Below are 144,179 nucleotides of genomic sequence, written 5' to 3'. Positions count from 1 at the left end.
CTAGGGTCATTACGCGTATAGGCTTCGCGACACACCAAGTCAGCAAAAAATGAGTAAGGTGGGAACGCTACCTGCTGATGAAGCTTATACTGTGAACCTTGAGACATCCATTTCTCTTGGAGGTTGTGAGGGAGTTTATTGACAATGGGTGTCACACCTCGTGCCGTGTCCAGGTAAGTGAGCCCAGGTAGGTATCCCTCTAGCTTTGCAGACTCAATTTCTTTCAACAGGTCTCCAAGTTCTCTAAGCTTTAGAGGTTCTCTAATGTTAATTTTGGGAAAGTTTTCCAGCTTATCAAAAAGAGCTTTTTCAATTATCTCTGGACAGCCATAGCAGTCTTCAAGACGTAGCCAGGCCATTCTTAGTCCTGCAGTGGGATCAGTATTGTGAACAGCTCTTAGCCTCTTGACCTGCTCTGAAGACTTGGGCCCTAACCATTTAACTAGAAGATCAAGCTCTTCGCTGGCTGTCAGCTTTAGCCCCTCTATGGCACTGGAGAATGAGGACATCCAGGCCCAGTAGTTTTCAGGGTGATCGTCAAACTTGCTTAGCCCTGAATTAACAAGCTCACGGCGTACTAGGTACCTGGCTATGTCACTCATTCCTGTATGGTCAGCAGTGCATGGCTGATGCACTGGTTTTATGGGAGGGGGAGTGTGTGGCTGCGGAGCTGTACTTTGAGCGTAGGACTGACCAGTAGTTGGCTGGTAAGGAAGAGAGGAGTGTCGCTGCATACCTTTATGTGTGGTGGCATATGGATGGTGCGTTGCTCTGACTGGAGGGGGAGAGTGTGGCTGATATGCTTTACTTTGAGCATATGGCTGACCATGAACTGGCTTGTGAAGAGGAGCAGGGTTTGAGTGCATGCACTTCAGTGTATGGCTGGTACACTGCTCTGGTAGGAGGGGGAGAGTACGACCGGGGCTTAAAGGGAGAGAGCTGGCTATGGCATGAAGCGGAGTGACAGTCGACATAGTCACTGGTGCGCTTTTCAGTGGGTTCATGAGGTAATGCTATGATGTCCCCTCTCCTTTCATCTAAGTCTAGCTCTGCTGCCATTGACTCTAGAATTTCAGCTTCTGCTGTGGCTGCTGCCACTTCCTTTTCATGCTGGAGTGAGTGCAGTTCTGCTTCCAATCTAGCCTTTTCTAATAGCACTTCATTCTCTCTCTTTACAAATGTGGTGCGTGCTCTTGCACCTTCTGCTTTTGCACGTGCTTTGGCTGCTGCCATGCTCGCGGAGGATTTTCTTGAACTAGTTGTAGAACTAGATACCACTGACCTGGTTTCCAACTGACTAGAGGAGTTGATGGGTCTCTCTTCTGTATTCTCTTCCATCTTGTATTTGTCGTGCAGAAAGTGGCGTGACAAAGGCTAAAGATGAATGGGGATGAAGAGTAGCTGCCTTCTTTTGGACCTGTTGTGTTCCGCCCGCTGTGATGCTGCTTTTTCACTATTCTGTCCTCCAGCGTGCGTGTCTATTTTGCACGATTTGACAGATAGCTAAACAGTCAGTAGTGTTGAATGAAAACCCAGACGTGGAAGTAAAGTTGACTCTTTACTTGTATATAAGGGCATTGATACAGGTAACCACTGAATCTGTGAAACTAAATACAAAATAATATTTAGCATTAAGCTAGTACAGCCTGTTCAAATAAAATCACTTTACAATCAGACTGTCTGACACTGTAAATATTGTAAATACAAAGTATGAAAATACCAATAGGAATAAACTACAGCCTCTGCTGCATTACATAGCTAGTGACTGAGCTAAAAGACTGCATAGTAAAGGCATTGGGTGAGCTGCTTATGTTACACAGCATCACAGTGTAAGAATTCACAAAATACAGACGCATATACGATCATGAAATATACGTTAACAACATTACTTACAAGCAAAGCTTCTCCAAGGCTTTAAACACATAGATGAAACAGATTGCAGAAATAAAAATCAGCAATGCTTTCTACTGTAAATGCTGGTCATAAAATGGTTGAATCCTGGGAACCTAGCAACCACCAGACTGTTTACAATCAAAAAAGGAATGACATCACACAGACCAGAAACTAGCTATCCTGCTATATCAGAAATGGCCAGTGTGTGTCGCTAAAACACAGATTTGTTTATACATAACATGACAGGTTCTTTTAATGATTATTATCAGAATGATGCTATTCACATGCCACAAATGCATGTCTGGCATAGCGCCACCATCTGGCAATAGAAAGAAAGGCTATTTCACTGGTCTTAGCTTCACACTTCCTAGATGTTTCATCAGATTCACTTCACCTCAGTTGTCCTGTGTTTGTTTTCAAAAACTATGTTTCCATGCACACCATATTCCGATTAAGGTCCATATTCTAGTTATAGCAATATTTAGAATAAGATGTTTCCATGTAGCCTGGCGGGCCATCCTATATCATTGAAATGTATAGTCTGGAATCGAATCATTCACCTGCTTAATCCAAGGGGCGGGCAGAGAATTGTCTTTCAAACTGCCTAGGCATGCAATAGGCCAGCGCTACGACCATATCCGTATCCGGTCGGCAAAACTGCAAATACATCCTTCTTCGAAAGGAATGACTTAAGTGCATTGTGTTGCTCTACTTTCAAAGAAAAGCACAAGTCCAACTCCTCCAAAGTTGACGCCAACGCAGATTCAAACAACCGCTCTTCGTTCGCCATAGCCACCTTCCTTGTTGTTCACCGTCGCAGGATGTCGTTATCCTGTTAAGCCCGCCTTAAGACTCTCTAACGAAATAGAGCGCTGTGATTGGAGAACATCCACGGTGTTAAGCCAATAGAAATTCCTATGGTTCGATACTAGACGTACAGGCTGAGCAAATTAATTTGCCGCCGCTAGGGTTCGTCTAGATTTCTAGGCTAGTTTCAATGTGCATCAGAAACAGGAATATTCCCATTTACATGTAAATCAGCATATTCTGAATAAACCAGCAGTAGTAGGCTAGAAGTAGGCCAGTCTGTGTCACAACGTCTCAACGGTTTATGTCCATGAATTTTATTCATCACCGCAAAATAGGTGAATTTGGCCAGATTACAGACGCTTAATACCTGACTGGTAGGAAAAATGTGGGTGGGGGGAGTGATTGAACAGCACTCTCCCACATCCACATTAATGGATGAGGTGCCCTTGAGCAAGGCACCTAACCCCAAGCTGCTCCCCGGGTGCCAGGAGTAAGGCTGCCCACTGCTCCGGGTGTGTGTGTGTGTTTGAATGGGTGTACACTGTGTGTGGGTGTGTTGTATGCTACCCCCGGATGGGTAAAATGCAGGACACAAATGTCTCATATTTGCAATGGTGTGCATACTCTTTTGAGGAAAGTTTCTGACTCCACCAGATTGTCAAATTGTCAGAATGACTGTACATTCTGTGGTCTATCATTGTTTGTAGGGTAAATTATTCTCTGTGGCTGTAACACCACTATCCACCACTAGATAGAAGCAGCAGCACTCATTATATCCCGCAATTCTACATCCAACAAATGGAATTATGTCATCTGCCTTTAACAAGCATACAGTATGTACATTGTGGGCCAGAAAAATATTAGGAGTCATGGGTCAAACAATAATAAGTGTAGCAGAAACCAGTTATTACACTGCAATTCCTATATGCCACTGTTTAACCTATAAGCTTAATATTTTCTTTTCAATAAACTCTGTCTTCACAACCTCCCTGTTGTTTGTTTTTTTAATGTGATCTAAGGTGATTTATTAGCAATGGAATATAGCTGCTGGTGGTTGGGGACTTTGCACAGTGGTGTTTTTGGTGTTGTAAATTATAAAATGAATAAATAAATGATCATTAGTTTAACCAGCCAACATTTTTTGCCTTTGTATTTTTGACACTCAAGACTTTGCACTTCTTAGGGCCCTCACTCCTGATTAATGCTGCTTATAGTTGACTGTTGTTGGATGTCTGAATTACTCTACAGATAATATTAATAAGAAACTGGAGGATTCTTCTTATGTTTTGTATTATTCATGCATTGACTTTATTTTCAAAGCTCATGATCTAGGCACCCAATATTCATTTGAATGTCTCCATAGCAACAGCTTCAGACTGTTCCATTGGGAGGGGGCGGGTTGTGTAATCAATATTTACAATATTTATTAGTTTAGAGACACCTTACTGCTGTTTCCATAGTAACAAAATCCATGGGAGCATTGTGTCCAGTTTACTTGTGGCAGAATAGGATGGGATGGGATAGTGTTATAGCCTGTTGTTAAATATGCTCATGATCATGCTCTCGCTTCTGAAGTTCAAAAAAGTGCCAGAATTACTAATATGAAAATAATTGATTAAGTCAGATTTTTGAGAATATGAAATGGGAAACATTTTGAAATTTACTTCCACGTTCGATGTTAACATACCCACATACAGTACACCTGATTTTCTCTGTAGTGCTTAGATAGACAGGCAGGTTGAATGTGGGTGGACAGGGCTGTGGGTGGCTGGCTACAGGAATCTGTTTCTTCGAAGAGCAAAAAAAAAACACTCTCACCCTAAAGCACACACCAAACACACGCACACACACACACACCGATCCAAGAAGTACTTCTCCGAGTTCTATTTTGAATTCAGCAAACACGGTCATGATTTCAAACCATGTAGCAAAGATGTAGACCAGAAACCATTGTTTAGTCAGGGAAGATTGACTGAGCATTAAGCTCTTTTACAATAATGCCCTGAGTTTACAATCAAACATACATTAGTCTCACAGCCTGCCACAGTTTCTCATACCTAAAAGACTGTTGTACCCATTTTCAGAGGCCCATTTTATTTAGATACAAGCGAGTGAGACAAGTGCGACAAGCTGTGCGCCAAAAACATCTGCGCCAAAACCATTGCATCTGGCTGATTTTAAGGCTTCTGTGACAGAAAATGGTGGCCACTTTTAAAGCCTGACTGACTAGGATCAAGGAGGTAATTCTGTGAGATGAATTCTGTAACTCATTAAGAAGCCACCTTACAAAGGCTTACAAAGGAATGGGAGGAGCGAGACTGGTCGACAGTTCTCCACTTGGGTGGGAGCCAGGGAAGGCTTTTTAAGCAGCGGTGTTACCCGAGCCAGTTTAAACGCAGTTGGAAATCAGTAATCACATGTGTGATTGCTGGTGTGATGGTAGGAGATATGACTTGGAAGAGGTTGGCTGGAATATGGTCCAGGGCATGTAGTAGGTAGGTGACATGTTAGGAGACACCTCACTCTCAGTAAGAGGGGTGAATGAAGGAAATGCTGCACCATAAACCGTTTCTTGTTGCGCCCTTAGCCAGGGTATCTGCACATTTTCCAAGTGCAAATTTAAAGACTTTTAAGACCTTTTCAAGACATCTTAATGGAAAAATTAAGACTATACCACGGCATGAAGATACATACGACAACTTAAAATTGTTTTATGCAACAGTTTTTTTTTCTACTAATTTTAACCCCCACCCAATTTTGGATGTCTACAGAAGTTACGAAATATATTTTGGCGAAAGAAAAATAATTGTGTGAATTACCTTCACAGCTATAAATGCCCAATTTTAGGGTCTGGGCTGCTTGCTTTTGAAGCTGGCTGTACATATCTGGTTGTGCTTACTGGCTGAGACTGACTGTTCTTCACCTGTATCTGTAGTAGCCTATATTACTTGCCAAAGACATGTGCACTGGACTGGATTCCCTTGAATATTTTTTTTCAAAGTTAGACTAAGCTATTTAAATATTTTAATAGGCCTACTTTATATACTTTACTATGTTCATCTATTCCCATGTGCATCATATGTCCCATATACAGCACAGCAAATTACAGTTAATCCACTACTTTAAATTTTGCATACCAGTTGTATCTAAACAAACCAAAGCTTGACTGAAACATTGTAAAACCATTGTTTTGTTTTAAATTAATTAAGAGAGAGGTCCTCCTCGGATCCTGCTGAAAACTGCTGGTTTCATCTCAAGCACGCACGTATTATGACGTTTTTTTTTTTTTATGTTGCAGTCGCCGACAATCAAAAAAAATATGCGGTTATATTTCACAACTTCTGCGAAGTAGGCCTACTGGGAAAGGCTGGCAAGCAAGCTGCTGACAGATATTACAGGTATTATAACTTAGACCGATATTTTCTTCCCTAGGCTAGGCCAGCAACACACACTGGAAAGATGCAAACAGATCAACTTAACATGTACAGTATTTCCTTCTGATTGCGAAAATGCATGCTGCATCCGAGCAAAGATTCTAGATGCCCAGCGCAACTCCAAAAAGGAGGACAAATGAGCGTCCGGGTTGAGGCTGCGCCGGACGCCGGACAGGGCTTTTAAAATCCATATGTCCAGCCTAAATTCGAACGTATGGCCACCCTATCGCTAACTGGCTTATCAACTTTCTCCCGCTCACGTAGGCTACCTGCGTATCTCTCAGGCCTTGGCTACACCACGAAAACGTCAGGCATATTTGTACATATTATTGCCGTTTTCACACCTTTAACCAAACCCGTGAAAATCATCTTCACTCTGCAACCACTACACTTCCTCCCGTAGCCTTATATAGTCACTTATACAATTGCGTTCGGATGGATGGAGACATTTCACTCGCTCTCTTGCGCTCGCTCACTCGCTGGCGGTCCCATACACAAATTTAATACCTCCCTTTCGAAAATTCAAGACATCCCCGACAATTTAAGACTTTTAGGCCTTAAAAAACGAAAGTTGTATTTAAGACTTTTTAAGGATCCGCGGGAACCCTGCTTAGCTTGGGGAGGCAGGTTGTGACTATGGTTCAGAGAACTGACTATACTGTGAGCTGTCAGTGAGGAATGAAGCAAAGATGTCGGCTGTGAGGTTAGTAGCTGGGGAAGAAGGGGGAGAGTTGAGTAAAGTGTTGAAGGTGGAAAAGAGTTTTCAGGTGTCAGTGGCACTGTGGATATTATCATTGAAAAAGCCTTCTTTTGCAGCAGTGATGCTGAATGAGGAGGATGGTAGCAACTGGTAGCATGAGAGATCAGTAGATGTTTTAGTTTTGTGCCATTTTCTCTCAGCAGCATTTGTGCAGTGCACAGCATTCGGAGGGCACCATTCAGCCATGAGTGAAACTGGTTAGGTCGAGCGAGTCTAGTGGATAGAAAGTCCACAAAAGACTAAGTAGATGTTCCTGTCACCAAGGATGAGCTTGGGACAGTCATGCGAATGTAGTCATGTAACGGAAGAGAGCAGGGTGTCAAGCTCATCAAGGAAATCATCATCATCAGTTGTCCTGGTGGACAATAAATTTGTCACGAGCAAGGCTATTATGAACTCAGATGCAGACACAGAGACAGGAATTGCGTTTAGGTATCTTTAATAACAGGCCCAGCACACACAGTCAGTTGTCTTGTAGACCAGAGTTTGTGAAATCAGCAACAGTCTATTCACAAAGTAAATGTAGCCTCGCTACTCACGAAAAGGTAACACAAAGTCTCAGTGAAAGTCTGTAATCCTCCAGGTCAAAAAGTCCTCAAAACATCAGGCAGAAACAAATCCAAAGACAGTCCAGAGATCGGTAACCAGGAAAATCCAACAATACAAGTCCAGCAGTCTGTGAAAAACAGCCTTCAGTGGATATGGCCAGTGTGATAACTCGGCAACCTAGAAGCCGATTGAGCCTGTTTAAATGCAGCAGTCAATCAGGCAACCAGGGACAGGTGTACAGGTGGGCAAGGGGAAAATATGGAACGGATTACAGGGCATGGCATAGGAGAAATGAAGGCAGACAGAGCAAAGCAGCCAAGAGCAAAACACGGATCACGACCGAGAGGGGCCGGGCTGGATCGTGACAGTACCCCTCCTATTACAGACACCTCCAGGCGTCCCAGGCAAAGCATCAGGGTTGTTCCTGCGGAAGTCTGACGAGGGACGGGTCCAGGACAAAACGAGCAGGAATCCAACAACTCTCCTCAGGCCCATATCTTTCCCAGTCAACCAAATATTGCCACCCACGACCTCTCCGGCGGGCTCCAAGTATCTTCTTGACCGTGTAAGCTCCGTCAGATCCTTCGATGACCCTGGGGGGGGGAGGATTGGGGAGGGGAGAAAAGGGGCTGGAGACCAGGGGGTGCAGCTGAGAGACATGAAGTAGCTTGACAGTAGTTGGATTTATTATTCTGGAGATGGAAAAAGGACCGACAAACCTGGGAGCCAGCTTGCGGGAGGAGACTTGAAGAGGGAGGTTGGTGGTGGACAGCATCACCCTCTGACCAGGACGGTAAGCAGGTGCTGGTGTTCGGTGGCGGTCTGCCTTGACCTTGTAAGTCTGGCTGCCGCGCAACAGGTGACGTCTGGCCCATACCCACACTCTGAGGCAACAGCGAATGAAGACCTGAACAGATGGAACTGCCGCGTCCTCCTCCTGTGGGGGGAAAGCGGGGGCTGGTACCCAAGGCAGCACTGAAACAGAGACAACCCACTGGACGATGACGGAAGGGAGTTGTGGGCATATCAATCCACGGCAGTGTTTGGCTCCAAGAAGCAGCATCCTTCGAAGCTAAACATCGCAGGGCAACCTCCAAGCTCTGGTTGGTATGCTCCGTCTGCCCGTTCGTCTGTGGGTGGAAGCCTGAGGATAAACTTGAAGAGGCACCAATGGATTTGCAGAAATGCTTCCAAAAATGAGCAGTGAACTGTGGCCCCCTGTCAGAAACAATGTCAATAGGAAGTCCATGAATCCAGAACACATGATTAATTAAGAGCTCTGCAATCTCCTTGGCTGAGGGGAGTTTAGGGAGGGGAACAAAGTGTGCTGCCTTAGAGAAACGGTCAACTATGGTTAGAATTCAAGTATTACCACCAGAGTTGGGGAGGCCCGTAAAAAAATCCACGGCAACATGAAACCAGGGGCGGTGATGCATTGGTAAGGGTCTCAGGAGGCCAGCCGCAGGTGTATTGGTGGACTTGTTCCTGGAGCAGGTATCACAGGCTGCAACATAGGTCCTAACACCCCGTCTCAGGGTCGGCCACCAGAAGCGTTGTTTGATCAAGGATAGTGTCCGCGACATCCCCGGATGGCACGCAAGGAGAGAGCCATGGCCCCACTGGAGCACCTGTGATCATAGAGAAAGAGGCACAAAGAGGGTGTTCGGTGGCCCGTTACCTGGTCCTGGGTACTTGGAAAGGGCATTCTGGACTGTGAGTTCAATGTCAAGTCGAGCTGCAGCAACCAAGCAATGCTCCGGAAGAATGGTTTCTGCAGAGTCTGTCTGGGGATCGGGACCGAATTGCCTTGACAGGGCATCAGGCTTGGTGTTTTTCGACCCAGGTCTGTAAGAGAGGACAAAATTAAATCTTGAAAAAAACATAGACCACCTGGCCTGCCGAGAGTTAAGGCGCTTGGCTGACCTGAGATACTCTTAAGTTCTTGTGATCAGTCCACACGAGAAATGGAGTCTCAGTCCCCTCCAGCCAATGCCTCCATTCTTCAAGAGCCAGCTTGATCACTAAGAGCTCTCTATCTCCGATGCCGTAGTTGCGTTCAGAAGGAGTCAAGCAGTGTTAAAAGAACGCACATGGATGCACTTTATTAATAATAGTTTTATTTGTTACATAGCGCCTTTCAAAGCACCCAAGGTCGCTTTACACACTAGACATTTACGCGTAAGACAAAATGCCAGACGGAGCGGTGTAGTCGCCAGCGTTCCCGTGACATCAAGACAAACAAACAAATTGACAAAAGACGCACAAGACAAAAGATGCCTGATGGAGCGGCGTAATCGCCAGCGTACCCGAGACACCTAACGGTAGACATACAAGACAGACAACAAACAAAAATTAACAAGTAATAAAATAAGTAATAAAATAAATCAATAAATAAGAAATTAAAATAAAGATTCTTTGTTAACTTAACGTTAGTCCCACTCAATCCAATGGCAATGATATGGCGTAGCTACAGCTGTGTCTTCAGACCAACCCGGAGGATTTAACGTTAACAGGCCTTCAATAAGTGATGTTAGTAGGCCCTACTTGTAACAGTTAGACTGCAGTCTAGCTAGATCACTGGAAGCATAACCAAAGTTCCTTGATGCTCCGCTTTAACCCTCTCTGGCATAACCGTCTGAAGTCGTGGGTGATCTTGCAGATCAGCAACTCGGTGGACTTATGACAGCGACAGTTTGATGCTCCGAGAGATTGCAGTTCTTCAACATAGTTTCAAACGTTAGCAGCACAATCCAGACTCCAGGCAAGGCAGATGGCAGCTCGCAGGTCTGCAGCAGCTCGGCGGCCGTGGTAGATCTTTCACAGAGCAGCATCTAGGTCCAGCTGTCCCGAGAAATCTCCTCGACCAGACAGTGAAGTGCAGCACCGCTCACGGATGGATGGATGGAAGAATGTCAGTCCAGGGCAAAAGCTAACGTTAGCCATAGTGTGACAGGACCGAGAACTGAGCATCAAAACTATTGTTACTACCTTTAGAGGATTAGGCAGGGCAGGCAGTCTGAAGGACAGGCGGAGGCAGAATTATAATCCATACAAAGTTTTTATTATTTTAGTTTCTCAATAAATTAGCAGTTCACAGTAAAATGGTACTAACAGTGGGCCCACTACATTCACCACAGGTCAGGCTACACAACACATAGAGAGACAACAGGCTGACAGGTTAACTGGATTGAGCTTACCTGATGTATACAAACCAATTGGAGCACTATCCCGTACTTCAAGGGATCAATAAAAGAAAATTACTAAACAAAAATAATAGGAATTACAGAAATTATAAGCAAACAAAAACCCACAGCAAACCAAAGAAAAGTATCAGAGACACAGCAAATCAAAGCAAATAAAGAAACACCACAGCACACAAGCAAAAGGATTTAGCACCAAATGACTTATACACATTTACCCAAGCGTAGCCACCAGCAAGGCGGAGCCAGCATGCAGACAGCACAATAACTAAACAAACACAAGCAGTTAAACACTAACATTGACTAAACAAAACAAAAGCGACAAAATACACACATACACGTACATGCTCGTTCTCACATACAGACATGCACACACGCACCTGCACCGCAACCAACAAATTGAAGCCCAAGCACCCACAGATAGCGGACACCCTTCGGCTGACGATAGTCGGCAACAATCTGTTGCACGCTGAGGAAACGACAGGGCCTTAGCAGAGGCAAGCTAGGCTAGAAAACGCTAAGCAGCAGAACAGAACAAAACAGCAGCAGTCCATGAATAGCCTACAACAAATAGAACGTCAATACAATGTCTTAATTAACATCAAATACTGAAATACTACCATAATAAACCTACCGTGCAATTACGAGAGAGCGAGGCCTACCCAAGCGCTAGGATGAGATGGATGACTGCTGTAAACAATGCCCAGAGCTTTAGCTATAGCTACCATGGCCAACATCAAACAACGGCAAAACACTAACAAAGTAAATATCTTACCTGAAAGGGAGAGCTTAGCGAACCCACGATTACTGAGCAGAGCAGTGGATGAGTGCACACCGGACAACACAAGCTGTATCAGTGCTAAAAAGTAAACAGAATGTTCTGAGTATCCGGAATCCCTTAACTAACAACGTAGTCGGAATTAAATGCAAGCATACCTGTAGCACGATGTCAGCAAGTGCGAACGACCCTGGGGAGACAATGACCAGACACGGAGCTGGAATTCGCAGCATCTACGGAGGAGCAGCTTTCCGCCATTAACCACTGCACCCTATTTATGGAGCCGTGTTAATTTCCCCATTTACAAAAGGGGCGGGGCAGCAATGGGAACCAGACAGCCCCACACCCACTGCTCATACTGTCACAATAGCAAGCTCCCAATGGACCAACGTTAACAACATCAGCCGACTTGTTATCCGTAGGCGACCTCTGTGACAGAACCGCCCCAACACCAGTATTCGATGCATCCACCTCAAGCACAAACTGTGCAGTTGGGTCCGGGATGATGAGAATTGGGGCCGTGGTGAACTTGGCCTTATCAGATAACGCCTTATCTGCTGCGCTGTCCCAGCAAAAAGTATGTTTGGAGGATGTGAGAGAGGTTAGAGGCACGGCTATGGAGCTGTAATTCCTGATGAATTTCCTATAGAAATTAGCAAACCCCAGGAAGCGTTGCAATTCCTTCAGCCAATCAGAGACCACTTTAACCTTCTCTGGATCCATTAGCACGTTACCCGGGGAAACAACAAAACCTAGAAACGATACTGTCTGCTTATGAAACTCACATTTCTCCGCTTTGGCAAACAATTGGTTCTCCATGAGCCATTGTAGCACCTGTCTGACATGACCACAATGATTGTCAAGACTAGGAGAAAAAGTTAAAATGTCGTTGAGATAAACAAAAACAAAAAGATTAATTAAATCTCGGAGCTCGTCATTGACCAGAGTCTGAAAAACAGCTGGAGAATTGGTCAACCCAAAAGGGAGGACCAGGTACTCATAATGACCTGTCAGGGTATTAAACGCTGTTTTCCCACTCATCCCCCTTTCTTATTTGGACCAAGTGATACGCATTGCGGAGATCCAACTTGGTGAAATACTGTGCCCCTGTGACGGGGCGCATAGCTACCGTCACGGTAGCGATGCGCTACCTATTCCATGTCTCAAAGACTGAGTGCAAAAATGTTGCCTTTATAGGTTTGTCTAGTGTGTCAATGTGTTCCGTTTGTCCTCATGCTGTTTTCATATCATCTGTTAACCTAGCCATTCATCAAAACCCCCACAGCAATCCCGTAGCTTCCTAGTGCACTTTTAACATCCAATACTATGGTGATTAATATGCTATAGCTACAACCATCAATACATATCTTACTGTTTAAAACCATACCATTTACTTCACAATCATGACCGGGTACAATAATCACGCAACACATCTTTGCTCATTACGTGTCTGTTTATTTAACTTAAAAGGTAACATAGTTTCACATACCATCACTGTGTCTTACCGGCGTCTCCTGTTTGTTTGTTCGTTTAAAGGAATGTTTGCCGCGATTGTCAGGTTTAAATTGCCTGAAATGACGCTATGACTTCCGGGTCAATAGGAAGTGACCCGGTGTTTAATTTATTAATTTATTAGCTGCTAAGGGATAATGTGGAATGATCTAAATAATATTATACAATTTCTAGCATTATAGATGTGTGCAGTTTTGCTGGTTTTAAGCTTTTATTGTCTACTCACCTGAGCCACCCCTGTATTGTACTCTGGTGTTGGTATGTGCCAATTTGAGGGGTGCGCTTCAGGCCTATATAGACTTGCTGTTTCAGTCTGTCTGGAGAGCTAGAGTTGAGGACATAAGTCTGTTGTATGCTCTAAAGGTGACTTGTTTCCAAGTCTGTTTGTAAGCAGCTGCCTTATTGTATTTTGATACATTTTTTGACTGTCATGTCAATTTTCTTTATTATTCGAACAGTATTTTGTTTTCTTTAATTTTGCTAATTTTTATTGCCTTTTTGGCCTTAATTGGGATACAAAAAATAAAAATCCCATCTTTCAACATCATCTCCGACTTCTCCCGAGTGTTTACACCTGCTCACGACTTCTCTCTCACATCTACCCTCAACAGCCCCTTGGAGTAATTCAAAGGCGGTAGACATGAGTGGCAATGGGTAGCGATTCTTGATAGTTATCTCATTCAATCCTCGATAATCAATACAGGGCCTAAGGGACTTTTACTTTCCTTCTTTCCTACAAAGAAGAAGCCTGCACCAGCGGGAGAGGAAGAAGGCTGGATGATTCCTGCTGCCAAGGATTCGGAGATATATTTGTCCATTGCCACCCTCTCTGGTGGCGAGAGTGAGTAAATGCGACCCTTGGGAGGTGTGGTTCCGGGCAACAGCTCAATGGCACATGGGAATTCTTCATAGCAAAAAATGAAATGGACTCAATATGATTCCCTGAAAACTTCAAATGAACAGGTTCAGTAACCTGTGTAATTGGGCTTAATCTGACGCCATTCAGAGCTCTGGTCACTAGGGGGAGCTCAAGCTGATTCCCAACTCCTCAGCTAACGAAGTCTGGATTAAATTCTGGTCTGCGCCTGAGTCAATGAGGGCCTGTACTGAATAAACATTACCATTAAGAACTATCTCAACAAAAAACATTGATCTTTCTGCAGGGGAAGAATGCCCCACTACGCCCACCTGCATCTACTGGTGAGCTGGCTCTTTTAAACAGCATCGAGAAGCGAAGTGGCCCTGATTGCCACAATAGTAGCAAGAGTCGGTCTCACGCAGTCTTCTTCTCTCTGCAGATGAAACCCGAGTTCAACCAATTTGCATTGGCTCCGGTTCCACGGTGGAGGGTATAGTTATAGGTGGTTGAGGAGCTTGATAATAATTCTCAGATCGTCGCAACCTTCGGAAGTCTAGCTGCCGCAATCGGGAATCCACTCTGCCGGCTAAGTCAATATGGCCATCGAGATCACCTGGCAATTCATGAGAAACAAGTTAATCCAAAATGGAGCTATTTAGGCCATGATAAAAGGAATTATACAAGGCACTGTTGTTCCAATCAATTGAGGCTGCCATGGTGCGGTACTCACAGGGTTTCCCCTAGATTTTTTCCCAGCAGCGGTGCTGTTGATCCCCCCCCCCAAAAAAAAGAAAATGTTGAAAAAATGACTCCTTAAATGGTGACTTCTGGTAGATTTTGTGAAAGAAATGGACAGATTGAGTGTTACAAATTATGACATAACCATCAACACAAGCATTTACAAAGCATGATTATTGCAGTACTTGAACAGGATTATTCATGTTTTTCTTTCACCTTTTTCATTTACATTATTAGTAATTAGCCACTGTACAACTGTACACTGTAGGCCACTGTACAAACTATTACTATTTAGAATTATTTACGATACATGATGCATTCAAAAATAATTGATGTCCTATCTTTTTTTAATTAAGACATTAAGACAAAAGGCAAAATATGTTTTTTATTCCTTCCTTTTAGCCAATGTCAGCATGGGTGTCTTAAATTTTGCACAGCACTGTATTGGTGCTATGCAAGTCGAATTGAGTGCCTGTCACTTTAAGGCCGTGACGGCCCGTGGAGCTTGCTTGATTCTCACAGTTTTAAGCTAAATTAGTAGCGTTGTTGTGCATGGTGCATAAGAATATGTGGATGAAATGAATTATGTTTTCCATGTCATTGGGTAAAATAAATGCTCAAAAACTCGAAGAAAATCTATCTTGGATTATAGGAGATAAGTGTCTTGTATCATTTCTAATTTTGGTGACAATTACAAACTCCATATGTAAATGGTTGCGTATCCTATTACTCAAATTCAATTAAACACAGGGCTTGAAAGCATTGCCTGTATCACAAACAAAAATGAAACAATGCGTGGAATTTATCTGGGAATAGGCTACTGAACGTAGAGCTACCTCGCTGGCGTGTTTAATTTGGTTCCTTGGTTAACATAATGTAGGCTACATTTTTTTGCACAAAATTGTGTCTGCTGGAGCTGGTGAAAGCACACCGGAGGCTTGGAGCTGTTGCAGCTGAGCAGAAAGATTCCGCACAGAGTCAGAAATACTTGTTAGTCCATGGTGGACCTTGGCTAGTTCTTGCTGATGAACACCAAGCAGAGTCCCCTGTTTTTTAATGGCCGCTTTGACGGTGTCTTTGTCCGCTGGGTTCATGTCCTGGCCGAGTTATTCTGTCACGGGCAAGGCTATTATGAACCCAGATGCAGACACAGAGACAGGAATTGCGTTTAGGTATCTTTAATAACAGGCCCAGCACACACAGTCAGTTGTCTTGTAGACCAGAGTTTGTGAAATCAGCAACAGTCTATTCACAAAGTAAATGTAGCCTCGCTACTCACGAAAAAGGGAACACAAAAGGTTCTAGTGAAAGTCTGTAATCCTCCAGGTCAGAAAATCCACAAAACGTCAGGCAGAAACAAATCCAAAGACAGTCCAGAGATCGGTAACCAGGAAAATCCAACAATACAAGTGCAGCAGTCCATGAAAAACAGCCTTCAGTGGATATGGCAAGCGTGATAACACGGCTACCTAGAAGCCTGGGGAATGATTAGGGGGCCAGATTGGGAATTTCTGTGAATTGAGGATTTTGGTGCCTTTTCCTTAAGTCTGCATCTATGCATACTTTACTTTACTCAAGGGAATTACCCACAATGCATAGCGTTGTGATGTGAAACACAGGGTTACCCAAAGGGAGGCTGGAAGGTTGAAAAAACATCAGTAAACAACTGCCATGAAACGGAAACATGTTTTTTCTGTTGTCAATTTAATGATGGGTCACAGGTGCTATCCCATTCCTGTTATTAGCGTTTTGAACCCTTAAACCCTCGCAAACTTTACCACTTAGGACAGATGTCAGTTAAGTATTTGAGGGTTCAGGGCTGAGACCTTAGGGATGAGATTGGGATTCAGCCATTCCCTTAACATAAAAAGCTATACTTAAAGTTTATTTTATTAGGTAAACTTAAAGGTGCTCTAAGGAATGTTACGCAGTTTCTAAACTAAAACATTTTTTGTCACATACAGCAAACATCACCTCACCATCCGCTAGCTACCTGTGCCCTGAATACACTGTAAAAAGTTTCAATTGCACAGGAGGGAGGGGGAGGGAGTAGCGAGCTAGCTCTCTGTTTTGTTTGAACGTCAACATAAGTGACGTTAACCAACATTGCTTAGAGCACCTTTAAGTGCAGTTCCCAAGTTTACCTTATGTAGTAAGTTTATTAGTATGATTGTGCTTGTGGTATACTTGTAAATGTACTATTTTCTTCAGACTAAATTGGCCCACTTTCAGTTTATAAACTTATAAGTACTAGTTGGCTAGTTCAAACATTTGCCAACTTAAAAAAAGCTGTTGTTTTCAAGTAGCAGGGAATTCAAGCCAAACCGTTGCAACTCTGCCATGAATCATTATGTTAAGCCCGCCTAACGTCTCTATACACGATATGATTGGCCCTATCGAAGTTTAATTTTTCAGCTCGTGCTAGACTAGCCCGGGCAGCTGCTGCTAGGGTGTGTCTAGATTTCTAGGCTACCTTACCTAGTCACTAGGCTGTAAAAAGGTTGAATCTGGATCAGGTTGATCCAATCCCAAATTACTTCGAAAAACTAACATAAAAGTAAAATGGATTATCCGCAAAACCGAATTGACCTTGGCATAGTTAAAGAGGTCATAAACCCTATACGGACAGGATTAATTTTACGTGGAGAATTTTACGTGGGGTGAAGTAATTATTGCCAGGGGTTTTAGTCCCGTCCGAATGCGCCATGTCAGTAATTATTACGGACAATGGCAGTAGAAATTACGGCGACTTTTACCTTCTGTAAAATGTTCCGGAAAAATATATTGGGGTAATATTAATCCCTAATTAATATGACCCTCTGTAAAAATGTTTGTATATATTCTGTCATATCTTAGTTTTCCGAGGTTTCATGCAGGTGCTTGAAGAAGCATTCAGTTTTGTCGGCAGTCAAAAAAGGCAAACCTCAAGTGTTCTGGGCATACGACAAAGACCAATGGAAAAAAAAATCTGGACTGTTTTACAGAAGGTAAAGTTGTAAACTCCTGCTAATAATTACTTTGCCCCAAGTCTCCACGTAAAACGAATCCTGTCCGAATAGGGCTATAGAATGCAAAACCGAGTTTACCTTGGTATAGTTGAATAACGGTATTTCGGTATCTAAAATAAACATACAGGGAACCTCAAAATCCCATTGTCACCTCCTTGAATGGAAATTTCACAACTTGAAACTGCTGCTGTAACACGGGCGAGTCGCAACAAAGCTAATAGATAACAACATCTCGGGGGCTGCACCTTATTTGGCTCTGCTCTGTACCTTTGTAACACCCCGAAACATACACACCAGCCCACTTCAAGCTTCACACAGCTACTTCACCGGAAGTTAAATGCTGCAGAGACTTCCGTAGTAGGCTAGATGGTCCAAGACGGCCATATTTGCAGATAAACGTCATTTGTTTGGTAGTAGAAGTAGACACTGTACATTCTAAAAGCCTATATTGCAATCCCAAAACAAGTCTAAAATGTTGTGTGAGCCAACTACTAATGTTGGCAAGTTAGCAAGCTAGCAAGCTAACATAAAGGTACAAGCTAACGGTTCTCTGAAGCAGAACACGAGGCGTTAACCAATGGGAACACACACTCCTCGATCATGTGATCGCCACTGAAGTCATAGCAATCACTCTAGCCGTTCTGAAGCGACGTCAAAACAAGTAATGCGCCCCAAGACTAGACGGCAATGAAGGGTTATAACACCTCATGTTCTCTTTCAGAGAACCGTGGTTATGTTCATAACCTTTATGTTCTCTATCAATTGAACTACTCAGCGTTATTCAATGGGAACACACCTTACCCGGCTAGGCTGTCAGAGGCGCCCTCAAATAAAACATATGCACAGCGTGCTGTCCTGGACAAGGCGCTCTTCCGTGTAAATGTCTTTGGCCATTAGTGTTAATTTTGTCACCTTTTTTTAATTTAGTCTTAGTCTTAGTCTTGTGACGAAATGTCCTTTTTAGTCTTTGTCATATTTAGTCATTCAAATATCATTTTTGTTAATCAAGTTTTAGTCGACTAAAAGTCTCATCATTTTAGTCTAGTTTTAGTCAAAAGAAAACTAAAAGTATCTTAGTCTTAGTCAGTTTTAGTCAACACATATTAGTCTTTTTTTATAACAAATTATTTCTGATTACCATTTGAGTCAAATAGTGTTTCACACATCTCAATTTTCCAACAATATTGTGTGTCCACAGGGCTACTCGTCTGTTATAATTACTCATTCTGATTTTTTGTCAGTCAGTATGTTTACATGCACAGGTAAGTCGAGCTACAGTTATAGCTCGGCTGGGATTTGACCATAGACAGTAAAAGATTTGACTGGACCACTGTCATATTCGTAGACCAGTTTTTCTCAAAGTGTGGTCCGGGGATCACTGGTGGTCCGCAAGCTATCCCAAGTGGTCCGCGAGCAGACGTGGTAAAATATAATATAGATGAGTTGTTTGCAATATTGAACCAACTTGTATGTAAAAACAGTTATGCAACACTGTCTATGTAAGATATGCCAGTTTAAATCATACAGTATGAATCCACACAATAAGCAAAGTGCAAAGACAATAAGCAGGGTGGTTCAGTGAGTAAGCCTATTGTGTAGACTAATTATAGGCTACTGTTGAAGTAGGTCTAATCTTTTTTTTTTTTTAGCTAGGGTTAGTTAAGTGGTCCTGAAACTGAAAAAGTTTGTTGAGAAACACTGTCGTAGGCCAAGGTATTAATGTTTTACTCCGCCTCGCTAGATGGCGATATGCGCCCAAACACAACACATTCCCCAAACAGACTCTCCATCTTAGCCATAGCTAACTTGCTAGCAAACTTTCCATATTAGCTTACTTGCTAGCAAACTTTGCATCATCAGTCTAACTAGTTAAATAGTTAACATTACATGATGAACATTTTCGTATGGACATTCTGGGGGATGTTAATTTGTATGAGAGAAGCTTCAACTTCTGGGTATGTAGCATTGTGGCATAAAGCTTAGGTAGTTGCTAACCATAGATATATACACTAGATGTCGCCTTCTGCTTCTCAGCATGCGTCAACACCGCCGCCATCTTGGTACAGGGATCTGAAGCGCTGAACTAGTTGTCCTGTATTGTCAGCGTTACCTATTTAGCGACGTTTGGCCATCCCCAGCGATAGAAAACCTTTTTAGCGATTAGCGACAAATTTGGGAACTTCTCACAATGATGGCAGATCGGCTTCTTTGTTGTTGAAACGTAAGAAAATCACCTTTCTCATGGCTTTGTCATTTATGAATTCAGCTACATCTCGTTTGCCCATGGCACTGACCCATGATTATAAAAGTAACGACTGGCGTAGCCTATTTAGTAGCAGAGGTAAATGTTCTACAGATCTACAGCAACTTCTGGTGAGATTACAACTTACATGAGTAAACGAGACGAGGGGTATGTGGCCTCAACCAGAGCCTGTCTACGAAGAGCCTGTTTACTTTCATTGTATCGAACCTGGTTGCAGTTTACTCATTGTTCCTCTAGGGGCCGCCGCTAGCTAGTGCAGAATGAATGGGAGTCTATGGGGCTAGACGGGTAAAATGTATCTTTATTATCGTCTTAAGCTTAGTTTTCTCTAGACTCAACCATAAATATATGCCTGTCAGTTGGAACAACCCAAAAAACTAGATAATTGCTTGAGATTTTGACGATTTATGGTGATTTTATTTTCACTAGATCTTTGCCTAGATTGACGCTAATGCATTATAGAGGAGTGGATCACTGAAGCAAGATGGCGTCTCGATTGACGCATTCGTTCCAATGAACAGCAGTAGTCAAGGCGACATCTAGTGTATATATCTATGGTTGCTAACTGGCAGAAATCTCCAGTGTTCTTGTTCCATGTAGTTTCGTGTTGCAGCCACAGGGTTGCAGCAACAGCATGTAGACTAGCCTACAGGAAAGCTGTTGTGTATGAACTCATTCGGAATATTTTGAAAACGTAACAGCTAGATATATTGTGTTTTCTTTTTTGTAGACGAAAATGAAGAGAGATTTTATCTTAGTTTTTACTTCATGCAAAACATTTTAGTCTCGTCTTTTTTCGTCAACAATAATGCATCTTAAGATAGTCTTAGTCAGTGTTTCAGGACATTACTGCCGTCTCGTCTTAGTCATGAAAAAAAAGGTCGTTGACAAACATATTTCCTCTCGTCTCGTCTGACGAAATTAACACTATTGGCCATTGCTGTTATATGCACCCGGTGAGACCATTAGCTCGCCTTAGGCACCATATCACCGGCCACGATAGCCGTAGTGCGTTGGGAACAGATATGCCCTGGCCAGAGTCCCCTCTGGAGTCCAACTGGGCTCCCCTTGCGGCGCGCCTTTGAGGCTACGTAAGACACACAGAGCAGAGACACAGAGCAGGCGACAGACGGAGCAGAACACACAGTGAGGTGAAGCACACACTAACCCGGAGCAGTGAGCTGCCTCACAGAGCAGGCGGCTCTCGCTGCCCCATACGCCGCTGCGATGGCTTTGTCATGAACAATAAGTTCCGGCTTGCGAAAAAGTTCCGGATGACGTAATAATCACGTTCCGATCAGCTGTTAATTTCTAGGTGAATGTCTCTTAGAATCTTCGTAAAACACTGTCTAAACACGTATGAAAAAGGGAGAATTTAAGTCGTCAGTGCGAAATAGATAGCCTATATTTTACACTGTATAGGGGAGAAGATGGAATATGTATCTATTCTGGTGAAATACAATTAGCCCTGACTCTTTCGTTTTAAGGTTTTATTGAGCGTCACGCAGCACGTCAAACTTGTAGCCTACCGCGTCTGTGACCAATATAAGCTAGCCTAGGCCTACTTGGGGTTGTCTGAAGCTAACTATCTGAAGCTAGGCCTGCTTGAAAACACTGAAATAGCCTTGGCTACTGTCATGTTGGATATTGAGTTTCGTTATAAATGTATCTTAAAGATAGGCTACAAATCGGTTCGCTAAATATGCCAACCTGTTCGTAGGCTGCACTGTTCATTTTCCTCGTCCACATTATTAGTCAAACTCTCAATACCCGTTATAACGTAAGCTACATTTCCAGTTGGCTACTCAGTTGGCTTCAGAGAATCACAAAGTGCCTTTATGTCGCTTATGGGAAGGAAGACCGTAACAATGTTGTCCTACCTCATAACGAAGTTCGGCCTTCTGCATTTTATCTCAAAACACAGAGACTAAACATCATCTTTGCAGTATACAAGTAATGGCAAATGTGGTGTTCAGCTGGTTACATTTGCGTCAGCAAAAAAGTTGGGGCAGCATTGATTTTGCAAGGTGCTAGTCTAGTTATTTCACACTGGAGGAGTTGGACTACAGCAAAACTATCTTAGGAAGAAATCTGTGTTCATATAGTGTCGTACATAAACTCAATCACTAAGGTATCAGACGCTGTAGTATTGTGATAAAGTGCAAGAAATGTTAACCGTAGACTATTTCATTCAGGGCCAACACAGGTGTAGTAGTACAGTATGCAAGTTTCTCAACATCAACAATAGTAAATACACGTACTGTTTTTAAATGCATTAGTAGGCCCACATGCATATAGTTTACTAATCCCCAGACAGCATGTGTGTAACTTAAATCATAAGACATTTGTTATGGTGCACATGGCTTATGGTGGAGCAATGGGGAGACCACACCAAAAGTGAATTTGAACAAAAAGTAATTTATTACATACATTTGGTGGAAAAAGTTACAAAGTAAGAGGGGAACCAAGTATGTAGTGCAAGTCAGCATTTGTAGAAAAAAATGAGAGCCACTGCAACACTGTCAACTCTAATGTTTCTCATGTGTCAAAGGGAATGAATAATTGCCATTAGCAACTTACTGCCAATGCAGTTACAACATATTTATAAAATACACATTTTAATAAACATAATAATAATAACAGACTTACAGTAATGATGTATGAAATCATCTCTCTCTCTTTTTTTTGTAATTCAGGGTCATCAAGTTAATTCATTGGTTCATATAGGCTGACCTTGTAAATTAACGACTGCTTTGATTTCACTTTTAAACATTAGTCATTTAAATGTGCTGGTGAAACTGTTGTATACTCTATTGTTATTTACCCTCTATTCACTTGTTTACACCGTCATCTCTGTGGTGCAGTGCAATAAGGCTGATGATAGCCTGCGATGTGCAGCACATGACAGTCAGCTGTCCAAGAGTTCGAATCTGGATTGAAATAGTTATTTTGACTACAATATTCTCACCATTGTTTACCTATAAGTCTATCTATTATGCAGATCATATTATTCCCCCACTCCAAGACAATGTTAAAATCAAAGGCTACATATTCTCAACTGACTGATCAAAAGCGTGCACCTTGTATTATTATCTGCAGATGTTTGACTTTTACTTGTGTGCACGTGGCTGCAAATTGGCTTTCAAATAATATATTTTATGCCTAAGCCATTTTAAAATATGGATGTATGGTGGTTAGAAGTGTATAATATCAACCAGAAACTTAAATCCGTTTATAATTATCAATTTGTACACAAATCTGGAGTTAGTGCAGTCTTTCACATGAAAATCCCCTGAGATTTTTCTACTATGCTTCTACCACAGGTCGAGAGGTGTAGTTCGAACTAGCTAACTTTACGACTAGGGTTGCAAAGGGGCGGAAAATGTCTAGTAAATTTCTGGAAACTTTCCATGTGCTCCTTGTTGGTGCCCCCCCCCCAATCCTCCCCCACCTTTCTTATGCAACCCTTGCCACTTAATCTACTAAACTTAATCTTCTACTGCACTTTTTACAATGTAAGATTGTGGCCAAAACTGGTACTGCAATCACTTTAAAATTACTGTAGAGCGGTGTATCCCGTCCCCCTCCCCCCTGACTGGCAGAACTGGCAACCAGGATGCCGAAACACTACTGACTTTGTGATTAGTAGATAGGTGGCGCATCAGGCCAAAACACAACATGACAACATCAACATCAGTTGAGGGCTGCAACTTCACTTTTTAAATGACAATATCTTGGCTGGACTACTGTTGTCGGTGATATAAGCAGGGTTCTAAATTAACACCCACCAACCCACCAAATGCGGGTTCAAATTTATTTTGGCGGGTGTTAATAAAAACTTACTAGCCAGTTTGGCCTGTGATGCATGAGGCATTACATGCATGATACATTAGGCTCTGTTCTTGGTCATATATCCCCCTGGCAGTACTTCCTACATTTCCCATGACCACTGTGCTGTAATGCTACGTGATGACGTTTCATACGCCCATTGGCTGCGCGCAGTTTGCTGTGAAACCAGCGTGAGAGACGATGGAAACGAACGAAGCGTCTACCAGAAAACTCAAGGAATTAGAAGTACGAACGGAGTCAGAGCAGGGAGCATAAACTGAAAGAGGAGGGAGTTAGCCAGTAAAGTAAAGTAAAAAGTACCTAACACATGTACATAACACAAACATAACACGTTACGAAATATTAACGCAATTAACGCATTGTGTTTACCTATTTTCTTTGTGCTGGGCTGATGTCATGTAACGGAGGCCGCAAAACCTGAAGCAGCAAGATGGTTTATTTAATTTATTGTCTATGGAGTTAGGTGAAGATGGAACGTGAGGAGCTTGTAGGCGAAAATGTTCAGTTTTAAAAAGTTGCCTGATCAGTGATCACCACCACCAGACGCATAACGCACTATGCGTAGGTCACCGAGAGACAGAGGAGGGACCAACATTTAGCCAATAAATAGTAGCTGTACGGCAAACTGTTTTTCACTCTTGTTAGAGAAAGTATACAATGTCAACATGCACCAACAGCATGTTACATAAAGATGATACTGGCTTGTCATTGTTGATGATAATTGATATCTCCTTTTTATTAAGTTAAGATTAAACTAAATGCGGCAGTGGTTGGGACAGACTTATGGGGGCGAGAAGAGGAATGAAGCAGGGGATGAGGATATCGACAGAAAAATAGATAGATAGATATCCCAAACATGAAATAAAGTGTTTGCACTTTCTGTGTATATTTTATGGTATGTATTCATGGCAACAATGTTAAAAGTTTATAGATTAAACTGCTGGCTTCATTAGTCCATCATGCCTGTTTCATTCGTCCCGACCGTGGAATGCTTGAAGCGACAGTAGACATTGAGGGTCATTCAAATCATTTGTAAATATAGGCTAGTTAGTTAATTTACTCGCATTTGGCAAGGCGAGTGCACGCCTATTTTAAACCCTGTAGCAAGTGACGGCGCGTCACTCCTTACGCCCTCCTATCAGTTCCTATGGCCACTTGGCCAGTGCGAATGCAAATGAAAAAACGGTTTTGGGGGAGAGTAGTTAGTAGAACTGATTTAGAAGTGGACTGTTCCTATAACTACATTCCTGTAACTACAAAATACGCTATAGTTGCTACTATGCTTTTGGGTAACCCAGCCCTGCACCACAGAGCCCTGCACAACTGTTTCACTGCACATTTAAAGCATCACCAATGTAGTGCAGTGTTCCTACCCAAACAGCAACTTCATATGTCTATTTTACAAGCGATAAAACCTACTCTGAGTGATGTTTGCCCTTTTAAAAGTTTGTGCCATCAAAATGATTTTGGAAACGTTATTTTAAGGTAAATACAAATACTCTTTAGGGGGACTTTAAATGACACATGCTTACACGTTAATTCAAGGCAGTCATTAGGCTGTAAATGCTATTAGTGTCTCCCTATGTCGGTGTAATAGAACAGTGTCAGAGAAGCACCTACACTTTCTATCTGTCAGGGACCTGAAATGTGCATGTGGACTCATGCACACACATACACAAACATTTATACCCAGTTGAGGATGCTGGGAGATCACTCTCCGCATCTTCTTTCTGTAGCCTGTAACTGCCTATACAGGTATTTATTTTCGATGGCCATCCCTTCATGGTCCTTGCTTCATGGTCAAGGCTGTGATTACTCATTCTTCTCTCTCTCCTTCTAAAATAATAAAGATTAGATTAGATTCAACTTTATTGTCATTGTGTAGAGTACAAATACAGAGACAACGAAATGCAGTTTGCGTCTAACCAGAAGTGCAAAAAAGCAGAAAAGTGCAATGTGACACACAGTATAGACAGGTGGTGCAGTATAAGCAGTAGAAGACATATAGTGCAGTGTAGACAGTAGTATACAGTTAAGAAAGTGGTATGGTTTACAGTAATATAAATTAAATATAAATATGTGCAATGTATTAGCAGTAGCCTTATAAGAGCAGGATAGGTATGGATATGCAGTGTGAACAGTGTATGAATATCATGTACAGATATGTGCAGTGTAGTCGCAGTAACATTATAAGACTAACAAAAATAATATAATATAGATATACAGTATGCAGTATATTAACAGTAATATTATAAAAACAGAATAAATATGGATATTCAGTATGAACCGTAGACAGATATATAGACAGATATGTGCAGTATAGTAACAGTCAAAAAGTGTATGCACATTAAGAACAGTAAAGAGCTGTAGAATATAGATGTATAAGCTTAAGTGTAATTGCACTATGCATTTTACGTATAAATAGAATACTATGGATGGTATAGGGTAGTGTAATTGAAGATAAAAACATGTCAATAAATCATAGGGCTTAATTATACCACATATAATATTTTTATAATATATTCCACATCCATATAATCTTAATTTACACCATGCTCACTGGAAGGCATGAGCTCACTTGTAGCAAGTGTGTGATAAAAAACCTAAAATTAAACGTAAGGCATAGGCTACCAGCTTGCCAGCCAGCATTGATTATGGGCAGTCTGGATGGATGGATTGATAGACAAATACTTTATTCATCCTGAGGGAATTTTAACTAGGATATTTCATTCCAAATCAAGACATATTTGCCCTTTCTTGTTTGTCAAATAGTCTAACACGAACTAAGAAACTATATTTCTAATTCAAACAGTTTAGATTGTCTTAAAAACATTAAGCTATCTGCTAATGTCAACACGACTAGCAAACAACAAAAGTCACCAAATAACGAGCATTGCAAATGTTACGGTCATGCACACATTGTGGAATTGCTGATAGGCCTAATAACGCCGTAATAACCAGAATAATTTGCAATAGCAACAAATAAAATGACTTTATTACCTGAGCTGATCCACGAGCTTCTGGTGTGGTAGTTCCGTGTTCCGCATCCAGATCCAGATGTAACGTTATGTTAGCAAGTTGAGTGAGTCAATCTTCCGTAGTAAAACAAAAAATTACGTTTAAAACCTACCAACCAAACCACTGTAAAGCCTATATGTAATGTCTATGAAGAAATGTTCAAATATAAAATCGGTGCCTGAACGGCAGAAGTATTACACTGAACGTAGGTTGGTAGGCCTATTCATGTAACGCAAAGCGTGCTGTCAAGCAAGCCATCAACCCCTTGTTGCTGAAGGACTCCTTCGCACGTTTACCGCAGTAGGATTCGGTGGTCAAAAAGCATAGACGTCACAAATGGGTAAATGGATCGTCCAGCGACAGCAACCGTCATAGCAACGACGCCAACATTCTATGAGAAACATTTTAATGTGAGATCGGAACGTGATTATTACATCATCCGGAACTTTTTCGCAAGCCGGAACAAATTGTTCATGACAGCTTCCATGATCCTTGGGTGAGTCATGAGCCTGGGGTCCGTTTCTACAAAAGCAACGACGATGCTAAACCACCATGGTACGACACAACTTGCACTCAAACAACTATGTTGTAACATCTGTTTGTAGAAAGCATCATGCCTGTGTCGCAATTCGCCACTTCCGGCGTTCGAACGCCATCAAAACCACATTTTTCTAATTTAAACTAGGGCTGTCAGCGTTAACGCGTTAATCGCGATGTGAATGAGGACCAAGCATAACGTGTTCATTTTTTGAATCGTATTAACCGCGTTTGCCTGTTAAAAACTTCAGCGCTGATGTGCATGGCAAGTGACAGTGCACTCATCTCGGCGCCGGTGTTAGGGCCTGTTTACACAAAACCACGGGTGTATTTTTTCTTACCGCTTTCACACCTTTAACAATTCCGGTAAGAAAGTAGTGCATATGCCAGAACAGTCAATGGCGCCGTGACGGCCGTGCAGAGGCTTCACATTTAATTCGCGTAGAAGACAAAACATTAGGCTCGTTCGAGATGAACTGCGTCTGGCTTTGGCTGACTTTCTACGTCAACGTGAGGCTAGCAGGGAGGAGCTACAACAGATGGCAGCTTATCCCGGACAGACTGCCTGACGTGACTTGCGGGAGACATCGCGGAATTTTGTTTGTAATAAATACAGCATAACTTTCATTCTTGCTCATTAAAATAAGCATGATGACTGACAAAATAAATTGCTATGATGTAGTGTAAATAAACCATACCTATTAACATGTCATACAGTTAATAGGTCTGCATTGTAGCACATAAATTCAATATCAAGTGTTTTCCATATGTGTCTATCTATTTAACCAACAGCATAAAATAACAGAATATCCAAAGTTTTCAGTAGGCTAGCCTACAATTGTTGCAGAAATCACATATAAGAAGGTAACCCTTTGATTTCTGTTCATTTTCGCATATTCCAAAATAAGGAAGCAGCATGAGAAACCTGTCAAAATCGTCAACCTTGTCAAAACCTGTCAAAAACGGCCCTATCACGTCTTTGAACTGACGTCATGAGGGCGGGTTTTAGCCGGTTACAAAAAGTATCGGTTACAGCCTCCTAAAATGCCGGCGTCATGTAAACACAAGGCCTAACCGATAAGCTAAATTCAGTGGTTTAAAAAAAAAAAAAACGGCGTTGTGTAAACAGCCCCTTAGCTTATAAGTATAAGTATATATATATATACTCTTTTGATCCCGTGAGGGAAATTTGGTCTCTGCATTTATCCCAATCCGTGAATTAGTGAAACACACTCAGCACACAGTGAAGACACAGTGAGGTGAAGCACACACTAATCCCGGCGCAGTGAGCTGCCTGCTACAACAGCGGCGCTCCTTTGATTACACTCCTACATTGTTACACGTGAACTGAACATAGTTAATGGACTAGGTTATTTCTGTTAGCACTTCATTGAAATGTGCTGTAGGCCTACGCTACATTTTGCACATGCACTTTTGCATATTTCTCAATATGAAAATTTCCTTATTTTCAACTGACCTCTAAAGATAATGAATATAGGCTATATGGAGTATAGCCAATCAGGACGCAGGGCGGGAGTTTCATACGTAGCGTAGAAGCGACTGTGAGACTGTTCTCAGCTTTACGGGTTGGCTTCAATGTGAGTGGTAGCACGTCAATAGATGACGGACAAGTGGCTTATCCAATCTTATGCAAGGATTTTTTAATAAGGCCCAGCCTTCTGAAGCACCACTCCAATGGATCGATCCCAGATGGATGAGTGGAGCTAGGCGGAACGAAATTCATCTGGCGAGAGTCAGGTTAGGAGAGAGTAGCCTAAGGCCCCGTTTACAGACGGGGAGACGGAGATATTTCCCTGCGGTCTGGCCTCTCATTTACACGAAAACCCCGTTTTTATCACAGAAAACGATTATTTCTAAAAACTCCGGCCAAAGTGGAGATTTATGATAACGCCGGTATGTGTTGTCGTGTCAACTGGGAGAAACGGGGTTTTAGGTTCTCAAACGTCACATTACGCGCCAGAAAATGCTTAACGTCATGTGAGTGCCCTATGTTTACAGTTTGTTTGGCTACTGATTATGGATGCTATTAAGGTGGTACACATTTTTACGTTTGTGCAAACGCTTTAGGCCTGTTTGCATTGGCAAATATCATTCAAAAGAGAAATAAATAGGAAGTGATTTGTTTCTGTTGTTGCTAATTTCGGGATTCTGATTGGCTAACGTGGGATTGAGCTTCTCCTTACACTGCCACCGACAGGTTTGGCATGCTCTTGACGGCATATATACACGGGGAAACTTCTCTGAAAACTGACAGGTGTGCATGATGTTATTTTTGAAAACGGAGAGGGTGAAATGTCCGTTTATGAAAATAGCCGGCCATGTATAAATGTAGCCTGTTGAAAATGACAGCCCAAAACACGCGGTTGTGAAGTTCAACATTTAAAAAAGCCCTATGGTCTGGTTATTCCTTCGCTGTTTCTGGGTTTTCGCCTGATTTGGGCTCGCATTTTTCACGACATAGCTCCCCCTGTAGCTTCGGTAGCAAGTGACTGCTACGCTAAACCCCCACTAGCTAGCGAGCTAGCCATTAAGAAACCAAGCTAAACACATACAGGGTTCACAATAAAACGGTCGAGCAAACACATTGTTCAAGAGACTATCAAACCACATTACAAAAACGAAGTTCACCCAAGGGTAGGCTACTTACAATTTCAACAGCAACAAAGCCAAGTCGGAGTCCGTTTTGCAGTCTTCTTAGAAACTACAATCTGACTACATTTTCGAAGCGCGATTGGATACTTCCACTGAGTCACATCCGGATTTGTTCAGACCGCGACCAGAAAGTTGCATATTCGTTTTTTCTGCGGAGAAGCACTAGGGGGAGACGGAGCACCCACCAAACGACCCAAAAAGTGTTGTAGAACCATCAGAACGACTCTCAACCTGCATAAATATTTTTGGGTCTAAACCAATGAAAATCTGTGGTTTCACCATTTTAATTATGCTTTGCTACTGATTGGATCCTGATGACCCAATCAGAATGCAGTTATGACCTGAAACTTGATCTGAGAGCACCTCAGACATCAAACAACACAAGCATGGCTCTGAAGCTAGATAGGAACAGGAGTAAGCATCTTTTTTCCCTCATCAATATGAATTTATGTTTATGATAGCCTAACCAATTTGCACTCAGTATAATTCTAACCATTGCAGGTGATGATATTTTAAGTTAGTTTGAATATATTTCATAACAGTGTAGTACAGGATTTTTTCAAAGTTTAATGTCCATCCCAATGGACACCAGGTGTTGGGAGATGTTAGCCAACACTCACTTAATTATTGTCACCAGGCAAGGTTCTGACATCCTCAAGACCCAAGCTATAATTCTAAATATATTTTTTATTTATTTCAGCTTTTTTGGATGAATGTGCACTCATTTCACTAAAATGTGTGGTCGGTTGTACTAAATCGTCCTCTCATTTTACTAGATTGTGCACAGAATTTAGTAAATTGTGTGCCCAGTTTACTAAATAGTATCCTCATTTTACTAAATCATGGACTTATACAACTACATATTCTGAGCATTTAGCTAAATTGTGCTATTTTTTGTGCAAAAGTGTGGAAGATTTAGTAAAATGAGCACACTATGTAGTAAAACGAGTGCAAAATTTAGGGTGCGTTTGTAAATTCAATCTGACACTGAGAATAGCGCTCTGAAGTTCGAAAAAGACAAGCAGTCTAAATCTCTGTGAATTATTTTGGGTTACAAACAGTTTGGTTTAGGCCTACAATATGGACACCACTACAGCACTTGTGAAACAGTGTTTAGGGCCACTTCAACCTTAGGCTGCTTCAACCTAGCCTGACGAGCCAGATCCATATTATTTGCTGCCGCTAGGGTGTGTCTAGATTTCTAGGCTAGCTTCAACTCTCTCTGGTATAACACTCTCTCAGCCTACTGTGTGATGTCATGCTCTGGCACTCCATCCCTTCAGCTGGAGTGCCCAGAGTACGCACTGAAAGCTCCAAGATTGTGACACTCTGAATAAACGAAAATCCGACCAACGCTCCGAATTACGAACGGTTAAAAGTTTCAATGTGTACATTTGGAGTGGCAATTTAAGAATGCACTCTAAGTAAAATGAGTGCATAATTCAGTAAAAACAGTGTATATTATCTTGATATACAAAAACAATCTTGCAATGACATCTCCTGGGGTGTGTCATTGCACGATTTTCTATGTATTGAGAAAACATACACTCGTTTTACTAAATCATGCGCTTGCTTTACTAAATTGTGCACTTGTTATACTACATTGTGCACACAATGTGTGTATTGTGCTCTTGTTGTCATTTTGCTAAATTGTGCTCTCATTTTACTAAAAAGTGCACTCATTTTAGTAAATAGTACGCTTATTTTACTAAATTGTGCACTCATTTTACAATTTGATGTAGTGAAATGAGAGTGGAATTTAGCAAATTAGCCCACAATGTAGTAAAATAAATGCACTGTTAAGTAAAACAAGCACAGGGTTTACTAAATTGAGCAAAAATGTAGGAAAATGTGAGCACAATTTCGTAAAACGAGCGCACAATTTAGTAAAGTGAGCAAACAAATATGTTCCAAGCATACCTCCGGTGTTCTGTATTGGAACATGTAATTAAACAGTTCAGTTCACAAGACTGTGAAAACAAGAAAATGCAAAAAACAATGCAAACAGTGTGTGTATTGAAAACTGCTAAACATTTAGCACTAGCACCACAGGTCTATTGTGTGGACACAATCCGGCACATTACTTTTTTGACCTGCAAAAAAAAAAAAAAAAAAAAAAAAAAAAAAAACTATGATGTTATATTTTAAAACTCTTTGGACCTTACAAAAAAACATCATTTGAACTGTTCAAGTTTATGTTCCATGTGATGTCAATGTGAATTATAAGACAAAAAATAGGTATGATGTTGTCATATGATGTTGATATTTTAACAACTGTTTGGACCCGATGTCCATTGAAATGGACAAAAAAAAAACAATTAAAAGGTTGTGATAAAAAATTTTTTTTTATTGATTCTCATTTATGGTTGCATTAAGGATGGGAAAAAATCATTATTATATTTTTCACCACCTTGGAACATAATTGGGGTCTGAAGGGGTTAAGGTCATTTTTGCTAAAATTGTTGCATAGGGCTTCTTTAATGCACCCCAATTTTAGCAAGAAGCAATTAAAATACTGTAGCTAACGGCAAGAGAAGTGGTGAGCAGCAACACATTATTAGAGAGGATTCCGAGGAACAGAGCAGAGCTACACGCTGGTGCAGGTGCTCCAAGGGTCAGCTAGAGAAGTAACGGAGCAGAGCTAAACGCTGGTGTAGGTGCTCACTCTCTTAACACAGAGGAAGGCGAAAAAACTCCCAGACATTTAAAGGAGAAAAATTCCTTGCCCTCTAAGCAATGAGCGACAAAGCAACAGCTTTGAGTTGGGGTAAAAGCGATGCTTCCTTAACCTTAAATACATTTTGTGATCACCACATAGATTATATTTTGTTACTATTTCATGTAGACATGATCTCAAATGAGATGCCGAGACGGGATAGGGTGGTGGCACCAATCCGCGGTCCCTGGCTGGGGAAAAACGCTGAGGTTTGATGAGGAAAGGGAAAAGGTAGCGACGCGGTCGCTACGGGTTAAGGGGGAGGAGGTTGCGCAGCACCCTGGGCCGGCAAAGAAAAAAGTGGGGAGGGTTGATTAGCTGGAAAAGAGAAAGAGGCCACAGTAGCTGAATATGGAGGACCACAGGTGTCACTTAAATGGCAAATGAAGTTGGTTAATTTGCCAATATAAACAGTATTTAAAAAGATAATTTACAAAAAGTATTTTGTAAATCAATTATTAAATTATCAATAAATGCTCTAATTTTAAAAAGGGATTTGCAAATATTGTTGCAAAATCTTTTTGTTTTTCCATTTGCCAAATCATTTGCCAAATCCATTTGGCAAATCATTTGGAAAAGAATGCCTTAAAGGAACTCTACTGAAACATTGTAACCAGAGCCCTGATGTTATTGTTGGAAAACAATGGAGGCTCATTCCCGGAAGTTACAATCTGCAGTTGCAGCAGTAGTGGTAAAGTAATAGTATTAATAGCCTAATTATAATAATAAACTATTTATGTATCGACTATGACAGCTTTGCAGCTCTGCTGCTCAGTTATTTATTATCAGTTCCTTATCAAATAAATTAAAAGAGGCATTCTTTTCCAAATTATTTGCCAAATGGATTTGCCAAATGGAAAAGCAAAAAGATTTTGCAATTATATTTGCAAATCCCTTTTTAAAATTAGAGTATTTATTGATAATTTAATAATTGATTTACAAAATACTTTTTGTAAATTATATTTTTTAATATATATTTAATAACAAATTAACCAACTTCATTTGCTATTTAAGTGACACCTGTGGTCCTCCATAGCTGAAGGCAAGGTAGGGTTGCACGCGGGCTGGCATAACTTGCTGAGTTGAGTGAGCAGGGGGGAAAAGGCTGATTAGGAATAGAGAAAGAGCAGTAGCGGAAGGCAAAGTAGAGGGCTGCGCACGGGCTGCCATAACTTGTTGAGTTGAAATCATGTTGCATGAACAGAGGGGGAGACGCCGGAGGAACGGAGCTCCGCGCTGCGGCGCTGGTGCTTGGTTGATCGGCCATAGTAGGAGTGGAATGATAAACTGATTGTTGGAGAAGGTGAAGCAGGTCTGCTTTCCTTGCGGAACGAGGGCAATCGATCCCACGCGCATCCAACTCTGCTCTAATCAAAGATGCGGTCCGCAGAGTAGCTCTCCTTCTTCGGGTTGTGCGGCAGCTATCGCTGTTATTAGAAACGGGCGAGCGATTGGATGCCCGTGAAGGCGCTGGACCAAACGCGTCTTGCGACCAGAGTGACGCCAATGCTGCAACTTCTGCAGGTAGAGGTAAATTGCGAATAAATAACCTGTCTGATTGAAGAAGGAGGCGTGGCAAATTCCGTCATGCTCCTCCCGAACTGGGTAGGGTCAAATTGTGATTACAAATCAATTAATCTTTCAGCCCTTGAATTCTGTACATCTCATCTTGTGCAGTGATATACCATTCCTAGAGCTCCTGCCACGCTTGGACCGCTCCCTGGATGTCTCGTTTATGAAGAGATCCTCTCCATAGTAGCATAGTTTAATGATTTTATTTGAGCATAATTAATGGCTTGAAAAAAAGCCATTTACTTGATGTTGTGAAGTTGCCCCCAAAGTTCTTGCGCCACTGACTGACGTCATTTTGGTCCCAAGCGAAAATTTGTACTCGTAAACATCCACAAATAGACCCTAGTTTGTTGTTAGAACAGAGTTTCCCTTTAATCAGATGCTCTCTGAGAATTCAGAGCCCCTCTAAATATGTTGCACTCCTGCAAACACACCACACCAACTGTGGGTTGGTTTAGGTGTGTTTTTCACAAGCCACAGCAATGGGCATACTGCTGAAAACCACCCATACTCAACCTCTTGATTTGTGTGTGTGTGTGTGGGTCTGCAGAAGCAGATGTGATCCCCCTGTAATTTCTCCCGTCAGCCACAGTGGGGGTGAGCCCGTCATTTCTTCTCACCATGGCAACAGCTGCAGGACAGGAAGAGTTCTATTTCATGCTGAGCAGAATTCTGTTATTTCTTTTTCATAGTGTGTAGGCTATAGTCAAGTGGCATCCACAATCCTTCTGAATGGTTGTGGTCAGTGAAGAACTGGAACTACCCAAAAACCCTCATCTCTGACCCTAAATCCCACACATTTGATAATTTCTCCTAAGCGCTAATTTGGACAGCAAACCTGTAGCCATCAGTCTTCTTACAATCAAACTAAGACCACGTGTAAGGAAAAATGCATATATTTGCATGCGGCCTGGCATTTTATTTACACTTAAAGTGATGGTTCGGAGTAATTTCACCCTAGGGTCCTTTGCACCATTAGAAAGTTTGTAAGTGCAGTCCATCACGACTGCAGAACGTCATCCGTTTCTGACAGCGCTACTCGACCAAGGGAAAAAAGGTTCTGGGAGGGTGTTTGGCTCGGGGTCATGGTGCAAAGGACCCTAGGCATAAAAAAAAAAAAGGTTTGGTTCCTGTTGGTTGTCAGTTGAGGCCATGGGTCGGTAGGGAATTTTTTTTTTTTTTTTTTCTTCCAGTGGCAGTAAGGGATAGGTAGAAAATCAATCCCACCAGGATTTCGCGAGGTTTTTTGAGACTGTTGCGACCTAAAATGCCTGGATGGAAGTTGCAGTGATTTTAGCTGTTTCTTGTGGAGAAATTGCGGGAGGAAGTGAAAATTTGAGACTGTTGCGACCTAAAATGCCTGGATGGAAGTTGCAGTGATTTTAGCTGTTTCTTGTGGAGAAATTGCGGGAGGAAGTGAAAATTGCAAAAATAGTTTAAATTTAGGGCAATTAAGGTTAGTAAGACCAAAATCACACTGATAATCTTGATGCTTATGAAAAAGGATAATCAAAGGTAAACAGTAAGGATTACAGAAAATCAAAGTAGGCCTACTTTATTTGTGAAAATGCTTTGACTGAGGTCATTCACAAAGCATTATAGTAGAACTGTCCAAAAAAGACAGTCACCTAAAGAGATGGCATCATGTCATATGTTTCAATACATTCATATATTTTGTAATTCATATTAAGTTCATATTTTTTTAATAATTCATAGTCTGTGGCCTGCATAATTACTAATAACTGACAGGAGGGAATAGACCCCGCCGGGGCTACAATGGGTTAGCAGCTCATTGTGGCAGTAGCCCAGGCTTCACTAAGCTATGGGCTGCACCCTACTAAGCTACAGTACGACATAATGAAAAAATACCCCTAGAGTCAGCGAGAGCAGGGGCGGAAGATGACTCACTTGTGATAGACATGGTTACTGACCCTGGAACGAATTTGATTACGAGTAAGGAAAACATGTTTGTGGAAGCCACTAGTTCAGAGAAAACTGAGAAAAAGCTGCAGATGTGTGTGTGTGGTTGGCAGAAGGTTACAAGTCTAAAAGGCCTGAAAATTCATCAAGGGAAAAAGAAGTGCTTGGTAGAGGGAACACAGGGTCCCCGCATTGATAGCTATTTCTTAAGAAGTGCATCAAGTCAGTCGGTTGAAGTCCAGCGACAGGAAGAAACCCACAGTTCGCAGGACATCAGTACCCCTGTTGTTGAGGTAAGTTCTAGCACTGAGGCAGAGAGAGAGGCCAGTCAGCCAAGGAGGGAGAAGATTAATGGTCATAGGCCTGGGGTTAGATGGCCAGGCGCAGCAGAATGTAGAATGTGGGAAGATGTTAATAGTGATTTGGTCAGTATCCTGGGTCAGCTCAAGGGGACGGCTGAAAGCAAATTAGAGAAAATGGGAGACATTATTTATAGCTATGGTAAGGAAAGATTTGGGACTATTGAGAGAAGGACAAAACGGCTACATGAGGTAGTTAAATCTAGGCGCCAGCAGGAGATAGATAAACTTATCAAGGAGAGGAGGCAGCTTAAGAAGCAGTGGAGAAAAGCTACAGATGATGAGAAGGAAGGTATTGACTGTCTACAGGCAGATGTGAGGGAGCGGTTAGTAGTGCTAAGAAGAGCTGAAAATATTAGGAAAAATAGGAAGAAGAAATCACGAGCCCGACTAGCATTCTATAAAGACCCATTTAAGTTTGTTAAGTCTTTATTCGTAATGCAGAAGAGTGGTAGTCTTTTGGAACCTAAGCAGAAGCTTGAGGAGTATTTAGAGGGAGTGCACAAAGATAGGGAGAGGTTCAGGGAGATGGTACTTCCTGCTGATATCCCACCTATTGGTGAATTAAGTAGCCAATGCGACGATAGTCCACCAAGGTGGAAAGAGGTGCAAGAAGTAATAAAACGTGCAAGGGCCTCTTCAGCCCCGGGACCTAATGGAGTGCCCTACCGGTTGTATAAGAGTGCACCAGATGTTTTAAGATTTTTATGGCAATTAATGAAGATAGTTTGGAAAAAGCGGATTATTCCCAAGGCTTGGCGGAGGGCTGGGGGAATATTTATTCCCAAAGAAAAGGACGCAGTGGAAATTAATCAATTTAGGCCAATTAGTCTACTGAATGTTGAAGGGAAGGTTTTCTTTAGTGTGGTGGCACGGAGACTGACAAATTACCTTGAAAGGAATAAACTAATTGATACCACGGTGCAAAAAGCTGGAATTCCTGGCTTCTCCGGGTGCTTAGAGCATACCAGCATGATTTGGCACCAAATTCAATTAGCAAAGCGTGAGAAGAGAGACCTGCACGTTGTGTTCTTGGATTTGGCTAATGCTTTTGGGTCTGTGCCGCATAGTCTGTTGTGGGAGGCCTTTGATTATTTCAGAATCCCAGGTAGCATTAAAAGCCTAGTAAAAGCATACTTTCTGGATATTCAATTATGTTTTACTACAGCTGATTACACCACAGGTTGGCAACAACTTGAGATAGGAATCATGGCCAGATGTACCATCTCCCCACTTGCTTTTACAATGGCAATGGAGGTCATTATTAGGGCCTCAAAATGGGTAGTGGGCGGGGAGAAGTTGCAGGGAGGGCCACGCCTCCCCCCGATTCGGGCTTTCATGGACGACATGACAACCTTGACGACAACCGTTCCATGCACCAACAGGTTGCTGGGTAAGTTAAATAGTAATCTGCAATGGGCCAGAATGAAGGTGAAACCAAGTAAGTCTAGGAGTCTCTCAATTATTAAAGGGAAGGTAACAGATAAGAAGTTTGCTATAAATAAGGAGGTGATTCCCACAGTTCTGGAGAAACCAGTGAAGAGCCTGGGAAGGTGGTATGATGCAGGCCTTAGTGATAAATCACAGGTTGAAGACTTGAGACAGGTCACTAGGCAAGGTATTGCAAAAATTGACAAGTCGGGGCTGCCAGGTAAGCTCAAGTTGTGGTGTTTGCAGTTTGGTTTGTTGCCTCGGCTAATGTGGCCATTGACAGTTTATGAAGTTCCTCTGTCAAAGGTAGAGAGGTTGGAAAAAATGATCAACTCCTTTGTCAGAAAATGGCTCGGAGTCCCACGCTGCTTAAGCAGTGTAGCCTTGTATGGGAAGGGTATTGTAGAGTTGCCAATATCTAGTCTGACAGAGGAATTTAAGTGTGCTAAGGCTAGATTGGAATTGACAGTCCAAGGACCCAGTGGTGAGGAAAGTTGCACCCTCAGTTAATGCAGGGAGGAAGTGGAACCCAGAGCAGGCAGTTAAGCAAGCTCAATCAGCATTGAAGCATAGAGATATAATGGGCCATGTGCAGCACGGGCGGGGGGGTCTAGGGGTGGGTGCAAGTAAACCCTTGTGGAGTAAGGCTTCTGCAGGAGAAAAGAGGAAAATGGTAGTGGAGGAAATGCATAGACAGGAGGAGGCTGTAAGATGTACTAAGGCAGTGTCGCAGGCAAAACAAGGGCAGTGGGTGAACTGGGAAGGGGTGGAAAAAAGACAGATTAAATGGAAAGATCTATGGGGCATGGAAGCTAGTAAGATCAGATTTATGTTAGGTGCTACATATGATGTGCTCCCATCTCCCAAGAATTTAAGTCAATGGTTTGGTGAGGATGATAAATGCATACTTTGCTCGTGTGTGGGCAGTCTCCACCATATCCTATCAGGATGCAAGGTAAGTCTCACCCAGGGGTGGTATACGTGGCGTCATAACCAGGTATTGAAATGTGTGGCAGCGGCAATAGAGGATAAAAGAAGAGAAGTCAATTCATTAGCAGCTAGTAAAGGGGTAAGGCAAATTAACTTTGTACGTCAGGGGGATAAACCTTGTTCCGCGAAGGCCAGGTGTAAAACCGGCCAGTTGAAAAATGGGGCGGGCTGGGAAATGAAGGTTGATCTTGACCAGCAGATGGCGGTACCTCCACATATAGTGAGTACTAAGCTACGTCCTGACGTAATTCTATGGTCGGATTCAGAGAAGATAGTTTACTTCATTGAACTCACTGTTCCTTGGGAAGACAGAGTGGAAGTGGCCAATGAGCTGAAGAGAGCTAAATATACTGAAATAGCAGAGGAGGCAGCTAAGCGAGGTTGGAGTGCACGATTAAGGCCTATTGAAATCGGTGCACGTGGGTTTGTGGCCAGATCTGCTATTGGCTTGCTGTCTGAATTGGGCATTTGTGGTCGAAGTCTAAGGCAGGTGGTTAGTAACATGTCCTTAGCAGCAGAACGGGCAAGCGAATGGTTGTGGGTAAGGAGAAGTTACCCTTCCTGGGGCGCAAGCTAAGGTAAGCTAACTGGCTCATTTGTTTTGGTGGTGGGTAAGGAGAAGTTACCCTTCCTGGGGCGCAAGCTAAGGTAAGCTAACTGGCTCATTTGTTTTGTGTTTGTGATGGACTGTGCCTAGGTTGATGGTACTTGGCTAAGGTTCTTTATGGTTTATGGTTCAGTCCACATCAACAGGACGGACAGACCTAGCCAACTTAAACCATGCCTAGGTTGGTTAAGGGTATTTGGATGCTTGTTGTGGTAATATGGGGCAGCATGGGGCGTAAGCTAACTGCTAACTGCTGGCTAATTTGTTTTGTGTTTGGGATGGGGCCTAAGATAATGGGCTAAGCTAACTGGCTAATTTGTTTTGTGTTTGTGATGGGCTGTGCCTAGGGTGATGGTACTTGGCTAAGGTTCTTTATGGTTTATGGTTCAGTCCACATCAACGGGACGGACCGACCTAGCCAACTTAGACCATGCCTGGGCTGGTTAAGAGTATTTTGAGTATTGGATATTTCAATGTGGTAATATGGTGGTAGCATGGAGGGGAGTGTCTCCAGGACGCTGGTTTCACTGTTAAGCCTTCATGAGGTGTCGTGGGCCTAACTTAACGAAACATCGGTGAATGAGGGTGCCCACTTGATAACCCCAATGACATGCCGCATACTATATAGGCTACTGCTGTTGGATAGGCCATTTGCATTGTGCTTGTGACCATTTGTTGGCGGATTTGTGGGTAGTGTGCTTTTTAAAGTTAAACTTGAGCAGGGGCTTCTGAATGTGTTTTTACCTTGGATTTTGGCACAAGGGATTTTAACATCTAATCCTGTGTATTAATGTAATGCCAAGTAAGTATCTAGTAATTTCATATTGATTTAAACTATTTGACTACACATCTGTTTAATGTCATTACATTGGTGGTGACTGCCTGCCCCTTTAAGGACGTGAGAGTAGCCTAAGTAGGCTACATTTCTGAGTGGATTGGAAGGCTTGCATCTCACTGTGTTCGGCTACGAGTGTAAATCACTTTTTGCATAGTGCATTACGATATGTGGATGCAATTGGGAATGTCTTCTATGTCATTAGTTAAAATAAATGTAAAAAAAACAACTCGAATGAAATCATTCTTGGATCATAGAAGAGGTAAATGTCTTGCGATTTTATTAATTTCTATGATTTTGGTAGCACTACTCAAACTAAGCCCACAAGCTAGCAAACATGACATAAGCTAAAAGGACATATCCAGGTAAACGTTTGCCAATGGGTTGCATAGCCTACTCAAAAATCAGTAAACCAAGTAGGCCTTAATTAACTTACTTTCATAGCCTAGGTAGGTTAGCAACACCAGGTTGAGAGATGCAAGTAAGCAGATCATTAACGTTAGCCTTCTATTTATTGTCATCAAAACTGTAGAGGAACGAACACGTTAGGGCAGTCTTTGGTGTCATATGCAAAAGATGCAGAAGTAAGTGTGCCATCTGGCTCAATATTCTGCGCGAGGGACTGTTGTGGTAGGTGAAATTTCACGGTGAAACTACGATGATTGGTCAAATTTGCGAAAAAGTTGCAGTGCTTGGACAAAATTGCGAGTGCCTTGGTAAGTGACGAAAACAATCGTCTTCGTGAACAGCTGTGCATAGGCTACTTTGTAAAAGAGAGAATACGCTCATCCCTATACATAACGCAAGGGGTAATTAATGTAATTGTAGTTCGCCTTTTATTTGTGGATTTATTTAATATATTTAGTGTTATTTCTTCCCCAAGCTCATAAAATAAATTTGGGTCGCACATAAATTGACAGGGTCGGTCGGAAACCGGAACCCAATAATTTTTTTTTTTTTATGCCCTAGGGTGAAATTACTCCGAACCATCGCTTTAAGGTTTTTATCACTGAAAACGATTATTTCTGAAAACACAGCCAAAGTGGAGATTTGGGAAAACTCTAGTTTTACGTTTGCATGTAGACAGGGGAGAACAGTGTTTTTTGCATTGTGACCTGTTTGCTCGAGGTGTTCACGACACCTGTCCCCAGCTATTTTCAGCATTGGTGTGAACGGAACTATTTAAAAAAAAAAAAAAAGAGGGAAAAATATCCATAATATATTTCAGAATACCTTGCTATGTATAAACACGGTCTAAGAGTGTCATGACAATGGGTCTGCCTGAATTGCAAGTCTTTGTCACCGTTTACTTTACTTTCACTGTACTCTTTGTCCCTAGCACTTCAAAGTATTACACACATTTACACATTTTGGAGATAAATCACAGAAAACAAAAGGGGGCTATAACACTATGAAACACTGTGGAAGAAATAGGTCTAGTCATCCAACATTAAACAATTAAACATAATCCATTTCTTATCAGACACCTTTGAGTGAACATTTCTCATCACTCAACCCAATAAAGTGTTCAAATCAAATTATTTTTTTATTACTCACATCTCTCACACTTTTCAGGTTTTGCATTAATGATTTTCACAGTCTGCAGCTACCCAAGGTGGTTATTTAATTTGGGTCGTAACAGCATCAATGCTATATATAGGCCACTGGACCACTGACAGTACTGTGTTAATGAATAGCCTCCTCTAAGCCCTTAGTCACTGCAGGCTCCATATTCAGCCTCTAAAACATTCACACATCTCGCTCTCACTACAACCTAATATAGACAAAAGACAATGCACAAAGTAAGGGACATCCCCAAGAACAAAAATCACACTTTTAACTGTATTTAGAGACTTATTTTATTTTTTGTGCCACCCCTCATTCTCCACAGTTTGTTCAATCTTTTTTCCCCATTGGATTGAACTACAATCTTCCTGTACTGATTAAGTAAAACATGCAAACTATGATTGTATGTGCACAATCTAGTAAATTGAGAGCAAAATCTAGTTAAACAAGCGCACATTCTCTTACAAACAAATATTGCAATGACACCTCAAGGGTTCCGTAAGTAGGTCATTAGACATCAGGGGCGGTATTCACAAAGCATTTTATCTTACCACTAGGAGTACTCCTAAATCGCACTAAAAGATTTTAGCTAGGAGTTTTCTCTTAAAAGTTATTCACAAAGTATTTCAGACCTACTCTTAGTAAGGAAAAATGACAACTCCTAAACTAAGAGTGAGTCTTCGTTGCTATGGATGACTTCATTACTCATGCACGAGCTTGACTGAAGTGACCACCTTGATTGGCTGATGATTGTAACGCGGGAATGATTCCAAACACCTCCCTTACGATGATGAGTGACAGGTGACAGGTCTGAGAATGCGTGCGCTACACAAGTAGGCCTAGCTCGAAGGATGGAAGATGATGAATAACTGAATAAAAAGGCCTAGCCTAAATGAATAAAGAGTAAGGCAAAACAAATAGCCTACAGTAGTAGCCTAATTAAACAAGCCTACGGACTGATGCAGTATCTTACATTATTAAATTAATCTGTCACATATGCCTACGTTTGCAAAGAGGAGACTATTTTAATTTAGTGAGATCAGATTTCCAGATATCGGATCGCCACCTCTGGCCCACTTTCGACCATCATATTTTAAACCTGCCAGAATATTAAGATATATTCTGTATATATTAATACCATTGATTGTTTTCAAAATATTTTTTGATAAAAATGGTGAAAACTGTGAGATGAGCACAACGCCAGATCTGCCCTCAGACCAGCTTGCTATGTGCAATTTTACTTTTATTTTATTTTTTTAGATTTATTTCACACTACTTGGGCCAATGGTAGAATACTGGTAACTCTTAGGCCAATGGTAGAAAAAATGCAACATGGGATGTTGATATTTTATGAAGCCATGAATGAATCATGCCTATGATCCAAACATAGACTACATGATCAAATAGCCTAATTAGGCCTACTTAAATTGTCTGTAAACCAAATCAACAACAAGTTACCAGTCTAGAACACACAGAAAATTGCAACAGAAAGTTGCCTTTATAATCAACTATTTGTTCCAACAGCATTTAAACAAAGCATTTATAAAATTGAAAAAAAAATTACATAAGAAGTAAAATAAAATACTGTTACTGTTGTGTTACCGGTGTTGTGTGCCTTCTGGTTTCTCCACCTACTGGTTTCCTTGCGCGTGCATGCGCTGCAGCAGTTGTCAGACATTCACAAACAAGTTGTTTTAGGCGGTTTGAAGTCGCTTTTCATACGCCACGAGCGCTCGGCTACATTACAGCCACTCGGACAAAAGACATGTAAAAATATATGTTTTGAAAACTAGCATTAAACTGGATTCGATCCCGCAAAAGCAACACACGCGTGACTCTCTCCAGCCTGATTCCCTACTCTTTGAGCCAACTAATATGTTACGCGAATCAATTAACTATTGTAGGCTACCATTAATTAATAACGTAAGCAACACCCAGGTAACATGTTGTCCAGGCTATCTGAAACAAGGGGTTGCCAGTGTTTAGCTGTGTCACAAAACAATAAGCTTTGTCAGACTACTTTTAAAATGATATTCAGGGCTACATTTTAAACATTCGGGGCTGAAGACCCGACAAAGCCTTGCGTTAATTCTTCAGGTGGGAAGTGTCAGGAATTTTCATACGAGAGACGTTCTCATTGGTGGTTAGTATATGGAGTAGGGAATTGACAGCAACATATCCAATCACATTATGAGAAATGCTAAATTTAACATAAACTGCGATGTTTGATTTTAAATTAATGTAAATTTAGCCGGGACTGTAAGCTGGCACACGTGGGTGTTCGATGTTTTCAGTGGGTGCCCGAGAGACGGAGCACCCACGGTATCGGCGCCTATGACAAGCGTATCTCGCGGTTGCATCCATTACAAACAAACATGCAATGTGAACGTCTGGGATTGGGGAGAGCACAAAATGCTCTTCTCAATAAGCACGAAGTCAAGCCTTTAAATGAAAAACACTCTTTCACCTTTTGTTTTTAGCCAGCAGCCAGACCAGCAGATATCCTGACTGCTGAATTACTGAAGCTAAGCAGGCTTAGTTAGTACTTGGATAAGAGACCTCCTTGGAAGAGTAGGTTACTGCTGGGAGTGGTGTTGGTGGCTGGCCAGTTGGTGGCACTCCTCCCTGTGGCCAAAAGCCACCAAACAAATATCAATCCCAATGCCCTATTGCAGTGACAGGGACACTGTACTGCAGGATATGTTTTCCTTCGCATGAATGTTAAATTGAGGTCCTGACTCACCATGGTTGTTAAAGATCCCATGGCACTTATCGCAAAGAGTAGGTGGTTCCCTGATTTGCTGGCTAAATTCCCAACCTGGTTCATTCAATTTGGCCTTGTAATCATCCTCCCAGTGTGTAATTGGTTCATTCACTCCTTCACTCTCAACCTGTGTGGTCAAAATTAATCCAAGACAACTGGTGTGAGACTGCAGCTTTATTCACGACGCCAGGAGCATGTTACCCACATGAAATGTCAAAGTAACAAGCCCACACATCTGTGGGTGAAGCCAACTCTTATACCTTACCCCACACCCATGGAAAATCACAAGTTGTCACCCTCCATTAATCACTTAATCATCTGGTATTTTAACAGAGATAAGAAATGTTTACGACCCCCCATCCTGAGGGTTACCCACAGTGAAATGTTTACAACCCCCCCATCCTAGTTCGGTGACACAGGGGTTAATTTAACTAAACATTCCCACATAGGAGTTTCAGAAAACACAAGGGTCAGAGTAAGGAGATGGCAAAACGATTTCACTACATGTATATAAACATTCAATGAGAAACATAAAAATTATCCCACACCTGAAACTAGTGTGGTGACATTTCTGGCACATAATGGCTGTTGTGCATCACTCAGATGGGTGCTACACATTGGTGGTGCTTAGTGAGATTCCGACTCTCCTGTGAAGCCCTTTGAGTGTCAAGAAAAGTGCTATAACTGTAATATGTTGTTGTTACATTAACCTTTCTTACCCCACCCTACCCCTTTTTACTCCTGTTAAATTACTTATTTTTGTGGGAAAATGTGCTGGACTGGGTGGCAGTCATATTTTGTACCGCTCTGCGGTACATCTAGTTAAACCTTGCGCCCAGGGGTGGGGCAATTAACGACATAAGGTGTGGTCTGGCGCATAAAAATCGCTATCCAACACTCTAAAAATCATTATGATTATTATTTCTTGGTCAGTGGCATAATGATTTTTAGAGTGTTAGATAGCGATTTTTGAATCATGCCGCTGAGTATCAAAATACCGATGCACTGTTTGAAGTTGCGCTAGAGACTTTCTAATGAGGAGACACAGCACTCAAAGAATCTCCCATAGAAATGTATGGGGTTAGTTTATAAGGCAAATATGGCAGTCGTCTAAACATATTCCGCCCCTTCCGCCGCCAAAAGTTGACATGTGAATACATTGTGTCAATCATGTGTTTTGATCTTGCAGCTGGAGCGAGGTTGGTGTGTCATGATTCGTGAAGCCTTGCGCACACGCATTTCTGCCCAAATAGCGTTGCAATATGGCCACAGAGTTGAGGGACTTGCCTAAAATGACTTTGCTTGCGCTGCTTGCTATTAAAGGGCATGACAGATGTCATTCTCATTGGTTTAAAGCAGTGGTCACCAACCTTTTTGAGCCCTGACCTCGGACCTGAACAAAGGCAAGATCTACTTTGAAGCGACAAAGGAGAACCAAGGGCAAATACTTTCAATTTAAGGACTTTTATTTAGGCAAATGTATCAGGTTAAAAATATCACATACTCCACCCCCTCCTGAATCCGTGCCTCTGTACCTTTTAGTCTGCGTTACACAATGATGGCATACATTTTACAAATCAATATTGCATTTGCCTTATACGACGTCAATGAGATAACAACATGTAACATAGTGTTTACTTACATGATTTTGGTTTTGATTTTCTAATTGGAGTAAGTGATTGTGACAACACGTCATGATAAATTTGATAATGTTTGTTTGCTGTTTTGGTATGTGTCTCTACATGGGGTTACGTTCTGTTCAAGTCAGAAGTTGGTCCGTCCGATCCAGCATTCACTATTCTATTATTAGATCAGGCTATTATCAGACAATGCTGTAAAATGTGTGCGGTAATTTCTTGTATTATGATGGCTAGAGTTGAGGGACTTGAATGAATCATGCGCTATACCCACAATCCTGCGCTGAAATGTAGGCCCTGCAAACGTTGGCAAACATGCAGGAATTTGGTGACTGTGTTTTTATTTTTCCTGATATTCTCAGGATCTACTGGGGAAATCCCAAAGATCTACAGGTCTGGGGTTTGAACTTTACTAGGTAGGTGTGACTGCCTCATTCCACCACAATTCATAAATATTAATATAATTAAAGAAATCTCTGTCATTAGAGATAACGTATTATAACAGATAATTGAACACATGCAAATAATCTCATTAATTCTGAGTAGAATTTAGCTGAAACGTTTGACCTCTATTCATAAATACATGGCCCAAAATCCATGATTGTGGAGTTAAACCAGAGAGGGATGTCCCCATTTCTGTCTAGGTGATTAAGGCAATCACTAAGAGGCTAATTGGAGCAATGTAAATTAATTAAAATATTTCCCATGTGAAGCTGCACTAAAATTGGGCTTCAATTGAAGGATGGACACCACAGGGAAAGGTTTTCATAGATAGAGCTTGTGTCACCTACCTGACCATATTCTGTTTGCCAGTAGACCAGCATATCTGAGCACATAATGTCTCCTACTAAGACAAGGCAAAACTCCCACATAGATACGATAGATGCCCAACCACTGCCTGTGCCACACACTATGACCAATTAATGTCTGGCTCAGTCTCCTTCCACCCTCTAACCCCTTCACCAGCCACGCTGGGTATATTTGCATGGTTGAGTGGCGGGTTTGCTATATTGGCTACTATTCCAAAGCACTTAATGGAATGAGAGAGAGGTCTCTGAACCCTCCCACAACAACTTGGTGTCAATCAATGCATTCTGTAGCAGAAGTGTATGAAATGTAACACAGAAACCTGGCAGTGGATAATCTGGGTACCCAGAATCTGGCATCATGCTGAACGAACGTCTGGGCCAAAACCTTCACAACCGGAAAACAGCTACTTTCAGAGACGCCCACTGATCTCACTTCCATTGTGTTCATGGGGAAAAGTTCCTACTGAAACCAGTGCGAAATGACTGACTTCACACTGGTGCGAAATGACTAAAACCACATGTCCAGAACATAGTATCCCTTTCAGTCTTACATCTAGAAAATGCTTTTTCTTGTGTAAGTCCACAATATGCAACATAAGCAATACTACTACTACTAATAATAATAATAATAATAACTAGAATTGCGGTTCCGAGGAACTGCAAGAGTGGGTTTGATCAGTGGCACGGAACTCGGCCTCATCCAAGGATTCCAACGGTACCTCATTTATGAAAATCGGGCACACGGATCAAAAGTTGTCTGCATTAACGCAACATCCAATAAGCTAAAACGCATAAATAACATGGTTGCTATGCCGGTTGCTATGGTGGTCGCTAGGTTGACATTACAGGGGTGGTTTCTAGGTTGTTGCTAGGGTAATTAGTTAGTTGCTAGTAAGCCATCTTAAGCTGACTGCATAAAGTGATTATTTTAAGAGATACATTTTCAAACCAGAACTGTGTATAGGTCATGGTTAAAAACGTATCAGAATCTCAGAAATAATCACGTAATGCAGCCAGTTTAAGATTTTTTAAGAAGTCAGATTTTTTAAAGGCAATCAAATTTCTGCTGACTCTCTTCTGGCTGCGGTTAAAGGCCAGCGCCTGCTGAGAGGCCTGAAGGGTCAGTTCTGAGGTTGTTGGCTGCTGGAACCGAAAAAAGGACTGCATTTTCTTAAAAGACAATGTGACTGAAGTGCGGGCAAAGTTTGCACAGAAATGTACGATTTTTCCCACCCTCATCGACCTTGTCATAAAACTTGTTTAAATGATCACACGACGCCTCCTTGCTGCTTTGTTGTCTACATCAGCATTTCTCAAACTTCTTTGACCTGAGGCCCAGTCAAGGCATACTTTGGGGTCATAGGGCCCACCTACATGAACCCACCCCCTCCTCCCAACCCCTATCAAATTGTAATGATATCACAATTATTATTTTTATACTATATTGCCTACATGCACTTCAAAACAGTCAATGTTTAAAGTGCTAAGATTGTTTACAAAAGTTTGTGAAAGCATGCACATCAGAGTACTGCTTTACTAATGTAAAATATAATTAGGCCTACACTAGTTTCATTGTTTTTGCATTGTTGCATGATTGATATGCTATTTAATTACATTTCATTTGAATGCCTGAATGTAAGAATTCAGGAAACACAATACCAGCTTTTAACATTTCTGTTGTTAGTTTATGTAAATCACATAACACATGAACTGTTTACATACTACTGATAGCCCATTACTGTACACAATAATACTGTAGCGTCGGTGGATGTACATGTCTAACGTTGAATGAGTGTCTCCCAGAATGCAGTGCGAGTGAATGCTAGGATGTGTAATGTCGATTATAATAGTTGTAGTTACGTTTAGCATGTTGTGTATTTGTTAGCGTGTTAGTCTCTTTGGTTGTACCTCATGTGCTTATCCTCGTGGTGATGTGTGTAGTAAACCCTTATTGTGTGTAGCATGTGCGGCTGAGACTACCCCTGTGTTGCCCTATGTAGTTGTCTGTGTCCATATGAGTCTTCCTGTTCCAATAAATGGCCGTCCTGGCCAAAGGTGAATCTTGTCTGAGGGTGAGATCGCTACATTGGTGTCAGAAGTGGGATGGGCCCCTCCAGGGGCGCGAAGATCTACGCCAGATCAAGACGGAGAAGAAGGCCGAAGACCAGACCAGCAAGATGGCGGCGGACCTCAGCAGATGTTCCAATGGTCCTTTTAAGGACTAGCCAGCTCGCTGAGCTCGCCACTGCGGAGGATGGAGGACCTTCCGGCCCGGCGCGGGACCTGTGCAGGCGACCAGCGGGACCAGCCCTGCACAGTCGACGAGAGCTGCCAACGCTGAAGGAAGCGGCCCCGGCTGAGGTGTTCCCGGCTCGACGCTGATGTCGATGCTGCCGTCATCCGAGGATCTCATCCATAGAGAGCGCGAACTCTCTGACGACCTTGGAACACGACCACAGCGGCCGGGTTTACACGGCCAGCTACTGAAGAACTTCCAGAGCGTCAGCTGCCGGTCGAGAGTGTGATGGAGTCATAGCTGCTAGTTCGGGAGCTTGCGGTGCTCCAGCTAGTGACCAAGAGGGTAACGTCGACCTGTAGAGCCTTGGGAGCTATCGTTTTGTGGACTGTTGAGATTTGAAGTGCGCACGTTCCGGTTGACGCAAGTCTGCGCAAAGTTTTTCATGTTTTGTGTGTGAGTTTCTGTGTGTCCCGAGCCTGCTGAGAGGGTCGGGGTCTCCATTTCCCGCCACAGTGGAGCATCGTTGTGCTCGAGAGACAGCCGACAAAAGTTCTACACGAGGGCAGCGCGAGGAGGGACCTCGACGTGGACTGCTGACCGCCTGGAGATCGGCACACTGTGGACAGGTGGCAACGGCCACGAGCTGTCACAGTAGCCAGAGGGGGCTACCGAACGTCCAGGGGTTCCAGCGTATCCGGGGGTTCGGCTTGCAGTGGGACTGTTTGCTGCTGTTTGAGGTAGTGCAGCTGCACGGCGGGAAACTGAGGGCCCAAGCGACACCACGACCCCACGTCTGGCCGGTTCTGGTGCTTGTTCGGGGGAGAACTGACGTGACAGAGGCAGCCGAGAGCCCTTCCAGTCGGGAGGGGTTATCGTGCAGCCGGAGGCTTTCCGGTCACTTGGACTAAGCACTGGGACTGACACCGACGCAGCCGCGAGCGGTGAGCTGAGCTGTCATTGCCGGGGACGACAATGGCTCGGGAGGGGGTTATGTAGCGTCGGTGGATGTACATGTCTAACGTTGAATGAGTGTCTCCCAGAATGCAGTGCGAGTGAATGCTAGGATGTGTAATGTCGATTATAATAGTTGTAGTTACGTTTAGCATGTTGTGTATTTGTTAGCGTGTTAGTCTCTTTGGTTGTACCTCATGTGCTTATCCTCGTGGTGATGTGTGTAGTAAACCCTTATTGTGTGTAGCATGTGCGGCTGAGACTACCCCTGTGTTGCCCTATGTAGTTGTCTGTGTCCATATGAGTCTTCCTGTTCCAATAAATGGCCGTCCTGGCCAAAGGTGAATCTTGTCTGAGGGTGAGATCGCTACAATACTGTGCCCATTCATTAACATATATTAAACATCAGGCGTCTTGTTTACACATTTAAACCATATTTGCACTTCGAATTTCGCTTCCAACCTGTAATAACTACATCTACAAAGTCTAAAGAAGATAACCATGTAGTCTGTTCATAGATAAGATCAATTTTGACAGAACTACAGACTTCGTGAAAGTAGCCTAGTAGTCCTACATAAAAGGCTCCATATTCACTTCATTGCAAAATCGCGGTTGGTCTGTTTACACACTAAAACCATATTTACACTTCGAAATTCGCTTCCAAATTGTAGTAACTACATCTACGAAGTCTAAGGAAGATAACCTTGTAGTCTGTTCAACGATACGATACATTTTGACAGAACTACAGACTTCGTGAAAGTAGCCTAGAAGCCCTACATAAAAGGCTCCATTAACTTCATTGCAAAATCGCGGTTGGTCTGTTTACACACTAAAACCATATTTACACTTCGAAATTCGCTTCCAAATTGTAGTAACTACATCTACGAAGTCTAAGGAAGATAACCTTGTAGTCTGTTCAACGATAAGATACATTTTGACAGAACTACAGACCTCGTAAAAGTAGTACCTAAAATTAGTGTGATAAATGGCCATCACGTAGCCTAAAGCATATAGCACTAGCATATGACAACAGCAAATAGCTAACGTTTACGTTAGCCTAACTTACTTATCGTTGACGTTGACCCGACACGTTTATAAGTTAGACCATAGACTGATAAGGACGTCCATCAAAATTCCGTGTGTATCCTGTGTATCTTTCCTGCTGCTATCCTGTTGCCTTTTCCCTGTTGTTCTGGCAACAAGGTTTTTACGCGATATTTGCCACATCCCAGAGAGTTGTTGTTTGGTGGGTCAGGTGACGAGCCGTCGAATCACAGCACAGCACCCAGAATGCATTGCAACACACCGTCTAGAAGGGACTCAGCGTTAGGTGGGCTTTAAATAGCATACAGAACCTGTAGTAATATAACGTTGTCTGTAAGCTCCACAGATCGTGGCAAGACAATTGACCGATCCCAAGCCACGCCCCCTTTTAATATGTCACAATGAGGACTTCGGAGGACCTCGGTCAACCTCGGTCAATTTTGAATTTTCTAGTGTCCATTCTGTATGACAATACGCCGGTTATGCGAATGCTATAATGCTTCTTTTGCGAGTAGCCTAAGTAACTAAATAACTAAAGAGCTCAAAAAGGTTCAAAGATAAGCCTGGGATACTTGTAGAAGTGACATCCGATATCCTGACCGTGTGAAACGTTGACACACATAGCATAGGCCTAACTTTGCATAACTTTGGATAGCTACTTTTCAGTAAAGAAATCTGAGTGTGTACGAAAATGTTGCCTTTATTTGTGTTCATAACTACACACAAAAACATAACTAAATCTGGTTTCCACTGATGAAACGACAACATAAGCCTACGCAAAAAATTATACCTACCTTGCAGGAACTGAACTCGCACATTCATACGAAAGACGCACAAAAGGCTACAGTACACCTTCAATCACGTATCGCCTTACACACAACAAGAATAAGCCTACTTTCAGCTTTGCTACCTTGCCATGTTTAACTTGGGATAGAAGGAAGACTGTTCACAGAAATAAGCTAATGATCATTTTTTCAACAAACGCAATAATAGCCTACTGCATGGCTGAACGAGAGATAGCCAATGTCTTCTAAAGATCGAATCGTGCAAATTCAAAACTATGCCTTGCTATATAGGCTATGCAGTCTCGAAATCGCCAATATTAGACCTAGGCTACTACATTGCCTATGTTTAAATTAATTATAGCATAAGCGGGCACTGATGAAGTCTAGTGCAAGACAAATCACGTCTGCAAACATATGTCATGCCTGATTTGGGTTTGAACTCGGAGTGGTTTCTTTTCAATACACTTGTATCATGTTTATTTGAACTCTTCCTTCTAAAGCAGCCATTCAAAATAATAAGTAGGCTATCGGCCTACCGAAGAGAAGCTATCTCTCCACCCCAACATGAGCTGCTTAACAGGCTAGTCACTCTCCTAAGTTGCGTGGGAACTTGGATCTGCAGCACTTGGTCCCGTTTATTAATCCTCGAAATATGGTTAGATTTTGTTATGGACACGTCGACACCATATTTTTGCACAGTCTGTTTATTGAATCAGAGTCACATCTGCAGCAAATACGGTAAACTACCTGCTCGTGATAACGTGCTAATTGTTTATCCCCAGTTAACATGCATCCCATAAGATCCACGACACCGGATTGGTTTGTCCTCAATTTGTGGTGTTCCACCTCGTTGATAACAGCGGACATTGTGAATGTGTCCATCTGCATACTGAAGGCTTTTCTGACCTCTGTTTTTTGAATATATCAATATTACTTGACGCCCAGAAATCCAGCATACTGTTGCACTCGGCTAAATGGGGGTGCTGCGTCCCCATGTTGAACACGCGTTCTCCCACACTTTCCTGCAAACTTGTCCGACTTAGCAACAGTAGCTATGGGACTGACAATGGGAGGAGGGGCTTGGGATCGGTCAATTGAATTGATTGTGGACTTCTTGCTGGGCAACAATGAGTAACTTGATTAGTAATGCTGCGTGGATATGCATGATATCTATATGTAAGTGTGTTTCTCAATGTAATAATCTATACAACTGTACACATGACTAAGTTCAAATAGAGCTAGCTGGGTATAGGACTGGGCTGAATGCATTGGTGAAATACTTTATTTATTTTTTTAATGACCTATATGAACATGGTTTGGCTTTAAAAAAACATGACCTTTACACTTAGTGCTGGCAAGGCATTGAACTGGGCTGAATGGATTTGGAAAATATATATATATATTTTTTAATGACCTGTATCAACATGGTTTGGCTTTAAAAAAAAGATGAGACAGCGCTGTCTCATCTTTTTTTACATTACCTTTACACTTAGTGCTGGCAAGGAATTGAACTGGGCTTCATTCAAGGATTCCAACGGTACCTCATTCATGAAAATCGGACATACGGGTCAAAAGTTACATGCACACACCTTCATATACACAGACAGCCCAGCCCAGCCCATTAGAGCTCTGCCAGGTGGCTTAGAACTCTTCCAGGTGCAAGCTTAAGCAATTAGAGCTGTGATGTCACAATCGAATTAGAATCCTTGAACATTCCGCCATTCATTTCAATGGGGCCCAAAAACGCCGAAAAACGGGAATACCGCGAAAACGACAAGTGCCAGCGACACGAAATCAACAAGCAAGTTACACCGGTTCGGGCCTGAATTTTTGGAGTTCGAACCGCGTCGATAGCTCAAACGGTCTAGGAGCAGTAGTTCGGCCAAAAAGTGGGTGAAAAAGAAGATATAATAAGAAAACTTAAGAAGAACAATAGTGGGCTTGCTGGATCAAACCCACTAACTAGAGAATGTAATTGCAGGGAATTACGAGTGCATGAAAATGAAGCTAGGACAGACATAGCATAGCTTAATAAAAGTTGATAGTTTAGAAGTAGACAGTTTAAAAGTTGAAAAATGTAGATAGTTTAACAGTTGTTAATAAACAGTTTAATGAAAGTTGAAAGTTTAAAAGTTAAATGTAGATAGTTTAAAAGTTGTTGATAGACTGATAGTTTAATGCGTCTTGATAGACAAATAGTTTAAAGGCTCTATATAGGTAGATAGTTGACGATAACTGACAGTTGGAATGGCTCTAATGTTTGCTAGCAGTTATGTTAACAAAGCTAATAATGCTAACCAATTTATTGAGCTAACTTAGCTAATGTTTTCTAGCAGTTTAAAAAAAATGTTAATAATGTTAACTATGCTAATTATGCTAACAATGCTAACCATGTGACTTAGCTAACTTAGCTAATACTAGCATGCTAACTATGCTAACCATGTGACTCAGCTAACTTAGCTAATCATTTTTAGCCGTTAGGCTAAATTGCTAACAATGCTAACTAGCTAGTGAGGACTTATTTTGAAACAGTTGAAGGCAGAGGATACAGTTGATGGGAGTCATAGTTGACTGACAGTTGATAACAGTTGAACAGTTAAAAAGTTGGATAGTTTAACCTGTTGAGGAGTGAATTATTTTCCTGGTTCCTTCTAGAATTCTACACAAACGATCTATGGTTTCAGTGTTCTTTATAGTCTATGGGGAAAATCTCTGAGGGTAATTGTCGAATCATAATATGGAACTCTCGGATTGCAAACATTCTCGCCTCACATATTTGTGACTGTACTCCTCAACAGGTTAAAGGGACTTTTATTTTGAAACAGTTGTGGGCACAGGAAGCAGTTGAACAGGATCTGTAGTCTTAATACAGCCATATTGTATGCGTAAAGCCTGAGAAAGTTGCTCCAGGTGGCCTGAACACCTGGCATAGGATTCTAATTGCTCTATTGTGATGTCATAATTCAATGTTAAGTCTATGGGGAAAATGTAGTAGTTTTTAATTAATAGTTTAAAAAGTATAAAAGTTACAAAGTTGAAAAATACATAGCTGAAGTCGCATAAGTAAGACCTACGCAACGCAGTTTGAATGAAGTTAAACAGTTGAAGCTGCATTAAATGCAAAAAAAGCGTCAGCGGAATAATAAAATAGTATAAGAATAAATCGGATAACAGTAGAGTGCATTTTCATGCACTCTAATAAGCTTTATTACAGTGCATGAAAATGCACTGTACTGTTCTTCCAAGGCTTTTTCTGATTATTACAGTGCATGCAAATGCACTGTATTGTTATTCCACGGGCTTCTTCCGACTTATTTTTATTACAGTGCATGAAAATGCACTGTACTGTTCTTCCTAGTCATCTTCTTATTATTGCATTGCATGTAAATGCAATGGACTGTTATCGCTGTTCTTCTTCTTATTATTCTTCCGACCAAATTCAACATTTAATGCGACTGAAACCGCTGAACCGTCTGACCTCATTCAAAGACTCCTACAAAGCTCTTGTAACGGACAATCGTACAATGTATTTTTCATATTTGTGAACTTTATACTTTTTGAGATATTTACGATTAAAGAGCAATAAAATCCCATAGACTTAACATTGACCGCCGTGGCGGCAACTTTTAGCATTATGACGTGACCTCACCTGAAGGCAATCAACAGCTGGTCCGCTGCAATCTTTCTACCACTGGAGCTGTGAATCTTCTGAAAGTTTTGGCCTGCCGTGATACTTTACTTGCTCGTAAAACTCTCCTCCAGAGGCTCATTTCTCTAACTACAGACAAGGTAAGTGGTCCGATTTTTGGTATTTGACTCATTTATGTCATCAAACATTATGTTATGTAGCATTCTATACTATAGCTATGTATGAAATGATAGGTCACAAGTAGCCAAACTCAGTAGTTCTAACGTTAGGGGAATAGTTAACGTTAGCACTTATCCTATCCGTTGATATTTATTATGTAAGGAAAGTTATGAAACCCACCTAATCAACGTTAATAAGTCGTCACTTTAAATTGACCGGTTAGCTGTAGGTTTCGATAACGTTAGCTAACGACATTCAAACCTAACGTCGCTCCCAGCTAAGCACTGACGTTACATTTGCTCACTAACCAGTAGCGTTAACTAACGTTATACTATCTGGCTCTTGATAACCTGTGGAAAGGGACCTGATGAAAACCTTACTGTTTGGAAACGGACCATATGACCAAAGTATTGTTAAAACACACTACAGAAGTTGAGGTATAACGTTTGTGCTGTCAACATAGATACAGAGTATGTTTACTTGGTCTAGCCTACTCATTTCTGCATTATTCTGGCCTATAAATTAAAGCTTCCCAGTTGTTGTAGGCTACATCCTAAAGTAGGCCTACATCGTAATCTGTAGAAAAAATGTGGATAACAGACCTAGCAAGCTGTAAGATATAGTGTAGTTGGTTATCAAGATGCTTAATATCAGAATGGTCCATCCTTAAGACTCAGTTTATGATTATCAACAGCAACAACACACCCTTTGCCTACAAAGTGTTCTAAGCTGTTTACTTACAAACTGTTTGGCTATCAACTATCCTTAAACAGAAATTAATAAAACACAAAATGTTGCTTTGTTTGCAGTGAAATACTATAGGCTAGTATATTTAACTACCATTACAGATTTATGGTGCAACAACCTCACTTAAATATCTAAGTTGTATTGAACAATTGTACACATTCCATGTTTTTGGTATAACTCTAACTTGTTTGCTTTTGTCTTTTAGGAACCAGACCAGACCAGTGTGGTGATGACCGTGTATTACATTATGTGTGTGCCTGTCTGTGTGCACATCCTGCCAACCATACATCGCTGACATTAACACTAACATTAATTCCTAAAAACATGTGACCATATCTCAACATATCTGCACATACCTTTGAACTATAGACGTAGATCTGAGATCTACACTGAGACATTCTGAGTATTATATTGTTGCAGGAGGACTATGCCGACAACTATATGAAGCATGCATACATTTGAATCATGTGCTGTGACATCTGTGAAACTTAGCTGTGCTGTTAGACCTGTGTTTTAGACCTGAGCTGTGCTGTGTGAAAATTAAGATTCTAACCTAAGTTCTGTCTAAAACTGATCATTTGAAGGGCTGAATCTTGTTCTTCAGTCTATATCACCATCAAAAGTGACCTATTTATTACAATTAACTGAGACCTCTAGCTCTTGCTGCCATTTCAGAATGACCACTGATAAATAGATCTGTCTTAGGATAATATGATTGGCATTATCAAGTTCTGTATATACTGTATACACACACACAACTGTGATTTTTTTTTTACTTCAAGCTTACATTGGTTGTTAAGTGTTTATTAGTGTATTCTGAGTATCATTCTGCTGTATTAAAACAAAGAATGTTGATCAATATTGAAATAACAATTTATTTTTACTGACTGTTATATACTCTAAGCTAACATCTAATCAAGTAAGTGGTTTTCAAGAATACTGGACACATCTATGTAATCTGAATAATCATACTGTAAGTAATTTAATGTTATACACAGCAGCTTTTTTGCATTTACATGCAATGGTAATTCCCTGGAATTGCATTGTCTAGTTATATTCTAACGCAGTTAATGCAGCTTCAACCGTTTAACGTAGAAACTTCATTCAAACTATGTTACGTAGGTCTTACTTAGGACATGGGTGCTTTGTACATTTCATCTTTGTAACTTTTATACTTTTTAAACTATTAATTAAAAACTATTGAAAATTTCCCCATAGACTTAACATTGGGCCTTTATGACATCATAGCAATTAGAATCTTATGCCAGGTGGCTTTAAGCATACCGTCTCATTCTCTTAAGACTACACATGCTGTTCAACTGTTTCCTCTGTCCACAACTGTTTCAAAATAAAAGTCCTTGCTACAATAATTCCCTATTAAATAATTTAACCATTTAAACTATCCACCTATTTAACTGTTCAGTCATTCCAACTATATTAAACCTCATCTACCTAGCAAATAATTTAACCTTTTAAGCTCTTCACCTATTTAACTGTTCAGTCATTCCAATTATATTAAACCTCATCTACCTAGTTCAGTCATTCCAACTATATTAAACCTCATCTACCTAGCAAATAATTTAACCTTTTAAACCATCCACCTATTTAACTGTTCAGTCATTCCAACTATATTAAAGCTCATCTACCTAGTTCAGTCATTCCAACTATATTAAACATTATCTACCTAGCAAATAATTTAACTGTTCAGTCATTCCAACTATATTAAAGCTCATCTACCTAGTGCAGTCATTCCAACAATATTAAACATCATCTACCTAGTTCAGTCATTCCAACTACATTAAACCTTATCTACCTAGTAAATAATATAACCATTTAAACTATCCACCTATTTAACTGTCCAGTCATTCCAACTATATTAAACCTCATCTACCTAGCAAATAATTTAACCATTTAAGCCATCCACCTATTTAACAGTTCAGTCATTCCAACTATATTAAACCTCCTCTACCTAGTTCAGTCATTCCAACTATATTAAACCTCATCTACCTAGCAAATAATTTAACCATTTAAACCAGGGGTGTCAAACTCAAATTCACAGGGGGCCAAAATTAAGAACTGGGAGTATGTCGCGGGCCAAGCTCAACATTGAATAACCGATGTTTTTATTGAATTAAAACTGTATACACACACAAGAAAAAATAGAATGCAGGCATTTCTGAATATAGCCTAATAGAAAAAATATATTGAATATCTGAATAGAAAAAATATATTGGCCTATTTTTGCAGGTGAACTATAAAACATTTAACAACTATCAAAATTGTAATTGTAACTATTAACAGTTCATGAACTCATGACAGTTCACGTTCAACGTGGTGCTGTTTTATGTTGTACTCTTCAGTGACAGCTACGGTGAATCCACATACCAAGCAAACGGGGTTTGTCCTTGAATAATAGCGTAAAACTCCAAATAATAGCCCGGGATTTTATTTTCCCAAATCGCCAAACTGCACCGGCTAGTATAAGAGACAGGCGTCTATATGAGACAGGCCTTTAATTCCCTTTACACAAAACTTTTCCTCTGCAAAGATGGAAAATATTATCAATTAATTATTTCAAACACACTGAATGTCTACCTATATGACTAGGCTATCTGATGACAACGGATCATCATTCATTAAGTGTTGAGATGTTGTTCATTGAGTGAGATACAGTAAGATCCAAATAGCAGGGATAGCCAGATGAAACACGTTTTAATTAAACGTAATCTACAAAGAGATCGTATCACACTGAAAGCTCATATTTTGTCACTAGCAAATAGCCTATATCGGTCCTTTGTCAAATACAGTTGCATTATCAGCCCTGACCAAAACCGTTCAGGAATTATTTATGCAAAAGTGGAACGTGCTTAATGTTTCATTCTCCCTCCTTTTCAGCACGAATGAAACAGCATGAGAGAGCATGAACCATATTGTTTCTCCCGTTTTGTATTTGCCAAATTTCAAATCATAGCCTACTTCCAGGCTCACGGGAACATATTTTTGACCAGGGGTGCTGAATAACAAAATAATCATGGATGTCCGACGATTTCTCCCCCAGCATATGATTCGAATTTAGACAGCTAAATACGCCATTTCACCGCCGTGTATGAGTAGGTCTAAGAGTGAGAAGTTTTATAATGCCCTGGGCAGCCGCATTCCACTGCAACTATGCGCAGCACTTGCCACTCCGACTCATCAATAAAAACTGTGCGCGCACACACCAGTCCCATAGAAGCGCACTTGACTTTACATCATTAACCTATTTCAGTAGGTTATATAGACAGAGAATGTCCGTAGACGGGCTCTGATATAGCCTAGTCTAAGGTAAATTCCTTTTCTGACTTCTTTCTCTTTATCGCCATGGCATTTAGAATAAAGAATAACGTTCACGAACCGTTCTGGTTTTGTTGCCAGCATAAAAACAAGCTTACCATCGGCCTATCCGCAAATTAACACAAGGGATGGGTTGAAGGGATGAATTGAACGATGACAAAGTCGGACATATAGGCATAGTTCATATTGGAAAAAAGGTTATACAATTTGGAACTCTAGCTTTTCCCCACCGCAGTCTTTTAATGCCATCTAATCATAACGTGCGCAGTCTGCGCCATACTTAAGCCCAAATCACACCCAAGATTCGCAACGAGATGAGCAGCAACTTGATGCAACATTCTAAAACCTTGCAACTGTGACCAGACATGTGAATGCTTTGCGACGGCTTGTACTGACGTGCAACATCTAATTCACACTGCTGTAACCTCCTTTCTGTAATGGTTTCGTGTCATTGCGAATCTTTAAACAGACGATCTGACGGGTTTTAGAACATTAAATACAACCCGAAACTAAAAAACAGACCAGGCCTCTACTGGAGACCGGCCTTTAACCCAAACCTGTAGCCATGCCAGGCGTTTAAAAGAGACAGGCATCTCTTAGGGACTCGGCGATTATTTGAAGTTTTACGGTATGAACATATAATCGTTTTCCCACCTATCTTGAAAGCTCCGATTATCAATCTTTCGCTTCGCCAGTTTGTCTGGTTGCATGGATAAATGTTTTGTTTATGAACAGAAAAGGCGGCATTAACGATGCAACGCATTTTGGGATATGAAGTGTTATCGGTGTATGATACACTGTACAGTATGTAGCAACTTGATGGGCTGCGTTGCCCTGGGCTGCGCTCATGCGCTGAATAGAATAGCGTGCTGGGCCAGCTCTAACGCGGATGCGTTATGGCCCGCGGGCCTGAGTTTGACATCCCTGATTTAAACTGTCTACCTATTTAACTGTCCTGTCATTCCAACTATATTAAACCTCATCTACCTAGTTCAGTCATTCCAACTATATTAAACCTCATCATGTTGGTTCCCAATTAGCACATCACCTGCTTTAACAATATATTTCACACCATATGTTTTGCATTTTCATGCACTAGTAATTCCCTGGAATTGCGTTTTCTAGTTATTACAGTGCATGAAAATGCACTGTACTGTTCTTCCAAGGCAACAACAACAACAACTTATTACAGTGCATGAAAATGCACTGTACTGTTCTTCCTAGGCAACTTCTTATTACAGTGCATGAAAATGCACTGTACTGTTCTTCCTAGGCTTCTTCTTCTTCTTCTTCTAACGCAGTTAATGCAGCTTCAACCGTTTAACGTAGAAACTTCATTCAAACTGCGTTGCGTAGGTCTTACTTAGGACATGTGGGCTTTGTATTTTTCATCTTTGTAACTTTTATACTTTTTAAACTATTAATTAAAAACTGTTCAAAATTTCCCCATAGACTTAACATGGGCTGATGACATCACAATAGAGCCGTTAAGCAATTAGAATCCTATGGCAGGTGTTCGGGCCACCTGGATCTCAACTGCCAGTCTCAGGCTTTAAGCATACAAACTGGCCCTATTAAGACTACACATCCTGTCCAACTGCTTCCTCTGCCAAAAACTGTTTCAAAATAAAAGTCCTCACTACAATATTTCACTGTTAAACAATTTAACCCTTTAAACTACTGAACTTTTTAACTGTTCAGCCATTGTAACTGTTACTTGTCATCAACTATGACTCTTACCCACTGTAGCTAGTTAGCATGGTTAGCATGTTAGCATGCTAACATGTTATCATGCTAGCATGTTAGCATGCTAGCATGTTAGCATGTTAGTTAGCATTTTAAGCAAAACTGCTAAAATTGATTAGCTAAGTTAGCTAAGTAACATGGTTAGCATAGTTAGCATGTTAGCATGCTAGTTAGCTAATAATTTGTAATAGTTTTGCTAAAAATGCTAACTAGCATGCTAACATGCTAGCATGTTAACTATGCTAACCATGTTACTTAGCTAATAATGTTTAATAGTTTTGCTAAAAATGCTAAGTTAGCTAAGTAACATGGTTAGCATAGTTAGCATGCTAGCATGTTAGCATGCTAGTTAGCATTTTTAGCAAAACTACTAAAAATGATTAGCTAAGTTAGCTAAGTAACATGGTTAGCATAGTTAGCATGCTAACATGTTAGTTAGCATTTTTAGCAAAACTACTAAAAATGATTAGCTAAGTTAGCTAAGTAACATGGTTAGCATACTTAGCATGCTAGCATACTAGTTAGCATAACTACAAAAACTTATTAGCTAGGTTAGCTAAGTCACATGGTTAACATAATTAACATTTTAACATTGTTAGCATGCTAGTTAGCATAGTAACTTGGTTAACATTATTATCTTTGATAACATAGTTAGCATAACTATTATCAAACATTAGAGCCATTCCAACTGTCAGTTATCGTCAACTATCTACCTAAATAATTTAACCATTTAAACTATCCACCTATTTAACTGTTCAGTCATTCCAACTATATTAAACCTTATCTACCAAGCAAATAATTTAACCATATGAACTCATCATATTTTTGCATTTTCATGCACTGTATTTCCTTCAGGAAATGCTTTTCTAGTTATTATTCCGCTTACCACTTTTTCCGTACGCTATTTCTCTTGAACAGTTTAACTTAGAAACTTCATTCAAACTTTGCAACGTAGGTATTCAAACGGACGAAGCTGCTATGTCTTTTCAACTTTGAAACTTTTATACTTTTTAAACTATTAAAGAAAAACGTTTTAAAAATCCCCATAGACTTAACATTGCCGATTGTGACATCATAATACGGCCGTTAAGCAATTAGAATCCTATGGCAGGTGTTCAGGCCACCTGCAGCCTCAGGCTTTAAGCATATAATCTGGGTCAATTAAGACTACACATCCTATTCAACTGTTTCCTCTGCCCAAAACTGTTTCAAAATAAAAGTCCTCACTACAATAATCCACTGTTAATCAATGTAACCCATTAAACTACTGAACTTTTTACATTCAACTTTTAAACGGTCTACTTTTAAACTATCATTAAACTATCTATCTATTAAACTAGCTGTCTATCAACAACTTTTAAACTATCTACATTCAACTTTTAAACTATATACATTCAACTTTTAAACAGTCTACTTTTAAACTATTATTAAACTATCTATTAAACTAGCTGTCTATCAACAACTTTTAACTTGTCATCAACTATGACTCCTACCCACTGTAGCTAGTTAGCATAGTTAGCATGTTAGCATTGTTAGCATTTTTAACAAAACTGCTAAAAATGATTAGCCAGGTTAGCTAAATCACATGGTTAACATAGTTAGCATGTTGACATTAGATAACTGTATTGGATAACTAGCATGTTGACATTAGATAACTGTACCTCATCCTTGCTAGAAGTAAAAATGGGTGTCCCCCAAGGATCAGTTTTGAGTCCTATATTATTTTCTATTTATATACATAATTTAGGTATGAATTTAAACCAAACTAAGGCTCATCTTAATGCAGATGACACTATCTTGTACACCTCTGCCAAGTCATTGAAAGAATCAATTCATAATTTACAGGCTGCCTTTAGCCAGGTACAAACATCTCTGGTAGGATTAAAATTGGTATTAAATGCTAAAAAAACAAAATCAATGGTTTTTACACATTCTCATTCTCCTATAGATTTGTCTATTTCAACACAAGATGGTACCCCAATAGAGAGAGTAACTTCCTACAAATACCTAGGTATTTGGTTGAATGAAAAACTGTCTTTTGGGGTACATATTGAGAGCCTCAGACCCAAGTTAGGTTTTTATTTTAGATTAAAGAAGTGTTTTCCTTATTCAGCAAGGAAAAGGTTGGTGCAGAGCACATTCTTATCAGTGTTGGACTATGGTGACCTCATTTATATGCACTCCTCTTCATCTTTATTAAAAAAACTAGATGTAGTATACCACTCAGCCTTGCGTTTCATTACAGGTGCAGCAGCCAGGACTCACCACTGTATTCTGTATGAAACTGTACAATGGTCCTCCCTCTCCCTCAGAAGGAAGTTCCATTTATTGACTTTCATTGCTAAAGCTCTAATGGGTAAATTACCACTCTACATTTCAAATTTGCTTTCTTACCATAATAGTGTTTACAGGACAAGGTCGTCAGAAAAAATATTATTAGTTATTCCATCAACAAGAACAGAACTTGGTAAAACAGCTTTCTCATCATATGCACCTAAAGTTTGGAATGAACTTCAAAACAGCCTAAATCTAGAATCACTTCCATCTTTCAATACCTTTAAAAATCTTTTAAAGTCAACTCTGACAGAACAGTGTAATTGTTTTTAACTGGTGCCCTTAAATGTTGTATGTCTGTATTAGCTTAAGTTAAGTGTAATGTCTTGATTGTGTTTGTATAGTGTATGTACAGAGATTTGTGGTGTAGTATGTAACCTTTGTCCTGTCTTTTATGTATATATATTTTTTGTAACTTTTTGCCGCCAGTCTTGGCCAGGACTCCCTGGCAACTTTGCATGCACTGTATTTCCTTCAGGAAATGCTTTTCTAGTTCTTCTTCTAACGCATTTAATGTAGCTTCAACCGTTTAACCTAGAAACTTCATTCAAACTGCGTTGCGTAGGTCTTACTTAGGACATGTGGGCTTTGTATTTTTCATCTTTGTAACTTTTATACTTTTTAAACTGTTAAAAACTACTCAAAATTTCCCCATAGACTTAACATTGGGCTGATGACATCACAATAGAGCCGTTAAGCAATTAGAATCCTATGCCAGGTGGTCAGGCCACCTGGATCAACTGCCAGGGCTTTTCTCAATACAAAGTTCGAACTTGAAAAGTTAAGATTGTGAGTCCAGACTCTGGAGAACGCGAGGACACAGGACGCTCAATTTGCAGTTTGAGACAGCAGTGTTCTTGCCAACAGCAGCTTCTCTCGGAACAGCTCGGGAGTCTAGTCATTTACCTATGGCTCTATTGGTCTACCCAGTATTTCTGACATTTACAATAAAATATATAATTCACCAGCTTGTTTAAGTTTGTTTCTCATTGATTTTTTTAAAATTAAATATTAATAAGAATATATTCACTTGCCGATGGCGGGAACAACGTTTGAAGTTCGCAGTTTAAGTGACAGTTATGATTAACGTTAGTTGTGAAGCCTGTAGCCTACCGTTTATAGCCTAAACATGGATCGGATTGTAGCAGCAATTATGATAGGTAGGCCTATTATGTATCAATGCTGCCATTTCTCTTATGTGAGTGTCACGGCTGAGCTGACGTAATGCATTGTGGAATCTTCAATCCACCAAGTCACCACCCGATGCATCCTTGCTAAAACCAACGATTCGAGAACACTTCCGGGAATGTTATGCGTTCTTAAATAAATGCGAACTTGTGAATTGGAACAGTACTTCGGCGGTGATTGATGACGTTTCAGAACGATTTTCAAGTTCATGAGAACACAAGTATAGAAAAGAACGCATATTGAGAAAAGCCCCCAGTCTCAGGCTTTAAGCATACAAACTGGCCCTATTAAGACTACACATCCTGTTCAACTGCTTCCTCTGCCAAAAACTGTTTCAAAATAAAAGTCCTCACTACAATATTTCACTGTTAAACAATTTAATCCTTTAAACTACTGAACTTTTTAACTGTTCAGCCATTGTAACTGTTACTTGTCATCAACTATGGGTGTGTTCGAAACAGGTAAAACTGCTGCCTTTTAAAATATCTAACTGGGGAGCGAGGCAGCGAGTGCGGTTCCAAACCGAAAAAAAAAAAAAAATTGCTGCCTTCTAAGATATCTTAGATTTCATAAATAACGGTCATTTTTGGAGTCAGCATCGATGCTCACTTCATGCTCCCTACTACCCATAATCCTCCGCGGCTGGCTGTGAATTTGTCAAATTAAAAAAATCAAGATGGCTGACCAGGTCCAGAAGTCCGACTTTGTGTACAAATTAGGGCTGTCAATCGATTAAAAAAATGTATCTAATTAATTACATACTCTGTGATTAATTAATCTAAATTAATCACATATATATTTTTTGCTGTGAAAGTATTTAAAATATTTAAATTCAAATGAATCATTGAATAATCAGCATTAGTGACATTAAAGTTCAAAGACTCTTTTATTATTATTTTCACTGTTCAAATAATTGCCATAATAATCTATGATATGACCTAATATGCTGAGGAAATAAATTTAAAAGTGTTTCGGGAAGAAGTTTTTTTTCACATACAAGGAATTTCAGGCCACAGATATAACCTAGGGGACACAATGAAAATAAATTAACACTCCCCTCAATGTCAACACTTATTTCTTTGCATTGATGTGCGACTATAGAGTTGATGAACTTGCTGCAGACATTGCAGAGGACTTAGGAGAAGTAAATGTTCCAATCAATGATCCAGGCAGCACGTTTTCTTCTCTCTCCTTCATTTTACAGTCTAATTTTTACTGACTAGAACAGCTCGGGGCCAAAGGTCATACGGAATCGATTAATCTGCACTAATTTTTTTAATCAGTTATTTTTTCTCAAATTAATGAATCGAAATTAATCAGTTATTTTGACAGCCCTAGTACAAATGTAAGTATTTTTTGGACTTTTCTTACATTTTATCACTTCTATCTCTATAAAGTTACCGAGAAATACATAAGATACTATCAGAAAATATCGCTATTGTATCCAGCAAAGTTGGTTATACATGCGAATTTTACAATTGTTAGCCAGCTAGCTAACATTATAACAGGAATTAACGTAACCGCAACGGTAACAATGTCCGTAGAAGCAACACAGTAACATTAATAGAACTTCGAGTTAACGTTAACGTTTGATCTTCGGCAGTTTCATGATGCCAATGTTTGAATTCACAATGGAGCTAACTCGTTTCCAGATATGATAATCTGAATCCAAAGCTGCTAGCTCAATCTAGTAGTAAACAGCCTTGTTGATTAACGTTACGATAATAAGACTAGGCAAACCACTGTTTACTTTAACATAATTTCTCACATCACGTTAGCATCAACAGGTTGCTGCCACCGCTGCCTAGGCTCGACAAACAAAGCATTATGTTACCAAAATAGTTACCTGATTAAGACCATCAAGCTATCTTGTAGTGAGGAAATAATTAACAAAAGTGTTTGACGTTTATTTCCCCGTAGGGACATCCGATGACACTGCCAGGTTCATCCAGGCAAGGGGGGAGGCAGATCGGCACTTCACAGGCCAGAGGAACAGTGCAATGGATGGCTGGAAGTAAGTTTTAGTTAACTGTTAGAGGGATGCTTTAAAAACAAGTGACTCCTCGTCATAAAAAGCTCTGGATATTAAATAAACATGCTGTGACCTTCTTTATACAGTATTTAGCTCTGATTCAATTTACTGTTTGTGTAGACAGGTCCTCAGGTCTGTTGGCCTGGAGGAGAAGGTGACCCCACAACAGGCCCGTAAAAAGTGGGACAACCTTTAAAAAAATACAAGGTATGACCAGACCATTGTCCCAACAGTAAAATTTGTATGTTTCAATGTAGACTAATTTATAAACCAATAAATCATTAAGTAAAATAAAAGTGTAGGATGAAATTATTTCAAATTAGTTAAGACTACTACACGGCCATCTGTGATTCTGTTACTGGTAGTTAAACTGTTGTCCATTCTTCTATTGCTAATGACATACTCCTCATTTATCTGTAGGAACTGAAAAACCCCCACAGGAACAGGGACAGATGCTGGGGGGGACAGAGCAGCCTTGTGGCCATGGTTCTGTGCCATGGATGAGATTCTGGGGCAGAGGCACTCTATCTCCCCACCAGTGATCCGTGCCTCCATGTCCCCGATCTCATCCAGGGAAGCAGAGCCATGCTCGTCAGGTGCTGTGCCCCCCCCCCCCCCAGGGGAGAGGCCAGGGGCCAGAAAAGAAGCAGTTTTGCTGCTTTTTTGAGGGAGCAATTTGAGAGGGAGGAGTACATGAAAAAGGAGAGGCAGAGGGCAGCCGACGAGCGTTTTGCTCGTCTGTTAGCTGTGTTGGAGAGGATGGCAGACAAATAAATAAATAAAAAATTATTAGGCATACTGTATTTTGTCACTTTTGAGAGCTATAGGTATAACAATCTTCAAGTGAATTAAGTTAAGCTAGGCAAGAGGGATATCAACATGATATTTACTGTAAAGTGTATTTTTTACAAATAACATGACACAACAACAGAGTTTATATAAGTTTAAAACCTTTTAGATAGATAGATACTTTATTGATCCCCAGGGGAAATTCAAGAAATGTATTGGATTTAATTAATTTATTATTTATTTATTAATTTATTTATTATTTAATTTATTGGATTTATTGGATTATTATCTATCTATTTCTAGATTCTAAAATCTAGTTTTTTTAAAGCTCCCCAAAAAAGCCAAATCTCTACACCAATTTCAGTGGCGAGGGAAAACTCCCACACAGGGAGAAACCTCATGAGGGCCCAGGCTTAGGGAGCGACCACCCTCCTTGGTCATGCTATTTAAAAGTAACCCTCTCGATGTTCCTGTAACAACATGAACAATAGGTTATTCAACAGTGTGAACTGATTTCATTAACAGTGATTAGAAGTATAACTGGAGTAAATGTGTTAATGAAAGCATCAAACATCAACAGCAAGAACTGATTTCTGATTACAACTATACCCTGGATAAGAAGTTAATTAAAAAATATTAACAGTAGAATAGTAATCTGCTTAAACAAGTAACTATAACTGGAAAGTAACCCAGGCTTCTTTCGATGTTCCTGTAACAACATGAACAACAGGTTATTAAACAGTGTAAACTGATTTCAGTAACAGTGATTACAAATATAATGTAATAAGGTATGTGCCAAGGATCCGTAAAGGCCAACCTTCACGGCACAACATGAGCAGCCAATTATTGCAAGAGGGAGAAGACTACACAGCCACACAAACAAATTATTGCACGTTCAACTCATCTGCTATTCTGTTTCGCAGGGCCATCCCACTGGCAGTCTCAGCTTCACATCCAGGCTCGTCAGGGTCAAGGTCGCAGGTCGTCCAATGGCAAGACATTATCATTGCGCAGACATATGTTGTGCAACACTGTGCATGCAACAATGACGTCTGGGTCAAATGAGACATCCACCTCCAAGGCATGCAAGAAGATGACCCGCCACTGAGTCTTCATCATGCCAAATACCCGCTCTATTATCGAACGACCACTGGAGTGATGCCTATTAAACCTGTAGGTAAGTGGTTAAAATAAATTGATGTTTGAATAATTGCAATGCTTGACATTCCAATTGAAATCACATACTTTATGGAGTACCAACCTCTGCCTTGCCACTCCCCTAACGGTTTTCTTGTATGGCGTGAGGAGACCAATGGGCTGCTCCAGACAGGGGTAGCCTCCATCACCAACAAGAACATACCCGGGGGTGGATATATGGCGCGGCGGTATAGAGGGCTGTTCCTCAGGACCCTGGCATCATGGACAGAACCTGGGAAACCAATAAAAACATCAATGAAGCGACCGGCATGATCACAAACTGCCTGCAACTGATAGGATGTGAATAGCTTGCGGTTTCTGTAGCACTGTGCATGAGGTTCTCCTGGAGCCTTGATACGGATATGGCAGCCATCGATGGCTCCCATGGCCTTACGGAACACCACATGCTCAGCCAACCTAGCAAAGGCGTTGGATACTTCCTGTAGCTCCTCTGCAGTGGATGGCACCCTGATAACACAGACACGGTGCACAACATTGTGCACCGTAGACTTAGGCATATCGAATGCCCGGGACACAATGCGATAATATGACCCGCTGGCCAACCAAAACAAGAATACCAGGACTTCAATCACTGGACCCCATCCATGATGCCGCTCCTGCTGCAGCAACACCAGCAGACCTGTGATGGAGGCCCTGCTCAGCCTAAAGTCTGGCCTGGTTTCTTCCTCCTCATCAAAGAAGAGCCTGAGGATAGGCACGGCCCTGTTCATCTTGGCATAAACTGTGAGACTCTGCAAACAATATGGCATTAAATCAATGATGTAAACAATGTTTATCGATGTCAATAAATGTCTTTAATTAACGTTGTGCTTTGTGCATTACTATCTGTTTCTGTATCTAGCCATTATGGTGAACATGTCTGTTATCTTCAGTTGAATCTATGTATCTACTGTATCACTATCTATCACTGCATCAATTCACAAATGTGTTTTATACATACCTCTATTGCGTACTTATCAGTGAGCTTTCTGGCTAAAAGCGAGTATTGACTTCAATAAGCAGTAGCCTACAGAAACATCACAATTAACAGTTTATAGTATAGCCATACGGCGTAAATCTAGCGTTATCGTTAGCAAAGACGCTCATATACTGTTAATGTCGATAATTACATAGGACTATAGCCTATATATTTGACCTACTAGGTAACGTTAGCCACTGTTACCGCTACACTAGCTGCTATTTTACCTCAGGAGTTCACATTAATGTTCTGGCTTAGGTTGCCGCTGGGCTCACCTCGATATTCGCCAGATGCCAATACGCAGCTAGCATCTTGAGACATCTCTGGTGGGCTCGTCTGCGGAGGGTTTCCTCTTCTTCCAACTCTATTAGCTGGTGAAGGACCATGGCAGTCACGGTAGTCTCCATACTGACGGTACCGGTACACAAAAAGTGGTGGTGACAGTCGGAAAATGACGGGACGTCTGACTGTAGGGACCCAAAGATCTTCGAGCGGAGTATAGAATGTTTAGGTACAGACATAACGTTGACGTGATGACACCACACATTGTCGCTATCTAAATAGAGAGTTCGAAACCAACTGTCTGTTAAGATATCTGGGAAGTCATGTCTAGTGCGACAGCTCTCTATGTAGGGAGGGAGGTAGCAGGCAGCTGTCTTCCGTTTCGAACACACCCTATGACTCCTACCCACTGTAGTTAGTTAACATGGTTAGCATAGTTAGCATTGCTAACATTGCTAGCATTTTTAGCAAAACTGCTAAAAATGATTAGCTAAGTTAACTAAGTAACATGGTTAACATAGTTAGCATTTTAGCATAACTGCTAAAAATGATTAGCTTAGTTAGCTGAGTCACATGGTTAACATAATTAGCATGTTAGCATTGTTCACATTTTAGCATTTTTAACAAAACTGCTAAAAATCATTAGCTAAGTTAGCTAAGTAACATGGTTATCATAGTTAGCATGTTAGCATAACTGCTAAAAATGATTAGCTAAGTCACATGGTTAGCATAATTAACATTGTTAAGCATGTTAACTTTTATACTTTTTAAACTATTAATTAAAAACTATTAAAAATTCCCCATAGACTTAACATGGGCCTTTTTGATATCACAGCAATTAGAATCTTCTGCCAGGTGGCCAGGCCACCTGCATCAACTGTCAGTTTCATAGGCTTTAAGCATACAGTCTCATTCTATTAAGACTACACATCCTGTTCAACTGTTTCCTCTGCCCACAACTGTTTCAAAATAAAAGTCCTCGCTACAATAATTCCCTATTAAATAATTTAACCATTTAAACTATCCACCTATTTAACTGTTCAGTCATTCCAAGTATATTAAACCTCATCTACCTAGTTCAGTCATTCCAACTATATTAAACCTCATCTACCTAGCAAATAATCTAACCTTTTAAACTATCCACCTATTTAACTGTTCAGTCATTCCAACTATATTAAACCTCATCTAGGCTACCTAGTTTAGTCAATCCAACTATATTAAACCTCATTTGCCTAGCAAATAATTTAACCTTTTAAACTCTCCACCTATTTAACTGTTCAGTCATTCCAACTATATTAAACCTCATCTACCTAGCAAATAATCTAACCTTTTAAACTATCCACCTATTTAACTGTTCAGTCATTCCAACTATATTAAACCTCATCTAGGCTACCTAGTTCAGTCAATCCGACTATATTAAACCTCATCTGCCTAGCAAATAATGTAACCTTTTAAACTATTCACCTATTTAACTGTCCAGTCATTCCAACTATTAAACCTCATCTACCTAGCAAATAATTTAACCTTTTAAACTATCCACCTATTTAACTGTTCAGTCATTCCAACTATATTAAACGTCATCTACCTAGTTCAGTCATTCTACTATATTAAACTTCATCATGTTGGTTGCCAATTAGCACATCATCTGTTTTAACAATATATTTCACACCATATGTTTTGCATTTTCATGCACTAGTAATTCCCTGGAATTGCGTTTTCTAGTTCTTAGCTTTATTATTACAGTGCATGAAAATGCACTGTACTGTTCTTCCTAGGCATTTTATTATTACAGTGCATGAAAATGCACTGTACTGTTATTCCAAGGCTTTTTTACAGTGCATGAAAATGCACTGTACTGTTCTTCCAAGGCTTTTTACAGTGCATGAAAATGCACTGTACTGTTCTTCCTAGTCATCTTCTTATTAGAGTGCATGAAAGGCTTCTTATTCTTCTTCTAACGCATTTAATGCAGCTTCAACCGTTTAACGTAGAAACTTCATTCAAACTATGTTACGTAGGTCTTACTAAGGACATGTGGGCTTTGTATTTTTCAAATATTTTTTAGCAACCACTTCCACAGTTACAACCTAGCAACCAATATAGCAGCCAATGAGTTTAATGAGTTTAACCTAGCAACCAGCATAGCAACCACTACAACTAACCTAGCAACAGCCTAGCAACCACCCTAATGTACCCTAGCAACAACATAGCAACCATGTCAAATACCCTAGCAACAGCCTAGCAACCACATACAGAGTTACAACCTAGCAACCAACATAGCAACGAATGAGTTTAACCTAGCAACCAGCATAGCAACCACCACAACTAACCTAGCAACAGCCTAGCAACCACCTCATGTACCCTAGCAACAACATAGCAACCATGTCAAATACCCTAGCAACAGCCTAGCAACCACTTCCACAGTTACAACCTAGCAACCAACATAGCAACGAATGAGTTTAACCTAGCAACCAGCATAGCAATCACCACAACTAACCTAGCAACCACCAAATGTACCCTAGCAACAACATAGCAACCATGTAAAATACCCTAGCAACAGCCTAGCAACCACTTCCACAGTTACAACCTAGCAACCAATATAACAACCAATTAGTTTAACCTAGCAACCAGCATAGCAACCACCACAACTAACCTAGCAACAGCCTAGCAACCACTTAAAGAACCCTAGCAACAGCCTAGCAACCATGTCAAATACCCAGGCAACAGCCTGGCAACCACTTACACAGTTACAACCTAGCAACCAATATAGCAACCAATGAGTTTAACCTAGCAACCAGCATAGCAACCACCACAACTAACCTAGCAACACCCTAGCAACCACCTCAAGTACCATAGCAACAGCCTAGCAACCATGTCAAATACCCTAGCAACAAACAGCCTAGCAACCACTTCCACAGTTACAACCTAGCAACCAATATAACAACCAATGAGTTTAACCTAGCAACCAGCATACCAACCACTACAACTAACCTAGCAACAGCCTAGCAACCACTTCAAGTACCCTAGCAACAGCATAGCAACCGCCATTACTACCCTAGCAACAGCCTAGGAACCACTTCAAGTACCCTAGCAACAGCCTAGCAACCATGTCAAATACCCTAGCAACAGCCTAGCAACCACCACAACTTCAACCTAGCAACCACCATAGCAACCAACAGGATTACCTAAGCAACCAGCATAGCAACCACTTAATTTGGCATAACAACTAACATATGTACCCTAGCAACACTATTGCAACTATATCTGAAATATTTGTTTTTACTCTGTATGATATTTTACATCATATTTTTTGCATTTTCATGCACTGTATTTCCTTCAGGAAATGCTTTTCTAGTTCTTCTTCTAACGAAGTTAATGCAGCTTCAACCGTTTATCGTATAAACTTCATTCAAACTATGTTACGTAGGTCTTACTTAGGACATGTGGGCTTTGTATTTTTCATCTTTGTAACTTTTATACTTTTTAATCTATTAATAAAAAACTATTCAAAATTTCCCCATAGACTTAACATTGGGCTGATGACATCACAATGGGCTAATTAACTTGATTTGCACCTGTATCAACTTCCAGCTGCTCAACTAAGCCCCATCAAAGAGCCAGTTAAACTGATTGATTGATTGATTGATTGATTAAACTATTAATTAAAAACTAGAAAAGCATTTCCTGAAGGAAATACAGTGCATGAAAATGCAAAAATATGAGGTAAAATATCATACAGAGTAAAAACAAACTATATTGGTTGCTAGGTAGATGAGGTTTAATATAGTTGGAATGACTGAACTAGGTAGATGAGGTTTAATATAGTTGGAATGACTGAACAGTTAAATAGGTGGAAAGTTTAAATGGTTAAATTATTTGCTAGGTAGATGAGGTTTAATGTAGTTGGAATGACTGAACTAGGTAGATGAGGTTTAATATAGTTGGAATGACTGAACGGTTAAATAGGTGGATAGTGTAAAAGGTTAAATTATTTGCTAGGTAGATGAGGTTTAATATAGTTGGAATGACTGAACTAGGTAGATGAGGTTTAATATAGCTTGGCCACCTGGCCTAGGATTCTAATTGCTTAACGGCAGTCTTAATAGAGCCATATTGTATGCTTAAAGCCTGAGACAGAGTATATAGTTTAAAAGTTAAATGTAGATAGTGTAATGGATGTTGATAGACAGAAAGTTGAATGGATGTTGATAGGCAGATTGTTTAATGGATGTTCATGGATAGTTTAATGGGTGGATGAGTGAATGGTTTGAAGAGGATGAATGGATAGAAAGTTGGATGAAATGTGTCTTATATCCTTGTAGAATGTAGAGACACAGAGAGAGTTGGTCTAGTTCAGTAGAAAGCAGTTGATACAGGTGCAATCAGTTGAACTGATTCTTTGATGGGGCCTAGATGAGCAGCTGGAAGATGTTACAGGTGCAAATCAAGTTAATTAGTCCATTGTGATGTCATCAGCCCATGTTAAGTCTGTGGGGAAATTTTGAGTAGTTTTTAATTAATAGTTTAAAAAGTATAAAAGTTACAAAGATGAAAAATACAAAGCCCACATGTCATAAGTAAGACCTACGCAACGCAGTTTGAATGAAGTTTCTACGTTAAACGGTTGAAGCTGCATTAACTGCCTTAGAAGAAGAAGAAGAAGAAGAAGAAGAAGCCTAGGAAGAACAGTAGAGTGCATTTTCATGCACTCTAACTATTAGGCCTTTATGACATCACAGCAATTAGAATCTTGTGCCAGGTGGCCAGGCCACCTGCATCAACTGTCAGTTTCTCAGGCTTTAAGCATAGGCTACAGTCTCATTCTCTTAAGACTACACATCCTGTTCAACTGTTTCAACTGTTCAGTCATTCCAACTATATTAAACCTCATCTACCTAGCAAATAATTTTACCATTTAAACTATCCACCTATTTAACTGTTCAGTCATTCTAACTATATTAAACCTCGTCTACCTAGCAACCAATATAGTTTGTTTTTACTCTGTATGATATTTTACATCATACTTTTTTGCATTTTCATGCACTGTATTTCCTTCAGGAAATGCTTTTCTAGTTTGTATAGCACCTTTATCAGAATGCAGCTCAAAGTGCTTTATAAATTTAAAAAATGTAATAATACAAACAAAACAATAAATAAAACATAGTCATGATCTGGTATCAAAATCTGAAACAGTAGCAAGACATGTCAAAGTAGGCCTTCCCTCATAGTTGACCATGAGGTGGCAGTAATATGTTTCTGTATTATAGTCAAACTGAGCATCTGTGAATATAGGCTTGCTGTGATGAGCAGCCAGATATTACTTAATTGTGGCCTCATGATCCCCCATCAAAAGCTTCCTTCCAAAAGCTAAAACCAATATGGTTGCACGGTAGGCTATGTACAGTAGGCTATATAAGGCAGTAGGCCTACAATGACAGTTATGCCTAATCAGCAATGAGGGGGAACTGATAGTTGGAATGTGTCTGTAGAGCTGAACATTGTAGGCTGCTCTGTCAACTACACATTGGCATAACCCGCACACTATTAGTCAAACTATTAGCCTTTAAGCATTTTCTTATTGTAGACTACTTATAGCCCTAGCACTAGAGAACATAGACACGCCTACCTCTTTTCAAAATGTTATATGTTTCACTCTTTCGTGTTGAAAAAATGGTGCTGGTGCAATAGGTGCTGTATAGTTGTGCCAACACACACACACACACACACCAATGCCAACTCCGTCTAATTAAACTGGCACCACGTAATCCTTCCATCACTATCCCTCCTTTAAATCCACTGGCAGAGCGCTGCTGTTCGCTGAACCGATACTCCCTGCATCCTCTATGCAGCTAGTTCTCTCTCGGGGCATCTGACATGGTTTGTCGGGCACGGCAGCAGTAGTCAAACAGTAGCTTTGGATAGGGCGCATGCCACACGGATCTCCTTTTTACTCATTTTAACAGTGGCTATTCATAGAGAGGACCTCCAGGTTTTTGTATACGGTAAGTAAGCCTACACCACGTTAAAAACAATGGACCCTGCTACTTGTGCTAAGAATCAGGTCTGACAATTATGGTCAGTGTTGTTATGTAGCCTACGTTCGTGTGCAGTTAATCGTGCAATGGCGAATCTACCATGCGATTATTGTGGTTGTTGCAACCATGTGGTTGGGGTTTAAAACTGAGAATATAATCATAGCCTTTGTTATAAATGATTGTGTATTGCTCTTATTGCCAGCAATTATGTGGGATGCATGGGCTGGTTAGCCTGTCTTCTGCCGTTTATCACGAATACAACTAGGTCTTGGTCGTTTATGAATGGAGTTGGAAGACAGGGTGTGATTGTCCGAATCGATCTTAAAAAATGGGCTGTAGCCTAGATAGGACACCAGCCTCTGCCGAAACCCCATAACTTGTCCAAAATATTTTCATGATGATTGGCGTATTCTACAGTGAAACATGCTTTGTTACAGTGTAATTGTCGGTTCCTGCCATTTTCTTATGACGTAGCCAAACCATTCAGATGTTCTGCATCGAGTGCAGATTAGAGGGCGATTATTTATCTACACATTGGTGGCTAAATTGCTGTTGGCGGCGTGTAATGTTCACAGTATTGAAAACATAAAATAGCTGGCTATCCAGTCGGTCTGAAGTCTTAACTCTGAAGGCTCGGACGTTGATAGGCTAAGCACCATGCAGTGACTGGCTTCTCGGGAAACCATCAGTCTACTACTGCCAAGTGCTAGTTGTTTTGCTTTAGCGAAGTCTACACGTCTGAGTCTACAATGATTGTAAACTTTCACAGCACGCCTAATAATGTAGCCCATTAATGCATTTTATTTTTTCGATGATGAATAGGCTAGGCCTATTCTAACAATGTAGGTTTGTTCGAAAGTAGGCTAGATGGGAAGATAGTTTTAACATAGCTTGCAATACCTTAAATGTAATTAAAATGTTTTTATTTAACAGATTGGTGTAGGCTACCCGAGGCTAGAAATCTGTAATCTGAGCTAGGCAGGCTACATTTAAATGTAGACTAAGTAAGAAGTTTATGAGTTGGTGCATATGGGCTATAATAGGCTAAAACAATGTTTTAGGCCTATTGCTCATGGATTTGCCTCGTTATTTTGGCTAGCACTATACTGTCCACTATAAAGTCTAAGGTTTTGGGAGAAACTGGTGGAACGCATCAGGGCTCATTTCAGATATCATGACGTCCCGCATGGTCTGCCTACGTTTCGCATGACGCGAATTTCGTCACACAGTCCGCGCGGACTTGTGCGATTTGACCTCGCATGATTGTTGAAGCGATGGCTCAGTTTCAGCTTGCAGTAGCCAATAAATGCAGAGTTTATTATAAGTGAATCATATCTGATTAGATTAAGTAGTAGCATTTAAGGTAGATAGAGTGGTTAAAGGGACAGAGAAGATAGATCTATAAAAAGTAGCCTTGGCAGTAGATACAATGCTTCTGCGCAGAGACATGTAGAACAGCAGGAAAACGAGCAGGCTAATGTGTAGTGTAGACCTACGGGAGTATTTGGCCTACTAAGTAGTATTTTGGAGACACTTGTGTTTGCTTTTTGCTAGGCTGTATTTGTAGAAGTATACCGTACCTTTGCTCTTACTGTAGCAGATGGCTTAACCTTAGCCTTAGGCATTTTTTCACAAGATGTAGGCTATCCTGGGTATTTCCAAATGACAAATTGTGTGCAATCATGAACAAATTTGCATTAGGCCATACTCCTGAGCATTGCCTCAGACTGGTAGTTATTACAGCATGCCTTATCTCTTACGGACTACAGATGGTGGGTCTCTGTGCGTTGGTGCAACCAGCCCAGTCGTTACATAAGGAGATAAGCGGACGATACTGTAGTGGATTCTGCTCTGCTCCAGCTTAAGCTAAAGCTGTTGGCTATTCAGTTAGTCTCTGAGTATTGTTGACGGTACTGATGAGAAGTTGTAGAAGCAAACAGTGTGATGTGTGTGTCTGTTTGCTTAAAGACATGCAGCCCATGCACGTGCATATAAGCAAAAGAAGGTCCTGTGTGTGAGGTTACTCTCTCTCTCTATTTATATGTATTTTGAGGAAAAAGAAGCACACTGGTGATATATGCCTGCTGCCAGTATGTAGACTAAATGTATCACATATCAGAAAGACATTCTTGTCATTCTCACTGTTCTGGGCTTGGTAATTGATACAGGTGAATGCAGAGAGGCCCGTTTCCACAGTCCAGGGGCCTCATGTACAAAGCTTGCGTACGCACAAAAATGCTGCGTACGCAATTTCTCACGCTCACATCCGGATGTACGAAGACTGACTTGAACGTGAGAATGTGCGGCCCACGCAAACTTCATGTCTGGCGTACGCACATTTCCACTTAGAGGCAATGCAGCGCAACAACATTAGTTGATCGCGAGCCTTTATTTGCACAGTATATTGTGAAACGTGGGTTATTAAAAATGATAACACTTCGAAAATAGGCCTATGTTTCTAAATTTGGACATGCAACATGCGCAAATTCTACTATGCAACAACCTATCTATGATGACAACTGAGACTTTAGAGGATAAGAATTAAAAGGGAATGTGAAACATAGCCTACACAGCCCCGATATTTGGTTACGCGATTGTTGATGACTGGCTTGTCAAACATTTCAGATTCTGAAGAGCTTTCCACAAAACCTGTGATAAATGGGGTCGGCTTCACGCATTTGCCCATGCCTTAACATTTGCCGAGTGTTTTCCCTTCATATCTCCGATAGTTTTTATTTAAAAAGAAATACATATGGGACAGGATCATGCATGCGAATAGATAGGCTGACTAATAAGTGCGAATATAAGATATTTCCCTGATTGACTGCATGGCTACTTTGACTTTCCTTGAGTAAGCATTCGCATTATTGTCACACTTGTGTGCAAATATAGGGATATGATCCAGAAATCGTAATGTTGTGGCGAGGTGGCCTGGATCAACTGAGTTTATTCCATTCGGGTGCACGATGCGTGGTACTTGGACATGATTTATTTAATGATTTTTTAATAAATGCAGTTATGTTGTCATGGTCAAAATGTATTCAACCCAGTTATGCGAACCCTGTGACCTACTTGCAGACTGACCAATAATTCTGCCACGGTCTCAGTCTAGCCACTGCCACGCTCTGCCACTACTGTTTTTGTTTTGTTATTAATTAATTACAGATGATAAAGACATAAGATTCTTGCCATTTCGTCAGATAAGCACTTCTACCTCGCATTCGCTGGAAATAAACTTTTTTATTCATTTGATGATTTCAATTATTAAACTTTGCAAATTGCAACAGGTTTGAGTATGAATGGATCCACAGATGAGTTTTCATTGTTATTGCGGGATAGGCCATTTTGTCTTCTCAGAGGTCTGCGCTCTCGAATGACCTTCTAGTTAGCATATTAAAATGAGTGTGATTAAGGGAGGAGAGAGGGTGGAGTGTAATGCTCGTGCATGTACGCTTAATTTCACGTTAATTGGGATGTACAAAGAAAAGCTGCGTGGAATGCTGCGTACGCACAGTTTCATACATCAGGATTTTTTTGTGCGTACGCTACTTTTCAGGTTTGCGCGTACGCAATGTTTTAGTATGAAATCGACGCAAGTCTTTGTACATGAGGCCCCTGGTCAGGCCTATAATGGGACCATCCCTTTGAAAATGAAAAACAGATACTATACTTTCAAGGTTTAGCTAAAATGCCTTCATTGTGTTAGTGTACTCAGTGTTATGCTTGCTTAGGACTGTTTAGTCTTTCTGTGCCATATTGATTCTATGTTAGCACAAATTTTGCAGTCCCTTGGTGTCTCGGCTGCTAATTACGCATAAGGAATGGAGCATCCATCTCATAGCTCCAGGAAACACTAGTATTTTTCCATCAGTTTCTTTGTTTTCGTAGTTGTCATATCATTGTGCCCTGATCTCTGTTTTATTCTATGATTACCTCTCACTCAAACAATGCCATTTATGCATTTCCTAAATGCTAGATTTGTTTTTGAATCCACCCTTTTCATCTTTTGGGTATAAACACTGACCTTCCATCATAGGTCTTGTTCTCACCAGCACTGGGTAATGTGTGAATGATACTGTGAGATTAATATTAGTTGTATATGGTTTTACCCTGCCCTGCCACCAGACCCAGGCATGCTTTCCCTCCACAATAGCTGTGTGTCTGTGGTCTTACACCACTCCCACTCCCAACCTGCAAATCGTTTGAACCGTCTGAAAGGGAACCCAGTTATTCACCACTAGAGTACCATTGCACACTAATGAGACTCCTTGTGATGATGTAGGACTGATAAGTGCTTGTGTGTGTGTGTGTGTGTGTGTGTACAACTGAGAGAGGCTTGTCTGGAAGATGGACAGTGTGTAGTATTATTTTATGTTTGTGTGTGCTGAAGGTAGATATTGGGTGTACATTTTTTGCCCATGTATATTGCCCGAAAGTCAACACAGTCTGCCCCTCATGCTCTCCTGCTAATAAGACCCTGGATTCTTACGCTACATTGTTATTTACACAGTGACCCTGCATCCATCCTGACAACAATACAAATGACAATATAGGAAAGTAATTCTTTTCACCATTTTTTTCCTCAGCCACAAGTCACATCTCCTTACAGTTTTGAGAGCTATGCAAACACAAAAAGTAAAACTGGATCCTGACCATCATCAGTAATGAACTCTACATCCTTGTCTATAGTTTGAACTCTGCATTCAGTTATGCTTGTGGGTCATTCCACGTCAGTTCAACCAGGGCCCACGCACTTAGGTCTCAAAAAATTCTGAAAAAATTACCAGGTGTACCTATGTTACCCAGGAAACACACTGTAAAATTACTCTTATGTAAGATCAATACTTTCCAAGATACAGCCAGTTTTACAGGGGGAGGGGGGTGCCGATTTTGTTCGGCCTCTTTTTTTTGTCAAAGTTCACAAGCCCACAGCGCAAGAACTAAACCATGTAGGAGACTAAAATTTTGCATGCTGGTACATAAATAGGAATAGTATGTAGCAAAATCGTCACGTTTGGTCTGTATAATCCTGCATGGTCATAGCTGTCCCTCAAAGTTGATACAAAGTTTATTGGAGCTGCCCCTCCCTGCTTTCTCTCGTGAAGTACCCGCTGCCTCTCCTCTGCATGTGCATTTAACAAAAAATGTTGAAGGATTGTTGTTGCCACACAGAAGCATTGCATAGAATACGGCGTGCTAAACTGCTATTAATTCTGCTTAGCATTGTGACCATGCTGCGCAAATTTGTTTAAATTTGTCGGTGCGAACGGTTACAAAGTTACATTTTATTCAGTGGTATTAAAAAGTCTTGAATTTAAGTTGGAAGACCCTGGGGGTACCCTATCCATGGATTACCTAGAACTTCATATTTAAATCTTATCTTCATTTAATGCTTCAACACATGTTTTAGATATTTAATGTGTCTCAGCTGTACACATGTCTCAACTGTACTCAGTCTACCCTATATATACTGTAGTAAAGCATAATGTGTAAAAGTGAAGCTCCATCACAATATCTGTCAGTAAAAATTACAATTAGATATTTTCCATAAATCGTTCAGCCCTATTCCCCACTGTATAGTATGGTCTATGGTCTATTTTTGTTGATGTTAAGCAATTTGTTGATGTTAAGCAAAAATGTATGGACGTATCATGAAAGGTGTCCACTTGTCCAATATGTTTCACAGTAGTCTCAGACAACTGGTGTCATCATCACAAGTACCACTGACCCTGCAGATAGATGACAAAACTATTTCTACAAAGCTTTTCAGGCTAATTTAGCAACCCACTAGAGTGGTAGTGTTTTTTTTATTTTTGTTTCACATGCCATTAAAATAGGCCTACTGCATGTCATTATGCAACTGCTGTCTTAAAAAGTTCTCAAGTTCACATTTTAGTTTTGATCTCAGCTTGAAATAAGATTCAGCTTATGTTTAGTTTTTCATAGAGTAGTACAGTAGTAAAGCTGAAAATATTCCAGTTTAATAAGCTACATCATAGAACGATTTACATATTTTCCTTAAAAAAAATAATATAAACAGATTAACCAATTTAATAGTTGACAGCTAATCCAATCAATTAATTGTTGCAGCCCTAGCATCATATAGGCAAACATTGGTCATTAGATGCCGTGTCTGTCATCTACATGATAACACATCAGAACTTTTTTTTGTATGTGTGTGTCTTTGTGTAATCTATCTAGGATAGACTTTGTGCTCTGACACATGATAGCAGCTGAAGGGTAAAACGTTGCTGAGACAGCAAAACATTTGGATAGGTATATTTTTAGCTCCTCTCATCACCACAGGAAATGGAGGAAGGATGTGTGTGAGTGAGGGAGAGTAGTGTGTTGCATAGCAGACTTTCTGACTCATTTCTTTTTTAACAAATCACCCTCTGCTATGTTTCTACCCTCCCTTCCCAAGCTCTGCCTATATTTTGTGGGATGTTTCATCCTTATTTGGAAATACTGTGTCCATGTCAAAGGCTACATGCATTTTTATGCCACATTTCTTAAATGTAACCTGACATGATGCAGAAGTACTTCGTTATTTTTTAACCGCCATCATGACATGAGTTATAACAAAGGACAGTTCAGGTACAAGTTTTTCTTGACTCTCAGATATCAAAGAAAATACTGCTAACCATGTTTTTTCTTTTTTAATATGTTTTTTCATATTATTCAGGTTATGAATGCTATAAAAACCTTCGGAATGTAGACATGAAAAATGCATAGGCCTACTACTGAAGTGGGGATCTCCGGCTCAAAGTATGAGGGAAAAGCTCATTTGTTAACAGTATTTTCTATGGAGTGGTAAAAGGAGATTTCCAAAATTCCCCCTGTAAATATATTTTCATTTAATTTGTCAACAAAAGGAAACAAGCATTTTAAACCCAACTTTATCCAATGTTCAGATTTCTGTTCCTCTGTACTGCAAACTTGGTACCAAATCTCAAAGCAATCAACAGGGGAAGTTTCATGGTGATGTAGATAGTACAGTGTGCCTCTGGAGGCCTATCATATGCTATGTAGGCCTATCATATTGCTAAATAGCAGGCTTAAAATGCAAATCAAGCTTTGGTTAACAAAATATTCATAATCGGCAATCCCTAAATTATAGGGCATAGTTTTTACAGACCTATAGGACCCAGTTACTTCGGGTTGCCATCCGTGCTCCTAAACAAAATGCAATCTCCAAAACTCCTAGGTGGTTACGACATGCTGTTGGACAGCAGAGTTTGACGAAGGGATGTGATATTCTGGCAAAGACCACAAAAATGAATGCAAATCCTCATTATGTAAGTATATTCAGGGGTACTGCCATGTCGTAACATCCTAGGATAATGAAATGAGGTTTTGATTGCAAATCCGAGACTGGCTCAAAACATTCCCTGGTCCCCATCCCCCGCCTAACCAATTCACTAAGCCAGAAACACTCATACAACACATACTCATCATGTCTTGTATGTGGACAAAGCACACATTCTCTCACATATCTATCATTGGTATATCATTATTTAAGGATAGAAAAGCTACTCAATTGCTGATCTACATGGTTTGTATTACTGTAGGTATGGTCAGTATGGGGTATGGGGATGGCAGTTGGCATGCCTTCCTGTCATCATGAATTATGTTGTCAGTTGGCACGTCAATATGTTTGTCAAGAGATGTTCCTAAGAAGAAACTGGCACTGTATGGTTAATAACTGCCATCCCAGCAGCCTTGCAAGCTGCAAGAGATTGGTTCCTTTTGACCTGAATGAAGCCACTGTACTTGCAGAGGTACAAATAGTCTATTGTGGAACTGAAGGCTCTACAGCTGCGGAGTGTTTGATTTACTCACGCTTTCGATTTACTCATTTCACTCATGCTTACGATTTACACAAACACTTCCCAACATACAGTACCTCGTCATTCCTATGATTTCAATTGACTCTTAATTTGATATCTCTCTGTAAAAGTCAGTGACGTCTTGTACAAATCAGATATTGTGCCTTTTTTGTTCCTCAGAAAGTGCTATCATAGCAGACCTCCAAAGCCTTCTGGCTTTTTGTGTCCTATCAGAGGGCTCCTTTAAGGAATAAGAGACACCTGAGTCAGAGTGAATTATTGATCTGTTAATAGAAGCAGGCCAACTCTGATAGCATCTGTAGAGATGTCTACACTTAAAATGACAGACCCGAGCCCAGCCCAGGTGGTGGGCTGCTTGCCTGTAGAGGAGGTCAAATGTTGAAGAGTGAACTGAGTTGCTTTTGTTCTTATTTCACATAGTGTAATGCAGCAGTTTAGACTCATTGACACTGAACGCGAGGTTCTTTGCAGAGGGCTTTGAGACTATACTGTTGGGACAGACGGGTGCTTATTATAGGGTAGAGAGGTGTGTGTCCTAGATCGTTATCTTTTTAAGGTGATGGAGACTTAAAAATAACAACACGAACAGGTCGAAGGGGAGAGGGCAGGAATGGTGTGTATGTGTAAGGAACGATGTGAGGTTAGCAAATGGGAAAATGTTTTTAGCATCATTGAATGACTGAAATAACTGAAAATTAAATTGGATATTTGGATATTTGTAAATTCTATGTTTATGTGTATAGTGTAGTGTGCAGGGGCGGACTGGGACCAAAAATCGGCCCTGGCATATTTGGCCCAAGCGGCCCTCAAATTGGTCGGGCACACCTAATTAAATACAAAATCTTTGCATTACATTTAACCATGCATATATTTTCAACTGTCATGGAGCACTGAAAGTGATGTAGGCCTCATTGGCTATCACTCTGACTGATCAGAGGTAGCCATGGAGCACATGATCTCCATATTCAAGTAGGCTAACAAGCAATTATTAAAGAAGAGTTTCTGCTTGAATTCAAAGTATCATTTCAAATTATTCAATAGGCTACAATTGACAGCAGCACCAAAAATTACTGAAGCCTATGTGTAAAGAGTTAAATTACCCAGATTGTCTTAGACATTAATGTAATTTATACCAGTTATCACTGTAGGACAACTGAAACAGCACGAAGTAAACAGCGCTGTTGCTGGAAATATTTTATTCCTGTAGGATACATTGCTGGTACATTTTGGAACATTATAGCTACATTAACTAATTAGCTTTAATGTCTTCCAGTAGCCCATCGTATAGGTTATTGTATATTAGTTGGCTTGTGCATGAATATGACTTGATGTTTTGTAGCCTACATTTCCGTTAGTCTACAGTCTTTTAGCCCATCTTAACCATGATAGCCCTTCCAAGATAGAACCCTTTCGACGCTCTACTTTTAGAGACTAACCACCACTCACGCCATCGATGTTAAATTTTGGGCGTCTGACGGAAACTGATCAATCTGACCAACAATTAACATCGATTTGACACTCTTTTGCTGTCCGGGTTTGCAAATCTTTCATTTAGAACATTTAAGTTGCGCTATTTGTTATTATAATCACAGCACAGCCTTACGTTATCATTACCATATCATTACATTATCACAATTAATAAGTCATCATAATCATCATCGTCAGCATGGCATGTCACACATAGCCCACCTGCTCCACCACTGAGTTCTTATCATGTAGCCTCAACTAGGCTCCACCACTGTCCCTTGCTCTGTATGCTTGCTTACATCTTCGTTCAAACTCAACAAACTTCATGTTGCTGCTAGCCTATTTGCAATATTGTATTTTTGAAGCTTCTACATTGGTGTTACTTTTGCACTATTGTCACTACCGGCACCCGCCGCAATTTCATGTAGGCAACTTCGATTAACTTTTGATGCTCTTGCAAAATCCTGGCTCTGAGCCAAAATGCGAGGGGTGGGGCCTGACGTGAGCTGTTCAGTCGAGTGTTAATATGGAAATGTAACCAATGGGCCGCTGGTTGTCCTTCCTTTGGGCCGATCGTTGGCCAAAATGATTCAATTATATACAGTGGGGAGAATAAGTATTTGAACCCATGCTAAAGTTGACTAAAATGCTCATTGGGTTCAATGCAAATCAAACCAGCTAATAGGCTAACTGAAAAACACACCATGCCAATCTCTAGGTATGGTGAAGGGTATGTGATGATGTGGGGCTATTTTAATTCCAAAGGCCAAGGGAACTTTATCAGGATGCATAGTATCCTGGATCAATGAAATAAGTGGCCTTTAAAAATAAAAAATCTGCCTGCCTCTATGGGAATTTAGGGGTCAACTACTTATTGCCCCTGTAATTTAAGGAAGAACATTTATTTATTTACGATACATTCTTCATTCACTAAGACAACTGGTGTCCTTAAAGGTTGGATTTTTACTATTTGTTTTAATTAAGGCATTAAGATCAATTTCTAACAGATGTTTTTATATTTTTCTTTTTTAGTCAACTTTAGCATGGGTTCAAATACTTATTCTCCCCACTGTATATAGCCTATTCTATCGGCCCAAAAGGTGCGTCGGCCCACTGGGAAAATGCCCGGTATGCCAGATGGCCAGTCCGCCCATGGTAGTGTGTAGTATATAGTGCTGTAAGCTGACAATAACAGCGTTTGTGTGCTTTAATGACTAAATGCGCCTAGTTACGTAATAGGTGATCAAGTCACAAACTGAGTCTCAAATGATTTGGTGAATCTAGCTGAATGCACCATGTATTATCAGAAACAGAATTCAAGCACTTAAGATGGGAATTTAGACCATGTCCACTCTTCTGTTTTGTGAGAAATAACAACACCATCTTGTAAATGTGGTTGTGACATCTTAACAATTATATTTACTGAAGAATATTGCATCTATTTCTGTGGGAGAGGAATTAGAACATTAGGAAAAGGACATTGCCTAATACAGAAAGTGTAGCTAGAATGCAAATTCATATTAATTAATAGATGCAGGCCTCATGCTAACCCTAGGTTATATCATAAATGCTGACTTCATTAAACATAGCCTAAATTATATTATATGTATAATTATTATTATTATAATTATAATTCATACTTTAATTTTAATTTGAATCGGATAAACAGTCCACTAGTATAGTCTACTCCAATGGTTTGAAGTTAGATACTCCCATTTATTTGACATTTACTCCGGCTATTATAAAAAGCAGCTGATTATTTGTCTATAGTTATGGCATGTTTGTGCGTGCGTGCATGAAAGTGTGAAAGACGTCTTATCTGATTTTAATCTCTGTACAGTACATGAAGATAATCCTGAAGCCTCACCTTCAGTGATATGACACAGGAGCGCATCGAACTACCAACACATCCCAAATTCCCTCACAAGAGTACTAACCTTAAATTATCCATGAAACACTGCATTACTCTAGTGTTCAGTGCAGGCACACAGCTGTTCACTGTATACATGTAGCGACACACACCTTAAGTACTTACACACTACACTCAATATCTGCCATTTGAAGTGACAGAGTGACACTGATGCTGACACATTAACTCATATCTGACAGTGCATCATGTGAATAGAATATTAAGTCTAATTGTGCTGTGCAGTGAGTAAATCTCATTCCCAGACACCTCCTAGCAAGAGATGCTAGCACCCATGGATTATAATCTCCTTGGTAGCACGTCTGTCTCTCATGCTGGTGCTTTGGGTTTGAATTCTGACCAGTGTGGGACTATGTAGTACACACAACACAGATTACATGTGTGAATTTGTAGTTGCCTGCACAAGCTGCACATTTGTCCTGGAGGGCAGCCAGTTGTATGTGCTCAGCTGATTTTAGTGACAAGACTTGTGTTACTATTACTGATTACTGGACATTTATTGTTTACAGTTTCTTGCTCCTTCAGTTTCTCCAACTCTCTCATTTTCTCTCACTCTATTTTTTCTAATCCCAATTTCTCTCTCTTACTCTCTCTCTCTACCATGTGGTGGGGAAAGGTTAATCCATGCGCTTGGTTTTAGCCTGGAAAACTCTGCATACCATAACATTCATTCCTGCAGGCGCCCCTGCCCGGTCTAACCCAGAGTAGCCTACTACGAGTTTGAATTTCCAAGGTGGCTGCGCCCATTAACAGTAAATGCGAGTTGTATATGCTCTCTTTATTAGCAGTTCTGTTGGATTTGTGTTACGTTAAATCAGTCGTAGAAACAATAATAGGGTAAAACACTGTGTAATGTTTTGCTACAAACTGGCTAGTAGCAACTGCTAACAACAGCAGCCGTGGCCTACTGGTTAGCGCTTCGGACTTGTATTCGGAGGGTTGCCGGTTCGAACCCCGACCAGTAGGAACGGCTGAAGTGCCTTTGAGCAAGGCACCTAACCCCTCATTGCTCCCCGAGCGCCGCTGTTGTAGCAGGCAGCTTACTGCGTCGGGATTAGTGTGTGCTTCACCTCACTGTGTGTTCACTGTGTGCTGAGTGTTTTTCACTAATTCACAGATTGGGATAAATGCAGAGACCAAATTTCCCTCATGGGATCAAAAGAGTAGGCCTATAGAGCATCACAGTCCCGCCCACAGGAGTTTCCGGAAGTAAGAATTCAATGCAATTTCTCCATTGACAATTCGGGTATAAGCCATAAAAACTTAACTGCACATGGTAGACTCAAAACCAGCTACGGCTGTACTAAGCGATTGTGTATGCTCATATAGACGCCAAAAGTTCACGGGGCACTAACCTTGTTTTGAGATAAATGTCTTTTATTCGCGATGTCTTGGATAAGTACTTCATTACCCACAATCCTGAACAATCCCACAGTGATGCCTCTGATTGGTGGAAAGGCCGTTAAGGTCATAGTTTGAAACTTAATCAGCGAAAATTATTGACAAAAATGGCGGAGTCTTTTTACTGCCTATGGCGAAATTCTTAATGTGAATAAAAACTTTCTAGACGAACATTGGTACTTGTATCAAAAAGGATTGTGGTTTATATATCACACGAACTTAGTCAGGGCCAATACACCATCAAATAGAACACTGGAAATGCTAGTTTGAACACTTAAAGGAGAATTCCGGTGTGATATTGACCTAAAGTGTATTGAAACATGATACCGAGTGTGAACGTATGTCTCATAGCCCATCTCGGCTTGTCCCCTGCACTCCAAAATCTGGCGCTAGTTAGCCGATGCTACCAACAGCTTTTTCAATTGTGGTGCTTCTGCATCGGGCTAGCCATGCAAATAAATAACTGTTTTACACCATTTCCCTGACATTTAAAACGAGACATTGAGAACTTTGAAAAAGCACTGGTGGTTTACTTACAAGACGATTTATACAGACAGTATCTTCACGAAGTTTAGCGTTTGCAGCCATCTTGAATTTAGTCACGATAAGTCGAGCTACAAGTAAGAATGAACAGGTATGATAAGGGATCAGATTCCAAAAATAATTCAGTGGAAATGCATGGATTCCAGTTGCTGCTACTGGAAGAAACTGGAATCCATGCATTTCCACTGAATTATTTTAGGAATCTGATCCCTTATCATACCTGTTCATTCTTACTCGTCGCTCGACTTATCGTGACTAAATTCAAGATGGCTGCAAACGTTAAACTTCGTGAAGATACTGTCTGTATAAATCGTCTTGTAAGTAAACTACCAGTGCTTTTTCAAAGTTCTCAATGTCTCGTTTTAAATGTCAGGGCCCTCGGAAGTCTACCAATAAAGTGTGGAGATACATTGAGCCTCGTAAATGGTGTAAAACAGTGATTTATTTGCATGGCTAGCCCGATGCCGAAGCACCACAATTGAAAAAGCTGTTGGTAGCATCGGCTAACTAGCGCCAGATTTTGGAGTGCAGGGGACAAGCCGAGATGGGCTATGAGACATACGTTCACACTCGGTATCATGTTTCAATACACTTTAGGTCAATATCACACCGGAATTCTCCTTTAACTTTTCAGTTAGCCAACAGGCTAATCATTAGCCTTTCAGACATTAGAATGTCATTATAATGCTGCTAACATTAGCCTACATGCTGCAACACAGGTATGAAATCAGTGTTTCCCATACATTGACTAATCTGTGGCGGGGCGCCACACAATAAAAATCGGCCGCCACATATAAATATTTTATGTTTAATTTAATGTAATTTAATTTAAATGAAATATAAGATCAAATCCTTGCATTGCCATTGAGCTGCGCTTTTTACGCACGCAGCCTTTCCTTGCCCCGCTCTCTCTCGTAGCCCTCTGCATGTGCATTTAACAAAATATTCACGATTGTTGTTGCCACATAGAAGCATTAGAACACGTCTGGCTAAATTGCTATTAAATCCGCTTAGCATCGTGACCATGCTGCTCAAATTTGTTCAAAACTGCTGCATTGAAGTTAACTCTAAGGTCTTATCACAACATAGTAGGCTACATTGAAGAGACTAAACTAAGTTAAGTTATGCAATCAAGCAGTATCTCAAAGCTAACGTTAGAATAGGCTACTGTTTGGATGTCAAATTTAGCATGCTTAGCCTACTTACAGCTTCTTGTCAATTCGTTGAAGGGCTCATTTTATTGACTCTGAATGTTTGCAAAATCCCGATGTAAATGGAAGTGGAAAAGTGTTTTCCAAAATTCAAAAGTGCTTGTCCCGAAGAGAAGTACAAACCTTTATTTTAACTATTTAGAAAACGTTATGAATTGCATCCACACATCAGCAGCCTTTAAACTGTGCAATTTGCAAGGGTTCCCTCATGAACGTCTGTGACAGCACCCCCCCCCCCCCTTGTCCAAGTCAGCTACCGCCACAAATTGAATCCAATTCTGTGGGAAACACTGGAAATATATTATGTTTTAGTGACCTTGTTGTTTCTATGAATATGAATTGTTGTTTATATGAAACATCAACTTAGTCGAGGCATAAAAAGCCCTGTATATCCCCATTAAGTACTTAAACCTTTGAACTAGCTAGCTACTAGCTGATAGCACAGGCTGGATGCTACCACCGGCTAGACACTGCAGTAAAATGGTTAGCAAACCGTCCATGCCCCCGTGAATATTTCACTGTTTTAAGGACGAAATCAAGAGTGTCCAAAGGGGTGAAAACCACTTTAAATCGGGTCACATTATTGACTGTTGTGTGTCGAGGGTCAGCTTGTGGGTTTTGTAAGGGCCAGCATGAGGGAAAAGACCTATCAAACCTACGAAGTTGTGTGGTGAGTTTTGCAGGGAGGTTGGTAATGCTAGTTAACATTAGCTAGGCTACTGTAGCCTTCATACTGTACGAGCCATATCATCAATCATTAACCTAGAAATACTTCTTCGTACATTTAATGAACATTTTGTGTAATAATTCACAGCAAGTTAATAAACTGAATATGGTGGTCCAAGAGCAGACCATGCACCGGTCCATGCATCAGGATGGCAGTCAGATATGAAGCACTGCACAATGTTGCTAACGTTAACGTTAACTGGTTTCACACACACGATATAAAATACACGATGGTAAATATAACATTCAATACCAAAACACTATTATTTACACGATTACTCCTGAAATAACTGCTATTAACTATATAAAAATCATTGTTTGGAGGAAAGGGTTCGCATGCTGTCGCCGGTTGGAAACATGGTTGGAAGTGATTTTGCGCTAGTTCGTGCTGCTTATATATTTTTCAGTGAGGCGCGGTGGTTTATGGGATAAGTAGTTCCTTCGCTCGGAAATAAACATATGTACACAGTCTTGTACCTTTTACTTTTTTTGGACTTTCTCTTCGTTTTTTCACTCTAAATGATATGTTGTATGCTTATGAGTTACGCCGTAGCTGATTAGCCTAAGACATGCTCTAAAACTCTTTAGATACAGATTTTTCCCAAACGTCAATGGGAGAAATGAATGGGATATTTACTTCCGGAAACTAAGCTCTCTCGGAGGAGGGGCGGGACTGTGATGCTCTATACTTAGCCAATTGCTAACAAACGGTAGCGCGTCTTGCTGACAGACAGCTGTAATTTTAACACTGACATGAGGAGCTCCAAAGTCGCTTAAGAGACAAAGGGAACATTGCTCCCCCTACAACATTTGTGTTTGGGAAATTCAGTCTAGTGTCTTTCCATTGAGAAGTCTATTTGCCCAATCAAGATGTGTTTGGCCCAATCCGTTTGGGAAGGCTAATTTTATACGAGGATGGACAGATGAGCAACAGTGAAATAGTCATCCTTGTCAGTCGAAGTATGCTTGAGTTGATTTTGTCTGCAACAAAAGCTGTGCCGTTAGAAAAGCAAGATGTTAGCTGTTATACAATATATTGACAATGTAATAAGTTTAAAAGACAAACAGAAAAAGGTGATTAAGGCATTTGTTGTGAAGAGGGGTGTTTTTGCTGTTCTACCTCTAGGTGTATCCAATTGGGAGCAGATGCATTTCTTTCCTGTATTGGTTGAAACACACCTGGTTACGCCTGGCTAACTTGGCCTATTATGTGACAGAGCTCAAGTCTTTGACTGCAGATGAGTGTGGGCTCCAAGGACAGGGGTAGAGAAAGCTGAAAATATTCACCATATACTCTTCACTATTGCACATTAAGTTAATATGAAATTCTATCTGACGTGAGGTGGAGCAAGTCCTTACAGGATTGAAATTATGCTCACCCAGATTGCGAACGCTGTCAGACCCAAGTTTCCGTCGTATTTATCAATCGTTTAATCCTTAGTGTAAACTGCGCCTTTCTCTGCCTTTCTCCGCCCATAAACGCAATTTACAAACGTTCTACATGGCAGTGCCTACATACAAGCGCCGTTGAATGAAGTTAACTGATGACAACATTAAAAAGAATCAAACGTTTAGCGATCATGAAATAATAGAATACATGATAAGATGTAAACAAGCAGGGAGATAATAAAGGTCAGTAGTTCTACTCAAACTACTTGCCACGTAGGCTATGGAAGATTGGTCAAATCTAGCAAGTAGGAAAGTTTAGGTGAATGACGTGAAAGTGAAAGTAAGATATTTGAAAAGCCAACGAAAGTTAAGGTTGCTTTTGGTAGTACAAATACTTTCACCACAAAAACTGGTGCTCTAAATAGCGATTCTGTTGTCTTTGAAAGGTTCTCTTATTGACGCATTGAACTGCAATTTGGATTAACACATGCTTTTACAAGGCTGAAGTATTTAGGCGCAGAATAGACGTGCGCTTTCAGGAGCACTCTTTGTACATACCGCGGAATACATAATTAGGCGCTCTTTACTCTTCCCCTCTCATCTTTTTACGCTAAACTCCCACTTTCCCCTAGCCTAGAAATCTAGACGCATCCTAGCGGCAACAAATTACATTTGCTGCCAGGGCTAGTCTAGCAACTCTCCGTTGGCTTGTGAGCTCGAAAAATTAAACTTCTATCAGGCCAATCAAATCGTGTATAGAGTTGTTAAGCGGGCTTAACATAATGATTGATGGTAGAGTTGCAACGGTTTGGCTTGAATTCCCTGCTACTTGAAAACAAATAAGATAATGTTGCTGTTGGCGAACAGTGTGACACGAGTTAAGCTTTTATTAAGTTGGCAAAAGTTTGATCTAGCAAACTAGCTCCGCTGGTGGGAAACCATGGGACTCATAGCGCTGTCCTATTGCGTGCAGAAGAAATTTGAAAGACAAACGATTATCCCGCCCCTCGGACTGAGCACTGCGAACGGTGAGTGCCCAGACCCTACATTTTAATGTGGGTCTGGCTCGTCAGGCTAACTTTCCCCTGGATCCTCCCATGAATGCATATGCATGACATGACAAACGCAATCTGCCACTTTCAGCTCCCGCGACAGGCAGTTTGCGCTTTTACATCATTGCGGCCTGTTTGTACATACCTCGCAATGATTTTACATGCACATTGCGAAACAAATACGCCTGAAGTGGGCACAAAAGCGTTAGTACCTCTGGCCCTGAGAGTCCAGTCCACATTCGCTAATTTAATGGCGTAATTTTGTGATCAGACGCCAGACACATTGTTCAAAATAGTTGTTCTTAAGTTTCTTAATCAGTCATGGGTTTATTTTAGGCATGACGTCCTTTAAACCAATGACAGTGACATCTGTCATTCCCTTTTAAGAGCAAGCAGTGCAACATCAAACAGTGTTAAGAGCAAGCAGTGCAACATCAAACAGTGTGTAAATATTTTGACAGTCAGTGCATCTGAAGGAATCTGCTTGCATGCGAGACCGTGTATGCAACACCAGGATTCCAGTAAACCTTGCTTTACTAAAGCCTGTGTGTAACTAGCAGAGTATAGCATACATGCATCTGCACTCGCCTGTTATTTGAACTCATAGGAAATGTGAAACTAACTTCATCGTGGTCTCATAGACAACTGAAAGTGGTTCTACACAGTTATTTACTTTCACTATTGACTGTCAAGGGGTTACAATCAAAAACATAGCCTGAAAAAAGCAACACTTACCTCAATAATGTTCGAATAACTAAATAATTTTGGGCAGCCGTGGCCTACTGGTTAGTGCTTCGGACTTGTAACCGGAGGGTTGCCGGTTCAAACCCCGACCAGTAGGCGCGGCTGAAGTGCCCTTGAGCAAGGCACCTAACCCCTCACTGCTCCCCGAGCACCGCTGTTGTTGCAGGCAGCTCACTGCGCCGGGATTAGTGTGTGCTTCACTTCACTGTGTGCTGAGTGTGTTTCACTAATTCACGGATTGGGATAAATGCAGAGACCAAATTTCCCTCACGGGATCAAAAGAGTATATATACTTATACTAAAAGTCCTAAGGATATTTATCCTGCATACAACTCATTGCTTACATCTTATGACGTTGCTTAGCTGTGCTTTTTGATTTTTTGGATCAATGTGTATCTAATAAATATACTTGGGTTTGTGTGTTGAGTCAGGAATTGTGAGGTAGGATGGGAGTACCTGAGACAAAGTTTGATGTTTGAAAGCATTTTATCTTAACGCTAAGAGTACTTCTAAATCACACTAAGAATGCAAGTTTGGCAGTGATGCCTCCATGTCGAAAAGGCTTTCCTGCCACTCAGTAGCAGCAACTGGAATCCATGCATTTCCACGGAATTATTTTCTGAATCTGATCCCTTATCATACCTGTTCATTCATACTCGTCGCTCGACTTATCGTGACTAAATTCAAGATGGTGGCAAACGGTAAACTTCCTGAAGGTACTGTCTGTATAAATCGTCTTGAAAATAAACTACCAGTGCTTTTTCAAAGTTTTCAATGTCTCGTTTTATATGTCAGGGCCCTCAGAAGTCTATCAATGAAGTGTGGAGCTACTTTGAGCCTCGTAAATGGTGTAAAACAGTGATTTATTTGCATGGCTAGGCCGATGCCCGAGGCACCCCCATCGAAAACCTGTTGGTAGTATCGGCTAACTAGTGCCAGATTTTGGAGTGCAGGGTACAAGCCGAGATGAGCTATGAGACAAAAGTTCACACTCTGTATCATGTTTCAACACACTTTAGGTCAATATCACACCGAACTTCTTCTTTAAATGTCCTAGTTGTTCGTAGATAAATGTGATTTCATATTAACAGCCCTCGCCTACTGTCAATCCATAAAAACTTTGCTGAAATGTTGTGGTCCGATGCTTTCCTTTTTATCCAGAGAATACGGTTATTTTGCTCCTGTGCGACGCTTTAACCCGCTCTGGTCGCATGCTCATTGCGTAAATTACGTCACGTTAGCATTGATTTCGGAAAAAAGTTTATTACTCAGCGGGTAAGTAAGTTACTAGGTTATGACGCCAATCACACAATGTTATATCACTCAAATAGAAACAGTTCATATAAAGGCTTAAAACGCTTCAGCTGTAACGTTATTTGATGTCAAAGTGGTGCCAAATTGAATGGGATTCAATGGAATGGCTAGGTGGAACTGGTCTACTACTTTTCTTTGCATCTTCCGTCAAGGATTTTCGCTGCTTCTTCGCCGGCTTTGCCATTATACACACGTTTGCAGCAATCGCTAGCGTTTCGTTAGCCTGCCTTTGTGCTGGGGATGCAGGATGTAAACTGATCCTGCTTCTCGCGATGTCTGAGACTTTGTGAGACTAAAGGTCGGCGGGTACGATACACCAAACTTGCAAGCGGGGCTTTTTACAGGCAGTAGGGGCGGGCGAGAGAGTCTTTGTTCGCCCTGTAATGAGTCATTTAACCATATACCGACTTACAAAGATGATTAATTAACACGAAAATGTTGCCAGCCAAACTATGAAAAAAGTGCGATTTGTCTGGAAAATATGGTACATGGATTAACAAAATAACAGCCTGACCGGATGTTATACGGTATTTAAAACAGGTCTGAAAAGCTAATCATGTTTTCGTAAATTTAATTGCTTGGAAGAGCAGAAGAAATGCTACATATTATTCTTTGAAAAAATAGGCCTACTCAGATTCACAGCAATATTGAGATTTCAAAGGCTACTGTAATCTCATCTGACACATTCCATTTAAAGGTATTGCTCAACACTGCTATTAGTCAGCTTTAACCAAATATTTTATTAATCAACTTCAGTCTGGCTCTGCCCACTCTCCACTCCACTGGCTTTGCCTTTGATCACATCTTCCCACTAGCACTATGAACTACTATGTATAATACTTCTTCTCATGCAATACTACGCATGCTCTACCATGTTTGTCAGGGATACGTCGCTGCCAAGCCCGTACCCTAAAAGTTTTAACTAAGAGTTTTCTGCTGCTGAGACCAACTTTTAGTAAGGAAAAACCTGTACACTCATTTATTTATGCTCTGAAACAACTGTTTGAACCTCTTTTGGAAATAGACCCTAGATTATTTTTGCTCTGGAACATTCCTTTAAGACTGACACAAGTTTCTCCTAAATTCGACAGTTAGGAGCTACTTTTAGGAGCTTATGATTCTTTCCCACTCCCTCAGAAAGATTTTTTCATAGTCAAAGTTTGTCATCAAAGTGTACAAGCAAATTCTTTGAAAAGGAAGTAAGGAAAAAGAATGTTAAGCTTACGGCAGACTGCCTCCCAAGGCTTGTGCATCATAGGTTTTTAGGCAGACAAAGTGAGAGAAGATGGTCTAACAGAGTGAACAAGTCTCACAAAGGCTTCTATTCTAGTTTCCTTGATGATTAATGTTCACCCTCATGAGTTATCTTTATATCGGTAGAAAGCCAGTACACCTCTTTTCAAAATGTCGGTTGTTTGTTATCCTCAGTAGCTTGCATTTGCAGCTCTCCACTTTTCACTCTTTCATCCAGAGAATGGTGCAACCCCTGGTGCAAAAGACAAGGAACCTAGCACATAAGTGCTGTAATGTGCCAACACACAGAGCATGTGTTGTAAATAATTAGCGTCTCGCCTTTGTGTCTGTTACTCTAGCACTGTGAATGGAGGCTGGTATTCCCTATCTGATTGACCCACTTAGAAAAACAGAAGTCTTTAAAAGCATTGAGTTCCTCAAAGGAAGGCTATCCATGACAAACATATTGTGCTGCCTCCCTTCAAATTCTGCCTTGTTGCACTACACAACACTGACATTGGTGACATGGTGCAAGAAAGACACCAGCACCTGATTTCACAACACAGTCACACTAAAGACCATGATACACACTGGGGTTTGGGGCATAGCATATACAATCAGGACACCTAACATACTGTACACCAAACATGAAACAAATCTGATGAAACGTCGAGAAATGGTAGAGTTAAGACCAGTGAAATAGCCATTCTGTCTGTTGCCAAAGGGTGGTGCTATGCCATAATAATCAATAACCATTGAAGGTTCAGCCAAATCAGCCAATGTATTGTGATTTAATGACACATTGTGTTTATTCAGCAATATATTTAAATTCATTGCATCACCATTTTGACATATTTCAACATAGAGGGCGACTGATATGGGTTTTTCTCTGGCCGAAGCTGATGCCGATCTTTAGAAATCAGGATCAGCCTATGGCCGATAAATGCTGCCGATTTATTTTGGCTGATATGTGCTCGTTTATATGCCTCTATTTGAAAGATAAAATGTAACACTAATATTTAAGATACACTAGTGTTGTCACGATACCAAAATTAATGTTTCGATACCGATACCAAGTCAAGAATTTCGATTTCGATACTTCTTCGATACTTTTTAAAAAATGTATTTGATTTGGGGGCGCCACCACCTTGACATCATCATCAGTAATATTGAATATACTGTAGTGTGATCATTCACACCAGTGGCCATCCCAGATTCTGCTTGACTCTCTCCAAACAAACACACATGGAAAATGATGGCTTATGTCATATTTCATATATTCTGCATAATTACTAGTAAATATATATAGCAATTGAAAACTATTCTAAAACTATAACTATTTTTAAACTATTACACTTAGGCATAACTTTAATGTGGTGTGTAGGTCTAATTGAGTGCACATTGGTGATGTGTGTGTAATTGAGTGCCTGTCACTTTAAGAGATAGCCTACATGAGAGTAATTGACCTTGTCTCACGGTTTTAGTCTAGTGAATAAAAGTTGCACATAGCGCATAAGAATATGTGGATGCAATTAATTATGTTGTGTATGTCATTAGATAAAATAAATGTTCAAATGTACAAGTAAATGTACAAGTTGAAGAAAATCTTTCTGGGATCATAGAAGAGATAAGTGTCCTGCAATGTTCATTAATGATTTTAGCGAGCAATAATTGTCAAACGTGACCTGAGCTAGCGGGATAGTTAGCAAGGATCTCTCTTCAGATGTAAAAGTTTGTCATGGTTGCTTAGCCTATTTCTAAATTACATTGAACCCAAATAGTAGGCCCATAGACTGTATGAGTAGGCCTAAATGACCAAAATCCCACAGCCTAGGTAGGTTAGCAACACAAACTTGTGAGATGCAAGTGAGCAAATCAACTTGATATTAGCCTATTATGATGTGTTACCATAGCATCACTTGAACTAGCAGCCATGTCTCGCTGTTTATAGCACGACAGCTGCGCTTAGTGTGTGAGGAGAAAAGACGCACAGCCACAGGTTAGGGGAGGAGGCGCTAGAAGCATGCCTTGTGCACACGCATGTTACTTCAAAAGAACACGGTCATTCTCAAAAGTATCGATACTAATAAAATTGGGCATCGTGACATTTTTCATTTCAGGGTATTGCGATACTTTTGTTGTATCGGTGCACCGTGCAACACTAAGATACACACACAAGTCTAACTATTGCAATGCGATGCAAGGGTAGTTTTATTTCTAACACTATTCTATCAACACAGACATTTACATCGATTGTCTGGCATTGTAATTTATTTGCCTCGGGTGTACTTTGGAGTGGGTAAGACTGTTTTTAGTGGCAGGCTAACACATACTGATGACTTGCGCTAGCCTAGCACCTGCAAACTCTGCAACTAGAAGGACTGGATGAAACGTGTTGAAAACGGTCTCTCCACTGATAAATATCACACTTGCTAACTTGAGGAAATGAGGTCCTATGTCCAAACCCTTTAATAACATTTTCGCACAAATTCATCTAAAAGCGGCAAATTTGGCACAGATGTAGCTCTGGTCATACTGAAATAATTTAGCTAGGGCGCCGGAGCCAGCGATCCTTGGGGCCAAGATGGCAGCCAAATCCAATATGGCCACTGCCCGAAAATGGTTCCGGCTATACAGTAACTTTTGAACCACATGAGTTACAGATACAAACTTGATATCTTTTCAGCTTAATTGATCATGGGAAACACATAGGAATGTTAAAATGTATGACCCGGTGCATCTGTCCAAAAAAGCAGTGTTGGCTGTACAGTAGTATGGGGCCTTACACCCCATTGTTTGTGCAAATTAATCTACAAGCACCAAATTTGGCACAGATGCAGCTGAGGGCATACGGAAATGATTTAGCCAGGGCGCCCAAGCCAATGGTCCCTGAGACCAAGATGGCAGCCAAATCCAATATGGCTGTCGCCTGAAAGGGATTCAACTATAGCTTTTGAGTCAGATGTGATACAAATACAAACTTGATGTCTATTTTACCTTTTCTTGACGATGGGAAACATATCCATAGGAATACTTACATTTATGATTGGGTATGTATTAGGACCCCCCAAATTCCCTAAATTCAGAATTGCCGCTGTCCGAAAAAGGGTTTTGGCTACAAATGTTGAACCAAATGCGCTACAAATTAGAATGTTTTGTCTATTTTATGTTTATTGACCACCAGAAGTCCATTGGGATATTTATATGTATGCTTGTGTAAGTCTGGAACCTGTATTATTTTGAAGACTGTGGTTGAAAATCCTTTTTTACCACAACTTTGAAGGTTATTCTCAATGTTGATTCATTTCCTTATAAAAGTGAAATGCACTGTGCAAGATGCTTTCAGTGTACCACAGGTGAGTACATTTTAAAGTACAATATAAGAAAGAATAAGACACAATTATTATTGCAAGGCAATATTTATATTATGTCAAATTGTTAAGAATAATATAGTCAATTTTTCCAAAACTCTTAAAGGTTTGCTTAGCATAACAAAAAAAACAGCAATAACTGAATTTTCATTCTCATGGTCTCTCTCACAATTGTAGTCATAAGAAACACTTGTAGAAAAAAGTACACCTGGTTAGGAAGGAAGTTGGTAGGAAAGGAAGTAGTTGGCTAAACACTGTTGTTGGTCATATTCTGAGACCACAGGTGACCACCTACATGGACCCATTACAATTTGCATACCGTCCAGAGGTGGGTGTGGGGGATGCCTTAATCTACCTGCTTCATAGAACACACTCTCACCTGGACAGGGCTGTCAGCATTGTGAGGATCATGTTCTTTGATTTCTCAAGTGCTTTTGATACCATACAGCCTATGCTGCTACGTGAGAAGCTGTGAAGGATACAGGTAGACACCTCCATAACTTCATGGACAGGTATACAGAAATTCTTAAGTTGAATTTAATACCTTTTAATACCTTTTTTAATACCTTCACAATATTGTTTAATACCAACACGACTTCGAGCTGCAACTAGCGGCAACCTTTCGAAATTCAGTGTTGGGGGTGACTAATTATAAAGTAACAGATTACTGTCATTTTTGTTACTTAACTTTCTGAGTAAGAAAGTGTAGCAATGCTTACAATTCAAATCAAGTATCTTATTACAGTTACTGGATACTTTGTTCCTTTATTGCTTCAATAAAAACACTGGCCTATACACAATTATTTGTTATTTAATCCTAACCCAAGATAAAAAAGTTATTTCATTGTTATGTGTAGGAAGAGCACACACCACTTCTCCAGCACTACACGCTTTCTTTCACTATCATTCTCTCTCAATCAAGACAAAATGACAAATAAAAATAAGAAAAGGTATACTAGACTTTCTTCTAAAAAGGCCCACGACCATACGCAGTACACACACACACACCCCCTTGCTGTCTCATATAATTTGCCAGTCAAGATATCACATTCAAAAATAGGCTGTCACATTTTACAAAAATACTAATTATGACCGCCGCTAGCGAAGCTAGCGAAGCGGTCATATAGGGATTGTCAAAGTTTTTTTTTTTTTTTTTTTCCCCAGTCATCTACTTCCTGAAATTTTGGTCAACGATACCCGGGGCACCGAAACACCGGGGCACATGAAATTTGGTGGGTATGTAGCCCCACTAGACTTTTACGGAAAAATTTCGTTTGGTCCCCGGGGGCCACTCCCCCTCCGCGCTGGGCCCCCCGAAACCCAAAAAATGCAGTTTTTCCTAAATAACTACCTGAACCGTGGCACCGAGGATGAAGAAATTTTTATGGTATGTTGGTCTCAAGGGCCCACATCAACCTAGCCCATAATCACTCATTTGTGATTTGCACCCCCCCGGTAAAAAATGAAAATGCAATATCATTCTGCTTTAATCGCCCTTCTCTTCAGTTGAGACGTTCAGAATTGCACCAAATTTTATGTGTATGATTAACCTGACATTCTCTGGGGGTATGCCAAGTTTCGTAGAATTTCATCCATGGGGGGGGGGGTCTAAAAAATTAAGTTATGTGTACATTTAGTGACTGTACACTCATTGGCTTGTAGATGGTGGTGCACACATATACACACGCACACACACACACAGGCACGTGTCAGTGTCGGCAATTAGAACGGCCGATACATAATTACAAATTCTGTAGTATTAAAGGAAACCCAAATATTCATCATAATAATAATTTGGCTGCATTTCCAGTATTGGCGTCACATAGTCGTTTGTCCACTAGATGGCGCATCGTTGCAGTGAGACGTAATTTTGTTGGAAGTTAATCTAAAGTGGGTTGGAAAGACACTATGCTTCCTACAAGGACAAGACAGTAGGCTACAGTAGTTTACCGCAGAGAACGTCTAAGGGTAGGATGATTTCTGCATGACATGTAATTCCCATTTCCTCTTGAAGCCGAAATAAATCTGAGAATGTTTATCGGACATGCTTGTTTTTTACTGCAGGTAGGCTACGTTAATCCTATCAATAGCAGAATGTAGGTAAAATAATGTTACCATTAGCATGGTTGAGTGATGGATAAACCTATGCGTTTATAGGCTACCAAGCAAATTGATAACAGCACTAATTGTATCTTTCGACTGTCATCTCATTTGCTTATGACCATAGCCTAGGCTACTAACAGGAGCTAAGTGAGTTAGCCACAATACGTTCGCTACGTGATGGTTTTTTTAATGGAAAATATATAGGCTACCTGAAAGATAACCTGTCTATGATGCATCCTAAACACCGGGCTGGGACATTTCTGACATTTTATTGGTCTCAAAAAGCATCTGAGTCAACGTTCATTCCCAAACACCCATATAGGCTACTCAATCCTCTATTTTCAAAGGTGATTCAAGTAAGGAAGAGCATGGCTCAAAGTAAAGTAACTGAAACTACATAAATTCGTCAAAGTGAATAATTTGTGTCAACTCGCCGCAATGTAGATTTTTTAACGCACACGTGATGATCTACATCTCCATTTAAACCAGATGTTTTAGAGCGCACGTTGAGATGTATTCAGGGCAGGGCTGTACCTACACATATTTGTTGCACGTGCTACAAAAATCATTCTTTGCGATGAATGATTTACTACCAACGTTACACTGGCCAGATACAGTTTTGCTTAAGGCTATGAGGCGCTTTTTGTTTGTTCGAAGTGCGTGTTTAGGGTGTCGATGTGCTTTGATTCCAGCTTGGTAGTTGTAGTCTATGCGATTAAAAAACACGTGTGTGTGAAGTATCCAAACAATGATAACGCTTTCATTATGGCTGCTTTAGCCACAGACCTTGAGCTACTGTACAGTGGGTTGGGTTCCATTTAGAAGTGTCCACTTCATTCGCCCTTTCGGTGATTCAGCTACTTGAAATGTATTACTACTGATATGCAAAACTATTAACATTTCACAAAGTGGTGGCAGCTTGATACTGTAAGGTGTAAGCCATTGGTTCCAAAGGAGATTTTATTTGGGTCGCCAGCATAGCCTAGTGACAATTTGTGTTGTGTAATAGGCCTAGCATAGGGCCTACCTTATATAGCTTATAGTTTGTTAACAGTCACGGTTTTGTCATAACTCCCTCTATGCATTTTTGCATTTACAATAGCTCTGAAACCGGGGGGCGAACACGTCGCAGGGGTGGGGCGCCAGTGCGTGGATATCTCAATCGCAAAATTAAACAATATTTCTATCGGGCGCCTACCATGGACTAGGCTGGGTGAAAATCAAAAGATTGCGTCAAAAGATTGAGCTTGGTCTGGCGAAAGCCAGACTAACCATGGACCTCATAGTTGCAAAATGCAAGGGAACATGAATCAGCATATTATTTGCACAAACAATAACGGACAGTAGCTCTTCAACTTTGCCCGTTAAAATGTGTATGAACAGTCTCGCAACGCATTTCATGAAGGCCCTTTTGGACATGTCAGTTATTTGCACCACTGGGTAAAACGGCATTTTGTTTTAGACTACTGGTATTTAATTTGTGCATTGACAATAAAGCTGATCGAATATCATATGAACTAGATGACTAAACTTATGCATATGTTGAAGAAGAAACATTCACAAAAATCCGTTACATGACCTCTCTTCTTGATAGCTGTTGAAAACTGCATGGAACTGACAGGGATTGTTTTGTTTAATAATAAATAAATAAATACATTATGCTGCTACCTTCTGCTTTTCCCAAATACAATGTAGCCTACAGGTGTACCTTTCATCAGTCTATTTGCAATGGATGGACTGTGATGAACTGCCCTACTTGTGATTGTTTAGAGATTTTAAAGGTTTTATAACAATGCTGCAATTTTTTTGGCCCAGAAACAAATATATTCAACTTTGCAGCGCCAGTAGGCTACTTTGTGTGCAGAATGTGTGCACACACACATTCCAAACAAATATACACAAAAGTTTCAAGAATGGGGGATGGAGTAGGCTAGAAGATGGAGACAAATTCATTAATATGATTTATTTTCGCGGAATGGATGTACAGGACTGAGCGGCGGTCATATTTTGTTCCGCTATGCGGTACATCTAGTTATTAATTGGGTGCTGCTGGAGAATGTGGGCCCCATGTGATAAAATACTTTTGGGCCTGCATGCTCCCTGTGACGAAAATTTTGAAAAATAATAATAAATGGTGACTTATGGGGAATTTTGTGGAAACTAATTGACAAATTGACTTAAAATATATTATATTATATTATAATATATTGATAGCATATTACTATACAGCCTATACAAACCTACACAGGTTCTTATATTCAACTAATTTTAAGCAAGTCTATTGGGACTTTGATCTCATCACATACTACATCAAGGGAGTAACCCTATAGCTCCTGAGCAAGCTTTGAATAATGTAAAGGTAACACCTGTTAAACTAACCTTAACATGACATTTACTGAGGGTAGAAAATGTTAAATCTTATAGCCTAAACCTTATCTTATAGCCTAAACAAAGCAACATTGTCAGGCCTATATTTAACCTCTGTTCTGCAGGGGTAGCTCATTGCAAATAACCCCTTATAACATGTGCATATGTTATAATATATATATATAATATATATGTGTGTGTGTGTGTGTGTTATATTGTTGTTTTTTCCCCCTTTCATTTAATTATCTATTTGTTTGAATGAAAAGGCCTTCTGCCTTTATGGGGATTTTTAATTTGAAAATGGGTTATTGTGATACTGTATGTAGGCTAGGCCTAGTTTAGGTTATGTCTGCTGCTCTTACAGCCTGTGTCATTGAAAACGCGATGGCGCAAATGATTACTTTTTTGGATGACAATGACAGCTGGTAGCGTAGACTTACTGGGTGTGTTCGAAACGGGAGACAGCTGCCTACTGCCTCCCTCCCTACATAGAGAGCTGTCTCACTAGACATGACTTTGGACTGTGCTTCCATCATCTCCAGACTGCAGTCTAGCAGGCCTAGCTTCTAACGTTAACGTTATCTCCAGACTGCCAGTGAATTCACCGGGTTGGTCAGTTGCTAAAGAACTTTGTTGGCATTGCATCGGTTGTAAAGACACAGCTCTGTGCGCAGTTTTCACAGATCATCATTGCCCTTGGACATTTTCAGCTGGTTTGGAAATTGGACTAATTTTAACATCACTTTTTCCCCTTTTAAAATATATTTTCTTTTTTATTTGTTTATTTGTTTTGTTGTCTGTCTTGTATGTCTTGGTGTCACGGGTACGCTGGCGACTACGCCGCTCCGTCCAGCATTTTTTGTATTTGTTATTTTTTCAATGTATTTGTCTTGTCTTGATGTCATGGGTACGCTGGCGACTACGCCGCTCCATCCGGCATCTTTTGTCTTGTTGTTATGTGTCTTGTTTGTGGAGCGCTTTGGATTGCACTATGTGCATGTTAAATGCGCTTTAAAAATAAATCTGACTTGACTTGACTTGACTTTGGATTAAATGCATCTTTTAAAAATGAGCGTAGCACTCTAGAATCTCTAGAACCGCACTTGCTGCCTTGCTCCCCAGTTAGATATCTTAAAAGGCAGCAACGTTACCCGTTTCGAACACACCCATTGATAGCTTCATGACGCATATTTATGTGGAGACAGTAGCCCTACGTGGCCAATGAGCCAGGTAGTCGACTCTTCCACCTCTGATTACGTCCGTCCATTCATGTTTGCTGGCTAGTAGACTCCAGAGCGGTAGAAAAACGGCTCTGGTAGACTCCATATGTGACCTGACGGCATTCACTCCCATCCAGGGGCATTTATTGTCTTTTTACAGACGTGGTAATAAGCCTCTTAGCTGTTGCCAACTAGCCTAAGCCAGTCTTTGAATCTCGAGTTCTCTAACCAAATGTCCGAAAAAATAAAATGTCCCATGACATCGTCAATGGTAGCGAACTTTTGGCAACAAGTTTAGGCAGTAAGCCAGCCGTATATCCAGTTTGAGCATAGATTTTGAGGGAGCGCTAAAAGTTTTTACCGCGAACGCACAATATCGCTCAGGTCCTACTCGCACATATAAATAATATATTATAAATAAATTCACGCGAATTTTAGGAGATAGGCCTGCACTTAACACAAATGTAAAACATCATAGTTAGTGGTTCGAAAATGTAATACCTCATCAGATGACGTTTATTACTTTTTAATACTTTTAAATGGCCTTAAATTTGGCTAATTTCATTTACTACCTTTTAATACTTTTTACAACCCCGCGGACACCCTGATGGATTACTGATTACATGACTGACAGACCACAGGTTGTCAGAATGAAAGGGTGTGTGTCTGAGCAGGTAGTCAGTAGCATAGGAGCACCATCTTTTCACCTGCCACACAGGGCAAAACCGTTGTCCATGACAGCTTAATCTGACACCTGTTGTTTGTGCCAAATTTCATGAGTTTTCGCCCTTGGGAACCACCTCAAAAAAGACAAACTCCGGCACAGTACCAGAAACTATAATAATAATCCTTACAGAAACAATAGGGCTTTGCACCTCTGATGCTCTGGCCCTACAAATGACAACTGATAAGACAATTTGGAATTTAAATAGACTCACATTATTTGTATGTGTGTATCACATTTTGAAACTGTAGAAATGATTTAGCTTTAAAAATGATTTGTACAAGTAATTGTCCATATTCCAAATATGCACTACACTTACAAATATATCTATCTAAGACAGCTACAAATCATCCTATATTTATATGCCATTACAAATATGTTATGCCGTTACAAATCAGTGCATACGGTTACTATGTCTTTCAATTAAGAATCTGTTCAGCCTTCAAATATCAAATCTACAGATCACAAGTAGTTATGAGTTCACTACAGTACAGTCAGGGATGGGCACAAATACATCAAAATGTATTTCCAAATAAAATACCAAATACCCACCTTAAAAATGTATCAAAATAAGCTACAAAATACAGCAGCCAAAAAATGTATCAAAATAAAATACTGTATTTTCAAAATACTACAAAATAATTCACTTGTACACTACCTGGAAAAACATCTGAAAGCAAGAGACTCCTTCCATAATCAATCAACAGATGATATATGCTCTGTGGGGCATGAGCACTGACAGGGGATCAACTCACGCCACTTTTATCAGTTTTTTTTTTTTTCAAAATTGCCATATAATACAGAGCATCCTTCAAGCCTTTTGGATAACTGAAACTATATGATCATGGGAGAAAATAGTGCAAGACCATAGCGGTCATAGCCTATAGTGTTTAATAGACTAGCACATAGCGTTTAATAGAATAGTTGCATAGGCTACAATACAAGTAAATAGACTATAGTCATAAATAAACAGACTCACCACTAGCAGGCCTAGGCTACAGTTGAGTGCAAAATCTCATCATCACTGTGTCTTTCCATTCATTTCAAAATGTTCTTCTAAGATCCTGCTCAAAAGTCAATTGCACATAGGGCCTACTGATAATATTGCAACATTGAACTTAGGCTATGTGATCGCTCAAACTGTTCTTTAAAGTACAGAACTAACTAACACATTTACGAAGTGGCTAGGTAGAGGCACCAAATGTGATGGAAAGATTAAGAGCGAACAGGACACTCGGCATGGCTTTTAGTATTTTGTGCTGCTCTGACAGTCCACTTTTATTGACTGTTAGTCTACTGTATTTGAGTTTTGAGATGTACTGTTTTGCAGCGACAGGCTACGAATGCCGACTCCACAACTGTCACACTTCCCAGCCAGGCCATGATAGGCTTTTTGTCACTGCATCCAAAAATGTCTCCCTCTGGATAAAGCAGGTTAAGACCTGTGCCGTGTTGCGCTCACTAAAGGGCGATTCCATCTCCCCTATTAAAGTAGCCCTGAGAAATGTTCGGTAACTCATGGAACACTTCCATAAGTACATGTATACTGACAGTATTTACTCTGTTGGTGTAATAGATTGCCCACTATGAATCTGTGACAATAACTCAAAGACAAACAATCCAAATGGATGACTTATTTAGGTAGCATTTTAACCTAACTAAGTTATTTAACACCATTTCTACCACACTTATGGTGAGTTACAGTTGAATAATTTTGTATACACCTGAAATTGGTGTGTGCACAATCTCTATCAATGTAAATACAAAAAAAAAAATCAGTTTGTCACATTAATACCATCCTATCAGTTAAGCCAATTAGAAGCCAATAATTCTGACATTATTAATCATTTCGTATTTAAAATGTACAAAATTGGAAATGTCCTTAATCTTGTCAAGTTACCAGAGCACTGAAATATTTCACAGGTCAGAGAACTGTAACTGTAAAACAGAAAAAAGAAAGGAAAATAGCAAACTCATGTGTTGCAATCTAAGCTTGTGAACTCAAGTCCTTGTGCTGTCCTTGTGTGAGCAAAGGAGTGTGTGTAACCTAAGCTAGTCGTGTCTCCTCAGCAGGGACGGATCATGGCTTGTGCCAAGTGTGCATTTTAGGCTAGATCATGCCCGGTGCTTCTGTCTGTTAATTTGCGGCACAACTGAATGGTGTTATGGAACCGCGGACCAAAAGAAAAATAAACTAAATGTTTTCCTGATCAATAAATACTTCTTAATTCATAAAATATAGAGGCATAACATTAGGTGGAAGTGGTAGGCTATGAGTGCTCATTCAATGTGTATGCGTGTTTGCGAAAGTGAAACTGACTCGTGGGTAGGTGAATGAAGTGGATTCCTGCAATGTTCATGAAAACAGCATAGCGATTGGATAGCCTAATAAATCGTGACTTGTTGTAGGCCTAACAGTAGCTTATATCGTAGCAAATAGCCTATGGCGATGCCAATGACAGATAGGCCTACACTTACTTCACTCGTCTCGCTGGAGTGAGCGCATAATGTGGGCTGTTGCGCAAAGAAATTAATTAGGGAGATGATCTGCATCTCCATTTACCAAACGCTATAGTTTTGCTAACATCTCCACTGTTAACGTGAAATATGTCTCCATGCAAGGTAGTGTCAAGCAGCAGCGAAGTGAAAACCTTATCATGCAGGTAGCTAATGTTCACGTCACCTGAGTCAGACAGAAAACGGGCCCTGCTTGCTCTGTTAAAGTTTGTATGCCGCTTCCAAACTGCGTTAAAAGGGTATATTTAACAGCCAGAATTTCAAAATTTTCACCGCCGAACCCCCCGTAATATGATCAGCACCACCTCTCACAAAATTAGGGGTTTGCACGGCGTGTCATCAGATCTGGACGTTGCCATATTGGAGATACTCGCCTCATTAGAAAGCATTAGGCACTGAAGTAAATCCCTAACATCGTCAAGGAAAATGGTTAATTATTGCCGTGTTTTAGGTTGTAGGCCTACCAATAGGTCCGACTGAGAAAAACATCTGGTGTAGGTATCGACTTCCAAAAGTTATTAAAAAAACACGGAGAAAGGAGAATAATGCCAGAAGTTATCGGAGGAAGGGGGGCGCTTGTGGTTGAACTTGGTACTTCGTCTCCCTCACCCAACTCATATTCAACCTTTATTTATTCTCGGAGGGTCATTGAGGGAAGCCCTCATTTTCAATGAAGCCGAGATTACAGAAACACTACAGATAACAAAAAGACAAAAGATGCCGGACGGAGCGGCGTAGCCTAGTCGCCAGCGTTCCCGCGACATCAAGACAAACAAACACATTTACAAAATAACAATTGACGCACAAGACAAAAGATGCCTGATGGAGCGCCATAATCGCCAGCGTAGGCTACCCGAGACACCTAACGGTAGACATACAAGACAGACAACAAACAAAAATGAACAAGTAATAAAATAAATAAATAAGAAATTAAAATAAAGAAAAGTTCGTGTTAACTTAGTCCAACTCTAGCTGTGTAATCGCTGGGGTAGAACTTCGGTAGATGAGATGGCTTGTAGTTGACACGACAGAGCCAGTTGGCCTACGCTCTGGTGAGACGCGCTCATCAGACCATCGCTGTTGACAGGCACCAGGAAGATGAGTTGAGGAGTTGTACCTGAGTGAAGGGACACAGGGATACAGGAGGATACCATCCTCTGTTGTCGGCTTGATGACAGTGCGGCCGGATCCTCGATGGATGTAGCATTTCCTGCGTAATATCCCCGTTGCCCAGCATAGGTCGAGCACATTTTCGCTGATAGCCGCGTTGAAAGATGACAACTGCAAAAGTTGTAGGGCAGTGTATCGTAGGGCCAACATCAGCAAGGCATGCTCACACTGACACAGTCCAAAGAGAGCTATGCACAAGCTGCGTCCTTCTCCTGCGTTAGGCCAGCTGACAGTCCATCGACTAGATCAGCCACCGATGTCACAGCTGAGAGTCAACCGACTACATCAGCCATTTAAGTTCATAGATTGAATGAGGAGTTTTACTCCCAACTGACAGTCAACCGACTTAAAAACAGCCACTGAGTCCGTTTGCTGATGAGTTGGATAGTAGGCCTAAATGTTACGGAGATAACGGTCCTTCAATGCAATGCCGTCTCTTAGGCAAAAACAGACAAAAAAACACCACGGAAAGGGAAAAAAACGCAAGAAAAACAACAAAAACAACGAACGAGTTGATATGTTAACGAATAAAATATACAAATCAGTTATGTAAATATTAGAAAATAATCAAACAAAAATAGGCCAAACGGAGCGGCGTATCTGGCCAGCGTCCCCGTTACTAGGCAACTGTGTGGATATGGATCTGCGCTGCCAATAAACCGTAATTTCTTGAAATATCGCACCTTTTCTTGTGGTCCAAGTCCTGCCCTATATGCCTTTGCATCTTAGACGGATTTTGATTAGCTTTTCTGTTGTTTAGACACGGCTACAATCACGTAAGATATCCAAAGTGCATAATACTCCATTGTACTTCATTCACAGAGTACCGCCAATATGGCTGCGCGTGCTGGGTTACCATGGTTACCGGCCAGAATGTGACGTCCGTGCAAACCCCTAATAGGGAGGGAAAGTGAAAACCAACGCCCCAAGTGGTTGCGTTCCTATCGAAGAGCAGCTCCAATGTTAAAGGAGAATTCCGGTGTGATATTGACCTAAAGTGTATTGAATCATGATACCGAGTGTGAACGTATGTCTCATAGCCCATCTCGGCTTGTCCCCTGCACTCCAAAATCTGGCGCTAGTTAGCCGATGCTACCAACAGCTTTTTCAATGGTGGTGCAAATAAATCACTGTTTTACACAATTTACGAGGCTCAATGTATCTCCACACTTCATTGGTAGACTTCCGAGGGCCCTGACATTTAAAACGAGACATTGAGAACTTTGAAAAAGCACTGGTAGTTTACTTACAAGACGATTTATACAGACAGTATCTTCACGAAGTTTAGCGTTTGCAGCCATCTTGAATTTAGTCACGATAAGTCGAGCGACGAGTAAGAATGAACAGGTATGATAAGGGATCAGATTCCAAAAATAATTCAGTGGAAATGCATGGATTCCAGTTTCTTCCAGTAGCAGCAACTGGAATCCATGCTTATCCACTGATTTATTTTTGGAATCTGATCCCTTATCATACCTGTTCATTCTTACTCGTCGCTCGACTTATCGTGACTAAATTCGAGATGGCTGCAAACGCTAAACTTTGTGAAGATACTGTCTGTATAAATCGTCTTGTAAGTAAACTACCAGTGCTTTTTCAAAGTTCTCAATGTCTCGTTTTAAATGTCAGGGCCCTTGGAAGTCTACCAATGAAGTGTGGAGATACATTGAGCCTCGTAAATGGTGTAAAACAGTGATTTATTTGCATGGCTAGCCCGATGCCGAAGCACCACCATTGAAAAAGCTGTTGGTAGCATCGGCTAACTAGCGCCAGATTTTGGAGTGCAGGGGACAAGCCGAGATGGGCTATGAGACATACGTTCACACTCGGTATCATGTTTCAATACACTTTAGGTCAATATCACACCGGAATTCTCCTTTAAGTCCCATAGACCTATTTTTAAAAAAATACTGTGAAGCCAAATCAGCGATCTTATCCACCAAAAATATTTTTCAGTGTCTATACAGTAATAATCTTCTAACTGTGAAAATGTCAGACCCTATTTTGCCTTATTTAAAAAAATCGAAATGGCTCCTTTTGTTTCATAAACGAACTACAAAAGAGCCACGTGACTTTACCCTACGTAGCATGGTTTGTTTATTAGCCTGGTTAGCATTGCCACTTAACACTTACTGCCAGCTCTTCATGTGAGTAGAAGCACAACACCAGTTATCCAGACATAAAGGTTATCACCACGCGGTTTACATCACCTTCCGTTATTACAAAAATATGTAAGCCAGTTAAGCAAATTGCCGTATTGATCAGTTAGAGATTAAGCGCCCAAACCTGTGACGTCACATGCAACTGTAGTTTGTTATCACCATGTTACGACAAAAACTCAAAACAATTCAACTGATCCTAAAAATAAGGTATGAACACTTGAAGCAATAGAGGTGACCCCAGTGTCTAACATATGGAAGGCATTAAATTAAGATCCCAATGTGCACCGAGATATATTTTTTCTAAAAAAAAATCCCATCCCCTCCGCTAAACTCTAGGAACGCAACCACTAGATGGCGATGAGATTACTTTCCCTCCCTATACTATCAACGTTCCTGCTACCGGTCCGTCAGAAATATGTCCGGTCCGTTTACTGAAAATGTTGCTGTAGACTGTTTGGACAGCAAAGGGAGATTACAGCCTAATAATAAAAACAGCTGCTGGAATTCATTTTTCTGTGTGGGCCTGAGTTATAATATATGACATAATGTACTACATTTTCATGGTGTGAAATTGTGCACCAGCCTGCACACCGACAGCAAAGAGAGAAGCGCTGGCTGCACGCGCACGTCACTTGCACGCCCGCGCGCGTCGCGGTCAGGGGGAGGGGGGACCTTTTTTGATATTGTGCACAGGGGCCCATATTTGTTTAATCCGTCCCTGCTCCTCAGCTGATGCCTTTAAGCACAACTAACTTCTCAAACAGTGCATTCAGACGACGCCTATGGGGCCTGTTAATCAGTCCAGCAAAGGAAAATAAACGCTCTCCTGGAGCAGAGGGGCTTGACCATGTGAGGGTGCCACAGACAGACAGAGACAGAGATTTTGTGCTTTATAGATAGTTAGATGGATGTCTTCACAGTGTTTCACAGAAAGTATTTTACAGTATTTTGAAAATACAAAAATACACAACACTGAAGTATTTTCATACAAAATACGAAGGCATTTTCATCATCTCAATAAAATACAAATTACAAAATAGTATTTTGTATTTGAAATACGTATTTTAAATACATGTATTAGAAATACTGCCCATCGCTGAGTACAGTAAGATAATTAGTCTAATTAGTACATTAGTTCACTACAGCAATGTAAGAGAATGGATCAATGACAGCTGACATTAGGGTCTTGCTTTCCAAAGCTGCTTACTATATCTAAATTCTGACTGCTGAATGTTGGACTTTTCTTGCCATGTGCTGTCACTTTCTCCATGGCATCAAAGACTAAATTAATTCCCACTGTGATTATTTTGACAGGCCATAGGCTACAAATGAAAATCGTTGCATCAGTTGGATACTAAGCAGAATATGGAAAGAAGGGGCAAGTAGTCATGCAGGGCACGGTGGCCACACACAGGCCAAAGTGGCATGTGAACTCCCGATTTTTAAAGCTGCAGTTGGCAAGTCTGACTGAGGGGACTTAGCTAAAATGTTGAATGTTTACAACTCTCATGCCCCTCCCCCACTACCACTGAGCACCCTGTCATCCGGATTGTGCTCGTCAATGCGCACCAGACTGTGATTGACAGTCAGATCTCACACAGCCCTGCTCTGATTGGACCAGAAGAACCGGGAGCTGTAGATTTTTGTAAAACAAATAACAGGCTCTAGGTGGAGGTAAAAGTGTGTTTTTTTTTTCTAAAACCGGCTGATTTATGTTGTTCTGTCGGAGCATAGTGTCTGTTTCAGTGAATATGATCAAAAAAATCTTGCCAACTGCAGCTTTAAAGGGGCATCACGGCCAATGCAAGGCGGCCGTGAAATTCCAGCCTTGATAGATACGAAGATATATTTTTTTCTGCTAAATTCACCAGTTAGGAGCAACATTTAGCTTCAAGATTCTCTGTGAATATGGGGTCAGGTGTTTGATACAGGAACTTGTTGCATGATTAATTGCAAATACTCACACATTCATACACATATAGTATATAACCACAAATACACACACCATCTGTGAGGTTGGTAGTAGGATCTGCATACATTCAGGCCTAAAGTCAGCATTATACCTTGTGCATTGGATGCTCTTCGTGAACTATGTTGCGATGTTGGTGCAATAACCTTTTCTACTCGTGCTTGACGTGCATTCTTCTAAATGGTATCACTGCCAAGAAAAATAACATCTAGGAGCACCAAGGTGAAGGAATTTGCCAATTTGGATAAGCTTCCAGACAGTTTTTGTGTAGCCTAGTATCAGACATTATACGTACAGTATTTACTCATGCACAAACACATACACATACACTTGGATCACAATGATAGTAATATGCAGCCTGGAGGATAAATTCAATTAGTCTGCTCATAGAGTGAGCAGCATAAGAGAGAGAGAGTGAGTGTGTGTGTGGGGGGGAGGCATTAAGGAGATTGTTTCAACATACTTGTGAAGTATATAGTCTACAATCATTTTTTAAAATGCAGAACATACCTTTACTTTGAGGCATTTTGACAACTGAGACCTTCAGAATGCAACATGATAGCTATGAAGTATGATGAAACAAGCTAGGAAGTATGTTGAAACAATCTCTTTAATTTCATCATACTTCATAGCTATTCTGAAGCTAGCATTCTAAAGATCTCAGTTGTCAAAATGGCTCAAAGTAAAGGCATGTTTTGCATTTAAAACAATGATTGGCTATATACTTCATAACCTCAGGTGTGTTTATTTGTGTGGTTATAATGTGAAACTAGATGTACCGCAGAGCGGTACAAAATATGACCGCCGCCCAGTCCAGCACATTTTTTCCACAAAAATAAATCACGCTGAAAGGCCTATATGATTCTAACTGTCTCACTAAATTGCATTATCCACACTCAATTCTCACTGGTATCTGCTAGACAACAAGTAGCAAAACATGATTAGTTCATAGATTTCACATGTAAAATTCATTTTATACAACCCCACCCCCATCTTGCCTGTTCATAATTCTGAGAAATTCTTAAATTGTGTGCATGTGTGCGTGTACACAATTTAAGTGTGTGTGTGTGTGTGTGTGCATGCTTGTGTGTTTGCCTGCGTATGTGTGTTTGTGCATGTGCATGCTTGTGTACATATGTCTACTGTGTGAGTATGTGTCATACGTATGATTACTGTGAATGTATGTGTGTGCGTGTGTATCTGTTTATGCACATGTGTGCACATGGAATGGGTTAACATGACCCCTGGAGGCAAACATACGGAAAAAATTGGTCATCCTTCACTGCGCGGCGGTCATAATAATGAGTACTTTTTCATAGACGAATTCTTTGTTTGTAGATAAGTACATACTGTACAGATATGTGGCTGTGTTTACTGTGATTCTCAGCCTACATACACTAGTGGTGTGTCTGTGTGTGTTTGCGCTCCCTGGTGGAAACAGGAATAAAATGAAGCCCACAATCTCTTAGCTGTTCTGGAAGTTTTTCCCACAGAGGACACAGCCTCATTCCCTCATTGTTATTTTTACCACCTTCATTAGCACTCTCCCTTTCTCTTAACCTCTCTCTGTCTCTCTATTCACCTCTCTCATAACCTTGTCTACCTTTCATCTACATCTATTTTCCTCACCACTTTTCTTTTAGAACTAAGACCATTTCCTCACTACTTCCCTGTGTTAGGTGTTTGTGTGAGCCTGTTTGTCTGTATTGATTGTGTATGTATCTATATGCAGTATCTGCATTCTGCATCTTTAAATGTGTGCTGTAGAACCTGTGATAGAAGCTCTGTGTGTGTGTGTGTGTGTCTGTGTTTCTGTGTGTGTGTTTGTGTACATATGTGTAAAGCTTGATCCTTCACTCACAGCTGATTGGCCGACACAGATGTTGATGACCCACATAGCATCGGTGACCAGATGCTTAGGATGGGGGATGGCATAATAAAAGCCTGTGTGTGTGTGTGTGTGTGTGATCACATCTGGATGTTATACGACATGCATGTGACTCTTGACTGATAGAAGGGATTTGAACAGAAGAGGACAGAAAAAAAGTATTCATGGGGGACTGGGACAGAAAGGGGCTGTTTGTCTGAGTCTAAGTGTGTGTTGTGGAAGCATGGTAGGGCTGAGTTTTAGTGTAGCATTAGTGTTGTCTTTCCTATTCCACAAGTAAATGTAAATGTCAGGTCTCTGGGCCAAGAATACTGGCGTATACAAGGTATTTGGTCTGCATTTATCCCATCCGTCAAATAGTGAACACACAGAGCACACAGTGAGGTGAAGCACACACTTACCCGGAGCAGTGAGCTGCCTTGCTACAGCGGTGCTCAGGGAGCAGTGAGGGGTTAGGTGCCTTGCTCAAGGGCACTTCAGCCGTTCCTACTATTCGGGGATCGAACCGGCAACCCTTCGGTTACAAGCCCGAAGCTTTTCATTTGTCTGTCATGTTGAAACAATTAGGCTAAGATGTATTTTCATGAATTATCATTGCTGGTATCCTCTTCAGCCCCTCTATGTTACTTCTCCCTGTCAGCGTTCTCTACCCCAAATGAACATGATACAGTATGCTTGTGTGAGCATTAACCTCTAATTATAAGCAGTGATGTGATAGGCGAGAGGAGACTCACAGGCAAGGCTCCTGCTGTGGCACAAATTGAGGGAAAATGGCTATTTCTGCATACATGAATACTGGAGAAGTGGAGAACTGAGCAAAGAAAATATTTGGAGAAAGGATGTTTCAGAGGTGACACTCATAATTGCATGATAGCACACTTAGCATGTGAATATACATGTTGGCAAGGCTTGTCATACTGTTTCTGGGAACATATGCCATTTTTTTTTTTATATAATTATTTTTTTGATAATCTGTGAAGTTAGAAATAGTCTTTGGTTGATGTTGAATTCAGACATCACATTGGGTTTGAGAGTTAGACCAGCTCTACCCCAGATCACAGTTTTCTGCTATTTGGAGTCAGATGTTTGACCACTGGTCAGGTCATTAGTGACAAATACTAGCAATGACAAAAATTAAGGTCTGCTGAATACTAGTGTAGACAAGGATTGAATGATAAACTGCACTAAGCTGTGACTATGTAGTGAAACTAGACTCTGATTGGTCAGTCATGATGTCTATATCATTCTCTTTCTCAGATTTGACCTGGGCTTCAGTGCTGTCACTGTGACCACATAGACTTGTCACCATGGGAAAGCAGAACAGCAAGCTCCGGCCAGAGGTATTGCAGGACCTACGGGAGAACACAGAGTTCTCCGACCATGAGTTGCAGGAGTGGTATAAGGTGAGCACATTGACACCCCTGGGAATATCAGACTTTTTTCTGGGTTGCACTTTTTGTACAAGTTACAGATCATCCGAACTTGATATCCAAAGTGTGTAGAACTCCTTTAGACAGAGTTTTCAAGCTTTCAAGCTTTTTAAAAGTGTGGGGGTTATGGGATAGGAAAATGAAACAATCTGGCCAAATTATAAATAACTCCCTACAGGGACGTTGTAAGTATTTTCTGAGAGGGGTGCGGACTATATTGGTGTCCGGGAGATTCTGATTGCTAAACACACCATTTTAATGCAGTTTGAGAAGGACAGAAGAAGCAGCGCCTATGTGTGGCTCATGTGACATGTAGGCCTACATGATCTACCTGCTATCACTTCACTATTTGACACTACCCTACATGGAGACATATCTCATGTTATAAATCAAGAAATCATTTCAGAAATTATGTTTTGTGCATATGGGTTAGCCTAACAGACAGCAGCCTAATTTCGAGGTATCACTAATACCTATTAAATAAATGTAAAGGACACAGAATAGTGACAGAACTGTAAGCTCAAATTCAAAAACGTTTGAAGTCTACCCAAACATATGCAAAGGGAATATAAATAAATTGTGTTGCATATAGCCAGCTTAATTAATGTCAATTTAAAGATTATGATTAGCAGTCTCTATTGTTTTTCCATTGATAGTTACAGGAAGCCACGTTGTTGTTTAAACTATTGTTGCTTCTAGCCCACGTTACCTCCAGTTTCACTTGTTGCAGGGACACACACATTGAGCGCTCATAAGCGTTCTATTTGAGTTCTACATGCTGGAAATATTAGTTCTCAGATGTAGAACTCAAATGTGTCTTGACGCCGCCGTTTGTAAGATCAAAATAAGATGTTCTAAATGGAACGCGATCGTATTTAAGACATTAAGATCTAGCACTAGTAGATGTAGCACTACGACACACATTGACAGTGAAATGCCGCCGACGTTTGTACGATCAGGTCAAATAAGACGTTCTGAACGCAATGTAATTAAGCTGTTCAGATCTTTTCCAAGCATCTTGGAGACGGATGTGTGCTGACTGGGCTATGTCTATATAGTTGATGACACCAAATTAATAAGTATTTCTGATTGGGGAAACTTTTAGCCTAGTTTATTTTTTTTTCAGTCCGCGGTTCCATACAATTCAATCTTGCTGCAAATGATCAAACGTGTGAAGCACCGGGCATAATTTTATTTCGCGGCTACGTGGACCAGTAGGTTAATTGTTGAGGAGGCCCATAGTTTGAGAAAAGCTGCAGATCATAGACAGAGAAAGCATAATGCTCTGAGAACAGTATAAGGTCTTTCTGCAGAAACAACAAGTGCCTTGGTGCGTGCACCCCCGCTTTCACGTTGACTCCCTGCATTTCTACATTGTGGCAAAAACTGTCAGTCAGACAGTTAATTTTGGTTTACTAAATTAGCATAATGCGATAACAATTATAATTTCAATTCTACCTGAAATCTGCTCACTGCAGACAGTTATAGCCTAATGCAGACCCAAGCAGCAGCACAGCCTTTGCACACTTTGAATTTGATCAGAGCGGCTTTGGTTCTTCACTGGCTAACTTGATGTGATTGGCTGGATGACAGTTCAATCAAATCAACAGACCTATTTGTGTCTCTCTGTGTGTGCGTTATGGTAGATACGGTTCCAACTCTTTACGGCAGCGTTTATTTCCATATTTTACTTTTTATTTTAATCTGACAAAAAGTGTGGGGGATGGAATCGTGTTCCAGCAAAAGTGTGTACGTTATAACACCCACATCCCCCACGCTTGCTACGCGCCTGCCTTTAGAGAGCCTTTGGGACATAACAACTGTTTCACTATTTGCACAATTGATCCAGTTTTGCTGGAATTCCACAATTCATGTTGTACTACACTCAATCTCCTTTCATTTACTTATGAACTCTACAGAAAGCCTTGAACACCCAAGAGACAGCAACAAAAGTAGCAAAATTCACTTCAGAACGAAAGAACAAATTCAGGGAAAATACACATAAATAAGAGGCTATGGAGTTCAGGCTTGGCCAGATAGCTGTCCTCAAGTTCTGGTAAGCTGTCAAGCTGTCTCCACCGTCACATGGCAGTTATATGAATGGATTAGTCTCCCACAGAGGCATAAGCCCTTTGAATCAGTGGATGGAGGGCTTGACAGTTATGACCTGGATTGTATCCCACAATATTAGTGCTCAGCATCATGGGTCAAATATACAGTGTCAGTGTCTGTGAATTCTAATTCTCAAGAAAGCAAGTTCTTTTTGGCTTATTTTTAAATAAGTATTTTTTCTAGGGTCATGAATTCATGCCATTTCAATGAAATCATATTTTTTTCCCCCAAGTCAATAAGCCTCCATGTTTTTCCTTCTTCCCAGGGATTCTTAAAGGATTGCCCTAGTGGTACACTCAATGTTGAAGAGTTCAAGAAGATATATGCTAATTTCTTCCCATATGGAGATGCCTCCAAGTTTGCAGAGCACGTCTTCCGCACCTTCGACTCCAATGCTGATGGAACAATAGATTTCCGGGAGTTCATCATTGCTCTTAGTGTTACATCACGTGGGAAACTAGACCAGAAGCTGAAGTGGGCCTTCAGCATGTACGACCTGGACGGCAATGGCTACATCAGCCGTGATGAAATGCTGGAGATTGTTCAGGTCAGAAAGCATGCTAGTGTTTTAATAGGAAGAGTTTCCTTTTTTAGGTGATATATTGCAAATAAGCGTGAGAAAGACCAGTATTGTGGGTGGATGCCATTACTGCTGTCGTAACTTCTGGGATCATACTTTAGTGCATAGTATTTTTGTTTTTTTTGTCAGTGGGACTGACTGAGTAGGACAAGAGCTATGAAGGGTATGTTTTTATCAGGAATGATTTGTAGCAAATTTACATAGGCAAAATATTTGACTGTCATGCAGCAAAAGTTGCTCTTACATTTTCATTGGTTTTCTGACCTGACACCGAAAACTATGTAGAGATTACATTACACTACATTTAGCAGACACTTTTGACATATATTACAAGGGATTACATTGTCCCCGGAAGAATTTAGTGCCTTAATCAAGGGCACAACGGTGGAAGCCGGGAATTGAACCGACAACTTCACGTTAGCCCAGCTCCTTAACCACTACGCAACCACCACCATCTTCCTTGGTGGCTAGGGAGAAGAACCAGTGTGTTTATCTCTCATCAAAATGATTGTGCATGTTATAAAAACTAGGTAAAAACCTTGGTCACTTCAAACTATATTTATGTGGAGAGTGATTCTGAGATGGAGCAGAAGCAGTGGCCTGTGCGGTCTCTACATTTTTAGTGTATATCAGCTATCAAGAGCTATGCCAACATTTTTTAAAGCAAAAATATTTCTATACAATAGGTAATGTGGTATTACTGACACAATGTGAAGTGAAGTCCCTTGAACGGCAGTGACCATATAGTTAAGATAAATCCATGGCCTTGATTGTATTGCTTTTTATAATATGACAGCCATCAGTTGACCTGCAGTTAACCTGAAACGACAAAGCATTACTGTGAGGTAATGTGAGGAAAAACTTTAGCTGAGAAAACCTTCTGAGATTTTCTTGATTCAGAGGTCTGGTATGCACACAAGTGGTTAATGGAATACAAATGGAAAAACTAGACAAAACAATTCAACAACACATGAAGTGGTGGGTTATGGAAATAGTGTTCCAGTACCAGTCACAAGAGATACAATTGTAGGCCTGGTTTGGTGGTATAACATTGCAATTTCTGAATAAGTCTAGTTCACAATTTCAAGAGTAAATTACACAAACAGTCAACAACAGTTGGTATTACTGGATTGCCCTCCTAACCCTAGTGCAAGATATATTATTATTGCAAGACATACATCCAGTTTGAATATGCCTGCTTTAACATCAATGTCAGTAAGTCAATGTTAGTAAGTCAGTGTTAGGCTAATCACTTGTCCTGATACTGCTACCACTACCTCAATTGCTATTCCCCCTCTCTGTTAGTTACACCACAACTAATGCCTATTAGTGTAAAGTGACTTTGTTGGCACAAAGCCACAGGATTTGTAATTGCTCTCAGTTTGTTTAAGCCAAGTAACATTGCCTCTCTTAGTGCAGGTGCAAAATGACCTGACCCCTGGTGTATGCAGGTGGTACTGCAGCTTTTAAGCTTTTGCACTTGGTTTCTGTGTAGCCTTGGGCTAGGAGATTGCTGCAGCATGACACAGGTGTGTTTACTTGGTACACCAGTGTCTGTTTCCATGGGGAGAGATCAGGAAGAGGTGGTGAAATAGAGAAAGACAAGATGGAACTACAGAAGCGACTGTTTCAGAGGTGGTTTAAGACAGGAAGGCAGAAACTGAACTTAGAGTGTGTGAAATGAAAGGAAAGAGAATAGAAGGATTGTGTTGTCAGGTCTCAGGCCTTTTGGCTCTCGGATTAGTGAGTTAAATTTAACAGGGGTTTATCCTGAGTGTGCACAACGGCTGGATTATCCAGTGGCTCATCGAGGTTGTGGAGTGCTGCCACTCCATCATGTGAACTGAGGGCAGTCATGGAAGGCTGGATGATGGAGAAACAGGAGAGATGACAGGAATAAAAGACAGAACGAGGGATGAAAGATATTTTTATGAATGCTTATTTTCCTGAGTTGCAGCCTGTCATAATCCATCACTCATGAAAGACAGACTAGAACTCATACAACTTGTTCTTACCCTTATCAAGAGTGAGATTGAGAGGGAATGAGATGGAATAAGGTGAAGAGGGTGATCAAGCCTGAGTGTTATGGTCTCAGTGAATGTGTTTAGTTGTGTAGTTAGAATGGCTCACACAACCTAGAACATTAATAAGGAAAGGGGACAAAATGACTGACACAACTTAGGTTACTGTAATTGTGTATCTTAGTTGTGATCAAAAGGGAATGCAAGATGCTTCAACTGTCACACACGTTTTCACCCTATTGTCCTATCTCCCCCCCCTTCTGTCTTTAGGCCATCTATAAAATGGTGTCCTCTGTGATGAAGATGCCTGAGGATGAGTCTACACCAGAGAAGAGGACTGACAAGATTTTCAGACAGATGGACCTCAACAATGATGGTAAGTTAACTAACAAAAGAAAAAAAAAAAACTAGGGGAGAGAGAGAGAATGAAACAATGCACTTGTAATATAATTGACGTAAGTCGTTTTGGAAAGTGTCTGCTAAACAAATACATGTAAAAGAGAGAGAGAGAAAGAGAGAGAGAATTGATACCCAAAAAGGAATTTGTGGTGCACAAAAAACCCTCAAGCATTGGGAAACTTTCTTGTCAGAAAGGTCTCCACCTCAACAGACAAAGGGCCTAGAATAAATTCAAAAAGTTTGAAATCAGAAATTTCAAGTTAACATATAGAAGATAAACAAAGCATTGTGGTGACAGTTATATTAAACTTTTCTTAAATTGCTGAAGCGTAATTGCTGAACACAAAAATGTTATTGAGCCACCTTGTGGCTGATTGTTTTAAATGAGGTAAATAGCCTTTGCTTGAGTGGCATGGCTTATTTTTAGGAATCTTGGCGAGTACAAGGTTTGCTGTCTCTGCACCTTACTAGCTGGGTTTCTGTTCAACAGTATGATGCACATTTTGGCCAATCCAATAAGAAATCTTGACTGGAAACATTTGAAATTAGCTTAAAATTATATGATGCGATTAAAATGGATTGTTGTTGGATGGAAACCCAGCTGCTAGTTGATAACTACTTTCCTACAGATTCTTAGACAAATAATCTCTTGTGCACTGCAGTTGACAGCAATGTCAATATCAATCAATGTCAATTAAACAAGAGAACATCTCATTTGGATAGCTAATGTGAAAGCTTAGGAATGCATTGCAATTGGGGAAAAAAGTATTGATTGATTCTGTAGTGTCCGTTTTTCAGTTCCGTGTCAAACGTAAAAGCCTGGGTGGGATTACACACACACTCCAACATTCCAGCGATGTAAGAAAGAATTTATTTATCCATTTGCAGAGATAAAATAAATCCAGTTGCAAGAGATGAATGAAAAGTTGATGTAAATTAAATTCAGGAATAAAATGTAAGTGTTCAGTATAAATACAGACATGAGGATTATGTGGAGTAAGGAGTATGTTTAAAACTGTTTGTTACCCCCATGCTCATTTGTCATCGACCAAGTTCAATCCTAAACCACGTCATATAGGCTGCACTTTGGCCTTTTATGTGATTAAATGTCAATTATAACGTAAACCACAAAAAAACATAAATATAATCAAACATTCCATCTTTCCATTATCCAAACCCACATTTCAAACCAAAATATTAATTCAATTCTCATACAAAAACCAAGAAATGGCTGTAACAGATTATCTTAATGCACTTGAGGTCCATTCAGCAAATGTCAGGTAGAATGTTTTCAGAGATTTCACCATTTTAGTACACACAGTGATATACACTGAACACACATGCACACATACACACAAAAACACACATAAAAATTCACACATAAATAATAATTAGCAAATAATTAAGAACTTTTAATTAAGTAACTTTCAATATTGAGATCAATACATTCTAATCTAAAAAAGATTCTAAAAAGATTGCAATTTTCACAATCAATAAAGTAAATCTATCTATCAATGTACTTAACATGCAATGTCTAGTGATATTGATGCTCTATCAGTGTCAGAAATGGGATGGATGATGACCATGTTTCAAGAAATCGACAGCCTCATATACCAAGGCAGGGCATGACCAAGAGCAAATTTCCAAGAGCCTTAATGAGGCTTAAGTCCAGCTGTGTTTTCACCGATGGAGTCAACATTCCTTGGGTGGCAGTGAGGCAGCAAGACCACAAATTGGAAACACCTTGGTGAAAAGCAATGAAGCTGTCCCACAAAAATGGAGAGGGCCTGTGTGAGCTGTACCTCATTCAGGTCCGGGGCCCACCATATCCATTAATTGAGCTGAGACCATTGGCAACCATCCTCTGTATATCCAGTGTTGGAAGAGCAACCACAGATGCAAGAGAAGAAGTCGCTGCAGGTGACGGTTGTTAATAACCCGTTCTGCCTGGTTGCCATGCATTATTAGGGTGGATGTTGGCCACGGTGGATGTATCCAGAGCCAGGTTAGTTCTGGGGACTGACACTGAGGCATTCCACACTACTGGCAAAGGGGGAACATTGGCTTCCTGCACCACTGGTGCTTGCTCTGAGGGAAGCCTCCATGTTATTGCAACCGCCGGTGTCATCTCAGGCTGAAGGTAGCTGCTGCTGGGCCACCAATAGCCCAAGGATCTTTCATGCCACAACTACTGGTTTTCAAAGCTTCCATGTTCATAGAAGAAACCGTGTAGCTCCCAGCATGCCTTGTTGGTTAGACTGGTGTTGTGTTTGTGTTCTTAATGTGTGTGTTCAATATTGGATTATTGATCGTGTCTCCCTTTTTGGTCCTGTATCATCATTTTTGTCAATAAGTTCTATGCCCGTGCACCTGTGTGTAGTATGCACCATCACCGCCAGTATTACGTAGACTATACATTCCACCTCTCTTCCCCAATTCAGTGTGAGTCTTTCCTGATGTGTCTGTGTCTGTGGCCAACCAAAGCAATAGCTTGTTCCACTGAGTCTTAGGTTCTACATTAAGACCCATAACAAATTGCAAATTGAATGTGCTGTATGTACTATTGTGTGCTAAGGCAGTGTTTCCCAAACGTTTGAGTGTGAAGACTGGTGTGCCAAAGGAAAAATCCCTAAATCACATTTCATGACATTAGTTCTAAATCTAAATAATAATATTGATGATAGATGATAGAATGTAATCCTGACCATGACCACCACCCACCCCCAAATAAATAAATAAATTACAGCAGTGACAGATGGCAGAATACAATCAATACGCAAGCTAACGTTAGAGGTTTACAAATAAGGTGCCAACATTGGCATGCGTCAATACAAGGGTTTTTTGTGCCATGGGGGATGGGGGCAATAAACTGCATTGAACATGTTATTTTGTCACTTTTCTAAGTTTAATATCATGGTGGTGGGCTGTTACATTTTCTCATAATCAGTGGGCTGTGAGAGACAATAGTTTGAGGAGGGTGTGCTAAGGGTAACTGCACAAACATGATACACCAAAAAAACTAGGATTGTATTGTAAATGCAGGGATACATTATACTGTGTGTTTGTCTATAATGTTTTCTGTGTCCTCTGTCTGATCCTCTCTCGCAGGTAAGCTCTCACTGGAGGAGTTCATTAAGGGTGCCAAAAGTGACCCCTCCATCGTGAGGCTACTTCAGTGTGACCCCAGCAGCGCCTCACAGTTCTGAGCCACAAGCAACAAGCAAACCATGCATGAAGGTTTTCATCTCATCGTTCTAATTTGTGTTCCTGTTGAGTTTTAAGACAGCAGCATCAGCTGAAGCGCAATTGTTTTTATTAAAGGACATGCATATGTAAAATGGAAAAAACACACACCTGCCAAGCCATCTGTCCTCCGCATGTCACTTGTATGTTTCTCTTTCCTGAGGTCAGAGCTTAAAGTTCACCCTGTGCTCGGCGCCTCCCCCAAGGCCAAGGCCAGCGGTCAATGCCATGACACCCCAACATCCATCTATATTTGGATTTTTGGAAGCGCAAAAAGACAACCCTTCCTTGGGAATCGTGCATGGACTCCCCTGCTTTAGTGTTTCAGTTAAGACCTGATTTTGTTCCCTCCAAATGCACAGATCCCTCTTGAATGTTATATCCATTGTTGCTGAATATGCACAACCAGTAATGAAAAAAGCAAGAGAAGCAATGAGAAGAAATAGCAGAATTCTGTACACAGATCTTCAGAAGCAGCTCTCCACAGCAGTATTATGTAGCTCCAGTCTGGACCCTTTCCCAAACCTGCCGCTCAAATGGTATGGACTACAATGGACTGAGTTGGACACAATGCCAGAATTCTCTCATGTCAACACGCTGATGATCTTTCCTCAGAAAATAAGAGAAGGCTGAAGATTGTGATTTGTTTATTTTTTGTACATATCACTTTTCTCCTTTTTATTTTATTTATTTATTTTAGCATATTCTGTATTTTTATTGTGTCATGGATGGTGATATTCAAACAGCAGTTTAGCTGCGATCTGTATGTATCAGTGGATCCAGGTTCTGGTCCAGTTTATTCATTCAGTTTGTTGGGGAATGTTGACATTACAAATGTTTCCGTGATATTTGCACCAGGGAATGCACTGCATTGCTCTCTTATTTCTGCATATCAATCTCAGAGCTTCAAGTGACCATATACCAGTATGTGAGTACGCTTGTGCATTTGTGTACATGTATATGATTACTTCTGTTCAAATTTTTTTGTGTGTGTGTGTGTGTGTGTGGAGGGGGGGGGTGGTTGTCTGGGCTAATTTTACAGTATTATCAATTGCATTGTTTAAAGTACTGTATATGTAGGCATCAGTAAGTTTATTTAATTTCCCCACTATGAGCAACTCTTCACACCATTTCTGTTGGTTTACACACCCCGATGATTATGAAATGACTGTAGCTCGAGCCAGGCTTTAAACAACACAGATGGTACTGTACTTCACATCTCCAGTAAAATTGTAGTTTTACTCTTCTCCACCTTAGTTATTTCCTACAGACACCTCACTCTGAGAGTTGCCACCAAGGGCTAACTCCACTTTTTGAAAGGGAAGAAAAAAAAATCACGGCTTTCATCTACTTTCCCCTTCAAACAGCTGCTTGCAGCCGCAGAACAGTACTCTCCCTTGGCATACCTTTCTTTAGGCCCTGCAGTTCTGTAGTCGGTCCTGCCTCTTGTGTTCTGTGATGGTGCTTTTGTTTGCACAGTTAAAGTAGTCTGTCATCTCTTTTGTGTAGTTCTTCACATTGCTTCCATATTTGTACCAAGATTTCTGATACCTATGTTGAGTATCTTATTTTTCTGTTGCATGAAAGTCCTCATATGAGGAGACCACCACAGTCCCTTTTTTCCTCAATTAATAACAAATATACTTATGTGTTTGACACTCCAGGTGTGCCTATGCTTTATCAAAAGTGGTTTTGGGAATCTACTTGTGTGTTGGTATTCCTTTTTTAAATGGTGAAAATGGTACCAGAAACATGCTTTCCTGCAGGGGACAATCATGTTTTACTGAACAAAAAAAGTACTCATTTAAAAAATCATATCAAACAATGTATGCATGCCCTTCAATCAATTTTAAAACACTTGTACCCAGGGGCGCCTGCAGGAATTAATGCTATGGTACGCACACCTATCACCCCGTCACCGAAAATTCTATAACTGCCATTTATGATACCCGTGTCCTGTCGCGCGTCTTTCTCTGCCCGTGAAACAAGTTATCCCCCCATTTTAGAATGGTTAGGCTCCCATCACACAATGTTAGTTCGTGCCCTTTGTATTATACATTTTCCCCAATCATTGTCCACTACTTGTGAATGAATAAGGGTTTTGTTTTGGGGAGAAAAATAATTGCTTTCCCTGCGCACCCACGCACAGGCACACATTACGCAGAACGTCGACCTTCCATGCAACGCGGCACCGAGCTCGGGCTATAAAAAGCTCACGTTACAAAGTCACAAACAGAAAACGCTACATTTGGTGGTGTTACAGGAAAGTATATTAACCAACGTCTTCGTAAAAAAACTTACCGATTGCCAACAGCCTCTGTAGCGTGCTGCACAAAATCCTTTGCAATAAGTTCCTGTCGTCATGCCATTTAAGTACAGATGAATAATAAAACACAACAAGTAGGCATATGCTAAGTTAGTCTTTCGTGTCTTCGTTTGCCATTACATTGTTACAATTATCATCATGCCATAGTCAACACGCAGCCACTAACAAGCAGTGAAGTTTGTCACAATATTGCAATTTTTTTTTTGTTTTTTTTTACCGGCGGCAGAAAATTTTAACCGGTCAACGTTGATTCGGTCAACCACCGGTTAAACGGCTACCGGTTAACATCCCTACTACCTACCCACTCATGCTCATTCTCTCTCACTTACACACCTAACATTCCTGTAATTCTCACTTAATCATTTATACCATCATTTATTCTTTAAACAGTTCAAACAAAGATCATTCAAATTGAACAACTGTTAATGAAACTTAGTAAAATAACCTGGTCTGGCTTTGTATGCTTTGTCAGCTGAGGTGACTGAATAGGGCACATCACAACTCCATAATATCAGAAACCCTAGAAAAAAACACAGTGATACAGTCTGTCACTGTGTGCTCACTCAAAGTACTGGTTAAAGCAAAGTACTGGTTAAAGCAAGAGACTGAAAGTCGCAACAACTGAGACTGTAAACATATGAGCATAACCTTTTGATCATGATTAGTACTGTGGTGGGAGTCCTCAGATCCAGAAGCTGTCTCGGCTGACCTGGGAGGCACGGCTGGGCTGTGAAGAAGACTGGAGAGAACGGGGCAGTGGCTGTGCTTGTGCAAGGAGCTCATGCTGCTCAGGAGGACGTGCCTGATTTTCATTGTGGTGACCACTGACATGCTGTAAAAGGTGTAGGAAATATACTGACATCTGTTGGTCTTAGCATGCACGCACACACACACACACACAGTTTCAAACGTTACAGTAATTCTGTTTTATAATGCTTACAGTACGTAGAAAACATGGCCTGGTCATTCAGGTGAAGATATGTGTTGCAGTGACTGTATATACTAGCACAGACCTAAATAGAGACCGGAATGATGTTTTCAAAACAAAGTGTGGGAGGAGACCATAAGGATGATTGACAACCCACCTCCTTTTAAAGAGATTTAAACCCTCATATGCATCCATGCCACACACTCTGGCATTGCAAAGCCTCCCACCACCTTCCTACTCTCCTCCATTTCACCAGTAGCCCGTATCCATACATCACTTGCATGCAATCTTGTATAATATTATATATTGTATGCAATATTGTATAATAATATTGACATCCCAAGACCAGGGCCAGCTACCATGCCAAACTTGCTTATTCTCTGCAGTCAATATCAAGCATTCTGATAGATGTAGTAGTGAACAGAGCATTTGAAACCCTTTGAAACTTGAACACCAAACATAAGGAACATAACAATAGTGAATAAGAGGGGACACACAGGCCTGTTTATCTCTCGGGGTGGCTTGTGTCTAAGGCAGCAGGAAAGGCCCAGGAAAGATGAGCAGACAGAGAGGCACCAGCTGGAGTATATGAGTTGCACCACGCTCATCACGATCAGAGGAAACCACAGGATCAGAGTGGTGCTCTGAAACAGACACACAGGACACACACAAGTAAACAATGGTGTCACCATATCTGGAGGTAACCCTAATGACAGGAAAACCAAAGTAAAAGCTTTAAACTCTACCCAACTGTAAAACAATCTTGTTGGGAGATGGGAGACTGCTTTACTGTAGAAGGGTAAGTGTTAAAGACATGATGTCTGAAGCAAAACATTACTCACAATCCTGCCTCAGTAACTCATGCAATCAATTCAATAGAATTTCATTTGTAGTTCCCCAAGCGCTAGAAAAGAAGGGGCGTCCCTCTATTTTCAAGACCCAACTCTGCCAAGAGTGCCACCTCTCATATCACTATACCCTTCAACTACACTGACTAGTTCTTAAACTTCTGTACTCTCATTCTCTGGTAGCAGCTTTTAATGTTGTAGTAGTCATTGTTACCTAAGGTCTCCTCTGCAATGTAGATTAAAAGTTACTTCTTATTTTGTTGTAAATGCTTTTAGCATCAGCTAAATGAATGAATGCAAATGCTCTTTATTAATGCTAGTAATACACACATGATATGACTGAGAGGAGAGGCAGTTTAATTGTCGATTTGTATGGTTAAGGTTGTTTAAGTAAAAGAACACTCAGTGTGATGTGTATATCTTATAGCCTTACTGTGTGTTCAGTCCATGATGAAATTGATTAACCATGAAGCCACATGAAACATAAAATGCAACCAATTATATTTCTTTAACAGTAGTAGGGTCGTAGTATGGCCTTGTACAGGAAGATCATCTATAGCCAGCATTAAATGGATTAAGTGGAATTAAATAAAGCTCTGCTACCTGTAACGACTGACTCACAAATCTAAATTAACCTGAAAAATAGCTCTCTAGTAGAGTGCAACTCTGAGAAGCCCAATCTATACTGATAAAACGTAATGGAATCTTAAGTAGAAATCACTAGCACATGTAAATGTGATATCTGCTCGGGTGGCATTATGCCCTGCTGTCAGCATTTCATAATCTCAAATAGAGCAGGGTCATCTCGGATATCTGCTGACAGTGTGGAAGTGAGTGAGAATCAGACTTCAAAAATGTGTGCAGTGTTGAGCTCATAGATGTTAGGTCCGGAGGTTAATCAGTCTGCAAGGTTACATTGTTGAGTTAGATGAATGGCGGAATGATTACACCTGTGTTTGTGTTTCATTCAAGATTGAGGACTTGTTCAGACTGAGGGCTCTTTGCCAAATACGCGTCCAGGTAACACACAGAAAATACAACTAAAAACATACATTTCAATAGGCCATGTCAAACCTGAAGTCTGAATATACCATTGAGTGCATTGACTGACCACACAGACACTCACATATATACGGGTAGGGTCAAAAGGGCACTCATTTGTGATGTAGGAGTAGGACCCGATCACATCTGGGAAACGGCAATGAGTCAGCAAGCTCCGGCCACGATTGACAATTGCCCTCACTGTGGAGTAGAGCAACCCAACTGCTGAGGCTGCAGCCAGCAGAGCGGAGACCAAGCTCAGTGCCCACAATCCCCACGTCTGAAGGCACAGAGAGAGAAAAAGAGAGAAATGGGGTAAACCTCCTTTCTTTTGTCATTCCTCATTTACTTCCTTTCCTTGCATCTTAGCCCCTCCCTCTGGGAAAACAGGGAAGAGATGGACAGACAGATGAATCATTGCACAACATACATGGCAAAGCTTTAGTCCTACTGTAAATAATTTAATTTTAGTCCTAATGTAAATAATAATTCTACGAGCAACAAATAACTATAAACATTATCCATTTTCATTGACGTTACTGTTTAACAGCGGTTTTGATGTATCTGTACTGATATCACTGATGATACTGATAAAGCTATAGAATTATTGAACATTCACAATCACAACCCTACATTAGCAGTGATTTTAGCAGTTTATAATTTATAAGAAAATAAGTGTATTACTGCTTGGATATCGTAAATAAATACAGCATCAAAAAAAGTCCAAAGGTACCAAAGTCCCTTTTTTTGCCAGTAAGTCCTTGAAAATATCTATTATGCTCATTACTGGCCTGCGACCCTGCAGCCTTTAAGACCCTTAAGCCTCAAACATAAAAAACAATGTATTTATTCTCTAAGAAACAGAGTAAAAAGAGGCCATACAATATTACTGAAAGAAAGATGATTCTGTCTCCCAAAAAGATGCCAACTGTACTGAACTCCCATTACATAGGCTTTGTGTGCATTTTTTACTTAAGCCATAATCCCACCCAACCATAATGCTCATTAAATGCATGAACAGGAACATTAAACTGTTCAGACCATTGATACCACATTCACATCACATAGTCAATTAATTACAACATCCACGTCATTATATCAACAGGTTTAAAAGAGCTATGTGTATAATTCTGTGGGATTTGAGTTGTCTTGAATGAACCATTATGCTTGCGACAGTTCTCTTCTACTGCCTTAGTTTGTTTTGATGCAGCGCTTACAGAGGTACACAGTGGTAATATAAGAGTACAGTCTGAAACAAGCTGGTTTGTGGATGTCTGGGCAACAGAGAGCATGTCAAAATGGTTATTTTTGAATGTTTGAACTAAAAAAAGCTACAAATAGCCTATTTAAATGGCACAAGGTGGCATCAAAACCACAGATGTATATGTCAGTCCCACAAGGTGGCGACAAACCCAAAGATATTTGTGTAGGCATCATAGAGATTCCACAAATGAAGCCATATAACATCAAACTTCAAATTCTTTTGACTATTAATTGTGGGCATGATACTGGGCATGATGGACATGGGACCGATAACAATAACACTTAACACTCATCCAGACAGAAAACAACATATGCATGTCTGTGACTATGTACGCATGACACACAAAGGCATACATAGCCTTCACATTTTGTTCCTGAACATGTCAAACATATACACCTTGCATATTTATAGACATTTTAGTACCAGAAAATATGTTTAAGTCCTTGTGCTGTTGGAAAACAGCATTTAATAAAAAATAATGAATACAAAATGATCCCTGTCCATCAGAGACAGGGATAACAATATGAAGCCATACAGTACTGTAATGCTCCAAAACCCCACCAAATGGGTGATCTTTCAAATGCAAGCACTTAAAGCAACACCAAAGAACTTTTCCTCTGTCAAACGTACTATTTGTTTATCCAGCACCGGCTTTGCAAATAACAATGTCCACAGACAAGGTAGAATATGTTGCATGATTTTATGAATGTACGATGTATTGCGACTTCAGATGCAAGTCAAATTTGTAGTTTCTTATGTCTCATTCCATCAAACTACAGATCCGCTACCTGATCTGGCAAACTTACATAGTGCGGTTATAGCCGATAGAGGGCCGCGAAGCGAATGCAGAAGTGCCGTTCACCCTGTTACGAGTTGATGAACCACTGAAACGATTTTGGAAACATTATTTTAAGGTACAAAAAACTCTTTGGTGTTGCTTTAATATGACTGGAGGAAACAGCATACCAGTAATAGTAACAAGATCTTTTTTTATCATCTATTTGAACTGACAACTCAGCTGGCTGAGCAACAAAACAGTCATACTTTGGGCTGAGGTCACAGTTACAGGTTGGGAAGAGAAAAAAAGGAGGTGAGGGGTTGCCCAATTTCCCTGAAGCTTTAAACTATACGAGCGGTCAACAAACCTGAATGATTCCTAGGTTCAGTTACAAATCTACCCATAGAATGCTCATTACATTATACAACACTGTGTTAAACAATAGAAGTAGTAGGCTAAACAAACCTATGTTATGAACAATTCTGAACTCTATTACACTACTCAGTATCACCTCATGATTGTTTATCCTGCAAAAGAGGAGTGCCTTGTGTAACAGGCTCCTTAATGTTAAGTCTGTACAAGAAAGGTAGATTCCAACTTTGACTTAAAGAGCTGCAGTGTTTTGCAATCATAAAACAGGACAAACAAGACAGAGTCATTATTCTGAACCACTTAACAAAAGCAACAGAAGCACAGAAGATGAGAGAGAAGGAGAAATATGGTTGCAACATTTCTGTTTGTAGGTGAGAGTCCAACCAAGTTAATTTCATCATCTATTGGACATTGTTGTGTGTGTGCCAGTGTTTGTTTATGCTGACTTACAAGCGCTCGGTGAGAGTTGTTTTTTGACAATACGATGGCCATTATACCAATGATGACACCCTGTGAGGATAATAACAGTTATAATGAGTAAATCCAGCTAAAATAATTACAACAGTAGTCTGCCTATCAAAAAATACACACCAGTTTAGAAAATGCCTGTTTTTCCCATCCACACGCATAGAATAATAATATCAATAACTAAATGATTTGAGAGGTAGGCTGGATCCTATAGATGGCACCCTTGGGTTCAACCCACAACTCAAGTCAGAAGTCAGGCTTCCACCTCATTTAGCCTAGTGGTCAGGCAGAAGAACATTTTATACATTATTGTAATCTATTCCATTTCCTTCCTTGTAATAGCCTACTCCTCCCACAACACACCTGATTTGGCTTACTTTTGGCTAACATTTGGCTAACACTTAATCACAATATTCCTAAATGAAGCATAGACATAGGCTACAATATATTTGGACACCTGACTTTTACACCTATGTGCTCTTCCAAAACCATAGGAATTAATATGCCTCACATTTCTTGAAGCTCCTTATGTACAGTCCTGATGTTGTAGCCAAAGACAGTTAGATGCTGTCTACGTGCTTCAGAACACATTTTCTATCAGGACAGAAACTTAACATAAACCCACTTGTGGATGCCATTCTATGACAGAGCCATCTTTAATGTCACTGTCCAGTGCAACCTATTCTACTTCCAAGGTTTGCCTATGGAGATTGTGTGGCTATGTGTTTGTTTTTTCTATGATAATAAAAGGTGCAGCTAAAACACCTGCTTCCTACTTTTGCCCATAAGGAGTAGGCTGGTTCCCACACTGGGAAGATACAGGAGATTAACCCAGAGCTTAATTAAGGATGGCCCCTTTCAGCAAGTATGCCATTTTGATGACCTGTTTTGATTTTCTAAGCCTAATTGGCTTGCCTCTACTCTGTTACTCTAAAGCCAACACTGAATGCCAGTAAAGCCTGAGCTAATTAGAAGTGGAATTAACTTGTTAACTTGTTACCAGTAGTTGCAGTTTTCTTTAAGTCCTCACCGTTAGTCCTGCAACCATGGCAATGACATTAGAGATGGCATACTCCATTCCTCGCGCCTGTGGGTGCAGGTTGATGTGCCGCAGCACTGCACCATGGACCAATGCCGCCAACAGGAAGTTTACATGACCTATGAGCACCACACTCAGGCCAAACTTCATCAGGGCTTTAGGCTCCTTCAGGCGTCCACAACATGCACCTTCAAGTGACAATGGAGGCAGACAGAAATCCAAAGATTAAAAAAAAAATAGAGAGACTTAAAAGTAAAATGAGTAGGCCTAATAATAAAAGAGAAAAAGATAGATGGACTGAAGGAGACATGAGCAGAAAGAAAATTGAGGAGACACACCGAGGCCACTCTAGAAGTTGTTTACATGTCTACAAAATATCTGATATGACAAGACCGGATAGCCTATCAGCTTGATAGACCATTGATTGACATAGTGTCCACTGTGAGATTTTAGGTTGTGCTATTTTAATGCAGGTAGCAAGTTCTCTGTTGCCAACTATTGATTTTCTTAACAAAGGTCATGACTGCTTGATGAAAGTCACCACACATTTAATGATTACACACTAAATCTAAAAATATTTGGAATTGCCAAAATATTCAATTGACAACTATCCGACTAACCCAACCCCTTAAGACTTAGCATTAATGAAAGCCTACCTTTGCAATAACCAACAGTTGCGTGTTTTGTGTTTTAATTGTGTAATCTAGGCCTACTCCCACACCAGAGTTCACATTCAGCTTGCGTTAAGAGGTCGAGTCCTAGAAAATACATTTTAGGCTAAACCAGGTTTTGAAACCCACATAAAGTAGACCTTTGCGTGATTAGACAATTGTGTGTGAAATAAAACTCTTCATAGCCTTGCCCTTGCCCTCTGTCCCGGCTACTATTCGCTGAAAAAAGGGTTTTACATGCTATAAAGCTAGGCCTACTCGTTTCTCAAAGGAAAAACAGTCGTGGTGGTAGTAACGTTAGGCCTACTACACCATGGGACATTTTACATAGGTTAGACTAGGCTACAACACAACTCTTGCAAATTTCTTTTAACGCCTCAACACCCTACTAAAGTGTTTCAGACTGGTCACAAATCCAGACCGGAAACTACTCACCTGATTTTGCCATACTCATTTCTTAATCTACGTAAATCATGCTGGTATTCCCGTTCAAGATAAACAGATCCTGATAGCCTACTGTCATTCTCTCTTCTACTCCCTCCATCAACGAAACAGGTGGTTCTCCATTCCAAACTCCAAAGGACAGACACGCCCATTTTTAAAACGTCTCAAACCACAACGCTTATTCTGGAGCAATTTCATGAGAGCAACATGCGGTTTTAAAAATATTCGTTATCATTAATTAATTTATTTATTTATATATATATTTATTTATTTATTTATTTGAATTTCCAAGCCAACCAACCTCATGGCGCAACATACTCTATAGTCGCTGAAGATGGCGCTACACTGTTATTATTTGGCCGTGTTAAAGTAGGCTATTCGAATTTCGAGTCCACCTAAACCATGCTAACTCCATCGTGTTTTTCTTGTCCACTTATAGGACATTATAGCCTATTCAAAAGAATTTAAAGTAGGCCTAGGCCTAGGTTTGCTTATGAAATTGTTATATCTGAGGAGAAACAGTGGCAAGAAAAAGTAGGCCTATGTGAATCCATGCTAAAGTTGACTAAAAAGAGGAATCTTTTGGAAATGAATGCCTTAATTTAAAAAAGAAAAATGAGGAAAAATCCAACCTTTAAAGACACTAATTTTCTGTGAATGAATAATGTATCGTAAATAAATAAATGTTCTTCTTTAAAATACAGGAGGCTTATAGGAACCCCTATGTTCAGTGGCGGATCGTGCGTTCAGTAGGCCTTCAATGATGACTATTTTTTGACAAAAAATAATAATAGGGGGGCGTTCGGGGGGGGGGGGGGGGATACCCCCGAAGATTTTTTTTGCATTTCAGCGTTAAAATGTGCAATTTCCCAGCATTTCACGGTGGGGGGGAAAGTTTTCTCTTTCTTACGCAAATCTGTGTAGGCCTACCACTCTAGAATCTTCGTTAGACAAACAATTAATGTTCCGAGTTGAATTCCGCATTGCTTAGATCTTTATTAGCTGAATTCCGCATTGCTTAGATCTTTATTAGGCGAATAGCACCCGACCATCATCCTTATCAGCAGCAAAGTGAATAGGCTGCTAGGCTAGGCTACTTATTTATCACCCATATCCATTAATCTGCTGCCTGCTACTGTCTGGTGAAGACGTGCAATTTAGTCCATGTCATATTGAAAGTGAACACCAAGTGCGCTCAAGTATGGGTTTGTGCAGACTATTTTGAAATATTTAGGCTATCGGTTGCCTAACTTATGTTCATGACTTGCACGCACATATGGCACTGCCACAGGTCTACAATGATGTGTTCATTTAATAGTTTAATCTGACATCAACAAACTTGCTTCAGACTGTTTTTTTTTTTTTGCTTCAGACTGTTAGGGCCCTCCTACTTAGCTGTAGCTTTAACGTTAACGTTACAGTGCAACTGTTTTAGGTTGTGCTGCTCTGATTACTCAAAAGCTAATGTGGAACTACAGTAGGCTGTCCTACAGTGTGAGAAATTGTCTCAACAGAAAATGCTAAGAAAATGTCTCAGCACACCATGATATTAAACATAAAAGTCAGAAAATGTATTGCCCTATGCTGCTACTAGCCTACTGCTGCCTATTTCATAATGTCTGATGGCCACGCCATTGATTTCACCAATAATGCAGACATCCCAAGTCTCCCGGAAGTTCCGGGAGACTCCCGCATATTGATAGCGTCTCCCTGACGCCCGCAAATTAGATAAAATCTCCCGGAATCTATAGCGAGCGATCAAGAGCGCGCACGTGAGAGGGAGACCTAAAATCGCGTGTGCGTCTGAGTGTAGCGCGCACACGACAGGGGAGAGAGAGAGGGGTGGCGCGTGTGTCTGAGCGCATCCAAGAAATAGAGCATCCTGATTGGCCTGTTTGGCTAAATCAACCAATCAGTTTTCAGTGTAGGCGGGCTTTTAATCTCTTTTCTCCCGAACTAAATCAGTTCAGTGTATCTAGTAACAGGAGAGTCACCCCAAAAAAAGGAAAATGTAAGACCCATTTCAAAGTGTACCCTTGTTTATAAGAGTAAAAAATAATGATAGGCCTAGTCTTGCACGATGCACTGTTTGTAACAGTGTTAGCATTGCCCATGGTGGGTTAAATGATTGCAAAAAACATGTTGAGGTGAGTTTAACTAGTGTCAATTCATGTGCATATTGTTCAGGCCTATACTAGATGGCTAGTTGCCAAGGCTACAAGACCAAACTGCAAGATCTACATATTTTATTTTCACAATTACTATCTATAGGCCTTCCCTATTTGGTGTACTGACTAGACATTATTGAACAAACATATTAATCTGTATTTCAGTATCTAAGTAGGCTAAAGTTTTTTTTTTTTAGTATTGTTATTTTTTTATTTATTCTTTTTTTTTTTTTGGGGGGGGGGGGGTGTGATACCTCCCTGAAATGGCTTTTTGCAGGTTGGGATGTCTGAATAATGTCCACAAAACACAGATATATAAATAGTCAGACTATAGCAGGGCAGGAAGTAAAGTGTTATTAAAGACACTATTACTTTTCATTCGTTTGAAAATAGGCCTTCAGAGAAGGCCTTGAAGGCCCTGACGGTCCGCCACTGCCTAGGCTATGTTAAATTCCCATACAGGTGTTACATGGCAACTGGCTCCCGTGTTAACTGGCTGCGTTGATGACGTTTCATGATTGATGACGAGTCTTTGACAGATGTGGCCGCTTGCAGATTTGTCACTTTCTGATATACTAGAGACGCACACAAATATGCATGACATGTTTAAAAGTCAAAATTGTATGTAGTACTACATGCACTGGACCATTAATATGCCATCCAAAAAACAAACACCTAAATTAACTTCACGTGGGTATGGAACAACGAATAAATTGACCTGTTTGCTTGGTAATCAGACGTCTACCAACTTGCGCCACGAGCCAGCTGACCGCACTCATAGAAATTTACTTCAGTTGTATGATTAAATCAAGTCAGCTAACGTTATGATAATTGTAACAAGTTAACATAGCTGTTCATGTTATCTGGCTACCATGTTATCATGCTACCGTTGCCCAAGCCATTTAGTAGGCCTTCAAAGTATCATGGTTAAGTTTTACAAACGTTTCACTGAGGCTGTGGCCGCCCCTACCTGAAGTGTCTGTAGAGCAAATAAATCAGCAAATAAATCAAATAAAAATGTGTATCCTTGTGTTGTGTAGCCTATCCTTTTGTCCAGCCTATTCTTTTAAGAATTCAGTTCATGAAACACAAGCATTGAAACCCACACTGCAATGGGCAGGAGAAGTCTATAACGTGTCCATATTTTACACAAAATTTGCGCACAGGGAGAGTCAAAACTCTAAGGGTTATAGGCTATTAACGTTAATGTTGCTGACATGTAAACATGGCTTTGATATTTTATTGATATTTTATTTCCCAATTCACACGTTTATGCTTCTCCTGTGGCGCAACAGGTTAATGCTTATATAGCCTATTGCTTTTTCACGCAGTCGACATGGGTTCAATCCTCCCCATTACACGTTTTTTTTATTATTATTTATTTATTTTTAGACCAGCACAATCAGCTAACTTGCTACAATCAGCTAACTTCAAATTATATAGACTAAGTCAAATAAATTTCACTATGACTTATCAGCTGGTTCGTGGCGCAAGTGCGTAGATTAATGGTTATCATGTAGTTTAAGTGGTTTCATTTAGGAAGCAGGTTCAATACCCACGAGTTATTATTAGGCTATTTCTATTTATGTTTTTGGTGGCATATTCATGGTCCAGTGCATGTAGCGTACTACAGACAATTTTGACATTTAAATATGTCATGCATATTTGTATTTGTTCGTCTCCAGTTTCCATCAGAAAGTGACAAATCTGCAATCGGCCATATCTGTCAAAGAAACGTCAACACTCGTGAAACGTCACCAACGCAGCCAGTTAACATGGGTGCCAGTTGCCATGTAACACCGGCAGGCAGATTTTTATTTTTCGTGACTCTGACGAAGACGTGGCAGAACGTAAATACGTTAGTCCCTGATGTTGGCACTTCAAAATAAAATCTGAAGTTTTTACATCTGTGTTGTTTTTACAGTTTTTCTTAAATCTGAAGTTTTTACATCTGTGTCCGGTAAAACTCCTTAGTCCTCTCCCGTTGACGCACCAGTTAGTTAATTACAGAAGCGCGGAGGAACAACTGTTTTTCGAAGGATTTTTTTTTTTTTTTTTTTTTTTTTTCAAATTAATATTGTGCAATTTTACCCCAAAACCTTGTTTTATCTGGCCGACATTTTTTGTCCCAGATCTCAAAAATCACTGATTAACATCAAGGTGAGTTGAGCATGGTTTTAAGGGTAGTTGGAATTAGAACCACCTGATCAGATGTAGCCTATTTTTTCAATAAAATGAAAAGGAAGTGTTAAACAGTTGATAATAGTGTTTAGTTATCAGATTGTCATAGAAGAAATAGGTCTAATGGCAATAGGTCTAATGGGGAGTTAATTAGGTTAATTGAATGACAAAGGGTTGGCCTAGGCTATGATCTAGCTAGCCTATATATACACTAATATGGGAAATTGCTCTGTTGTTAGCTTCGCTGTGTTTTAGATTTTAACACAAATGTTCATGTTGAAAACCTCAAATGACTGCTTAAGCCCCACGACACAACAATGATTTAACCAGGGGGTTTGGATTGGAGGGTCAGTCAGTTAGCATCCCCCATAAATGGCATCCCTGTTGCTGCTGCATTCATGACACGTCAGAGATTTTGACACCGCAACATCTGACTCAGGGAAAAAATCTATTTTATGGTCTATGGAAAAAAAATGTATGAAACTTGTGTGGATCATCCACTATGTGGATACTGTTTTTTAGAATTGATTTAGATTAAGTTTTATTTAGTATAATTTGTATTTTACTATATTTATTCTTTATCTTCTACAGTCCTTATTGCTTAGTTGTGTTTTTTATATTAGCCTATATACTTTTAATTACTTTTTATGCTGTGAATGTGTGTGTTTATGTTGTCTGTATGCTACTGTGACCTTGAATTTCCCCTAGGGATCAATAAAGTATCTATCTATCTTTGTTGCAACAAGACATTCTCGTTCTTGCCCAACCATGGTAAGTAGACAAACATATGCATTCCCTGTAGGCCTAAAAACAGCACAAAAATGCAGGTTGTTAATTCATGAACACACTTTTTTATAAGTTAGATTTTTTCAAGTTGGGTCTTCTGAGTTTACAGTCGTTATGAACACATCATTTCCAATCACATTTTCACAAATAAGCTAATCACAGTAGGTACCACATTATACGTTGTCTATGTGGATTGGTGGCTGATCAGCCAATCCATGGACAACATAGTTTGGGGCCATGATCGGTAATGTGGGACCTTATTGGCTTGTTTGTGAAAATGTGGCTAAAAGTGGGCACGTTGGATGCCATTTTTAAAGATCAGCCCACTGAGTATATTTCTGGCTGAATTAGCTAGCTCCATTGAAAAGAATGGGGCTGGAACTTCCTCCCTCTCTTGAGTTCAGTTGTCATGTCTCATAACAGCCGTAAGAGTCTGTGATCCCAATCCAACATCCAGTTTTTGGGCAAATTCAGCCCACTTGTGCAGCACACTGCCTGTTCAATAAGGGTGAATTGTCAGCACTTTGTCATTTCAAGAGAAGCTGAACAAATAGTATAATATATTATTTATATAATATTAAAACACATATAATATAATGCAATATACCGGTAAGATGGGAACTAACACAATTAATCATCTCAATCAAGGATTCATTGTAGGATTAATGAGAAATGAATATGACATTACTGTGACTAAAATGTATTGTAAAAAAGCAGAATTAAAGATTAATGACAAAAAGCACACAATAGACTTGGTTGATTAAGTTCTCTTTTCATGGCGGTGTTGAAAGAGTATGTCATTCTGGTTTTAATTCCTTGGGCGGATTGACTGACTTGTAGGTGGACATGGGCAGGCTACAGTCAGTGCAGTAAGGCTCTCTACAGGTCCTCCTTGTGGTGGCCATACTCCTTCTGTGACTGTGGCGCAACACACGCATGCTAATAAGATAGAGAACCTCACAGATGTTGAGCACAATGCAGACTGCTGAGGCACCGACCATAAAGTATGTGAAGATCCGCTTCTCGGTAGGGCGGGCAATGTAGCAGTCTACTTGGTGTTGGCACGGCCACATATCACAGGTCACCTTGCGGGGCATATCGAAGTTTTTGTAAATGTAATGCAGTAGATAAAGGAAAAGCACCTCAATGCTCGTCTTGAAGAACAAGCTAAGAAGGTAAGTCCACCACAGACCGCCATGCTTCTGTCCTGGGTTATCATAAAGACGCACAGCATCGCCATGTTTGGCACGATATTTGCGCTCACGATCCTCACGGTACCACACATGCATCACCACCATGAAAGAAGGACAGGTGACAAATATGAGTTGTAGAGCCCACAGGCGGATGTGTGAGATGGGGAAAGTGTAGTTATAGCAGACGTTGGCACACCCTGGCATCAGTGTGTTGCAGTCAAAATCCTTTTGATCATCGCTCCACACACGCTCAGCTGCCACCACAAAGATCATGACACGAAAAACAAACACCAGCGCCAGCCAGATTCGGCCAAAGGCTGTAGAGTACTTATTCACTCCACTAAGGAGACCTTCCAGACCCTTCCAATCCATAGTGATAGTATATTTGAGGGTAGATTAAATGAGTGTTAATTCAAATGAGTAGTCTATCAGAAGTGCAGCAGTTCAAATGTTGTTCTATATGGGGAAAATAGGGAGAAAAGGAATAAAATATTCAAGTCCAATATGAATCATGATTTTTACAATACAATTTCTAATTCATTCTGGAAAAAATCTTAATGAATTTTAAAAAAGAAAATGTATTATTATATTTAAGCTTCCACATAAACAGATTTTTTATGACACAACATTATGTAAGTTTGCCAGGCACTAAATGTTTAAGTGAAAATCATTAAATATCAGATTGTTAAGACACATTAAGTGTACTGAAATTGTAAATGTTCATATTTCCATTTTACTCAAATTGATCAATGACTTTCAGTTGATCACTGACTTTAAGCATTGATATCTGCTATACAATATGAATCCTTAACTTAGGAATTTGTGAAGTTAGTACAGACAAATCATCATCTGATCATCCTACTTACAATACATTGAGCTCTGTGATTGCAAAAGTCTTCTCAACCAGTCTCAGTTAGTAGGGATTCTTTGCGGTGTTGTCCACTGTATGCCTTCTCTGATCAG

The 144,179-nt window shown here is 40.4% G+C and overlaps 3 protein-coding genes across 3 annotated transcripts; 1 reads left to right on the top strand and 2 right to left on the bottom strand.

Moving 5' to 3' along the window:
- The first annotated feature begins 76,386 nt into the window (after nt 1-76,386).
- Nucleotides 76,387-128,547, top strand: hpca (hippocalcin). Its single transcript, XM_076302381.1, has 5 exons — nt 76,387-76,543; nt 118,182-118,327; nt 120,732-121,013; nt 123,338-123,443; nt 126,575-128,547. The coding sequence occupies exons 2-5, from the start codon at nt 118,232-118,234 to the stop codon at nt 126,670-126,672; spliced, it is 582 nt and encodes a 193-aa protein (XP_076158496.1). The 5' UTR covers nt 76,387-76,543; nt 118,182-118,231; the 3' UTR covers nt 126,673-128,547.
- Nucleotides 128,548-129,265: 718 nt separating this feature from the next.
- tmem54b (transmembrane protein 54b) lies at nt 129,266-136,967 on the bottom strand. The gene is made up of 7 exons (XM_076301060.1): nt 136,880-136,967; nt 135,765-135,961; nt 134,717-134,776; nt 131,938-132,132; nt 130,461-130,607; nt 129,684-129,867; nt 129,266-129,555 (listed from the first exon to the last, which is right to left on the bottom strand). The coding sequence occupies exons 1-6, from the start codon at nt 136,896-136,898 to the stop codon at nt 129,718-129,720; spliced, it is 768 nt and encodes a 255-aa protein (XP_076157175.1). The 5' UTR covers nt 136,899-136,967; the 3' UTR covers nt 129,266-129,555; nt 129,684-129,717.
- A 5,853-nt stretch (nt 136,968-142,820) lies between these two features.
- Nucleotides 142,821-143,600, bottom strand: LOC143140019 (gap junction beta-3 protein-like). The gene has a single exon (XM_076300861.1). The coding sequence runs from the start codon at nt 143,586-143,588 to the stop codon at nt 142,821-142,823; it is 768 nt and encodes a 255-aa protein (XP_076156976.1). The 5' UTR covers nt 143,589-143,600.
- Between the last annotated feature and the right edge of the window lie 579 nt (nt 143,601-144,179).

This window comes from Alosa pseudoharengus, unplaced genomic scaffold (assembly GCF_046254945.1).
Source record: "Alosa pseudoharengus isolate Yale_2024_CS ecotype anadromous, Long Island Sound unplaced genomic scaffold, YU_APseudo_1.1 YU_APseudo_1.1_scf_23, whole genome shotgun sequence".
Lineage (NCBI taxonomy): Eukaryota > Metazoa > Chordata > Actinopteri > Clupeiformes > Clupeidae > Alosa > Alosa pseudoharengus.
This window is presented reverse-complemented; position numbering and strand designations above follow the sequence as displayed.

Coding starts and splice junctions, on each gene's coding strand:
- tmem54b (XM_076301060.1), bottom strand. Junction 130,608..131,937: donor TTGACCCTACCCGTATATAT/GTGAGTGTCTGT, acceptor TGTCTGTTTCAG/AGCACCACTCTGATCCTGTG. Junction 129,868..130,460: donor CCCGAGAGATAAACAGGCCT/GTGTGTCCCCTC, acceptor CACCTTTTACAG/CATGTCAGTGGTCACCACAA.
- hpca (XM_076302381.1), top strand. CDS start 118,232: ATGGGAAAGCAGAACAGCAAGCTCCGGCCAGAGGTATTGCAGGACCTA. Junction 118,328..120,731: donor AGTTGCAGGAGTGGTATAAG/GTGAGCACATTG, acceptor CCTTCTTCCCAG/GGATTCTTAAAGGATTGCCC. Junction 123,444..126,574: donor GATGGACCTCAACAATGATG/GTAAGTTAACTA, acceptor CCTCTCTCGCAG/GTAAGCTCTCACTGGAGGAG.
- LOC143140019 (XM_076300861.1), bottom strand. CDS start 143,588: ATGGATTGGAAGGGTCTGGAAGGTCTCCTTAGTGGAGTGAATAAGTAC.